The sequence below is a fragment of the Tyto alba genome, unplaced genomic scaffold (assembly GCF_018691265.1).
Source record: "Tyto alba isolate M040663 unplaced genomic scaffold, T.alba_DEE_v4.0 Super-Scaffold_1, whole genome shotgun sequence".
NCBI classification, from domain to species: Eukaryota; Metazoa; Chordata; class Aves; order Strigiformes; family Tytonidae; genus Tyto; species Tyto alba.
Window position 1 is genome coordinate 22,037,872 of NW_024881261.1, and position 141,732 is coordinate 22,179,603.

General features: G+C 46.5%; 5 protein-coding genes and 1 long non-coding RNA gene across 8 annotated transcripts in view; 3 read left to right on the forward strand and 3 right to left on the reverse strand.

The window, feature by feature from the left end:
* The window catches only part of SCD (stearoyl-CoA desaturase), a 21,080-nt gene extending 7,742 nt beyond the window's left edge, over positions 1-13,338 (forward strand). Inside the window, exons 3-6 of the mRNA XM_032982064.2 lie at positions 4,260-4,390; positions 7,917-8,122; positions 9,383-9,615; positions 10,806-13,338. Coding sequence (XP_032837955.2) covers positions 4,260-4,390; positions 7,917-8,122; positions 9,383-9,615; positions 10,806-11,005 — 770 coding nt within the window. The 3' untranslated portion in view covers positions 11,006-13,338. The remainder of the gene's footprint in view (positions 1-4,259; positions 4,391-7,916; positions 8,123-9,382; positions 9,616-10,805) is intronic.
* Positions 13,339-17,749: 4,411 nt separating this feature from the next.
* LOC116958951 lies at positions 17,750-25,841 on the reverse strand. The gene is made up of 2 exons (XR_004405562.2): positions 23,553-25,841; positions 17,750-21,207 (listed from the first exon to the last, which is right to left on the reverse strand). It is a non-coding gene; the product is annotated as an uncharacterized LOC116958951 (long non-coding RNA).
* Positions 25,842-38,990: 13,149 nt separating this feature from the next.
* Positions 38,991-55,067, forward strand: WNT8B (Wnt family member 8B). The gene is made up of 6 exons (XM_032981967.2): positions 38,991-41,448; positions 47,527-47,560; positions 48,865-49,003; positions 50,397-50,522; positions 52,575-52,717; positions 53,138-55,067. Exons 1-6 carry the CDS (start codon positions 41,390-41,392, stop codon positions 53,693-53,695), a joined length of 1,059 nt encoding a protein of 352 aa, XP_032837858.1. The 5' UTR covers positions 38,991-41,389; the 3' UTR covers positions 53,696-55,067.
* Positions 55,068-58,741: 3,674 nt separating this feature from the next.
* Positions 58,742-94,445, reverse strand: SEC31B (SEC31 homolog B, COPII coat complex component). Of its 3 annotated transcripts, XM_042785747.1 has the most exons (28): positions 94,355-94,433; positions 92,559-92,621; positions 90,385-90,473; positions 88,707-88,830; positions 87,701-87,896; positions 86,825-86,920; positions 85,604-85,744; positions 84,963-85,105; positions 84,612-84,711; positions 82,519-82,680; positions 80,414-80,566; positions 79,430-79,660; positions 78,755-78,829; positions 78,075-78,158; positions 77,012-77,120; positions 76,435-76,613; positions 73,316-73,442; positions 72,034-72,179; positions 70,588-70,761; positions 69,768-69,956; positions 68,878-69,091; positions 68,163-68,486; positions 67,024-67,128; positions 64,108-64,163; positions 62,714-62,860; positions 62,179-62,295; positions 61,327-61,398; positions 58,742-60,622 (listed from the first exon to the last, which is right to left on the reverse strand). In XM_042785747.1, exons 3-28 carry the CDS (start codon positions 90,461-90,463, stop codon positions 60,443-60,445), a joined length of 3,723 nt encoding a protein of 1,240 aa, XP_042641681.1. In that variant the 5' UTR covers positions 90,464-90,473; positions 92,559-92,621; positions 94,355-94,433; the 3' UTR covers positions 58,742-60,442. The 3 variants fall into 3 exon arrangements, with proteins under 3 accessions (XP_042641681.1, XP_042641155.1, XP_042642192.1); XM_042785221.1 differs by lacking the exon at positions 92,559-92,621 and having other exon boundaries at positions 94,355-94,445; XM_042786258.1 differs by lacking the exons at positions 67,024-67,128; positions 92,559-92,621 and having other exon boundaries at positions 94,355-94,445.
* A 2,288-nt stretch (positions 94,446-96,733) lies between these two features.
* On the reverse strand, positions 96,734-100,527 carry NDUFB8 (NADH:ubiquinone oxidoreductase subunit B8). Its single transcript, XM_042791302.1, has 5 exons — positions 100,391-100,527; positions 100,107-100,233; positions 99,378-99,477; positions 97,661-97,816; positions 96,734-96,951 (listed from the first exon to the last, which is right to left on the reverse strand). The coding sequence occupies exons 1-5, from the start codon at positions 100,497-100,499 to the stop codon at positions 96,859-96,861; spliced, it is 585 nt and encodes a 194-aa protein (XP_042647236.1). The 5' UTR covers positions 100,500-100,527; the 3' UTR covers positions 96,734-96,858.
* A 2,854-nt stretch (positions 100,528-103,381) lies between these two features.
* On the forward strand, positions 103,382-113,275 carry HIF1AN (hypoxia inducible factor 1 subunit alpha inhibitor). Its single transcript, XM_032981948.2, has 8 exons — positions 103,382-103,588; positions 104,766-105,016; positions 106,258-106,406; positions 108,077-108,222; positions 108,692-108,798; positions 109,197-109,260; positions 109,489-109,599; positions 110,856-113,275. The coding sequence occupies exons 1-8, from the start codon at positions 103,412-103,414 to the stop codon at positions 110,898-110,900; spliced, it is 1,050 nt and encodes a 349-aa protein (XP_032837839.2). The 5' UTR covers positions 103,382-103,411; the 3' UTR covers positions 110,901-113,275.
* The last annotated feature ends 28,457 nt before the right edge of the window (positions 113,276-141,732 follow it).

Genomic DNA, 141,732 nt, shown 5'->3' on the forward strand with positions numbered 1-141,732 from the left:
TCGATAGCCTGAAAATTTTAGCCAGTACTACCCGCAAGAGGTGTGTCCAGCAAAACATTTACAGAAGTTTTTTGTTACTTTCCCATCAAGGCGACTGCTGGCAACACCTCTCTACTTAGTATCCTCTCCAGGCTTAACTAGCAGGTGGTGAGCTTCTCCTCTGAGCATGGAGGGGAGTTTCTGATTTTGCCATATAGGGAAAGTAGGTTATAGCAACAGTAGCTCCTATTGCTCCTCTTAAACACTGTTCCCTTTATCCAGCCTACACATTTCCTTGCTCTTGGTATCTTTCTCCTGAGAGTAGCATGACCCAGCTGGCTAGCAGGACTGGGAGGGAAGGAGGGAACAGTCCAGAGCTGTAGTTTTCCTTTGCACTCAGCAGAATCCCAAGGACACCTCCTGGAACAAGGACACCTCTTAATGTAAACATCCTTGGTGTTGACTGCAGGTGACAATGCCTTTAGCACATTCCTGGCTTCCCTTCATAACTTGAGGTCTGAATCTGGGCCCTGAAGAGGTAAAGGCTAGCAAGTCATATAGACATGACTGAATCTGTAATGTTTTTGGTTTAATTTTTGGAGTGCTGAGTGCATATTACTGTCAGTGGTCATAATTATCTGTATTCCAGTTGAATGGGTCATTTGGAAAATCACCTGTGAGTTGACAATCTTTTGGATTTTGGATACTTCAAAGCATGATGTGAAAAATGACTTAGGCACTCCATCGCCTGAGGTTTCAAAGTCCTTTGGTTGGGGGCAGCATCATGGGGCAGCTATGAAAATCTGCACTACTTTATTTCATCTTCTCTATTCTCTTCCCAGTTACATTTCTAGTGGATTTTCTTGAGGAGTTTTTCTTCTTCTGTGTGAGATGCTTATTCCCTGGCTATGCAATGGTCATCATTGTATCTGTTTGCAGAGATGAACCCTCTGAATCATTAGGGTGCTGGATTCTTTTGTTTTCTACCAGGCTTTTCAATCTTATTGTCCATACCCTGTCACTGTCACAACAACTCTTAGGTATGACTGATGGAGCTAATAGTCCCCAAGTAGGGCTTGGGTTTCTGTGGGGCTGGGTGCCATATATGCATAGACTGAGAATCAGCTCGTTTCCCACAGAAAGTATCTGCTTCTTAGGTAAACTACGGCTGTTGTGTATGGGCAAGAGGCAAGGAAGCATGGGATTATAATTAGAGAGTTGTGGCCATTGTAGTGACCTGGGACGCAGCTCCAAGAAAAGTCAACGTGAGCTGCTGAGCTTCATGGGCTTTGGATGAATGCCATGATTGTTCTATGCCAGGGCACCCAAAAGTAGTGGGTACTCTTCCCAGTTTTTAACAAAAGCTTTCAGGCAAAGCTACCTGACAGCAAGTACTGGGGTCTGTTGGTGCCCCCACCATGTCTCTTTTGTGATTCCTTGTGCTTGCTGAAATGGCTTTGTTGCTGGTGTCATCTTTTCCCGAGTGAGATACCCATGAATTCTGAGAATTGCCTGTATGTAAGAGATACAGATGAGCTTCCTTCTTGCGAAGTTTAAATACCACAATCCTCAGCCAGAGTCATCTTCCTGGAGACCCTTTTTACCAAAAAATTCCAAGTCAGCTTGTGATTCACTGGAGAGGGTGGCCTGAACTAAGGGCTATAAGTAGGGTCTATGCTCACCTAACCTGGCATTTACTTTCTAGTGCTATTGAAGATCATGAAAGATCACATAGCTCACTTCTGTCCTCAGTGTACCATTAACTCATGACTACTTGCTCTGCAGTGGAGAGCTGGGATTTTTCTCTAGCAAGTTGCCCCATGCATCCATTGTAAGCTGGTGTTGTTTATCATGGACTCCCTGTCTAGTGTTTTTCATAGAGTCTGTATAGGTTGGAGGTGAAATCCAGACTCCTGGATGCTGCTCTCAGCTCTGCCACAATCTGCTTGTCACCCTTGGAAATCTACCACAGCTACTGAGGTGTGCATCATAGGTATAAAGTTTCCCAGAAGTTTTATGAAATGCAGTTTGCAGGGTACAGTTGCTTATGTTCAAGAGAAAATGGTGGTGAGTCACACTTCTGCTGCTTGTAGGAAGTGTCTAAAACATCCAGAAGTGGGTTTCGTTGTTATTGCAGTGTCTGAGGCCAGAGAGGTTCTGTAAATCAGTCATATGTTAGGTACTTTTTCAAGGTTTGCTCTTCAGTATGACTCTGTGGGGATAGTGACTGATTTAAAATGAGTCTTAAAGTCTAAAACCAATGGGGAACTGGTCATTCACTGGTTCATAACTTTCAAGTCAGCATCATGGGGCTAGGTGAGACCTTCAAGGTGTCCAGCATAAGTACTTTCCTGTCAATAAGGTCAAAGAAAGATCAGAACCAAATGCCCTGCTCCAGCATCCCTCCCTTCACCCCTTGCAGGCTTGGCTAGCTTTGTGAGCTTTTCTCAGCTCCATTGTGTCTTGCAGAGGCTAGATCCTGCTGCATTTGCATGCACTTTCATTGCTCTTCATGCCCTGTAAATCAACTATGACCAGTGACTGCTTGACTCCTACGAGGGACCACAGAGTTGCTGGGAGTTGTGTTGGTCTGAGGCTTGCACTGCGTTTGGCAGCAAGCAGGGAAGCCAAGGGAGAAGATGAAGATGGAATGTCATGGTCAGATCAGCAGACAGGGAAGATCACTGTTACACAGCGGGATGGGAGTGAGGAAGGTTCATGCAAATTTAAAGGGACAGAAGAGGATGTTAAATCAGCCGAGACCAGCTTTTAGTGGATAAGAGATTAGGTTTGGAATCTAGAAAAGCAAAAAGAAGGTGACAGAAGGAAGAGGGAACCAGAGATGGTAGGAAATAAAGCCTGGATTATTTTGAATGAAAGAACAGGGCGACAGTGCCTTGCGCATGTCTCAGATCTCTGATTCCAAGCAAATTTCTTGCAGAGTATCTGTTTCTGTGTTCAAGTTAAGCTTGATTAGAGCCATTTGGCTGGACTGAATAGTATTGTCAGTTTATGTGTAAGAATAAGGAGCTGTTTTCATGATTGATCCAATTGGCTGAAATCTGCAAATTTATACCAGGGAAAGAGTTTACCCTGGGGGACTGGTAAGAAGGCATTCCTTCCCCCAGGGGACTGAAGGTGGATTAGTTGACCTATGCACAGATGTGCACCCTTCACTCTCAATGTCTGAGTTTGCAGGGTAAACCAACTGTTGAATGTAGTCTGTCTTTCTGCTAAACTTCTTGAGCCTTCCTTTCCAGAGAAAGTTAATTTTCAGACCCAGTTTTCTTCATATCCCTAGCTTCCTAGTGTAACGCTAGTGGGGTCTCTTCTCCATTTTAGTTCTAGGACCAGATGCTGGAAGCCAGGTTAAATTCCAGAGGTCCCAGGACGACATGTGGGAACATACAGACCAGGGCAGACATAAGCACATGATCCCAAGGGAGAGGGATCTGCTTTTTCACTAGTTGCCAGAGGGACAAGTAATTCCTTCTGACCTGTGGAGAGGGAACACATGAAGCAGCCTCAAAGCTCAACTGGGCCGGGCACGATTTGCAATGAGTTATTAGCCTTGGAGTATCTTTCCTTGGAGTAAATGGAGCAGGAGCTGAGCAGAGGGGTGGGGATCAAAAAGACCCTGCAAAAAGGACCATGTGGGCAGATTTTAAATTAGTGGTAGAGCTGAAGGTGAATCCCAGGCTTCAGAGGTATGGTAGGTTAAATCTTTTTCTAACCAACTTCTGCTCAGAAGAGAAGCCTAACTCTGGGCTTGAGCTTTCCCCCTGAAGAACTGTAAGACCATCTACAACCTCTAGGTGAAAATAATGCAAAAGAGATTTAGTGAGGAGTGGTGAGATAGGAAAGCAAGACCCTTGATTATTTGGGATGGGAGGGAAAGGGGAAGCTGTTGCCTAGTAGACTGCAGAGTTGTTACCATAGGATTATATGGAAGCAGTCGCTTTATACAATTTTGACCATCCTGCACAATGACAGATGGCACTGTGCTGAATAATCAACCCTTGTGACAAGTCTTGTAAGGAGGAACCTCCTCCCTTGTCAGAGATGAAGAGCTGAAGTGATTTGCCCTGCATTGCTTAGGAAGCCCGTGGTAGCTTGGGCATTCTCACATTGATTTTTATTGCCCCAATCTGTGCTCTCCATGGGTTCCTCTCTTGCTTGCACAGCTTTGAGGGAAGGCTTGCCTTTGTGTTGCTCTGCCTGAAGTTTTGCTGCAGGCTGACTTGCTCTTAACTGCTCCAATACTTTCTTTTTCTTTCCAGCCGTTCTGTGTTTCCTGGTGAGTGCTCTGGGAATAACAGCTGGATCTCACCGTCTCTGGAGCCATCGGTCCTACAAAGCCACGCTGCCCTTGCGGATCTTCTTGACTATTGCAAACTCCGTGGCCTTCCAGGTAAGCACCTCCTCAATGTGCCACTGGTCCTCAGAAGGAAGTGCTCCCCTGAATCTGTGTCTCAGGTATGGGGCACCAGCTGATGGAGAGGTTTCTCTCTCCTACTACTTCTTGTTAGGAAACAACCTGCCCTTTCTATCTAACACTGCAGTGCTAATTCCATCTCATTGTCTTCACCTTGCCCTGTCGGAGAGTGACTCAGACAACCAGGTGGGGAGAGGACTATTGGCCAAGACCAGGGGTAGGAAAGCTCTCTAAAGCAGGAATGTATCCTTCACTCCAAGTGTGGTCTCCCTGTGCTTGCTCCAGGTCCTGTGAAAGAGGTGTAGAAATGCTAAGTGCTCTCCTGGTGTTGCCTCACCCTCCTCTTTGCTGCATGGCTGTTAAGGGGGGGAGATACCTGGCATAGCCCAGAAAGCCAGGCTGGAATTTTCTCCTGCAGAAAGCTCAAGAACTTGTTGAGATTATGCAGTTAGGGGGATGCTTCTCTGGTTTGGAAGAGTGATATTTAGGAATAACTCTGTTATAAGTCACATTACTGGCTTCCAAAGAGTCATCCCAGGCCAGTGATGTTTCAAGGAGAAAAGGGTTAGGCCCATTCAGAGTGGCACAAGCAACTTCAGGCAGCTGATAAGCACTTCAGGATGTTGCCTAACCACTCAGGAGAGCACTTCACAGTCCATAAAGCAAACAAACCAGGAAGGCCTTAGGGCTTAGAGACTGTAGAAAGTAGCAGAGATGGCCCTTTAGAAGAAGTCAGAGTGAAAACCCAGATTGACATGGCATAGAAAAATCCTGGTGGTCTCTCAGGTTTGCTGCTGTGAGGCAGCTTTAATGGCACTTTGTCCTGGAACTGTACTTGAAGGGACTTCATACAGGCTTGCTTGTGTATAGGAAGTACTCATGAAGGTGGCAGGGTGCAGAACTTTCTGCTCGAAGGTGAACAGAAAAGTACCAGTGCTGTGCCCCGAAGTAATTCTCCAGCTGAGGTATGGGGGAAGGGTAAAGCCCAAGGTGGACCAGTTATTTTACAGACATTTATCTTCTGTTCTCCCCTGTGGATATCACTTCATTAACATGTAATCAGAAAAAGGTGGGGATGTTTGTTTTGTTTTGTTTTGGTTTTTTTTTAGCCTTGAAAAGCTGTCTCTCCACTGACAACACCACTGACTTTCCTATTCTCTGTTAGTACCTCCTCTCTTTCAGGAGAAAGAGGAAAGACCAAGCTGCTGATTCCAGCTACTGGTCCGGCACTCAGCAAGGGAATGGGATGGGTTGCTGTGTATTGGCTAGTCCCGCACAAAGACCATCTTTCACAGGGTTATAGGGCAGGAGGGGAAAGAATTTGCTGAGCTATTGCTGTAGGGGATAGGAATAGACAAAGATGAGAGACAGACAGATATTTCAGCTTCAATAGGAACTAATCCAAAGTTTTACTGAAAATTCAGTACCATTCCCCGTAGAATTTTTTTTTAATAGTTAATTTCAATGAAATCAAGAGAAGATTTATTTTCACTTTATCTCATTCCTGTTAGTGGCATCAGCTCTAAGACAAAACTGGTAACTTTTAAAGCCAGAGAAGACCATAGATTATCTTATCTGAGGCCCTCCAGAAAATGCCTGTTGGCTGCTCAGAGACCTGTGGCTTGTGATTTCAGAGAATTTGGGGATTCTGCCCCTAGCTGGTTCCTCCACTTGCAAGATCAGGCAGCTGCAGCACAGCAGTAGCTTTCCTGGTTATAGCCTGTAGCTGGAAACTCCCAAGGACGGAGGCATTCTTCTAGGCTTTGCTTGCTGGTCTCAGAAAGCCATGATTTTCAGACAGGGTTGCAATTAGAGGTGGTCCCAAAATAGGATCTGTAGAAAAGATGATGTGCTAAAGTTTGGGTCAAAATACTGACTTTTCAGCTTTGAGACCCCTGATTTGTGTTTTTGCACAGGATGTGGTGAATGAGGTGGTACCACACTCCATCGGTGCATGGTCTCTTTCTGAATTTGTGCCTCATGCCTCCAGCAGAAGGATTTCAGGAGACGGACAAAGCCTCCCCAGACATGCACACCCAGGCTGGCCATCAGCTTTCAGCCTGGGTTTTCTTATGTCGCGTGATGCGGTGTAGGGTCTGGAATGTGAAAGACACTTTGAGTCACAGGTGAAACATTTCCAGCATGGGTACTGGTTGTGTTTCTCTGCTTACTAGATAGGGAAGGCTGCTGGGCCACCTTCTTCGGGGGGAATTCTGAGTGGTCCAAGCTCTGGCTAACATCAGTGTGGGTTGATGATACTTGGAGGTGCTCAGGATTTGGCTGGAAAGAAGGCAGCAGTTTCCGGTATTTGGTAACAAGTGAGAGTTGAATCCTGGCCCATGTCTATCATTGCCTTATTGCATGGCCTGCAGATAAATCATTTATCTCAATTGAAGGAGTGATTACAGCACTTGAGAGGGACTTGAGGAGTTGTGTCTCTGCTAGAGGCTCCCTGTGTAGATAAGTCACTTGGTCTTCCCAGGCAAGAAATAGGGATGATTGTGTCACTTTCCTACCTTCAAAGTGTTTAGAAGAAAAATCCTATGTATTTAGGAGATTCAGGAGCCTCCTGAGTAATAGAGGCATTAGAGGCGTGCTTGGATCTCTGATTTCTAGAGTGGTATAACACATGGCTTTAAGCACATCAAAATCTTGGTATAAAGGAATGAGCACAGGGTCAATAAAATCTATTCTTAAAACTGACCAAACAATAATTTCTTAATATAAATGATAAAAGTTTTGACACTTTCCAAACTGTATTGATTTTGCAGCTTAAATGGAATGGTTATGGGGATGGAGGGAGGTATTTTTGATAACTGTCATTGAAATGATGTGTTTATTCTATTTCTAAAGAGGGGCCTTAATTTTAAGACTGTTTGATTTTCAGTGTGTGTGTGGGGGGGAGTTAAAAAACCTTGCCCCTAGTTACAGATCTGATTTGGCAATCCTAGGAAAAGCAAAGCAGGTTGACCCATGGAAAATGTCAGGGTGAAGGGAAGGGGCAGGTTGATCAATCCCAGCTGGCACAGCGTAGAGATGGGGACAAGTGACCAACAAGAGTTGAGAATGTGAGGGAGGAGGCACTGACTAGCCAATGAGGGCTGGCTATTGCAGGGGTGGGGGAACAGGCTGACCAATCAGGGCCTGTGATGCTGTAGAAGATGTGCAAACCTATGCCTAAAGTTAGCCAGTTAAAAAAACAAGAGAAAAGACAGCCCACCAAAGAAGCAGATTTCAAAGATAATTGAAGTGGTTGAGCAAAGAAGAGCCAGCCTTTGTTTTAAAAGCCAAAAAACCCAAACCCTAAGGAAAGATAAAATGACTAATACAAGTTCAGGTCGATGGGATTTAGGTGTCTAAATCATAGAATCATAGAATGGTTTGGGTTGGAGGGGACTTTAAAGATCATCTAGTTCCAACCCCCATGCTTTAGGCCCTTTTGTTAATTTGAAGGAAACATCTCCAGCCCTGGTCCTAAGTTTCCACTCCTGTTGCCTTGCAGAATGACATCTACGAGTGGGTCCGGGACCACCGCGTCCATCACAAGTTCTCTGAGACAGATGCGGACCCACACAATGCCATGCGGGGCTTCTTCTTCTCTCACATCGGCTGGCTGCTGGTGCGCAAGCACCCAGACGTCATAGAGAAGGGTCAGAAGCTGGACCTGAGCGACATAAAGGCTGACAAAGTAGTGATGTTCCAGCGGAGGTGAGTGGTGGGGTCAGCCCCAGTGCAGAGCCATGTGGGATGGAGCAGGGACCCTGCCAATGGTCTGGGGATGCCAAGTGCCTTTGATGGAGTATGAGGGGATTGAGGGCATCATGTGAGAAATGCGAGTCTTCGGTCTGCCCAAGGCTTTGCTGTGGGATGAACTATGAGTAATGAGCTGTGCATCTCCTATAGGAAATATTTAGAAGCTAGTGATACCTCCAAACCTCCCACACCCCTTTCTTGCCTGCCTATCCTGTAGCATCTTGCCAGCAGTGGGCTGAGCTTCCCACCACAAAGCACCTCCACACCTGCCTGCCCACAGCCCAGCTGCTCCTTTGGCTGGTTCAGAGCCCAACCACAGGTGCCTCCAGGCCATCCTTGGAGATGTGGCACACCTTCTAGGCCATGCCTCTGCCTCTCTCTCATTAGTCTTCTGGAAACAGTGTGGTGAAAGAGGGATTGAAAAGGGGCACATGAGAGAGGCAGTAATTGGGAAGGACAGTCTTGATTCACTGGTGCCTCTTGGATGGGGTATCTCTCAGCTGTCTGGGCCTATACTGGGACAGATCCCCAGAGGAGGAGAGCCTGTCATCAGGGCTTCAGGGATGGGGGACTGAACCCATATAGTAACCACCCTCACTCAGGAGGTCCCTTTTTCAGTCCCAGACAAACCATTGTCTGATTTTTTGTGCCTGGGATTCTCCTTGTGGGTCATCAGAATGGTTCAGCTTCCTCTACTCCCATCTTTCTAGTGTAAGAGACCCCATATGTTCATCTGATGGCGCAAGTGTCTGTTGCTTGCACTTGTTGGTGGGGTGTATTGGTAGGCAGGGCCAAGTCTCCAAGGAGGAGTTGCAACTCTGGGCCATAGCCAGAGAAGGACCTTGTATGGGATTCTGCAAACATGGGATTGTCATGAGGACCAACATAGCTGAGAAGCAAATGGCAGATGAGGCCAAAAGCAGCAGCTGGTGTCTGGACTCATGGTGATGGGGACATTGCTTTGTGCACATGTGAGATTAAGACAGGGAGAGCAGGACTTCAGCTCGAGTCTTCTGCCCAGTGATAAGACTTGGGAGTCTCCAGGCATGGCTTTGCACATCCAGGGCAAAAGATGCAGCACCCAGGGGTGTGGTATTTCTGCATTTGATTTTCCCTGTAAAGCTGAGTGTGAATCCTCCAAAGGGAGGAGTGAACCAATGCTTCCTGTCCTGCTTCTGCCACTGAGCACTTTCTTCTTGGTCCCTTCTTTTCCAGATACTACAAACCCTCGGTGGTGTTGCTATGCTTCACGCTGCCTACTGTAGTGCCTTGGTACTTCTGGGATGAATCCATAATCATCAGCTTCTTCATTCCAACCATCCTGCGGTACACCATAGGGCTCAATGCCACTTGGTTGGTGAACAGTGCTGCTCACATGTTTGGCAACCGGCCATATGATCAGCACATCAACCCACGGGAGAACCCCCTGGTCAGCCTGGGAGCCTTAGGTATGTTCAGCATCTGTGTCTTTTGCTGCAGGTAGACTGTAGAGCAGTGACAGCCCCTTGGGGCTGCAGTTGCTTATAGGCATTTCTGTGAACCCAGGTGTCCCCATTTCCCCCCTGCACCCTTTCCCTCTAGCCTTTGCATCTAGGGGAGTTTCCTAGGCTAGCCAGTGAGTACATAAGGTCAATGGGGTTATCAGCTCCCACCAGCCTCTCTCCAGGCTGGAAAGGACTCTGCTACACTTAACACCTCCTTATCTCAATAGCAATATTTTATTTACCCTGCTCAAAGCTCTCTCTGAACCATTCACCAGACTGAAAAAACGGGTGCTGTAGTCTCGGCTTATCTGTCTTATATTTGTCAAGTTGAAAACCAGCAGATGCACATTTGGACATGTTCTCAGGGCAGCTGGTGATTTTAGGGATACTTGAAGATGAGACAAGCCAGATCACTTCATGTGTTTTCCTGAAATTTTTGAGACCTAGGGAAGTATGTCTCAGGGTCAGCTGGTTGGCATCACTGTGCGTCACTGGGGATCCACTGATTTCCACCACCAAAGGAGCTGCTCATGGATTTGTAGTGGGGGGGGGGGGATTTGAACTGCAGAGATTCAGGAGGGTGGGAGCAGGAGTCCAGGTGATGTTATTGAAGGAGCGAGCACTGAAGCCAGCATTGACGGTGTCTGGAGCAGAGGGTGGCTGACTGGGGTGGATCACTTAGTAGTAGAAGTCTGTATGCGTTATTCCTATTTGGAAATGCCCTTTGGAATTGGCATTAGGACTGCCAATGCTGTAGGAGTATTGATTGGCCTGCCTTGCTGGGGACTTGGTGCAGGTCTAGCTGGTAGCTCAACCAATACTAGAAGGTTTCTTGTGGTGGCAGAGGAAAAGCCATTAAGATTCCCCTGGTGTTATGGTGCAGTCAGTGAGCCAGGGCCTTTCTCAGTTCCTCGCCACATGCTTTTTTTCCTCTAAAGCAACATAGGTCCTCTGTGACTGTCATTGCTTCATTTGGGCCAGCCTGGACATGCTGGACCATGCCCAAATGAGATGGGGTAGATTGTAGAGAAGTGAAATTGGGTTGAGAGGAGATTCAATTCAGAGCCTGTTTCAGGAATGTGGTGCTTTGGGCCATGATAATGGGGCCTTCACCTAGAGCTCTGCAACATCCTCTCTCTGGTTGTGTTTTGCAGGAGAAGGCTTCCACAACTACCACCACACCTTCCCCTATGACTATTCCACCAGTGAGTTTGGATGGCGCTTCAATGCAACCACAGCCTTTATCGACCTCATGTGCCTTCTGGGGCTGGCCAGCGATCGAAAGAGAGTCTCCAAGGAGGTCATCCTGGCTCGGAAAATGCGGACTGGAGATGGGAGTCACAAGAGTGGCTGAGTTCTTGCTCCCTTTCACACACACACCCACACCCCTCCTTCCTCTTTTTCTCCCTTTCTCCCTTCCTGACCCCTCCAAACACGCTGGACAAAGATTTAATGTTCTGTTTACTAACTACTGAATAATGCTACCAATTTGCTTAAGATAATGAGTTTTAACCCCCCTCCCACGCTGTATTTTACATGATGTATTTAAGATCTAGCATTCTGCCTTTATAACACAAGGCCACCCCTCTCCCTCCTCTCCTTTTCCTTTCCATTCTTCTCTCCAGCCTCTCTACCCTGTCTCCTGCTTTATGTACCCCAGTGTCTCCCTGGAAGAGGAGCTGGTAGGAAGCAGCCTGGGGAGGCTCACTGCAGCTGGCTATGTACTACAGAGTTAAGGGAAGCCTGTACCAGCCAGCTGAAGAGTTGAGCCAAAGTCAGTGACCCTCTCTTCCCACCACCTTCCCCCCCAAAATTCCTTCCTCTGTCCCTCCTCCTTTCTCAAGGGCTGCTGACAAACATGACATGGCTGAACTGCTCTCCCCAGGAAAAGCAGCCCCATCCCCTTCCCTTGCCATCAGAAAGTTCTCTCTTTCCAAGATGTCTCTTGGGAAGCGTTCTCCCCACTGCACAGCCTCTCTGGCTGGGGAGAGTAAAGCCTCCAGACTCTCTCAGAGCTTTATCCAGGTCCACCAGTGGCCAGGGAGGGTTTGGTGGCAGCAGCAGGCACTAGAGTGGGAGCTTTGGTGGCCTTTACCTCCTCCCTCTGGCATCACAGACTTTCCTCCCTGCACTGCCTGCTGTGCCCTGTGCCACCAGAGACTCAAGGCAGAGCCTGGCTCCAGGCTCCATGGCCCCTTTGGAGACCCATGGCGAAGAGCGGGACAGATGGAGAGGTGTGCCACTGGTGGCCATGGTGCAGCACCTGCCTGGGGTGGTTTTGTTTGCCACCACCGCTGAGAATTTTGCCAGCGAACAGGACTTTGCCAAAACAGAGAGGGGGAGAAGGATGTAAACCAAAGCTCCACCTCTGAGTTAAGCTAGTTAAGCTGCTTTACGTGCTGGAGGAACAGGGTCCCCACTGGGTGGCAGGGAGATGTCCTGGTGTCCATGCCTACCCTGTGGATCCACTTCCTGCACTGAGCAGAGGGATGGGGCAAGGGAGTGCCTGCAGGCATAGGAAGGGGTGAGGGTGTCTGCAGGAGCAGGTCTCTCCATCCTCAGAGGCTCTGCTCGGTTGATTACCAAGTGCCTGTGAAACACCAACGCAGGACCAGGCAGCACAGGGAGCTTGAGGGAGTCTAGACCTCTGAGGCAAGTCACTGCCACCAGTGTCTGGGCTTTCCTGCCCAGGGTCCACTGGGGTGGCTTGCCATTCCCTGCTCCTCTGAGGGAGTGGCGAGGCGAAAGCAACTTGTTAGTCCCTTAACTTGCCTCCCAGCCCCCTCGGCAAGCCATCTCGTCACCTCACTGCTTTGCTGGCAGCAAGGGTGGCTGAGCCTGTGGAAAGGTCAGTTATATCACCAAGCTGATGTGGCACGTAGCTGGGGGGTGTTCTGGGGAAAAAAGTCCTTGTGGGTGTTGTTTCCTGCAAGCTGCAGAGACTGCAGCTTGAGTTCAGGTGGTGGGTTAGGTTCTGGGCGTCACGGCCTTGAGCCCCTCACTGGGCTGACCATGCTTTTTTTCCCCCTTAACACTCCCCATCATTAATAATTTTTATTATTACTATTACTTGTAGAAATAGTATTTTTTTGTTGTTGCTTAAATTCATCACATGGAGCTGGAGGAAAGCACAAAAGGTGGCCGGAACAAGGTGATGTTGGGGTGGGATTTGCAGTGTCCTCCTTACTCAGGCAGGCCAGGGAGGGCAGAGACAAGGTGGATGCCAACTTCCTCGCCTCAGCTCTGTCATGTAGCAGCCAGGCAAGCTTCATGGGAACAAGACTCTGCAGCTTTGCTTTCTCCTGCTGCTGTGAAACTCGCCAGGAGCCAGGACAGCTCTGTGATATTCTCCTTAACAAGGACATGCTTGTTACTCAGAAAAGAAGTCCTTCTCCTCTCATTTTCCCTCCCTGCCACCACCATGGCCTTGCTATTGCTCAGCAATGGGACCCTTTGAGGTTTTGAGACACCAGGAGCAATGTGGTCTCCAGCCGAGAGGTACAACAAGGAGGAAGGAAGCAGGGAGCTCTTCAGCTCCTGGTGTCAGGAGACGGCATCCCTACTGCTCTGAGGCTCATGACTGCCTGGGGGCTGGCTGGGGCAAAGAAGGTTGTGACTAGAATTGTATCCTACCATTTAAAAAAAAAAAAAAAAAAAAGAAAAAAAAGAAAAAGCCCTCCCCCAAAAGAGAAACTTTGTTAGCTCTGTAATTGTGGGCTGACTTTGCTCTAGTCTAAACCTCTCTGAAGTTACAGAAGTCTCCAGAGAGGATGGATTTGCTCCAACCAGTAATTTTAAAGGGGTGTGAGGAGGGGAGAAGGTGAGAATGATTTCCTTGCTCCTGGTGCCCTTAAGGTGTTGTGTGACATGCCCTACGGTAGAGAAATGTGCCGTGACATGCTGCAATATTTCACATTCTCTCATCAGAGAAGCAGGGTTTGACATCAAGAGTTCTTTTCAGATTTCAACTGCTGATTTGGGTCCAGAATCTGGAATTAGGGTGAAAGCTGAGGAGCAGTAACCAAACAGTCCTGGTGTTTGCCCAGTCACTTTAAAGGCAGATTGGCAAATATCTCTGGGTGCCTTAAATCTTTCTTTAATATACGTAGGAGTATTGACAGCTATTTGATGTTTTGTTTTTGGGGTTTTTTTTTGGCTGAATTATGAACATTCGAGGGGTTTCTTAATTATTTAATTGCCTTCATTGAACTGTGGGTGCAGGTGATTTTTGAATGTATTTGAGTTAGAATTTTTGTTAGATTAAGAAACAGATACAACAGTTTAAGTAGAACTTTGTTTGATATATATATATATATATACACACACACACCCCCTATAAATATATATATATATATATATATATTTTTGGTGGCATGTTTATATCCTGGACGCGTCGTCTGTATGTTTAGCCTTGAATGAGTCTGAGAGGAGGGAGCAGAGAAGGCAGCAGTGGGACCTTGTGGCTAGAGCAGTGGTTCTCCTGGGACTCGTTCCCAGCTTAGCTACTCATTGTGTGATTTGGGACAAAATCACTTAAAAACTCTCTGTGCCTCAGTTTCCTTATCTGTAACAGAGGGTTATGCCCTGCCTCGCAGGGGTATGGTGAGGCTCGCCGCTGACTGGCTGAGCGCAGAGGAGGAAGGTGTATGCACCACACGCACACTGCTGCTGGCAGAAGCATGGACTGGTTTCTTTTCCAAGACCGTTCCCGGCCCCATTGGTATTGTGAAGAGCAGATGTCTAAGTGTTGGGTGTTCAGGGAAGGATTGGAAAGTTGAATCTGCACATTGTCTAAGATCTGTCACTGTTGAAATGTGAGTCGGATATGATTTTTCACAGCTTAGGGACTTCTGCATAGTAGTATATCTGTTTTGTGTACTGGGAAAAAAAAAAAACAACAAACCTTTTTGAAATAATTTCTACTAATATGGAAACAGATATCTGGTTGTGCTGATCTGAAATTTTCTTTGTTCATAATAAAAAAGTTACTTTAAAACTTGTTGGAGTGATGACATGGTGAGCTGGGTTTGGTAAAGCACGAGATGCCCCATCAGAATGGAGAATGCTATGCATTACCATTTCCAAACCTTCCTCCCTTCCAGGAGAACCAGGGGGGGGAAAAGAAAAAAAAAAAAACAACAACAAAAAAACCTGGCTCTTTAAGCGCCATGAATGAGCGGATTATAATGGCTTTCATACTCCAGCGAAGCCCAGGCAGGCACGCCAAGGCTGCCCCTGGGCCGTGGGGTTACTGCAGGTTAATTCCAGCCAGGGCCTCTTGCCAGAGCCCTGCGGCTGACGGAGATACATGCAGCATAACACGTAATACCGGCAGCCGGTCTCCCCGGCCAGGCACGGCGGCCACTGCGTCAGGCGGGTTCATTAACCTCAGCGAGGGGGAATTTTCCTCTTGCAAGAGTGAGCATCTCAGTCTCCCCACCCATTTGGCAGCTGGAGGGAAGTGAAAGGAGAAGGGGGAAATCCCCAGGCCAAATCTCACTTTAATTGATGTTAGCTTCCCCACTCCCCCACACAGCTGCCTTTTGAACAGCAGATCCTAGCAGCAAATAAGGCTATCTCTGCATGGTACCATCTTGCTCCATGCAGGAGCCGGAAAAGGGGATGGCCTTGTTTGCAGCAACTTTATCACCTGCAGCCCCAGGGGACCCCCAATTTAGCCCATGCTTGCTGGTGCTGCCGGCCCCTTGCAGCCAGCATGCTGAATTCCTCGGCAAGACTGTCCCAGTCTTTAGTTTCCAGCTGCAGGTGCTGCTGCTGCAAAGCCCTTTCGGGTGGGAAGGCCAGAGCCAGAACGCTGCAAACCGGGGTGTGGGGAAGAACACAGGAGCAAGGGACGTAGAAGAGGGTTATTTGGGAGAGAGGTCCAGGCTCTTCCAGCAGCAGTGTTCTCCCATCTGGAGATGTGTGACCATCCCAGGCAATGTGAGCTGTGTCAAGAAGTAAACTAAATGTTCTGGCTCATCAGCTAGTCACAAAGTATGTCCCTGGAAGTGACAGAGAGGTGCTGCTTCCGATAATCCAGTGTGCTTTTGATCCCAGCTATGGCAGCTCAGACCCTCCTAAAACAAGTGAAATAGAAGCCAAATTTTCAAACCTCCCAATTATTCAGCCAAGCCTAAAAATAAAGTTAATGATCCCTCTGTCTGGATTTCATGAGAGTAGAATTCAGATCTCGGCCTCTCCCTCTTCGTTAAAGCCTGTTATTAAGTCCCCTGCTCAAAATATGTTTTCCTATACTATCAAGCCCTTCAGCAGTGCCAGCTCAGCATTTTGAGTTCATTGTCTGGAAGTGTTTCACACGATTATTATTTCCCGTTTCCTACGTAACCTGTAAATTTGGGTTGCAATTCCAATGCGCCGCAACTTTGCTTCTCTGAAGATCTCTCACCCACCAGGGAAGGGGAGGGAAGGGTTAACGCGCCAGGCAGCTCTGCTGGGTAGGAGAGGCCAGGCAAACAAGTGCCCGCTTGTTCAGACCCAGCCGGGGGAGCGCAGGGAGGGCTGCGGCTGGCGCTGCAGGCTGTCAGCACCCAGGTGGAGGGTTCGCTGCATCTTCTTGCTCGGGACACAACATGCAGCAGATGCCAGTGTGGTCCTCGGGGGAGGGGAGGGGGGGGGGCACCAGGTTCCAGGTGCAACCCCCTCCCCAGAGCTGGGACTCAGGCAGGAGCCCAGTGTACCCAGCCCAGGACCCTGAGAGCAGGACCAGGGAGGGTGCCCTAGGGAGGGCAGCGGTCCCACCGGGAGTTGCCCAGCAGCAGGGCTGGATGCCGGCTCTGCGCCGAGCCGTGGGCTTCCACCACAGCGAGAAAGCAGCAGCGGCTGCTGACCCTCCCTTCAAGAGGGGCCAGGGCCCCAGGAAGGCTGTGGGGACCTCCTGGGGAGCCGGGGGGAAGGGGGGGCGGAGGGGGAAGAGAACAAAGTCTTAGGAGAGCACGTGGAGGAGATGGCACCACGTGCCAGAGGGACGGAGTGGGTGGCACTTGCTTAATGCCCAGCCCAAGCTGTCCCAGAGGGACCCCTTCTCCTGGGGAGCCCGGCAGCCACCCTGCCCCGGTGGGCAGCGCTCCGGTGCGTGGCTGCCGTGGCCAGCAGCAGGGCTGTGGGAGCCGGCACGTACTCCAAAAGAGCGGGGTTCGCACAGGCTGTACCCCACGCTAGCGATGCCAAACCCGCCGCAACCTCCCACCTCCCGCGGTGCTGGGTTACATAAGGGAGCCGAGCCCCGCCTGCTCGGGCTCGAAGGAGTCGCTGGCATAAAAGCGGCTTTGGCCCGAGAGGCCGCGTCTTGCGGTGCCCCTCGCTCGGCTGGCGAGGGCGAGCGGGGACCTGCCACGCACACCCCCCCCCGGCCATTGGCTGGGCCGCCCGCCACGGCAGAGCCGCAACCGGCTGACGGTGCACAAAAAGGGGGAGGGAGAGGGAAGAGAGGGAGAAAAAAAAAAAAAGAAAAAAAAAAGGCAACAACAACGAAGTAGGCTGAGTTTCCCTGAGGGTTACTGCCGGTCACCCACGGCCGCCGGAGCGTGGCGGCCGTATGTTGACGACAGCCTCAGCTCCTGACCCCGGCAGGGCCAATCGCCGCCGCGCCGCCCTTGTCTGATCCGGCCCGGCCCAATCCGCGCCCCGCCGCCCGCGCCGCAGCTCCGCCGGGGCCGCCCGCCCGGCCTGGCTCGGCAGCGCGCCGGCCCACGCCACGCCACGCCACCCCACGCCACGCCTCGCCGTGACGCCAGCTCCCCCCCTCCCCCGCGGGAAAACCTGGCCCTGAAGCCGTCTCCGCGTTCCCCCCACACCCCCCCTCCCCGTGCAGCTTTGCTGAGCCCCGTGGGGTTTCGCCCACCCCGCGGCTCCTCCACCTGCCTCTCGCGGGCTGCCAGGGGGAAGGACGGAGCAGGATGCCAGGAAAGCAGCCACTGCCCTTCCCGTCGGAGCAGCCTCTTGGCGGCTCTCCTGCTGCCCCAAGTGAGCGTCGCCCCCCGCTAGCGCAGCACGGTCACCTCCAGCTGCTGCCCCTGGTAGTACTTTCTCATAAAGCATCAGACGCTGGAGCCATGGGAAATACGAGCACGCCAGCTTTCCTTTAAAAATAAGCTCTCGTTTTAACTTTGAAAAGACAGTATACAAAAATCCAGGAGACAAAAAATTGTAATACCATATGCATGTGGTTACACTCAAATATGTGTATGTGTATATATATATATATAAACACAAGTATTAATCATAAAGCAGCAGAGTTAGATTTGGGATAGAGGCTTTAAAAAAAAAAGTCTGATTTTCGTACACAAATGTTTGCTGTGTTACAATCTGGTAATTTTGTAACTGCATATTGGAATTGTCATTACATGAAAACAATCAACTCCTCACTTACTTGGAATTCTTAACTAAAAAGCAACGTGTAAAACTATGTCCTTTATTGCTTTTTAAACTGGATGGAAAGATAGAGCACTTTGCAGAAAAAATAGTATTTCATAATGGAGACTGTAGTGATGGCAGCTGTTATATGCCAATTGGGCTTTGTAACAAACACATCTGCTTGTTTTACATTTTTTTTTTTTTCAGTTCTCCTAAAATAGCTTTTTAAAAAACCCTGGTCTTTAGCACTCAAAGTGAAGAAATGCCTATCACTTTTGAAAATGCCTGTGACCTTCAGTCACTTTATAAGCTGACTAAGCGAAATTGTCATTTTGGCAAAATGATCATAAATATTTGTCCCTTCATCTACAGAAAAGTTTCACATTCTGACACATTTACGCAGATATATAAAATTAATGGTTTCTAAGCTAATCACCCAATTCTAGTGGCACCTGCTATGTGATTTTTAACATTCAGAAACAGGAGGAGATTTACACAATCATAATATTGCTCTTCTTCCTTGTCTTTTTCAGATGCCTAGTTAAACACTGGTGATCCAAGTATCATGCATTTAACTGCCATTTTATCACCTAAAATAGATCGGGCCTGACCCTGAATCCCAAAGAAACAATGCTTAGATACATCATTCATGGCTGACCACTGGGAAGTACATTGTTAGAAAACCAAGATAATTAATTTTAAAGCCCTGAAAGACTACGGCTGTGACTGAGGTCAGGATGTTTTTCCCACCTCAAGCAGGTGACAGAGCATCAGGCTACCCTGCACTCACCAGCCCACTATCCCCCTTCAGCCAAAATTCTTCCAAGATGACTTAGACTTCAGGTGTCTCTTTTCACAGGTCGAAGATGGTGAGGGCAGGTTTCAACTAACTTCAGCAATTTTAAACTTATGTATGAAATCCACTCTGGTTAAATAAGCATCCTCTGGAGTCAAGAGAGACAGGAAGGCGGTTCCCGCAGTGACTCACAGCAGCAATCAGATACCTGTTTTAGAAAAGGATGAATCATCTGCTGGTGGTGCCTCTGTAACTTCTATATACAGACACCTGGATTAGTTGCTGGATGCCTGTCTTTTAGATTTACGAGTTTGGTACAGTGAGTTCCACACCTGGATTTTAATAAGCAGAGCCTTCAACTCTCCAGCAGTGACCGATGAAAGCGCAAGCTCTGAGTGCTCAGAGCAAGAAACATGTCAGCTGAGGCATCTTGGTGGCTCTCGTCTGTGACTCGGCTTCCTTGTTCAGAGCTAAGGAGGTTCAAAATGCCCCAAGAATTGCTGGAAACATGAAACTGGAAAATTTTAGATGTGTTTGACAGAGAAGAGCACTTTTGTTTTTCTACTCAGGAGGTGATAAACTTCTGGAAATTGTTCCCATAGGATGTCATGGCAGCAAACAGGATCAATTGGTCTGCAGAGGGTTCAGAGAGATTCACAGTAAACAAGGTCCATAGCCAGATGGTAAAAGGGGAGATGTGCCCTCTAACACACATGAACACAAAAGGTTTGTGGAGACAGATCTGGGTGGATCAGACCTCAAATAGCCCCCAGGCTTGCAGGCCCTCCCTAAACAGCCTCTCTAGTTGTCACTGATGGAGAACTTGACATGGAGCAGGGTGGTCCATTGGTATGAAGCCTTCCTCTGGAAGTCTCACACCATTGTCAGGCAGGTACAGTGGGTCAAGGAGTAGTTGCCAGTACTTACCCTGCTCTAAATTCTGCTCTCATGATGGCCCCTGCCACAGCATGGGGACACAGAGGGCTGGAGTCACAGCACCAGGTCCCACCTAGCTCTGGAGGCAGTACTCCTATTCCTCCATGTCATTCCTACCAGATCTTCCAGTTCATTTCCCCCAGGCTTTGTTTTTAATACTCCAAGTTTCTGAGAAGTCCAGCCATCAAATTATCAAGATATCTGATGGCACACAATAAATATTGAATCTTTTGGGAATGAAGCTCATAACTCAGTTTGCCACTCCTGACTAACAAGCCCATCTCAAACTCATAAATGAATGAGTATGTTCTTCGGACTAATGACCACATAACATGCTGGGAGTGATGTTGTGAAAGATATTGCAGCCACATGGGAGTTTTCAGGAAATATCAAGGCTCTTTAGATTCACTACTAACAATGCACTAGCTTTGTTTTAATATCTGTGTGGGATTTATTTTCTGTGTTTATGAGATTTTTCTTTGTCTCTAGTCTCTCCAACACCAATTAGGCTGAGTCATGTGCAGGCAGAGTATAAGCGGTTGTACTAGAGGAGCATCAAAAATGGAAATTTTTGTTCCACAGAAATTATCTGTATAATTATACTAGCTTTGGATTCAGAAAGGTGAGAAATCAAAGGAAAAACTTCCCAGTCTTTTGGGATTTATCTGAAGACAGACAAAAGGCTGCGTTCTCCCAGCTGTCTTATCTGGTTGATTGTTCATGAGGCAGTTCTCTCTTTCAGCCTCAACAGTGTTTTCCTTCCTTCCTTTTTGGTTTGACTCCTTCCATCACCATATACATAAATAATCATCTTTGCACACAAATGGAGCTGCAAAGTCTTTTCCAAGCAAAAGCTAGAAACATTTCATTTTGAAAATAACCAAACCAGAACATTTCAAAATGGCCAGAATAGTTTTTCTCCTCTAAGATGATATTTCTGGTTTCAGGCAGTGTTTCAATTACAATGACCACATTTTCTGCTGGCAAGATGTCCCCTCAGTGGAATTCAGCTGGTCAGAAGGATGATGCAGTTTTATACCCCTTGGGCTGTTCCAGCCTGGGGTCTGAGTCACTATTAATGCATTTATTTGGTTCCCACTCTGCCGCTGGCTTCTTGCATGATACCAGACAGGTCTTCTAATCCTCCAGAAAGTGGCACAGATGCTGCTTTCCTCCTTCTCAATTTTTCTGCTGTGTTCTGTAGAGGAAAGTCTTCACATTCCACATCTAGCACAAGGAAGCCAGAGTGTGGTTAGGGAAGTTATAACCCAAATGGCCATGGTAGAAACCTTCTGTCTTACCCGCTCTGATTAGAGTTCAGCTGTTCCTGTTTCTGTGAGGCTCACAAGGCAGATTCTCAGGCCATCCCTCAGCCTTTGAGGAAAACCAGAGCAGAACAGCATCCTGTCTTTTGCTGCTGCAGAAACACTTGCCAGAACCAAACTCCTCTGCAATGAGAGACACTGAATGACAAACTAAAACGCCCTTTCCCAGGAGGTCCGTGCACAGGTTTTTCTCTCAAGAGACTCAAATCAGATCTAACTGCACATTTAAATACTTAATGCTTTTGAATGATTGATGGGTTGAGGTACAGCTCTCCTAATGTCTGGTTTGTTCTATGCCTAAATCCTCATCTGGATGTCTTGAGCTAACAGAACAGCACAGACTAATAATAAATGTTTCTGCCATGGGAACTGGACACATTTCATTCCTTAGAAGCATGTTTACTGTCAGCTCCTTCTTCTACCTGAGCGGGTACAGGACATACTGCAAGGATCACTAATTACCTGACACGTCTTTGTCAGTAACCAGCTCAGCTGAATTTTCCCGGCCCTGCTGAGTTACTTTTGTTCAGCCCCAGTATCATGTTGTGCTGTAACAGATTTCCATTTATCCAGAGAAACCCTTCTCTGTCTCCTGCCCAGCCCTGGTCTGCTGCCCAGCAGCACAGTTGCTGAGCTGGGGCACCGGCGAACTCAGCTCAGTGCATGCTAAGGACAGTCTCTTTGCCCTTTAGTTGCATAATGAAGATACACCTCCCTTCCATACAGCCAGCACATACAGATATTTCTAACCCAAATGTTTGCCTGGGCATAGCGTATGGTATCAGTGTCAATGGCCTCTGACTTTCTCTGGTCTCCAAGAGGTAGGACAAATAGCTTTCCTGGCCTCACATCATCAGCTCTAGCACAAAGGGTAGTACCACACACATACTTAAAAATGTGATTGCTGTTCACTGCCATGTTTAAATGCATAGGACTGCTCAAGGCATATCAAATAGTAAGTATTTAGAAGGTCAGGCTGGGAGCAAGTGTTGCATCTTTCATGCAAACCCCACTTCAGTGCACATTAGCCTATTGAATTCACTTGCTTCCTTTCTGTAAAAGGCTACTGGGGAGAAAAGAAGCCATTCCTGGTCATGAGGGGGCCCCAGTGCAGCAGTAAAAGAGAGCAATGCTACCTTAGAAAGTGAGTTAGCTTAAAGCTAATCCACCCCCTTAAAGATAATTCCTCCCATCCTCAGTGAAAAATACTGAGACACTCTAGATTAGCTGGCATAGATAAAGCACCTTGAGTAAAAGCTCAGATTTATAACAACTGAAAAAGTGCTTCCTTCCTCCTGTATTTGGAAATAGCTTTTCCGTGGCTGAGAGGACAGGGTTGGGCAGCTCTTAGTGTTGGGGGATATGGGGACACTGATACAAAATTGTTCTTACTGCAAGATAGTGATTATGAGAGTATCATCTCCAAGAAACAGACAGCAGAGGCTGAGAAATAACCTGGCTGTTGAAGAGCTGTTTGACTGACCCAGCAGGGAAATGGGGGTGAAAGCTAATTCCAGTTAATGACATGACAGATAACAAATGTCACAGTTGTCATGGCTGGCAGGGTGTCCATCCCAGTGACATAAACAAATAAAAAAAAGAGAAGGTGCTTGGCACCTTCAGCCCCCCAGCAAAGTCCATGCAGATCACGGTCTGTCAATAAGGGTTTCACATGCCTCTGATTTCCCAAATAACAGTTCTGTAATAAGCTGAGTAAGAAACCTGGCTTTGTGAAACACTTAACTCCATAGCTAGTGACTCTTCCTTACTGACATGTCAGCATGGCCTTTTCACACTTTCCTAATGGTTTATACTTTTTATCATATAAACCACAAACCACCATCTGGTTTAAATTTATAGTTCTGAGTGGGACTTCTGAATGCTTTTGAAACCTAAAAGAAAATGCCAGCAATGTAAAGATGTGCAATGTATGCTAACCTACACACCTGCCAACCTCACCTCCACCATCACAGGTAATAGCTACACAGCTAGCTGTCAAGCACAGCAGCAAAACCCTCTCAATTTTCCCCTCCAAAATTGAAATTTTTCATTCAGAGTGTTTCTCCATTCTGGTTCTTTCTTAAAAGCTGATTCTGTTTTCTTGCTTACACTAGTCAGATCCCCCCCTGTGCCTCCTGGTTCCCCCACAGCTGACCATGACAAGGGTCAGAACGTCGGGCTGCTGGCAGATCGGACCAACTGGGTCCTCTCCCCACTGCCTGCCCCGGTCACACTGAAAGTCGGCCTTCCTGGCAAGATGGGGAACAAGGACCTGAGGGATTCTGAAGTAGGGAAGGGCCTATGTAATGGTGAACAGAAGCCCACTGAATTCTCTATTACAGTGTCCCTTTACCCAACCCTTATTACCAGCCACTTTGGCTGCTCAGGACAGGGATCTCTTTGGAGGGTCAGACTCCATGGAGGGGAAAATGCAGGGCTGGAAGTAAGAAGAGTTTCAGAGCACTCACCTGTTTCCTCCAGTGTGGGCATCCAAGATGGTAAACACTCCTTTCTCCAGGCTTTCTGTCTGGCACTAAATTCAGGCTTGCTAGTTACACACCAACTACAGCCCAGACTTCTTTGGAGACCCTTGCTGTGCAGCCAGCAAAGGTATTTCCTCTTTGAGCAGCAGCAGACCAAGACTCGGCTGAGCGAAACCAGGGAAAGCCAACCAAAACCATCAATGAAGCTAGCAGACTGAGCCAGTGCTGCTCACAAAGGAGCCAGACTAATTGAGACCTGCTGAAGGAGTAGACTTTCTCATTAACCACATGTATAGGAAAGCCCCAAGCGAACCTATTCAACAGTAACCAGCACAGCATGCCATATGGCTAAGATCCCAGAGAGCGCTCTCCTGGTTTGAAAACTTGAGCCATCCCGCCCTGCTACGTTCCCATATAGGGCAGAGGTGTAATTTTCTAGCTGCGGGGTGCCACACAGTTACAGTGTTCCTCTTAACTCTTCTAGAGTCTGCAAGGAACTCTGTTCTTCACCAGCAGTCAGGCTGGGCATTGCAACACAGCTATCATTGGAGGAGGTCATTGCTCCATATATAAGACAGCTGGACCACCAGGAAAAACCTCAATATGTCCAGATGCAAGTCCATAACATGGTAGAAGGAATGTCCTGAAGACAGAAATGCTGAGACAGGACAAAAGTCCATGGATACTCTTCAAAATCAGGAACCAGAATTGGTCTACCTGAACTTGTTACATGTTTATATATCTCTAAAGGGTATAACTGAATAGTTTTGATCAAAAGGGGAGACAGGAAGATTGGTCATACAGTTGGTCACAAACCCAAGCACACACTTTAAAATGGGAAGAGAATTACATCTCTATGGATAGAGAGATTCAGGGAATAGCAGAGGAGGGGCACACCCCAAACAGTCTGCAAAACACAAAGGAGAGCTGTGGCAGGGAGCCTTTCTCCGTGTCACGTATAGGCTCTTAGATCAGTGGGAGTACGTAAATGTTGACTCCATCCATGTAAAGTTGATGGTGTCGGTGTGACCACGTACTGATCCAGCCAGCTTATTCCCTATGAATTTGAGCCCACCTCATGCCACAATATCACATACTCTGCCAAGGACATATGTCTTCCACCACCCCAGTAAAGCGCTATCATAAGCACCCTCTTGGTATCATGGAAGCACCCATTATACAAGCTTGTGTGTTTAAGTTCTATGTGCTTCTATAGATCGAGATGGAGAAATAGTTGCCAGAAAACATCACAGCCCAAAGACAAGAAGGATATATGCTAAGAAGATACTATGTGAAAGTTCCCAAAGACCAATAAGCTTTGAAGACAAGTAATCCTGATGAATTCTCATGAATGGATAAACTTAGGCCACCAGTCTAGGGCTGTACAAGGCTGCCAGCACACATCAACATCTACAACAGGTTGTATAACTTGGATCACACCCAGGAGGGCAGTGGCTGCTATATGCAGGTGAAGAATACAGAGTTATGTATACAGCTGGTAAAACAAAGTGCTCTCTGAAGGAATTTTTAAAGACCTACCTAGAAGCCAGTGGTGCATCAGGATGACCTTCTGTTTCTGAGTGTGCACATTGGGGTTGGCCTCCCAACAGTTCCTTCAGCTAATAAGTGAACATGAATGAGCGGTGTGTTATGTGAATAGTTACCTGCTATTACTAATAACAGCTTGATTCTATTAACAACAGCAGATAATGAATAAAAGACATTTTAAGGAATAGAGGTTGTAATCTGTGTTTTCCCCTAACACTATCCTCTATGAAAGAAAAAGGAATTTGCACCACCTGTTTGGGAGAAATATGCTAAAGACAGTGTGACACTCATACCTCTTCACGGTGGGACCTGCAGGCTCAGCTAGGACAGTCAGTGTTAGCACAGGACAGCTTTTTTTGACCAAACAAACCACTAGCCATGAAATAGTCTGTTGAAATCCCAGTGAAATCCTTGCCACTGCTTGACAGAGGGAATTGGTGGCTGTGGGAAATATCTTCCTTCTGAAATGTGCTATAGGAAATTCAGTCAGATATATCCCTGCGGAGGGACTTGAAAGGAATCACGTGCCCATTTGTAAGGGCAAGATCTGTTCAAAGGGAGAAGGTCCCATGTAAAAACCAGCTAACCAGTCTGCTTCATCACCCACACATTGTCTTCTCTGCGTGCTTCAGTGAACAGCTGGGGACCATGGACTGTCAGACCCAACTCTGCCACTTCATCACTCTGCAGACATGGGTTGTTGCTCGAGTCTGCTATTTTTCTAAAGCACCTCCATAGCTGATGCCTCATGGCTGCCACCGATCACTGATGTCCAGAGAAACTATGCAGACTCAGCACTTCTAATGCAGAAAAACAACCAGTGTTGCAAGTCACACTGCTGCAAAAAATGAGACCCACCGCTTTTATCGTGTAAACCTCCCCCTCAATCTGCCTCCAGGTAACCTGCATTCCCATCTCTCCAGGGCTGTCAAGTCTGTACCTCCACTTAAGGAACAGACAGATTTCTCCATCTATAAAAAGAATGTGAGGTTGTTTGAATAACTATTGCAACAAAACGAGCTTTATTGAGTCAGGCCAAAAGCATCCTCTGATTAACCACAGCCAGCAGCAGATACTTAGAGACCTATAGAAGAACAGTCAGATTATATCTGGACCTTTATTTTTAATAACTACCAACAGCCTCATCCTCTGTGAAGCACTCATTCTATGTAAATGCTGAAAGGCTTCAGCCAGATCACACAGTCTTGCAGCTCCTACCCCAGAGAGTTTATAGCCCGAGACAGAAAACCCCCCATATGGAGATGCAGGCACAGAGCTGCCACGCAAGAGGCAGCCCAAAGCATTCATGGCAAAGCTGAGAATCAAATGCAGCCTCTTGACACTGGGTTATATTTTCAAAACCATCTATCCAAAACATGATTGACATGATTAAACTAAAGAAACAAAGGCTTTGACAGGTACAACTTCCTTCCAGATTTTCTGGTGGTGTTCCAGAATGATCACTGGAGTGATCACTGAAATTTCACATGCACACTTGACCTCTGTGAGTATGAGTACATAAGCATGGTGTTAACACACGCCTAGCTGAAACGCCACTCAAGCAAAACTTTCTGCTTGGTGAGCATATTTCCTGTTGTCTCCAGTAACTCCTTCAATCCCAGCACACTGATATCAGTAACATCATGATTTATTAAGTCCTGGAGCAGAGTTTTTCCAGTGTTTTCCCCCCCCTCACCATTGTCATCACTGATGAGATCCTGGCTTTGAGAACTTTCTGGGTTCAGGCAGCTGGATCTGGCACCCCCAGTGAGCTGTGGTCAGCAAACATTTGCAAACAGCAGCTGACTTCCCACTGTCACCTGCCTGCTCAGGCAGACAACTAAGTGCTTCACTTTTGTGCCCAACACCTCATTCTGAGGGCAAAAGAAAGTCTCCTAACCTGTGGGACCTCCTGAGCCCACATACTGCCCAAGTAAAAGAAGCCGAATTGGGTGTGATCGAAGAACAGGGGGAAAGTGAGCTGGTTCAGCTCTGCTTTAATGATATTAGTCATGAATTTTTACTCACTCAAAGTTCTCAAAGCTTGCTTTCCTTTTTTTCCTCTTATCTCTTTCATCTGTGTGAAACACAGGTGATGTCAATCCTGCTGAGACAGTCCTGAAAACTTTGCTTAGCTTTGACACTTGACATCTACCTCATATTTTAAGGAAAGCCTGTGGGATGTCAGCAGCTGTAAAGCTAAAGGGACTCCTTTCCAATCCTCTCTACCCATGCCAAAGCATTGTCAAATCTCCACTCTTCAAGCAGAAGTCTTCCTGCTTCAGAAAGCAATATGCCTCTCCCTCTACCTGCCCCTGTTCATCAGCAAGCAGGGTAGCTGATGGTATAGATCCAGTGTCCTCTAAAGCTTCCAAACCACTGCTTCCAGCAACCCAAGCAGATGCCACCTCTGTCTGGCTGGGTGATATTTAGAAAGCCATAGGGTATGAAGTGAGAGTTCTCCAGAGCTGTATCACCAGACTTGCTGGAAAGGAGCCAGCAAGAACCTTAAGATTAAATCTCATCACTTTAGGAATTAAATTAATTACAGTGCAGATGGAGTGGGTGAGGGAACCTGTATGAAGTAATTAAACAATACACCTACACAAGTTAAATCCTAGTGTCATCCACTCCCTCCCCTCAGAGAAGTGTCTCCTGTCTGGGCCTATATGCAACAAGGTGAACACACCAGCTCCTCCACCAACAGGGTAGAAATTCCCAAATCCCCTTTCCATCTGTCAGTCTCATGAGGATATTTTTTTTTTTTTTTTTCCACCTGGTGCATGAAACATGAACTGGACTGGAGCTCAAGAAGTTCGGATGCTCATTCCTACTCTGCCACTGACTGACTGAGCAACCTCAGCCGTGCCCTTATGGGGATGTAACTGCTATTTTAAGTGCCTTCGTGCCCTCTTCCAGGGACATAGGAGAGCTTTATTTCTCAGATCCCATGGCCCTTGGCCATGTTCCTTCTTCACAGGGATTAATCCCCACCTCACTGAGCCTTATGCCACACACCCCTGCCATAGCTTGGGTGATACAGCTGCACCCATTAAAAGAGTAAAAGGACCTGTCCTAGATGGCCAGAGGCTTGGGAAATCAGTTGGTTTTGAACCATCTTAAGGCCTGTTTGATCTGCATTCTTGCCTAAGATGTTTTTGCAGATAGAGGAAAAAAAAAAAGTCAATTTCAGATCAAAATGCTTTTAAAAATTTGACATTATTAAGTAATATAAAGATTTGCAATGAGTTTATTTGCTTAGTGATGAAACAGCAGATGATGTAGCCACTGGAAGCCTTTCGTCTAAGATATCTGCTTTTCAGATATCAGAGGAGATATGATAGCTGTTTAGATCTAGTAAGATTCTCCGTGGACACTGAAGATCAAACATCTGTCATTTTCCCTCAGACAGGGCATCCTGCCAACCACCCCAGGGACATGGTCACACTAACAAAAGTGCTAGATTTTCTGTTTGTCTGCAAGCACCAGAAAGTTGCTGAATCTTTGGCTGACCACAGAAACCCAAGAACAGTAAACTTCATGAGTGATAAGACCGGTGCCAGGCGATGAGGAAAACAGCTGACTGATGCACACCCCACATGCTCCGGCATGGGAGGAGCAAGGGGTTACTTAAGTGAAATGACCTGATGAGGCACTGCCAGCACACAAACACCCGCTAAGGCTGAAATCACCCAGCCAAGGGAGCAGCTCAGGGACAGACTTCACCAAAGGGTGGCCTCAGCCTCCAGCTCCTCAGATGATGCTTCGTGAGCTCTGCCCTTCCGCCCCAGTATCTGTGAGGTCATCAGCTGAGAATTGTTCCTGGCTTGGCCAAAGGGACCCTGCAGATGACCTGCTCTAGCACAGGGGAGAGCCTACAGATCAACTATTAAGTTATTCAGAGACCTGAGAAACAAAGCTCTTATACATCTCTGGAAAAGGGCACAAAGGCACTCAAAATAGCAGCTACGTGCCCAGAACTAATTCATAAACTTCTAGACCCTAATGATATCACAGCAACAAGCAGAGAAATATCACATAGGAGGTCAGACTGCCACATCATCATCAGGAGAGTTTCACAGGCCTTTATTACATGTAAGGCCAGAGACAAAGGCACTGCTTCCCTCAAAGGCAGGGGACTCTAAACTGTCAGAAAAACAGGCTCTGGCACCTCAGGATTGCTTCAGGTTCCCAAAGTTAGACCCTAAAAGCTTTTCTTTCACACTAGCCAGAGTATACCTAATCCCAGAAGAGAGATGGAAACAACGGAGAAGGGCAAAATATAACTCCCCACCCAACAAAGAATTCTTTCTTTCCTGAGAGTAGACTATGCATTGCTTTGCTCCCCTTCCCCTACACAGTACCAGTTGTAATAAGTAGTTGCCAAATACATCTACTTCTCCTTTTTTCCTAACAGCTGCTTTACTAGCCTTAAACAACAGCCTGAACCACAAGCAGAATTTCTGATGCTTAATCTCTAAACCAGCACTAAAGTTTTACTGCAGCCCATCATTTCCCTAGCACATAATATCAGCTACATGCTCTCACCCCATCCCCAAATTACCTTCAGAAACTCCTCTCCCAGCATGCTCCTTTTATAGGAAAGCCCCACTGTTCAGCTGTCCTCCATCTCCTACCAATCCCTCCACCTGGAAGGGGGAGCAGGCACAGCTGAGCTTCAACCTATCTCCCCATAAGGAGTCAGTCCACTTTTCCTCAGCAGAAGAGTTATAAGCTTCTGCTAATTTCAGTACAAACTCTCCAGAATGCATAGGCTGAGCCCCTAACTATGCCTGAAATAAATTTATTAACATATTTGTATGAACATAAGAGAATAATCCACCATTTTAGCCTTGCATAGAGGACATCCATCCCAAGGTTTACATATTTGGAAGGTGATTTTGGAAATCCTGCCAAAGATACTGTGAGGCACCCAGTTTTTTAGAGGGCAGGGACTTTATTTTTCAGGAAATTGGGATTAGAGAATATTTTATGACTGGATTTTTTTTCCTTAGATATTTTTGAGTTCTGCTCTTGGAAACTCACTAGTAATCATAAGTTCTGTGAGAATTCTGGCTTTTGTCTTCTCAAGATAACCCAGCAAAGGGGAAGGGACAACAGCTCCAAATTATCATTTAGCTGATGCTACAAAGAACGTATTCGGGACCACCTCCTCCCTGCTTTTATAGGGCTTAGCACATTTTGAATGCGTGTGCTTTGATTCAGCTCAGATGAAGCCCCAGCAGTGTCTGCTGGTATTCCAAACCAGAAGAGTCACTCAGCTCTCCTTGAGAGGTATTACATGGAGGACACGCTGGGGCTGAGGTCATGGGAAGACATGGCAGCAGGCACTGTTCCTGTTTGTTGGGACACTGAGGGCAGAAATCTCAGAGTACTGATTGATTTTATTTGGGGTCCTACAACCTTCCTTGTGACATGTAGGGCACTTGCTCCTTCAGTGCATGGGGAAGATGGTGGACACAATAAGATGCTGATAAATTCTCCTCTACTACATCATTAATGCAGTTGCTTTGCAAGGGATGGGGAACAGATCCCCAGTTTGATGGAAGTGCTGACAGAGTCATGATATGTGGATATTTCCTCTGAGACAACACTGCTGTTGGAGTCAACTTAGCAAACAAGATGCCATTTGATTAGTCAGTTGTTTTCTGGGCCAGAAATGATTGCAAACTGCTCTGCATTTGGCCAGACATTTGATAGAGTGCCACATTATATATTTATTAAGGGAGTGAAGAAATTCTAACTGGATAAAAATAGCAAGGCTTGGATTAGAAACTGGCTGGCAGATGAAGAACAGAGCTTCACTGTTGCTTCAGGATGCCTAGTGTTGCCAGAAAGATCCTGCACAGTGTTGATGTGGGTCTGCTAAGCTGGAGCAGAGGAGATGCAGAAGACAAGACTGGCCTGAGGAAGCACAGTGGAAAACAGCACCAGGTTTTTTGGATGACTGACTGATGTCTTGATCAAGAGAGGTAGTAAGCTAATTAAATAGCCTCTCTCTGGTGGAGACTGCACACAGATTTGCTTCTTGCAGCCCAGCAAAGCTAGAAGACATACCACTGGAGGTGAGGTGCACAGTGAGGTCTGCTCTTCTGACATGCAAGATGTGAAGTTCACTCTCTTAATGACAAGTGTAACAGTATTAATGGTCCTCACATTATTTATGAAAAAAGGACAAAACCTCCTGTTTAAATATGCCCTTTGTCAGGCTTCTTTTAGTCAAAAGGGAGTTTCCCTTATGAACTTATACCTCCTACCTCCCGTGGCATGTCTAGTGGATGGTTAAAAATGGAAAAGGGACTGAAGGGTCCAGTCTCCTCAAACCTTTCATTTTTGCTCCCTCTTCAGACAGGTCAAGAGTATCCCTTTGTAATGAAGGTACCTGTTCATTCTTCGGTGCCAGTGCTCTCTAGGCAGTTGATCTCTGCAGAGAGTCACCACAATTGCTACAAAATTGCACTTCAGGATCCAAAACCAGGAGTTAACTTCTTTTTCCCTCACAGAAGAAAGCTTCTATCAGGCAGTGGAGGTGGTGTACACAGGGTTACTGAGGTGTAGTACTGCCACTAGGAGGGCAATCACCTCCACTCACAACCCAGATGTTACACCTTCAGTCACTCCAAACCCAGAAAGTGGTTTTATACACACACACACACTTTCCTCCATCACTTCTTATCACACATGTGATCTGGAGTCAATATGGCCAAAGGATTGTTCAGGTAAATTAGTTCATATAAGGACTTTGATGCTTCTATTAAGATGAGTGAAGGCTGCCATCGACATCTCCGGTGTGCTGGGTGCTGTACAAACCCATCCTGGGGGATACCCACCGTCTCCAAAATCTTACAGTCTAAGTAGACACTTGAATGAGGAGGAAGACTGAGGTATGTGAAAGAGAAATAATTTATCCATGGTCAAAGGCTGAGCTGGAATTAGAAGCCTATTTGCCCTGAGCAGGATCTGCTATCTCCTTTTATCATCACCACCTACCAATGACTGATGCAGTCTGTAAATACTCATAATAAAAAGCTTTCCAGAAACAAGCCAAACTTAATTCCCGAGGACATTCTGTTCTTCCTCTGGTTACAAACCATGGGCGGGTACGGGCTGTTGCAGCAACTGCATGCAAGGCTTCAGACGTAGCAACAGCAGGCGGACTGTGGCTGTAAGAATGACTCCTGTCATATGCAATCATCTATCAGCACACCCTGTGCTAATAAAAAAAAAGCCCTTCACAGAGCGAATGCACACAAGAGTGTGCATTATTAGCTAAAGTAAGAGCTGATGCAGCAACGCCATCCCTGAGCCAGAGAGGGAACTGCAGGGGAACTGCATCCAAAGTTGGTGCCTTCAGTGTCACTGCGCTACATATTCCTCTTTTGTCACCCTGATGGCATGAGGTCTCAATCACTTCGCCATCTTTCTGAAAACTGAGGGGAAGGGTGGGACTCTACCTCCAAAGAGGTACTGGGATGAAATCTGACAATAGAAAGTCTGGGAGTTAGCACATCTTGCACAGTGGCATCAGGTAAGGACAAAACTACCAAAAGTATATCATTCCAGAAAATACCGCCCAGTGATGGATTAATATAAACATTAGTTTTTTCTAATGTGGTGGTGGTTGGGATTTTTTTCTGTCTTCTCTCTTGGTGTTGCAATGAACACTTTGTCCTCTAAACATAGGGCTCATTCTTAGTTTGCATGTGTTAATGTAAAACCAGTGCAAATATCACTGTTGATTTTCATTATGAGACCAGATGCTGGTCCCCATGTAAACTCTGATGTTTGGGAAGAGCTGGCATTATACAGGATTATCTTTTGCTCCTGAGGCGGTTCCATCCCAGTGTACTGGGGTCTCAGTCCCAGAAACCTCTGGCCAGAAGCCAGGATGTTCCTTCATCTTCTTCAGTAACATACCCCCTTCTCAGCACTGACATGTTATAGGAGTACCCTCAGCCCCCTCTTCCTCTCCCTAGTAGCAGGCTATGCTCTGGTCTGTTTTCAGCTCAGATGTATCATACGAAACATCATCTTGCTGCCTGAGTCTGCATGAGTCATTATCTGTGCCATGCCTCAGTTACCAGCCTCTAGTCAATGTATACCAAGAACTTGTAGTAGACCATGTCCTGGGATGCTGCAGTGATGGAGGTTAGATAAGGATGACTTTGTAAAACATTCATACAAAGCAAGAGTGACTGCTATCAGTTGTGACAAATGAACATAACAGGCCAGAACAAACTTTGTCGTCATGCATTGACTCTGCTCAGCAACACCTGACCAGCATATGAAGCCCTCTTTCCTAGCTGTGCTTCAACAGAGGCACTCAGAAAAGGGTTATTATTTCGAGCCATATTTCTCTTTCCTTCACTCTCTGGGTCTCTGTTTTTTAGGGCTTAGCGGAAAATCTTGATCAGGCCACATACCATGCTTTAGCCTGTAACCAAAATGTCTGTTCCCTTTAGACTGGAAAAGAAACACCTCCTTCAGATAGTGTTATGCTTCAATAAAGCACCTCTGTGGTGGCCCCCATCAGCAGTGTAACCTCATCCAGGCTGACAGCATGAAAGCGAAGGGGCTTGTCCCCAACAGGCCAACAAAAGTGCTGCAACCTGCTTCTTGGGACACTTATAAAAGAGGTCAGGGTTGTCCAACAGCAGCATGTCTGCAACGTTTTTCCAACAACTATCGATAGAAGTGTCTCATGCTTAAGATTTTGACAGGAGGCTGGATTCTGGCTCTGTCAGCAATGGAATTTACAGAGCATTGGTGATAGATTTTGTGGTACCAGTTTATCCTGACCATCTTGGAGCTGTTTCTTCATCTTGGCTGCCTGATTCAGCCTCCAAGCTCTTCGTCATCACCATTTATTGGGACTGACTGACTATTTTGACAGAAGAGATGGTCCTACTCAATGTGATGACACTGGGGAATTATGGAGATGGAGTCAGATCCTGAGCCCTGGGTTTTACTGGGAAATGATTCAGCTTTCCTTATAGTTCTCTGGGGGCCACAGCACCCCATGGGCTGATCTGATGCTCACCATTGAAATGCAGCCACTCACAAGGTGAAGAGTAGCAACAAGTAACACACTGAAGGCCAAGCGAAGTTCTTGGCCAAGGACAGAGCAAAAAAGATCCAGTATTTTAATGTACAAACACTGATCACATGAGATCTCTCAGGTAAACAGCCAGGACCCACACTCAGCAAGTTTTGGGCAATGCAGAGAGGTCCTATGTGCCTTCTCAGCCTTGATACCTCCTGTGCTTTATGGCAAGCCTCTTGACATTTGGTGTTGATCGGAAAGCCTGATTTCCTGCAGCCCAACTCTCAGCTTGCATTTCATGCGAGAGAACAGCGTGTTCCCAGCCCTGCCGATTCCAGAGGAAACAAGCCCCAAGAGTACCTTAAAGGCTTGGACACAAATAGCTTCCACTGTGTATTATTTTCAAACCAGTCTCATGATTTTACAGGCCTGACTCATTCCGGGTAAATGCCGAGGGTTAGTCATGTTAGTCATCCGTAGGCAAAGAGGAAGGACCTCACTGGACTTACGCCAGTGCCATTTTTACCGCTGTTTTAGGGCAAAGAGCTGAGCCAGAGCTGCAGGTCCCCAACTTTGGGATTTGTCCTCGGACCTGTTAGGGGGCACACCAGTGAAAAAGTGTGGATCCAGATCTTCTGTGCATATGGCTGATGGCTTTACATCCATCTCCATGCTGAGGGTTTGATGAGCACCTGATCCTTCCCAAGCTAAGGCCAGGTGTCAGTAGAAGACTCACTGGCTGCCACAGCAGCTGGCCCACGGGGAAGTGTGCTGCAGCACACAAGTGGCAGCTGCCCCACGGCACGCTGTGGCAGAACTTACGTTGGGGTGCTGCTGCTCTCCACCCCTGGGCACAGCTGCCAGCAGCTCTGCACCACTGCTGTGAACACTGAACCATTCAAGATCATCACTGGACTTAATCCATGCTGAGGCCTCAGGGTGCCTGGTCTGGAGAAGAGGGGAGGATCAGAGGAGATTTTTAAGCCCAGATCCTCTTCAGAGCCTGTTGTCCGTGCTGGACGTGGCAATGCCCAGCATAGGAGCATTTCCCTGCAGGCCTGTGATCCAAGGATGCTCTTCAGCAGCAGCGCTGAGCCCCAGCCCCGCTGCAGGCTGAGCCGGGAGCACCATCTGCCGGCTGTGAAACAGTGAGCTGGCTCACTGGAGGGACAAATTACAGGGTAATTCAGAGCTACATATGCCGCTGCATGGTCATTAGACGGCGTAGCAAATTAGAGATGAAAAAGATCAGAGAATTCTGTAAAACCATCAGCTAAACCTCCTCCTGCCTGTGTTACAAAAGGGACTCCAAACCAATCAGTCTCTCTGTACTAGAGCCGAGCAAAATTGCTTGGGTGAAAGATACCCAGTTGTAAGTTGGCTGGAGCTATTTATAGCTCCTGCAGAGCTCGTGGATGTTTTCAGCTAAAAATGATCAAAGCATGTCAATGAGCAGTTTTGTTAATAAAAAGGTTGATTTTGTTCAGTTTGAAATGTGGTTTTGTTTCCAAATATTCCTGATAATAATAATAGTATTGAGGGGAGCACAGGTAGCCTGAAAGGGAAAAAAAATATATGTCTCTGATGCAACAGCTGACCCAGTTAAGCAGCTCCCATGTAGATTTTTCTTGGGTTCTTCAGGTCTGCCAAAGACCCAAGGTAGTAATTTATACAGTGCTGCTGAGCCATCTTCCTGCTTTATCTGCCTCATCATCTGGTCTACTGAGATTCACACACCTCTCAAACTCATACCTCTTTCCCCCTCCAGATCCTAATCCTTCTGGCCAGTACAGAAGGATATCTCTGCCTTTTTTCTTCCCTTTTTTTTTTGGTCACGCCTCAAACCTTCATGGTCTGTAGGGATCAAGCACATTTCCCCCTTGAGAGGTTGAGCCCTCATGGTAGCTGGAGAGAGGCCCATTTGCAGAGCCACCTGCATTGATGCATGTGACTTTTACTCTCTGTGACCCCGAGCTTGCCTGTGGTGGCCCGAGCAAGGCTCTCTGAAGGATGATGGCCATGTGCAGGATGAGCAGTAACGTGTGGTCTGGGCTCCTGGTCCCCAAAGGGCCATGCTGGGGAATGCTGTATCTGCCGCTCCACGTGGGAGTCAGGCTTTCCTTTCAGGGGCACAGGGACAGGAGCGGGGTGTGGTTGGCGAGCAGCCAGGGTATGTTGTTAGACCTGGGAGCTCAGTATGGTCCCTCTCACCTCCAGGGATATCTCACCTCCTGCCAGCCATCCAGGAATGTGCTTTGACTTGCTCAGTCCTGCTCGTCCTAATTACATCTTCTTGGAGTACTCTACATAATTACTCTCACAGTCCTTTTTCTCCAAGCTGATCCTGCTTGTCCTTTAATGGCACACCACCTCCTCACTTTCCTTTGATTTTCATCCCCACCCCTTAGCACTTCTGTCTCTTTCCCTCTCACAGCCCTCAGCTGCCTGAGTGGATGCTGGAAAAAGATGCCCTGGACCTATACTTGCTTTCTGGACTCTCAAAAGAAATATTTTTTGGCCACACAGTGGCCTGTGCAAGTCACTGCCATGGCAAGTCAACACTATTCAGAGGGAACATCCTCTAGTACTGTAACTGAGAATATGTGATAAAGGAATCACTGTAGCACAGACTAAGGAAGAACCAGAGTTTCTGAAGTGCTCTAAGCCCACTTGCTCCAGGGCACAGCCAACTTCTATGTACCACAGCTGAAGAGGATGTTTCCCTAGAGACCTTTGCCTTTCCCTTGAAACTGGCTGCCTTGAACATCAGAGTAGTCAGATGGAGGCTGGAGCCAGCCTAGGGCACTGGAGGCTGGATCTATGCCCAAACTGCTGCTCGGCTCTAGGCATCAGTTTTTCCATCCAGTGAAATGGGAAAGGTGGGGGAGCTGTTTTGCTGAGGCACTTTGAGAGCTGCAGGTGGAAAACGCTTTGTAGCTGTCCATACCTTGAACCTTGAATCAACCCTTTATAGCCATCGCAACATTTTTATCCCTTCTGATCTGAAATAAATTTTCCTTGTTTCTTGTACACACCTTAAACTTATCTCCAGCAGCTGAAAAACAGGCTAAACATCTGAGCCTCCTGCCTTTCCCCACAGTTTGGCAGAAGGCACTTCCCACGAGATGTGTGATGGATGTGTCCAGTCACACAGTTCACTGCAGTAGGCAAGGATCCCCCTGACCTGACCCTGCATGAACCGTCAGGAGAACCTGGAAACGTGAGGATACTTCACTACGGCTAGAGGACAAACAGACCTTCTAGGAGGCTGCTCAGTGTGTATCACCCATGCAGAGAGCAGCGTTAGGGAACATAAAGGTCACAAAGTCAAGCTTACAGTGAAGAGGTCGCGTAGTCATTTGTGTGTCCTGGTGTGTCAATACCATCTTTAATGGCACGATCTCAGATTAATATAGTTAAAAACAAAATAGGCAGGCTTCTGGGCACACCAGTACCTTTCCTGCCTTTTCAGAGCAAAAATGCTCAGAAAACTTATTTGCTTCTTCCATTGTGTATCAGTCGATCTAATAAAACATATTAAATTTCCTTAGCCTTTGTTTGGCTTTGTTTCTGGAACCACTTGACTGTAGGAGCAAAATAGCACAGGACATGTTCAGTATAGGACTGAAAGCAACACACTTTCTTGGGGTGCCGGGGTGATGTTTTGACAGGCACTAGACACTACTGAAGCCACATTTAGCTGGTGCAAAAGGCAAAGTGGCAGTCAGGTTATCTGAAATCTGCTTGCTGCACTGAGAAACCAGACTTTTTCAGCTCTTTCACTGTTGAATTATGTGTGTTCCCTAGACAAGATTAACTTATTTTTATTTTGACCTCATACCTTTTGCATGTCTTTTAAAATAAGAGACTTTGAATTCCTTCTTGACCTTTTTAATGCTCTTTTTTTTTTTTTTTTTTTTTTTTTTTTTTTTTTAAAATCTGTCCTTTGGGCACTTTGCATTGAGACCAAGACACTTTTGAGATATGTGTGAGCTAGACATGGAATTTTTACCCCCACTTCTTAACCTCATTTTTCATATCTATCAGTTGCATTGGTACCTGGGTGGAAGGCAGCAAGAGCGTTACAGGCTTTATTTTTTACTCTTGCTATCATTACTTGTACAGGCTCTTTAAGGACAGTTCAGATCTTCTCTGTACTCTGGAAATTAAACCTAGACATCTTATATTAATGTTTCAGTTTGTTTTTTTAACAAACTGGAACAAACTGCCACAGCCGGTAGTAGGTTCTCTATCTCCTATCGTCCTCAAATCCCCTCTGCTACTCTTGGAGATGAGCAAATAATCAAACACACATTACAACACTTAATGCAAAGGTCAGCAGAGATCTGTATAGACCACAGGTCAGATGGAATAATATACCAGTCCTTCTGGCCATAAAATGTATTTCAGTGCTCTCTGGACTCATTTTGATAAATTTACAGAGCTTTTGTCAGTAACAATAATAAAATTTGAGGAACATTATAAAAGAATTTTGCATCCCATTTCTTTAGCGAGTACCTCAGAGAGTCTATTAAACAGCCTTTGAGAGCTGTAATTAAGTGCTTTGAAACATGTTTGGGACAGTTTTGTTTCAGCCTTTGCCTCCAGCCTCTTTGGCTTTAAAAACATGCTTGTTTCCAGGAAAACAACTATTACATTTAATTGAAATTAGAAGTTGACTGGGTAGGCTGTTGGCTCTGAAGTGCCCTGGCGCTGCTGATGCTTCTGTGAGGTTAGAGGAAGGCTTATCTGCTTCTTGTAACAGCTAATAAAAAATAAATTCCTCCTCTTTATTTTGAATCTACCTACAGTTATTTTTTTCCTCATTTTTGCAATCCATTAATTATTTTGTCTCGGATTAAAAAAAAATAGCTCACCCTGACAAACCTAGTGATGTCCTTCCTTTCCAGTTGGTCAAGACATGTCTGAAGTGTCACATGTTTTCAAAGTGCTGTTACTGCTGAACACAAGGAATGAGAAAACTCCAGTTCAGGAGTCCTGAAACAGACATTTGAAGACTTACAAGAAACAACTGGAAATCCTTCTTCTTCCTGCTATTGGAAATAAATTCCAAGTGTAGGGTGGCATCATCCCCTGCATCCCACCAGCACTGTTATGACGGGGCTGAGCCCCTGAAGGGCAGACAGCCTGTCTGCAGCCCCCCAGGTTCCCTAGGGCAGCCCCCCAGGCCCCTGCAGCTGCTCCCTACACCAGGTCTGGGACAGCATCTTCTGGCAGGGAGAGCACAGCCACTGCCAGGACTTTAATTAGGCCACCAAACCCCTTAAACTCTGCTAAATATCACAGCACTGAAATTCTATTTTGATATAATAAATAATAAAAATAATAATTAAAAAAAAATAAATAAAGGGCTTATTTCCCTCACCTTTCAGTTTCTGGGATTTTCTCTTATACTAAATGAATTTTCAAGCTTTTTCTCAGGGTACGTAACACCTTAGTTTTCAAAATGCTCATGGCTCCAGGAGCTGGGGCTTTAATTAGTGCAAATACCATCAACCTTGATGTAATAGGATGCAGCTGGGAGTCGCAGCTGGGAGTCACAACTGGCCCTGAGATCAGTTGCTGGCAGCTGCATTTTCTCCTCACCTTGGTGCTTGCAAACTGCCCAGCCACCCCTGGGGCAAGGGTAGTGCTCCGGGCAAAGGTAACGTTTTGTCAGCGGTGCCCAGCGTGCTGTGTCCTGCTCATGCCTGGCTGGAGCTCCCTGGCTCAGGCAGAGCCAGTCTCAGAGTGGGACAGCCAAAGCCTGCCTGAGAGCAAATCTCTGCCAGGCAGGTTTCCCTCCCTGAGACTGCATGACACGGGAGGGACTTTTGTCTGCCTGTGGTGGCACCAAGCAAAGCTCAGCCTCCCGCCAGCTCTGCCTGATGGCTTAGCCATGGGGTCTTGCTCCCCTTCAAATCCTGCCCTGGTCCAGCCCTTCTGCCTGGCAGCTGCACCCTGGGTGAAACGAGTTTGACTGGTCTCAGACCTTGTTTTAGCTGATTATGTCCACAGCACAAAAATCAGCTGTGCACTGTGGAGAAGGTGCTCCTATGGGTCTGGGACAGGGTGATGCAGCTGGTCCTGTTGACCCAGGGCTGGTCAGAGCTGCTGTGGCGGGCAGTGTGACAGTAACTGGGATGTCCCACCTGCCAGGAGGCACAGGCTGGATGCACCTCTAAATAGCTCCAGCAGCTCTTGGCCTGGAATAAGCCCTCACAGAGAGACTGCTGACGCTCCCAAACTAAAGACCCTCTCCCATGGACTTTGTAGGAAACCCCAAAAGCAAAAAACTAAGGGGAAATGGAAAGGGTTAGTCAGAGGCCTTTCTCCTGGGCTGAGAGCGGCATGTTGCAAAGAGGAGGTGAGAAAAAACAGCAGGTCACTGTGATGAAGGAGGCGCAGATGCAGGTAGGAACTGGCTCTGAATCCTCTTAAACTTCTGGGGGAGACTGAGGCAGAGACAATATTCACATATCTGTTTCCCAGCCTTCTCCCTGAAGCACACTGCATGGCCTCCAAGAAGTGGGCACAGGTGGTCTGAATGAAAGTCTCCCATCCAAGAGCACCCAGTACACCCCAGCCCCAGTGATGTCTCCAAGGCAGGAGGAGGTGAGGGCATGCCGAAAGCAGCCCTTCCAGTTGCCTTTGCAGGGGATGGAGAGGCAGGGCAGTGCTGGTGGAGATTGAATCTAGTGATTACTTTAAGGGATTTGCTGTCTCTTTCTTTATCCCTCTCTCTCTCTTTCTTTTTCTTTTTTTTTTTTTTTTTCTGTTTTCCCCTTTTTCCTCCCTCTTATCCCTTTCGTGGTGCATTTGTCTTCGAGGAACCTGGGGTGTTCTTTTCATCAGTTCAATCTCTCTCTGGCACTTGAGCCCTGATTGGCTGAAGGACTTAGGGAAAAAAAATCTTTAATTAAGTAGATAATCTCTTCTTAGGAAGTTCTGCGGCTCCATTTCACCAACCCCCTTTAGCTCTTACTTTGGGATTGGTTACCCTTTGCAGAAGTTGGGATTCAGGGGGCATACGCCTCTTCATCATACCAGGACTGCCGGGTGGAAAATAACTCCATCTCTTCCCTAATTTTGTTGTGTTTCTTTTTTTTTTTTTTTTTTTTTTTTTTTTTTTAATTTTCTCTGGTGGTGGTGGTACCCAAGGCTTTTTAGGACTTCCTTTCTCCCTCTTTATTTGGATTTTGTATTTCACATGGACCCTTATCTGGGCATCTTCTTCCTCACTCCTTTCTTCCAATCCTGCTGTGCCTGGTGAGTATCGAGAGCATCTCAGTCTGTGTCACAGGCAGGTGCTCTTCCCGGACACCTTAAAGAAATTCCTCTTCACCTTCCTAAATGACCTCTCTTTCCCACTTAGCTTAGTTTTGGTCTTTAATGGGGCCAGATACTTAACTAAGTCCCAACACACTCACTCATTGGCAGAGAGGTTAGATCTAAGAAAGTCCCCTTTTTCCCCTGTGCCTCCCAACAGTAACTATATAGGCTAAATCCTGAGCAGGGGTAAAATAGAGGAGAGGAGATGCAGAGGATCTAGCCCCTCGCTTCCAACTGGGAAGATAGCCCAATGGGAGAGCCAGGGATTTCTGTTTTCCAAAGGCTCACAGTTAGCTTGTCTCTTGTCTTAATCAAACCAAGTGGGGCTTCTCCTGCACTCCCTGCAGAAGACAGTCCTTGATTAAGAGCTCAGAGCCAGCAGGGGTGAGTTAGAGCCACAGGAGTGTCACTCTGGATGAGCAGCCTGAAACCCGGGCTCCTTGGCAGGCACAGGGTCAGGATTACACGTCTGAAATTCATGTATTAGGGTTTCCTGGGGAGAGGCTTTTGGTATGGAGATTGCTACGGCTTGGTTCCCAACCACCTGAGTCCCATCAGACCAGTTCCCCTGTGCACAAACCTGCAGTCATCTCCGTGGGCCTCTTGTTCTGTCCTAAGGGTGGTTTTACATTTATTTCCAGAAATGTTTTATAAGGATGAACAGAGAGATATTACACTTGCATCAAATTCATACCATTCCTTGCAGAGTATATCTGCCCAAATGGAGATGGACTCAAATGACTTGGGTCTGTAAGCTTTCTTTCCTATGTGATTTTTACTGACTACCCAAACTTTATTCTCCATTTCTGTGATGCCCTGGGGAATCTGCTCAGTGGGTTACAGACTTATCTCTAACAGCAAGGAAAGTCTTTTGCCATTCAATTATTAAAATCCCCTGCCTCCCCCATAGCAGATCTCTAGGGTTATTGCCATGGATGGAGAAAACAAAATTACAGAAAGAGAAACTCAAGAGTAAATGGGAACTCATTCCCGTAAGGCTGGGATTTAAATTTATGTTCTTTCAGAGATTTTCTACTCCCTTGATTAAAAGAATTAAACAGTTTGTATATGTCTAAATGCTATACAGTAGCAACCTCAAAATAAATCTCCCTTCTGGAACAAGGGAAATATATATGTTATGCAGAGAGGCTAGGCAAGAATTCATGCTGATTTTATATTTATTTTTCTACTCTTCCTGTGTATGTCTCTTGTTTTCCTCAATATAAGCAGGTTTAGAATGCATTAAAAGATTAAAAAAACTCAACATTTTAAAGAAACAGTTCAAAGGGCAGAAATTTCAGAGCACAAAGTAGAGTTAAATACAGAAATCCCAGGCATTTTCAATGGAAGTTGGATGTCTAAATTTGCTGTCTGCCTTTCAGAAGTTTTTATCTAACAGAAAAGTTTATAGATAGCCCTGCTTCTACCTGCATGTTGCACATTGGTCATGATTTCTTCAGAGAAAGAAAAATTGCAAACTTTATTTGAACCAATTGTATTATAACCCTGTTCCTTAACTCTTGAGGAGAAAAAAGCAAGGCTTGTGGGAATCACACTATAATCCTGTTTGCAATATTTGCTGGTCGTCTTTATCTGATCCAACAGCTTAAAACGCAACAAGATTCTTTTATCCTGTGATTTAATCATAAGAATTGGTAGTGGTGAGCAATATAGATCAACTATTTTTTTTTTTTTTTTAATATATATGTGGCCACTTCCCTTCTCTGAGTGTGGATTAGATTGGGCTGTGTCAGCTAGGTTGAATGGTCAGCATGTTTCTAGATGAGCAAAATGTTGGGGTTGTGTTTAGGAACTAAAAAACAAATAAATGTAACAAAATAGAGAGAAATTGAGAAAAAAATATTTAAAGCTCAAAATGTTAATGAGTCGCTTCCCAGTCTCATATCCTGTGGGAATAAGGTAACAATCTCTAAGGCAGCAGCTTGTTTCTAGATTTTTTTTTACAATTCAGCTGCAGGATTGCCTTTAGTTTCCAGTGTCATTGGTTTTCTAATAACTTGGGGGAGTTTGTACTTGAGAATGAAACTCAGATCTAAAGAGAAATTGTATCCGTTTTCTGTATTTACAATAATGACAGTAAAGATCTAAATACAGCTTTATAATTTTCTAAAGAGCTGAACCAACAGCACAGTAGTATCAGTGGGTGATAAGGTATCAAGCAAATACTTTAATGGGAGATTTGATAAGGTTCTTGGAGCATATTAAACTGAGGAGCGGGGTGCTGCTATTGGTTAAAGTTGTATCTGAGCAAAAATTATCAGAGGCTTATTAGAATTTGATACGTGTAATATAAAATGGGACAGTTGCTTGCCAGCATTATTTGTTTTCAGATTAAATACAACCATTATGGAGAACTCCTGCTGTAGATATGCATTAGCTTTGAGATAATTTCCTAGTATCAGACGCAATGAAAATCACTTGCCCTAGATTTGCTTTTTACCTGGATGCGTAAAGTTACAGTGAGGGAAGCAGCGTGCCCTGTATGGGCTGGGGAGGGGGCTGAAGAACTCAGTGGGACTCCTCTCTCTATCTGCTGAGGTCTGTCTCTGTTCTGCTTCAGTCCATTTCTGCTTTCCTTTACAGTGGTATGAAAAACTAGTAGAAAGAAAATACTTAAAAAAAAAAAAATCACACTACTGAGACAAAAAGGAAGAGAGATTAATTTTCATAGTGATTCCTATTTGCAGCACAGAGATGACTCTAGCAGCATTGTCAATATTGCACTACATTCATGGAACAAGTGGCTTCATTGCTCTCTGCCCTTGCTTGAGACTATATCGAGAATAGAGATGCATTTTTCTTAGTTAGATCATACGAGCAAAGACAAAGTGCACAGATTTTGTCTCCATTATTATCTTTCATTCCCTCTCAGCATAAATAAGAAAAATTTCAGCCAGCATCCAGCCATACAATAGTCCCATGTCCCCTTCTTCTGAATCTACTTGCACTTGTAAGAGTTAAATGTGGGGAGTCAAGTGTACCAATCTAAATGAATCCTTGCCTAAGTCCTACAAACCCGCCCAGCAGCGTGCCTGCCTGTTGATCAGAGAGCTCAGGAAAAATGCCTTCTGTCTCTCCGACTTAATAAAAATGTTGAGAATATCCTGCTGGGAAATTGCTACTGTACCATTTGCTCAGCTGCAGATGGTGAATTGGCATATCCTGAACTTGGCCTTTCTGTGAACCTTGAGGTTTATCCCAGGAGGAACAGATCCTCTGCTTCAATGCAGTTATGTCAATTGACACCTGCTAACAGGCTGGTTTGCTGTAAACCCTGAACTTGTGGATTACTGTCCTCCTAAAGCCACCCTTACAACTGCTCAGATGTTCCTAATCCAAGATGAGGCCAGCAAGGGTTTGAAGCAAATCCTTCCTACACACTGTGAATTTGTTTTTTCCTACCTAGGTGGGAAGCAATGCAGATGGGGTGTATCTCTTGTTTTGGACACAAAATCAAGATAAGAGAGGACATACAATTCTCCAGATCTTGCCTACACAGGGGCATTTTACCAGAGTTTTCTCACAGCTGCTACCAGGGGCTCAGATTCACACTGCCGCCATCCTGAGTGTGGTCCCCATAGCAAAGCACTTAAGGTCAAGGCAAAGGACAGGAGGGAAACCAGATGGAAAAATGACTTGTTCATGCTGCTACCCAGTTGCGTTAGGATGGGGACCCATGGAGCTTACACAGTTTGAATAGCCCCAGGATCATGGCCCTGTGTGATTCAGGTCACCCGATGCTCTAATCACCCGGCTACAGATGCTGTCTCTCCAAGTCCCAGGAAATATTTAATTAGCTGTACAATGCAGAAGCAGCTCCCAAAGGAAAATTCCTCTGCAAAACAGCCATCGACTTTGTGCTAAAGTACCCACAGGGGCTGGAGCATGGATGGGTCTGAATCCCAGGCCTGGAACAAAGGGAAAGGATCTCCAGCTCTCACAGGGCCCTGGCACAGCCCTCTCCCTCCTGTTTTGACCCAGGGGACCCTTTCCCAAAGCAGGCTTCAACAATATGGACACATTTTCACAAATAAATAATAATAATAAGAAGAAAAAGACTTGCCAGAGTGAAACTTTGCAAATTAGTTCTCTCAACTCTTTCTGAACTGCGAGTAATGGTGAAGATCAGGTTTCTTGTGATTTTGACCAAGCTAAAATAACGAGACCTCCTTTTTGTGGTGTACCTCAGAGAGGGTCACCATGAGGGCAGTTCTAGCAGAGGTGAAACAAGCTCGCTGACTGCAGGAGCAGTTTTCCAGGGCAGGGAAACATCCTCTCTAAATCTCTCATGTGTCTGATGTCTGGGCACTGGTCCTGTCACCCTGTCTGCTCCTGTGTCCATGGCAGGGCTGCAGCACAACTACACTTTGTCCCACAGCTTGGGACAGCAGTGTCTGCTTCTGCCTGCACTTGAGCCCACCCTGGGATGCCCCTGCACTCTCCATGCTGGATATGTAGCACGACAGGACAGCGCCTTTCTCTCCTTTGCCAGGGATTCCTGTGGCTTTGCACAGCATTGCTTGAAAACACACAGGGAAGAAAAATGATACCCTAACATGCCTTTCTCACATGCATCCAGCCATGGTCCACCCACCTACTGGAATTTCCAGGGAATGGAGAGGAGATAGAAAAGCAGCAGGCATTGCTGCATGTCAGGTAGCCTAACTGCAGAGTGGAGCATGCTGTTCCACTGAAGGGACAGAGTGTGGGTTAATGCTCCGTGAGGGCTATCTGAAAAGGAGAGGCATCCTCCACTGGGAGATATCTAGCATTTAAAGCAGAACATTATCTCAAGAAGAAGCTGAAAAGCCCAGTTTCTCTTGGTGCATGCTTTAGCTTTTTCCCAATCACTCACTCACTGCAAGATCTCAATCCACTCATGCCACCTCCCTGGCCTCAGTGTCCTCCTCTGGGGATAAAAGCACTCACCCATCTCTATAGAGTGCCAGGGTGCTGGCAGGGGAGACGCTCCAGAGACTCAGTGGAAACAGCGGTGAGGGGTATTTTGCAAACCTGTAGAGACTGGAATGAGGTGTTTGTAGCAGAAAGCTCCCTTTTCTTGTTCCATTTCTAGCTAGGGATATTTGGGGTTGTCTCTTGGGCCTTTTTAAAGCCTCAGTCCTTTCTGCCATGACACAGCTAAACTGGGTTTACCCAGCCATCCTTCAGATTCCTAATGGTGATCACTGCACCACATGGAGTCCTTAATACTGACTGACCATTTACACTGAAACAGTCTTCATTGTTGGAGAAAGGGACTCAGATTGGCCAGCATGGGCTCTGCTCTGCAAGCCCCTGGGGAAAGCGATGGAAACCTTGCGGTCCTTAGGGATGATCCACTTACACCTTTAGTGGGAACACCAGAAAGTTTAATTTTGGACAGGACAACCCCCATATTTGTACCTCCACCCCATACAGCGTCCAGCAGTATGAGGAGGAAAAGTGTGTTTGTGCTCAGCCAGCACCATATCACGACCAAGAAAAGAGCGTGAACAGCCAGAGCTGGCACTGCAGTAAATCAAGGGACTGTGATCCGAGTGGATGCTGCCAGGACACACACTGAAGGAGCAGCAGTGTGATCTCCTCCTTCCCTCGGTATGATCCTACAGGGAGAGCGGTGCTGGCACATGGTCCAGCTCCTGGGGCTGGGGGCAACGCTGTGCTAAGCCAAGCAGCAGTTTGGTAAGGCAAAAAGCACTACAAAAATGGGGGGATTGGTACGGGGGGGCAGCTGTATAGAGGAAAGCAAAAGGAGGGAGCTGTGAGGGGGTTGCAGCCCCGTACGGCCTTGTTAGGGGAGCAGGGACGGGGGGAAAGAGAAGGTACCATCCTGGCTCACAGGGAGTAGCAAGGTGAGACAGAAGAGACCGGAGGTACCTGCAGCCAGGAGACAGGCAGTCTGCAGGGGATAAGAAGAGAGCCTTGGGATGCCAGGCATTCTCCAGGCCCCACTGCCATCACCCCCTCCCTGCTGACACTGTCTCTGTCTTCCAGGTCAGTGAATAATTTCCTGATGACGGGCCCCAAGGTAAGAGAAATCCCTTTGATCTCTTTCCTTGATTCCACTAAACCCAGGGAGGGAGGGAGCAGCTCCTCCTTCCCACTCCTCTCCATCCAGCCTTGTCCAGAGTTCCCCTCAACCCCAGGTTTCCAGCAACAAGGCAGATGAGGGCCAGGAGCAACGTGCTAGGAGCTGCAGTTCCTTAGGCTGTGTCAGGCATGAGCAAAGTTGGCCTGGGGTCCTTTTAAGCCGGTTGATGGCAGATTTTGGAGATTTGTCTATTGGCACCAGCTGGGTCTCTCACCTGTCATCTATTTCTTCCTCATGATCAGGTTAGCATCAAGACTCACATTCACTGAGCTTGAAAGATACTTTTTGCAGGCCCTGCAAGACATACTTCCCTGAGGAGCACAAATGGAATACCCAGGACTATGCTCAGTATTTTTGACCCCCTGCCTCCTTGTGCCTCTCATTCAGAGGGTTTTTTCCCCTGCTAGGACCATTTGTAAAATTCACTCAATTTTTATTCTGGATATTCCCCAGGAACACCTCCAAGCCCATCTAGCTATTTCTACAGCTCTCAATACCATGGTGGAGCGACCTTGCCCCAAAGCACTGGATGTCCCCCTGGGGCAGTGGTGAAGGAGGAGGCAGGCTGAGGAACCTACTGGCCTGGAGCTGCCTGGTCTCTGAGGAGAAAGCTCTGGCTCCCCTTATGCTGGAGAGATAAGGGGTTCCTCAGTTCAGGGGCTGGCTGGCACATCTCCTAACATGGCTAACAGCCAGCAGCTCAGCCTTTACCCCCTGGGAGGTTCAGGCTCTGACCCAGCACAGCAGGAAGTGCATTTGCTGCTGCTGGTGGCAAGCTCCCCTCCCCAGGGGAGCCAAGCCTGAGAGATCTTCTCAGCTCTGTACATCTTGTCCCTGTAAGATGGCATGCAAGTTATTTTCAGTTGAACGCCAGCCTCCTGGGGAGCCTGAGGCCATGTTCTTCCTGTTTGCACTGTGCTTCTTTATCCATCTAGACCTCAAAGCAGCAGGGCCCACAATATGCAGTGCAGGGCAGGAAAGCTACACCTGCATCAGCCCCACTACTGTGTGGGGAGCGGCTGGGGCTACACCAGCTTTGCACTGCCAGGGGTGGAAACTAGGGCTGCTGAGTGACCCTCCTGGACCCTGGGAGTAACCTGGGGCCATTCCCAGCCTGTCATGCACAGGGCTATTCCTGTATGCTGGTCAACTCATACTGAATCCGTTTTGCAAGTTGATGCTGGGGGGGCTGAAGCAGGGTACACACCGTCCCCACTCCTGACTCATTGCTCTGCTCCTAGGCCTATCTCATCTACTCCAGCAGTGTGGCGGCTGGGGCACAGAGTGGCATTGAGGAGTGCAAGTTCCAGTTTGCCTGGGACCGCTGGAACTGCCCCGAGAGGGCACTGCAGCTCTCCAGCCACGGCGGGCTGCGTAGCGGTAAGAAAAGTATTGGATACCACTAGTGGGACCCACTCGCTACAGGTTAGAGCCTGTGGGGCCCTCCTTTCTTCCCAAGAGCCTCCTTTTTTTTCCCCGTCCCCACCTGAGATATGCCTCTCCCGGGAATGCTCCTGAGGGATCTTTCCAGGAAGCCCCTTCACCCGCCAGCTCCCAGGCACACGCTGGGATCTAGCTACAAGGCAAGACAGCCTCGCAATGCCAGCATCTCCTCCAGATCTGCCAAGCCCCAGATTGTGCGGGACAGGAGTGTCCCACCAGCCCTCACACAACTGGCTCCCCACAAGGATGCACCACCATGACCTGCAGCGTGGGCTGCTGGACATGCCATGCCTAGGTGGTGTCTCTCGCCAGGGTGTCCCAGGGAAGCTGAGAACCAGCATGGGGTGGTGGTGGGGCAAGCAGAGGGAGCAGGAAATAGTTCATCAGCAGCTGTGCTCTGGCCAAGAGGTGGGAGAAAAGTCTTTCCACAGCTTTCAGTTGTCAGAGTCACCTTGGGCAGAAATCCAGCATCCATGACCTTTGCCACTGTGAGGTACGGGGCCTTAGTCATTGTCAGTGTATCCCATTCCTTACCTGTTTGCAGGTGCCAGGAAAAGTCTCAGTGCATACCTGGTCCTCTAGACCCATGTATGATGGTGGTCTGAGCTCATACCTGCCCTGTACAGGCAGGAGCTGGGTATGAAGGAGAGCCTCAGGCCTCTAGTGGGACTGGCAGCAGACAAGGGACCAGGGCCCCAGGCAGAGGTGGACACAGGTTTCAAAGTAGGGCCTTGAGGAGGCAATTGCAGCACAAAGCAACACTCTGGGACTTGGAGCAGGTCCCTGAACTGTTCCGGTCAAGGTTACGTGCTCAGACCCAGACTGTGCTGGTATTAAATGAAAGCCAAAGGGTCAGTGAAGCCAGATGATCACCACACCGATCCTGGTGGGTAGGAATGGTCACTGCTCTGAGTCCTGGACAGTGACCAGCAGAAGGTAAGACTTCAGGAGGCTGTGGCAATGAGCTCTTTGATTCTTGGAGAGGGCTCCTTCCTCTCTGGGGTGTATTAGTGAGACATGGGGGACATCTGGCTGTCTGTGCTGCATCCCCACTGCTGAGCTCCCACAAGGACAGCCAGATGCTAAACTCATCCACATCATTGGAAATGGCAAGAGTCAGTCTGGGTTGAATTTGGGAGCTTCTGTCTTCATGCAGTTCAAGCCAAAACTAAGATAATCTGACACGTAGGGCCTCCTCTCCACCCCACAAAGCCTTGCCCATTTCAAATCTCTTCCTACACAGCCTCCTGCATGGCAGGAGTTGTTTCTAACACTGGTCTCACTGTGAAAACTTTGGTACATCTGCTCTCCTTGTATTCCTCTTTGACAGCAAACAGAGAAACCGCTTTTGTCCATGCCATCAGCTCTGCAGGCGTCATGTACACGCTGACCCGGAACTGCAGCCTGGGGGATTTTGACAACTGTGGCTGTGATGACTCCCGCAACGGACAGCTGGGTAAGGAGAGATGAGCTGCCGTCCCTCTCACATCCCAGGTAGCTGGAGACAGCTCTTCTCCCTTCCACTGAGGCCTGCAGACACAACTCCTCCTCTTGGTCCCCACACCTGGGAATAATGCCTGGCTCAAACCAAAGTAGCTCTGTGGAAGCTAATGGGGCCACCTCCAATTTGCACCAGCTGAGGCTGAGCCCTTGATGTTTTCCATTATTTTCTGAATGAGCAGGAAAGTAGAAGGGGTTTGGAGTTTCCCTGGTTCAAACCAAGAACAACTCTGCTTAAGTTGCTGGAGAGAATGTATCATACAGGCAGAGGAGAGGATCTGATGCTGTGCATCTAAATGGCAGGTCTGGTTAGAGCAGCACTGATCAGGGACCTTGGGGCTTCCAGGGTCTGCAGGACCAGGGTGGCCCCAGAAGAGAATTATCAGGAGGGAAAGCAGGGTGGCATTCATAGACCCCTCCAGCATTTGTCAGTGTGGCAGGCACACGAGGGCACAATCAGGAGAACTGCTGTGGCAACACACAGGCTTCACCCAGTTCCTGTCACAGTAGTACCCAGGCCCACAGTCACTAAGCACCCCTGAGTGGGCAACCCCAGGCTGCACCACTCTAGCTCTCCACTCAGCTTGCACAGAAAACACTGCTATTTTGGTCTTTTGTTTTTAATGGAAAGAGGTCAAATTTCAAATTCTAAAAATCTTTTAAAAGCCATTCCCTGCCCAGCTGCACTGGGCAGTCGGTATGTTTCAGTTTATGACAAACTCCTCTGGTGTGTCCAGTGTTTGGTAATTTGCTTTATTGGCTAGTAGTTTTTAAAACAGCCATTGCTTCTTAGGTGTCCAAGGCGTGGGAGAGCCCATCTCTAGCAGAGCAAGACTTTTGGGCAATGACACACCAAATTTTGTCTTCTTTGGAAAACTGAGTTAGTCATGCTATACTTCTTTTCCCCAAAACATATCTGTTTTTCATGAAAATTTTCCATTGTGAACTTAAAACATTGGAAGGCAAAGGAAACTTTTGGACTTGTCCAAAACAGTGTGATTAAATTCTAAATGCCGTTGCACTGAATCCAAGTTGGTAAAAGGTTTCCATTTTCCCTTTGGCCCCAGCTTTTGATTTGACCTTCATCATTTGCTGCAATTTCCCACCTCCCATGAGACATCCCTGCCTTTCCCTGGGAGAGGGGACCGCGATGCTCTGGGGAAGTCCAGGCAAAGGCTGGGCCTTTCAAGAGAGGCAAAAGGCCATTAAACCACAATTCCCAAGATGTACCGCCAAGGCATGTTAGGGTCAGAATGTTCCAGATTTCAAATCTTCATAAAGAATTTGGCATTTTTCTCTAGGAGATAAAAAAACAAACTGCATGACATGTTTCCAGACAGCCAAGCTAAGTTATCAAGCTCCCACACAGTTAGGAGAAGCACCCTCCCGATCTTGCCGTACAGTTTCCCAGTTCTGTGCTGACTCCTTTGTTTCTTTATGGTAACTGGGAAATCAGACCCTTCTGAGATGCTAAACATCATCCCAGGATTCTGGGTGTACCAAAAAGAGGGCATCCTTGATAGATGTGTACCAGGCTTGGGTTGTTTCCAGGAGGAGGGGAACGTGTTCCCTCTGACTGGGATACCTCCACTAATTTGCTAATCCATGTTAGCAAGATGCTCTGCCTTCAAGTCAGACTGAACAAGCTCAAGCCAGTGTTTGAGGGAATGTGATTAAAGACCCAAAGCCTTATCTATATGGCTGCTAATGCATGATAATTAACAGTTTCTGAATCCTGCTCTATAGAAAGCATGGAAATCCCCGGGTTTCTCACACAGGACATATCCCTTCGCTGCCTGCATGAGTCATTTGCTACCCAGGCCTCACTAGAAATGGCATAAGCCCAAGTGGAGGAAATTTGGGAGTATCGCAAGGCAAAAGACTGGATTTGCCCCACAGCTTCCACTCTCTCCCATCACCTCTGAGACCCCTTCTTGTCCCCAGAGCCACAAGCCAGGCAGGTGAGCAGCTGGTTCCCTGACAGCACGCATCTCATCTCCTTTCCTAGGGGGACAAGGCTGGCTGTGGGGAGGCTGCAGCGATAACGTGGGCTTTGGGGAAGCCATTTCCAAGCAGTTTGTGGACGCCCTGGAGACTGGACAAGATGCCAGAGCTGCTATGAACCTGCATAACAATGAGGCGGGTAGAAAGGTGAGCCCCTCTCTCCCTCCAGACCTGACAGCACACACCAGATTAGTGCTGGCCATTCACTGTGGAGAGTCACAACTTGCTGTGGCTAAAAGCATGTGTCCAGAAGAAACAACTACTTTGCTGAGAAGCGGATGGCAGCAGTACTGACGTGATGGGCGGTGTTCTAAGCTAGCAAAACTTTTGTGATTACACTGTTAATGGCTTCCTGCTGTCCTCTTTTTCCCAGTTCAAGTAGGGGAGTGCTGTGGAAAAGCAAATCTGTGAGCTTTAAGCCAACAGCCGCTGGGCAAGACTACTGCACAGGGAGTGTCGATGGCAAACCCTTCCACAGGCCTGGAGCCATGTTTCTCCAGGCACTGCAGCACAGAAATGGCCCCTCTGGGATTTTTCCTGAATCCTCTCTCTCTCCTCACCCTGTAGGCCGTGAAAGGGACCATGAAGCGGACTTGCAAATGCCACGGCGTGTCGGGGAGCTGCACCACCCAGACCTGCTGGCTGCAGCTGCCTGAGTTTCGGGAGGTGGGCACTTACCTCAAGGAGAGGTACCACAAAGCCCTGAAGGTAGACTTGCTGCAGGGGGCAGGGAACAGTGCTGCTAGCCGGGGCGCCATCGCCGAGACCTTCAGCTCCATCTCCAAGAAAGAGCTGGTCCATTTAGAAGACTCTCCTGACTACTGCCTGGAGAACAAGACACTGGGGCTGCTGGGCACAGAGGGCAGGGAGTGCCTGAAGAGGGGAAAGGCACTCAGCAAGTGGGAGAAGCGGAGCTGCCGGCGGCTGTGTGGGGACTGTGGGCTGGCAGTAGAGGAGAGGCGAGCTGAGATGGTGTCCAGCTGCAACTGCAAGTTCCACTGGTGCTGTGCTGTACGCTGTGAGCAGTGCCGCAAAAGGGTCACCAAGTACTTCTGTGTCCGCAAGGAGAAGCGGGAGCGGAGTGGGGGTGGTGGGGCCACCCGCAAGCTCAAAAGAAAGCTCTAACTCGCCTCTGCTCCTCCAGGGTCCTGTCTGCCCCTCTCCTCTTCTGCCCTCCCCATCAGCCCCCCCCCACCATTTCCCTTTGGCTTAGTTTTGTCTCATTTCCAATGCTGCCTCACTGGGGCTTGGGCAAGACAAAAGAACTTGCATGAGCCCCTAGGACTTGGCCATGCAGGGCATTTCCCATTAGTGCAGTGAGTGATGACTGGGAAGACCCTCAAGTGTTGACAAAAGAAGGTGAGATTTGGTCCCTTCAACTCAGAGTCGCTCTATCTAGTGACTATGGTTTTATCGCTGAAAACACAGGTGGTCTTGGTGGCTCCTGCGCTTTTGAGCTTGTCTGTTCCCCAAACAAGCACCTACTCTGGGCTTTTGAGTAAGTGAGATCCAGCACAAGGAAGCTGAGGTGGCACCACCAGAGCTGGGCAACTCAGAGTGGTAATCCCTAAGACAGAAGAGGCTTCTAGTAACCTAGAAGAATAGAAGAACTAAAATAAAGTTTTCCTTGCCTGTTATTAAGCCCTACACAATGAGGGAATAGAAAAGGCATGCAGTGCTTCTTGAAGCAAGACAAGCTCCAGGAAACCCACAGCATCACTTCCCAGTCTTTGCTAAGATCTCCAGTGCTTTACTTTGCATTTGAGACGGCAGCAGCAAGATTGAAGCTGCTAGCTGAACTGCTCATTAAACAGCTGTCCAAAATAGGAGTCCCATCACTTGCTTTTTACACACTTTACCTGTACCTTCTAAGTTCCGGGTCTGTTCTCACTTTTCACCCCAGCATCCTTGCCAAATTGATGCCAGAAAGATGCCCTCACACTTCTCCAGTCCCTCTTTCCTCCCAGATCTCTTCCAGAGAGGAGCTGCCAGCTGAGCCCATTCCCCATCTCCTGGCGTACTTGCCAAGCACTCTTACTGTGTCAGCTAACTAACTAAATACTTCCTCCTAGTCTGAGAAAATAATGTCAGTTACTATTTAATGGTGTTGTAAATAGGAAAGTGAAGCACTTTGAAGTTTAATTTATTGCACAGTTACTGTAATGTATACATAACAGTTTTTCCTCTACCACTTATTGTATATATTCTATAGGCTAAGCAAGCAGCAGGAAGATTTGGTTGATGCATCTCTGTTCCCTTGCCATGGTTGGGGTAGGGAGGGAAGAAGTTGCCAGCTGCAGGACCTGGGGAAGCTCACTGCACCATCACAGTGATCTCCCCAGGACTGTGATGTTATCATCTACTTCGCTGTTTGAAGTGTTCTTTAGCCAGATGAGAAGCCAGCAGAGCTAAGTTACTGGCCATTAGACCTGTCTTGTAGCCAATATTTGTAAACCAATAGCCAATGCAATAAATCAGTAGCCAAGTGCTTGCAAAATGCTGTTGTGTCTAAGTAGTTGGGTGTTTTTTTTTTCATCTAGCTGCATGTATGGATGTATGTAGTTACAGCTCTGGAGCCTAAAACCCAGCTGCTTACCCATCTGTTGTGCATCAGAAGAGCTGACTAGTTCCCTCCACGCAGCACAACCCTGGCCCCTAGGAGGAGGGGAAAGGCCCTGCTCTCTCCTTGAGTTTGCGTCCAACTTCAGTGCAGCTGCCAGGAAGAAAGGGGGTATGAGGGGGGCAGACAGGGACCCAGTTGACTGCTTCAGAGATGAAACATTAAAGACACTTATCAGTCTGCATGTCTCTCAAGTTATCAAATACTCCCTCAATCCTAGGACTACTTTGTCGCAGGTAGGAATTTGGACCTAGGGCAAGCTGGGGTCTTACCAGAGCAAGAGTATTCATATCAAGCAAGAATCTGGCCCTTCAGAAGTTGCAAGAAACAATGTTGGCCCATTCTTAGGGAAACCTGAAACACTTCCACTTCACACACAAACCACCAGCTGTTCGTACAAAGGTTCTTATTAATACAGTGATGCTGCCCTTGGTTTCCCTTGCACCTCCATCAGCAGGTCCTCCATCTCCCTGTGGTGGGAATACATCCTTGGTCAGGAAAGCAAAGAAGTGGCAAAAGCCTCTTACACAGCAGGGAAAGCTGTAGCATGAGCTGGCTTGAGGACCACTGCAAGGCAGAGAGGATAGCTTCTAGCCCCTTGTCCCTCTGCACCCCCCATCCCATGGCCAACTGGAAATGTAAAAAAAGGAGAAGATGTGGAAGCTGTTTTCCATTTCCTTCCCCTCCTCAGCGCAGAGCAGGCTGTGCTACCCTGTCCCTCCTCTACAGACATTATTGCCCCACATGGCTGCCCTGTGAAGGCCGTGGCACAGCCCAGGATGTGCCCGCTGGGCACAGTGATGCCTGTTGGTGAAAGGGACATGAGAGGAGCATTATAAGCGTGAGGCCCGCCGCTGCATGCTTCTTTCTCTGGGAGAAAATGGCGACACCGCAGCTGCAAAATGTGCTGACCTCAGCAGTGGGTCGGGGCCGGAGGGGTCCCCCCTCCCCAGCACAAGGAGCCCTTAGTGGTAAAGGCCCTGCTGCTATTGTGTGGCAGGATTGGATGCTTCCATGTATTCATTTCGGTTTAATGAAGGCGCATTCCTCAGAGGAGAAATATTTACATTCAGCTTCCCAGGTGGTCACCTTCACCCAGATGACACACAAACAGGCAGCCCCCCACTCCCTTTTCCAATCCAAACCTCTTTAGAGGGCTCAGGGAGGAGGGGAGCAAGGGGAGGGGGGGCTGCTGGGGAATAGAATAGAGAAGGGAACAAAATGCTAATAAATCAGCCAGCCAGCCCTTTTCCCCTCCCCTCTGTGGAGTCAATGGAAAGTGTCATTTCACATGCTAATCCCCCTCCGCTCTCTTCACAACACCTTTTCCGAAAAGTGTTTGGGAAAAGTCCTTGTGGCCCGTTTACAGCTCCCTGCCGCTTCGGATTCCTTCTTGTCTAAGGCCGCGCCCCGTGTGGGTCTCTCCCTCCAGCAGGGCTCCTTACAAAAAAAATCTCAACAAAGACTTTGGAGTTCATCAGCCTCCCACTGAAATTCACAGCTGCTGAACAAACTAATCCCCTCTCTTGGCCTTTCTTCCTTTCAATGGGTTCTTGGCTTCAAAGACACTTTGGGAAAGGACTTTGTGGGGACTCACACTGCTCCCTCAATAGAAGTTAGTGCAAGCATTATCTTCAGAGTAAGTGGCTTTACAAACAAATACTGCCTAACAATCTCTGCCCCTCCAGCTCCCCCAAACACACACAAGCCTAGCCTGCAGACATGATGTTATCTGCAACAGGATTAGAGCTCTGTTCTCTGTGTCCAAGGATCCTTTCCTACCACCCCCCCCAATTCTTTGTTAACCCAAAGGCCTTCTCACCTAACAGAAAACACTTTCTCTGTTGAGTGGCACAGGGATGCTGTGGTACCATGTGCCTACATGGGAGGAGGTAACACTGAGGAGCCACTGTCTGTAGACCAGAAGCTGGTACCAGCCAGCAGAGATAGTGCTACAAAAAGAGAAGCACTTTCCAGTGGGGCTTGCGAGGACATATACTACACCAGGGCCCCAGAGATGGAGCTTCTGCCACAAGCCTCTCAAAGATCCTCAAGTGGGTCACCTCACTTCCCTGTGCCTCATTTCCCTACCAAGAGTTTTAGGGACTTGCTGGGGTAAACCTGAAGCAAAACTGAGCAACAGTGGGACAAAGGGGCAAGGAGGAAGAACTCACAGCAAAGGAAAGATAAATAACCAGTCTCTGTGTGAGTCCATGGGTAGCTGTGCATGCTGGAGGGAACTAAAGTCTAATGCATCTGAGAAATACATGGAAAATCCATGCTTATTTCTCAGTGGTACGAGTGGGCTGAGTTAAAGAGAGGGGCTGGATTGCACAGGGTACTGCAACTGGATCTAGGAACACAGAATCTAAAAGATAGTAAGCTTGTTAAATGACCTCAGAAAGCTAGGACTTTCCTTATATACTTGTTAAGCAAATGCTGCCTCCAGGGCTACCTGCTCACTTGCACAGCATCAGAAGGGGTGATAACACAAATGCTGCCTTTGAAAATCAGCTTGCATCTCTCTGATGGAGGACAGCTGGGAGGCCAGACTGGTTGTTAACTTATCCCAAGATGGGCTGCAAAAGCTCTGCAAGACTCCCTTATGCTTGGTGTTTGCCTCTGCCAGCTGCAGAACTAACAAATGCTGTTTTTTCCTGAACACATGCTGTGTCCATAATACCCCATAACTCTCATAAACCATGGTCCTTCCCAGCAATGGCCCTTCAAATCTTCCCCATTCAAACAATCTTTCTCCATCCAAACAATCTTTCTCAACCTTTACTTCCTCCTAAGTCTTCCAATCACAAGCCAGGTAAGAGAGTCCTGCAAATTTCAGTTTCATGTGTACTGACTGGCTGCCCTGTACATATATATTAGCTAGCCAGCGAAAAGAAAACAAAATTTTTTTGAGATTACTTCAATCTTTTTGCAGAAGCTAGTTGGATTCCCCCCTGACTTTATCTCAGTACCAATGTTTCACTTCAGCCTTACCTCCTTAAAAGCTTAAAGGAAATCAGCCAACAGATTCAGAAGTTATTAACTAATGATAAGAACTGATAATTCAATAGTATAAATCTGATTTCCACACAGGTCAGATCCTCATCCTTAAGTGGCATGGCTTCAGTGGTGTAACACTGATTTCCAACACGAGAGGATCTCATTAAGGGCTCCCTGTTTACTTACTGACATACTCTCAACTCCCAATGTCAAGTGTAAAATCCCCAACAATGCTGTGATTCCCCAGGAGAACCTCAGTCATCCCAGGGACCTTCTTGTGTCTGATGCAGACAAACAGTCACAACTGAGATCGGTGATCTGGAGATCAGTTCTCTGACCCTGCAGCCTTAGGGAGTGGGTGAGGCCTGAGTCTCTACACCAGGACAGTTGCTGCCCACACCAGCAGAGCCCAGAATCTGGTTTGCCCCACACTGTTCTCAGTTGCCCCCCTCACCAAAGCAGAGAACTCGGCTCTCAGTGGGTGGCCCTGAAGACTGAGGAAGTCCCCTGTAGCCAGAGGGGACAAGCCTACAAAAAAAAAGCTAGCAGCATCACAAAACACAGCTTTTATTTCACTGTTCTGTAATCTCTCAGTGCATCAAACCGCAGCAATAGAAACAACACAGCAGCAACAAGGAGGCACTTTGACCTGGAAAGGAGAGAATGAGACGTGTCCTCTCCCTCCCTTCTCTGATTCTCCTCCCTCCTAATTCTCATGGTAGAGCAGGCTGATTCGTATAAGTCACTGAACCACAGGCCCATGATGGAATTATCACTCAAGCAGCAAGCAGAGGAAACAGGGGCTGGCTGCAGCCAAATGTCAGGAAGAAGCCTTACTCCCAGCTCGGGCCCAAGGATTATGCTGCTTTGTTAGCATGAAAGGGGATGAGAGAGAGGAAGGCAAGGAGGGAGGAAAAGAGGAAAAGACACACACACAAATGTGCCCTAAAATCCCATCTGCCTTCCCAGACTTCTTCCCCAGGACAGATATGCTTCATTCATCTATTTTAACCAAGAGGAAATGCCAGAGTGATGAAAAGCCTCAGCACAGCCATACCTGCAAGACCTGACAGCATCACCTCCTGCAGCATATTCCTACCACCATAGTGCCAAGGGGCCTTTGAGAGCCACTTCTGCACATATCTGTTAACACAAGCAGAATGAATGTACCACACTTGGAGCAATGAGCTGTCTCCCCCTACTCAAGTCTGTGCTGGTCAGAGTAGCTCGCGAGGATTCCTTATGGGACCTGAACAATTCCTGCTGCTCTTAAAGTCCCTAGACTGTCTGAAGAGCCTGATGTAAGAAGCCTTTAGATAACACCAGGGAGAAAAAGGCTAACTGTGCTAACACCGAGGAAGTAAAAAAGGCCAGGAGCCAGAGCGAGTGGCTTTTAGCCCAAATCCAGGATGTGACCAGCTCTGGGGAGAAGTGCACAGAACAGTCCAACCTGCTAGCATTCCTGAATCAGAGAGTCCCTGGAATTGGAAGGGGGGAACCAGCCCTAGGCCTGAAACATGAAGGGCTCAAGCCTGCAGCTTATGGGGGAAAAAGATATAAACGAGGGTGGATAGAGGATAAACAGGAGACTCGACTATGAAAAGAGGGCTGGGTGAAGAAGAGAGAGAACCAAAGCTAGCCCAGAGCAGTCTGTTAGTCCTAGTGGTAGCAGGATATGGGTGCAGAGGAGTGAGAAGGCGAGTCAAGGATGAGAATGAAGAGAAAGGAGGAACCAGAGGAGGGATCCTCACTGCAACTCAACAGAGCAGGAACACTCCATCTTAGGTCCCAAGGGAGCCCAGTTATCACTCGGGCAGTTTACACTGCAGCAGGGAATAGAGCCTGAGGCTCTTCTGTCTGGTGGCGCTGCAGGTGCCAGCCCTGTTTGTCTCCTAAAAAAAAAAAGCAACATCAGCCTGGGAGGGAAGGAGTTTCCCCTTTGTGCTGGGAATACAGGGAAGAGTGAGAATCTCCGTGCAACCTGGACAGCCTGAAATTTGAGATCCCTGGGCTGGGAAGCGGCCTCAGACTAATAGGAAAGAAGAGAGAGAAAGAACAGTCTCCAGGAGTCCCAGGCACCAGTGGGCTGTCTGGAGAGCGGATGGGGCCAGGTGTGCTGGCCCAGCACAGCTCCAGGCACTGGCACAGACTTATTTCTCCAGAGTCAGAAGGACAGTCCACAACCTGAAGCACATCAACAGGTGAGGGAGTCCACCAGCTCTCAGTGTGCACTGTTCCAGCTGCTCCACACTTTACACATTCAGCTTGCCAGCAATGGTCATGAGGACTTTCAGGATGGGCATGAAACCAGAGACCTCACTGAAACTGCTGCTGCTCACCACTTGGGTGTGAACCAGGAGACCCTGTTGGTAGTTCCTAGCCTCAATGCAGCGGGCAATTTCATGGAGACCCATGAGGATGGTTGGAGAGAGCTGTGGGGAGGGAGCAGAAATGAGTCAGCACGCTCAGCACTGTAACACAGGCCCCCCTCCCTCCACACCCTTCCCTCCTGTTTTCCAGCTCATCCTCAGCAAACAGGACCTACACAGTCAAGCACTGGCAGGAAGGATAGCCTGCTTCCTCCCTCGCTTTTCCAGCCTACAACAAACATTAATCTAATACCCAGGTTGGGCTACAGTGACTGCAGATCCTAAGTAATGACATTTCAGCATTACTTGAATATGTGATGCATCTGATGTCATGGGTCCATCTAGCACAGAATCCTGTCTCTGTTCAGGCCTAATATGGACACTCAGGGAAAGGGTATATGTTAAAAGGATTCTTCCCTTGATAGCTATTCCTCCAGCAATTGGCATCAGCAGCTTCAGAGTTTTCTACGCCAGAGATTACACTAGGTCCACACTTAACAACTACCCCCAGTTGCCCCTTCCCAGTTGGAACCTGTTTATATGCCAATATGCTTCCTGGGGGTAAAACCACCCTGCAGGTACCTCCCCAGCTTTTCCTTACACTATGTCTGGGCCAAGGTTAAGAGATAAGGCTGGCTGAATTCAACCTAGCTTTCTCAAAAGGATATGTGCTGGTAACACTGGAACAGACACCAAGGCCCACAACCGAGTGTAAAGGTGGGATCAGGAACCCAGCTGGACCACAAGGGATGGTGGCATCTACTTACCGCCTGCTCGCGGAGCTTCTCATACAAACACTCCAGCCGCTGCAATGCGTCCTCCAGCTTCCTTCGGGTTTTCTGAAGTGAAACAGGTATTGCTAGCTCTGCCAGAGCTTCAAAGCCACCTCTCCCAGAATCAAGTCATTCTCACTCAGTCCATCCCCTCCCCTCTTCTTCCCACAGCACCTTACAATTCAGCTGCATCTCAACCTCTGCCAGCCAGGGACTGTGATACAAGCCAGCCATGCCCTCACTGTGCACATATACATCCCAACACCCACCAAGCAGAGGCATTCTGGAAGGTTTCATGTTGCCCGCAAGCTCTGGGAAGACTTAGCAACCTAACACAATGCTGCAAACACTGCTTTTCTGCTCCCAGGCAGTCTGGCCTGATACATTCACGCAACGTGACATGTATGCCAAGAGCCTTCCAGTAACCAGGGTGGAGAAATTACAGTGGCTCGGACACAAAAGTTGTCTTTCTCTTCCAACCAGGATATCTCAGCCTTTCCCCCTAAGCTTGGAGGATAGCTGGTAATACCAGCTCTGCAGGAACTATCTACAGATCAAGCTGGTGAAAAAGGAAGCTGAATTAGCTGGATTGTTTCTTCTATTTTCCTCAGAGAAAAGAGTCAGGAAGACAGAACCATTGCTCCAGAGCGGCAATGAGAAGCAGTGGATAAATACATCTCAGTTCAAGAGATGGACAAACCTATGGCGTAAAGGAAGGAGGCAGATGGAGATTAACTTGGTGATAGGGGCATGACTCTTCCTCTCTTTTCCCAGTCAAAAGAAGGAAGCACCAATCAAACAACTACGAGGACAAAAAAGCCAAAGTTCAGAGAGGGGAGGACTTACTGGATCAGTGGCGACAGCAGAGCAACGTTGCACCAACCCTTCAAATGTGGCCTTCAGAGCCTGGTGCTCAGGGGGCACCTCCTTCCTCTCAACCCTCTCCACGGGTAGCTGGTGATACTGACAGAGAGAGAAGCAGCTGTATGAATGCAACAGGAGCATGAAAGGCTGGAGCAGGTAGATTCCCTTCCTGCAGCTATGAAGAGAAAGAATTTCACCCCTTCACAAACCCAGAGAATACCTGGAAACACAGTTAGATTATAATTTTCAGACTGTGGTATAGCTTCAGGCCTCTGTGGATTCCCAACTCCCAGCAGGCTGACAGCCTGCCTGGCCTCCCTCCCTTTTTTCACAGCCATACTCAGGTGTTATTTTCCACCCTAGCAATTCCTCTAACACTCAGGCAGCGATGTCTTATAAGGGCTAGGGAGCAACATAAGCCCTGCAGCTGCCAAGTAATAAGAATGTCAAAAGCTGAGTTGTTTTTCTACTTGACAAGGAGCTGGTGGCTGGGAAAGGCCCCACTTTCCCTGGGTACCTGCAGGCTGCCTTCCTTGGGTGCTCCTGGGGGTGACTGGCCAGATTCTTGCAACCTGGACAGCTGAGGATGGATCCCTTGGGGCTCAGCAGACAGGCTCATTACTGGAGCTGTGATGGGGGCTGGAGGAGTAAATTTCTCAGGCAACTGTCAGTAAAAAGAAAGAAAAGAAAAAAAAAAATCAAGAAAACAAAGTCCAAGTAAGGAGGGTGGTTTACACTTTCTGCAGTCAAATTCAACTCCCTTTCTAATTTGCAGAGTGCCCAGTTCTCAAGATGATGTGTAACACATCCCTGTTCTTTCAGGCCCCTGACTCAGAGCATGGGGCCCTTCCTCTTGCATCCTAGATGAACAGTCAAAGCGACAGCAACAAAACTCCTCTGGAATTGTTCAATCAAACAGATCCGTTGTCCCTGAAAGCACTGGTCCCCAGAAAGCTGCCTTGCCTCTGCGATGGCACGAGTCCTGAATGTAGAGATTAGCAGCAGTAAAGTGTCCAACAGAGCAAGTGTTGGGGAAAATCCCACGACATGGGGGGAGAATCCTCTTGCAAACACTTCATCATGCCCCTGCTAAGCCAGAGAGTCAGGACAGATTCACTCTGACGGGGCTAGATCAAAAGGAGATGGCTTTAACAAGAGGCTAATCCTGTTGTAGTGAGCACAGCCTGAAGCAGGTTCCCAGCTATGCTGCCAGAAAAAGGGCGAGAAGTCTGTTCCAAGCTAAAGAAGAGGAGTGGGGGGTGGGAATGGTGCCAAAGAAGCTTCTCATCACACCTGCCAGCAGGCAGCAGTCATAGAAATGGGGTACTGAGAACATTTGTTGCAAAAGAGCTCAGCTCACAGGTCCTCCAGCACAATCGCTACAAGGTAGAGAGCAGCAGGGCCAACATGGCAGGCAGCTCACGGCTACACCTGTCCCAACTTCTTTAAGCAGAATTGCCTTATCAGTTGGCATCAGCACCTGAGGAAAATCACTGTGGGTCTCACTGTGTTGAGGGGAAATGCTGCCCCCAACTGTCAGGTGTGAAGTAAGCGTGATCTCCCCACCCACTATCAAAAAATGTTTGAGGCCAAGGGGGTAAGATTAAATCCGTATTTCTAGAACCAAGTGACAGTAGCCAGCCCGGGGAAGTACTGACAGAGGATACAGCATCACAGATGATAACTTTTTTACAAAACAGCCACCCTGGAGAACTGCATGTGAGTTTGGATGGCAAAGGGTGAAGATAACTTAGACTCCAGTCCTAGCTATGCATGTAATGCAGAAGTAGACAGACAAACACGGAATGAGACCTGCTGAGCATGACCAGGAGCATTTTTATATGAATGCATCTGTTGCATGGAGCTCCCTGCCTAAAAGACAACCAATGTATATTGCAGCTGAAAGCTTACCTTTTTCTTTTGAAGGCTGCCTCTTACACCAGAGGGATCAGCCCAAGATTCCTGAGCTGGCAGGAGAGAGAACAAGACACAAATGTCAGACTTTGAGAAGGTAGCCACAGCAACAATTCATGGTTGCTTGCATGGTTTGGAACTTCCCTCAGCAAAAGAGCCCATGGCTCCAACTCCCCCCTCCTTCCACCTTCAAACCACTTCAACTGAGGAATTTCAAGCCCACCTCACAGGCCCAAGAACTGCTCTTGCTTCTCTTTCTTAATTAGATTCTTGGCATCCAAGTATGTGCACAGGCTTCATGAGGTGATGTCTGATCAGACTGAACTGGCACACACCCACTCCCACATAGAAAGATTTTTTGCAGCTACCTGAAACTTTCTGCATTTTGTACAGGATGCAGAAGTCAGCACAGGCGTCAGGCCTGAACCTTGGTCAGGACGTGCACATGTGTGCATGTCAGGGTTCAGGGAGCTCCTGGGGTTCCCCAAACAGAGAATCTAGCGCTGTGGTACCACAGCAAGGGCTACGTGATGGGTGAGAGAGGGCTTCTCATCAACACTGGCAGGAGTGCCTCATGGTGGCAGTCCACAGCAATGCAGGTTGCTGTGATAAAGAGGGGAAAAGTTAGGGGTGGGTTGAAATTTTCCCCTTCCAAAATCATGTTCAGAGCCAAAGCTTCACAATATTTGCTGGCTTCCCAACTAGAAGGGAATAGACTTAGCAAGTAAATGCATTGGAAGAAGAGAGGTGTCTCAGCAGACAATTCAGTGGTACCTACCCTTTAACCTCAGTACAGGTAATTAAAAATCATCAGACAACATGACATCAAAAGACTTGAGACCACACATCATTCTGCAAAAGTCAAATTCCAACTACCTTGTCTGCTGCTGTCTGTAAGGGTACTTGCATCTCTAGACAAAACCCCAGCGCTTCTTTTGTCACCGCAGTATTAATAACATCAAGCCCATGAGACAGGAATAATCTGTGAGAAAGTGGCATAATTCTAAGGGGCAATATCAGAATTGCTGGAGCTCAGTGCCACACTTAATGAGCCACTGATCCTTAACTGAGCTTGAAAAATCACAGGGGAAAGACGCAAAAGGTGCTTCATTACTTTAATTACCTTTATTATTAAAATTCTGGCAGCTTGTTTTTGTCCTCCCTTTTCCCATGATTTCAAGACTTGCTCTCTGATGAGTTTGGATCAGTAGTTTAATTAAGTTGGCGCTTATTTCTAGCTTGGGGATTCCGTGCCCTAGAACTCTGCTGGCCCCCACCGAGCCTGTGGTCTAGCAGATCCTGGCACTATTCCAACTGAGTGGCACTTTGAATCCTCACAGGAAACAGCTATTTAAATGATAGTCTTTAAGCCAGGCACTCAATCATCAGACGTGAGACAACAGGACCCTGCTGTATTTTGCTGGGGTGAAACTCTGACTTTCTTGCCTACGCTACTTGTGAAAGAGGATTTCTCACCAACCCTGAAAGGAGTGTCCCATGGCAGCAGTCGCCAGCAATGTCTGTCCTAGAAAAAACAAGACCATCACAGGCTGGATCCATGGATTATCCCAGCCAGAAAGGAGATCTGCCAATATGTTGCTGTTCTTCACCCCATTCCTAATGCTCCCCAGGAGCATGGGATTTCTGCAAGTGAAGATCTCTCTTCATTGCACTAGTGAGAATGTGTTCGTGAGCTGTTCAGATCATGTTGTGGAATTTCCAAATCAGGTAAGTTTGGCCAGTCAGACTGAGTGATTTTACAGTCCCTTTCCAGGCTAAAGAAAAGTACCCATCAAAACCAGAACAATAATAGCAGGCAATAAAGCACTCTCAAGGAAGCCAGTTTGCACTGCTGATCTGGGCATGCCATACACTGCCATTAAAACTGGGGGTAAATTCTGCCAGGAGAAGGGAAATTCCCAGCAGTGAATTCCCACAAGGCATCTTCAGCCTGAGGAAGTGATTGAAATCCTTACCATGGAATCATATTTCCTTTATCAGGGAAACACTGAGGTCTTGTTTTTCTGCTGAAGGGACAACTCCCTTTCTAGAGTCCAACTCCACACAGTAAGGCTTGCTTGGTGGTGTAAGTGGCTACCCAGTACTCTGATTTCCTAAATAAAGTTTAGACTCCCTAGATAATCTTTTTTGCCTGGCATATGAATTTTGGTGCAAGCAGCAGTCACTGTGCAGAGATAGCCCATTAAGACATTGAGCCTTACCCAACTAACAACGTAGACTGGAAGATACCTACTCTCCATCATCAATGAATCCCAAGAGGATAAATCAGTACAAAGCGTCTGTCAGAAAACCTCTACAGTCCAAATTTTCCCCAGCAGATGGACTGAGATTCAAAGTCAAACCTTGTCCTGTAACTACATCCAACACGGCTTTCCAGTTCCTCTTGGAACAGAGCCCCCACATTCTATCTGGGAAGCCATACTCCACCACTGGTCATGCTGAGACCCACCTCTTCCAAACCACCTGGAGAAAGCACAAGTGCAAGTAAAGCCATTCGTAAGGCTGGGAGTGTAACAGGGAGAAAATAAAAGATGAGTTACAACCACTGTCCTGTTCCTTGCCTAGAGGACCAAGAAAGGAAAAGGGGCTGCTTCCCTGTCCTGCTGGCCTAGCACCTGCTTGAAGGGACACAGAGACTGAGAATGCTCTAATTCCTCCAGGACTGGAGGAAAGTAGAGAAGGAAGAAGCTGGAGCCCCTGCTTTCTGTACCCAAACTCATCAATAAGAACACAGTGCTTTCATTTCACTTCCAACATCCCCAGCTGTCACCTACGAGTCCTCAGGATAAGTATGGCCACTACCTCAGCTGTGTAACTCCCCAGGCATGCAAGGAAACAACAAATAGCAATGAGCATGCACGCATGCACACACAGTAAAACGTGCGCACACACCCCACATTTCACTGGAAGCAGCAACGTTGCCTCCTCCACAGGTCTGGAGGCTTCTCTGGGTACTACCTGCATGATCCACGTGGGGATCTAGCCAAGGGAAGAAACCTGAAAATCAAGGCAGGGTGGGAGAGTCATCATCACCAACAGCTTTTACTCAGTGAGTAATGTTCCTGGTCTACTATTCCTGATAGCTTTTCAGAAGGAGTTTGTCGAGCCTTAGTGTGTAGTCCCCATAGGCTTCACACAGTGGGATTTGCTATCCTTGGTTAACCACAGCTCAGCAAGGGATTCCAGGTGGAAGCAAACCTCAAAGCCTCAGTTTCTTCACTCTCAGAATACATATGGCTTGGAGAGCATGTGCTCAAAAAGCCTAAGGATTGTCAACCTTGTTGTTAGGGATCTCCACAGCCTGCCTAAACATGTCTCTTGAGGCAGCAAAGAATTAACAAGCAGCAGATGTGGTGATGTTGTGGGAAATAGAAAAAGGGAATGCCCATCCACTGGAAACTAGGTCCAACAACACTCTTTATCATGCTAGCAAGGACTTCACAGTATTTGTAGGCTGGGCTGGATTCAAACTACAGACCCAGAGGGGAAAGGCTCCAAGTTGAGAGCACTGCACAGAAGAATCCAGAAGTGACTTCCAGGCAAGCACTTTATGGCAACAGGAAAAAATGGGGAGAACTAGAGCACAGCAGGCACAGGAATTTTATCCTGAAGTTAAGCAAGGGGCATCCCATGGACAGAGAAGCAGCATTTCAAATGCACTTCTTATGTAAGTTACAGAAGCAGGGGTGAAATCAGCAAGCCTTCCACCAGGCATTCCCTGGGAACCACCACCCTTTCAGTCAGAGCAGATCCCTCTGGAATGGATGACTACTAAGGGTGCAATGAGAACGTGAAGAGACAGCATCTTGTAACCACAACCTGGGGGACAGAGCAGCTGAACAAAATGGTCATCATTGCTGTGTTTCACCACCACAGCCAAGACTCAGCACAATGTGCCTGTAAGGTTAGCCTCAGCATCACATCCAGCCTTTAAGGTGACAGACCAGACCTCAGAAGGCCCATGTCCATTATGTACTGCAAACCACAGCCAGGAGTGTTCTGGACACACAAGTCATGCAAGAAGTACTTACCTGTGGGAGGAGGAGGAATGCTGGCTGCTGGCAGGGGCTTAGTAGATGGAGCTCCAGGACCTCCCTGAGGGTAAACCATGTTCATGGGGCAGCTGAAAAGTGCTGAAGAGAAACCTAGAGGAGACTGGCTTGCCGCGGGGAGAGGACAAGCTGCAGGAAGCTGAGGTGATGGGACTGAGGCTGGAGGGAAGAGGGCAGTTCCAGGTGGTGGAACAGGAGATGTCATGGGCATGGACTGTCCTGGCAGAGAAGGCTGGCTGGGGAAGGGAGCAGGACCAAGAGGTCTGACTCCCGCTGGCCCAAATGGCTGAGACTGGGACACAGCTACAAATGAAAAGGAGAGTGTATCAGCATCACTTGTTTCATGTGCAAACTACTCCTGATGTTCTTCTTCATGCTAGTAAGTCTGCCCTTCTCCAAGCCATACCCTAGAGTATCCATGCCAGGCATATCCCCCACAACCCAGGCTACATCAAACTCTGCCACAAAGTTAGCTGTGGCTTCTCCACTCCTATATATGCTTAACATCTATGAATGTGCAGCAACAGTTGCTAGAACTAGATGTGTCAGAAGTACAGAGAGGCCTCTCAGACAGCTAACTTGTTCTCTGAAACTACAACAGGCCTGTGAAGAAAAAAGTAGAGTGGCCATCCATATTGAAGGCTTTAGTCTAAGAAAATCCAGAGAATAAACACGACTATCAAACAATGCTTACCTGCCCCTGAAACAGTTGCTGGAACCAAGCCCAAGTTGTACTGTGGGTATGGGGGCCCTCTGGAATAGACACTTGTTTGAGGACCCGTGCTAGCCTGGGGAGGGGCAACATGGTGAGGTGTCATAGACATTGCTGGCACTGGCTGAGGTGTGAAGAGGGAAGGCACTGAAGGCTGAGAAGGTGCTGAAGGGGCAAATGATGACTGGTAGTTGGGCTGCAATTAAAAAACAAAGAACTTGCAAATGGCCAACATGGTCATGTACATACACACATACACACAGATGCACTTTCTATCCCTGTCACTTCTCAGGCCAGAGAAGATGCTGCTGCTGTCAGCACCCTGGATGGATTGTATCAAAGGCCTTTCCCACCACATAACTTGCTCAACAAGCTGGGACCACACTCTTCAGAGTATTCTCCAGCTCTCATAAGGATTAGTCCTCAGGAGCCAGTTCCCATACAGTGACTTCCTGGAAGCACAACCAGAGGAAATAATGAAGTAATAGAGGCTGGAAGAAAAACTTCCTGAAGTTTTCTTGTGCAAGAACTGAGATTAAGCCATGCTACGTTAATTTTACTGAGATATGAGGGTGAGATGGGCGTAGGAGAGTGAACCACAGCCCCCTTTTTCCCTCAGTATGTGAGATCTCAGTGGATCACTACACTTGTAACAGTCTCCTCCAGTGACTGTATGTGGGATAGGGCTTTGTGAAAAGATGCCAGACAGACTACTTTTGGATTATCACAGAGCTTATGTTTGCTCCAGTGAAGGACATCACTGATGAGTTCCTCAATGCCAGTATCATTTCAAATTACTTCATATGCCTTCCACAACCCAGTAAGTCTTTCTCCCTCTCCCCATGCCATGAACACCTAAGTTTAAGGCCTACCTTCTCTGGATGCCTGGGACCTGTTCTGTGGGCTGTTCCTTCAGGGGCAGAACCACCCCTGGCTGCTGGAGAAGTGTGTTTAATGACACCTACGTTGACACGAGTGTAGGGAAAAGGAGGTGGCTGCTGATCACTCACATTCTCTCCTTGAGCATGGAAAAGCCGGTCTCGTAGCTGTTCAATCAGAAGCTGAAACAAACTATGCTTTAGAAGAAGTGCTTTGGCAGTCTCAGACGGAAGGTCCTGAGAAGGCATTCAAAGCAGACCCTGACCTAAAGCACTGCAAAGGTAACCATTTCCCCAATACCACCAGGAAAAAAAAAACCCAAACAAAAACAACTTACAATTGTAAGCGACAATCTGGGACATGACCTGCCATATTTCCAGGAAGATGAATTCTCACCGATCCTTTCCCCAAACTTTAGACTTTTCCCTCCCCAACCCCTACCCGCATTTGGGCACTAGACAGATTTGTTTCAAACTACAAGGTGACCTCCCCATTCCCTTCCACCATCAGCTAGTTTCAGCAACAGATGCAGCTTCCCTGGAAAGCTGCTTCCCAGCATTGTTCTCCAGGAAACACTTTACAGCTCTATAGCTCCCTTCCTTTTCCCTGAATCAAAGGTACTACAGAGAAAAGGCAAATGAAGACTAAATCTGTGTCCTAGAAAAAAAAAACCCACACCTCTACTCTCAAGTTACCATAACTAAGGTGAAGCCTTAAGTCCTGATGCATGTCAAAACCCAAGTTCTCTCTCATACAAAGTATACATTTTCCCAATATACTACTCGTTCCCACAACAACTCGTTTCTCACTCACCTCTTTAGACCTGCTGGGTAGGTAATTCATTGCGGCTGCCAAGCATCCTTGTGATGCCAGGAGACTGGCATACTGGGTGATTCGTTCTGCCAAGACAGGGCCTGGTGCTTGTCCTGCTGTGCCTTGGATCATCTCAATGGACCTGCTGAGCACCATCACCTTCTCTATGAGATCCTGAATAAGCCAGGGGGAGGGAAGAAATTAGACCATTCAGAATCTGACTTGCTTTACCAGTCCATCTTATGCTGAGAAAATACCATATGGCTTTTCCCACTTTCAATCCACACCAGGTCCAGTGTGAACAGAAGTTACTTCACTCCGCACCAGATAGTACTACTGATTACTGTTTCCTCAGGTGCACTTTGTGGAAAAATCAGGAATCAGGAAGCAAACCCTGGCACTGCTACTTTTATGGTAGGGGTAAAAAGAAAATCAGAAGCCACAAGGACATTCCAAGCAACTGTGATCTTTTTACTAGGAAGTTACTACTGTGACTTTAGGAGTTACAAAGTATCAGCTTGGAAGTAAAGGATTAAAACCATACCAGGAGAAATTCACTAGGGAAAACTACTACTGCTGACAAACAGACCAGAAGGTTTTTAGTTATTGGAAGCTCCTTCAACTCCTAGAAATCAAAGTAACATTTGTATCTGTAGAATGATATATGCATCACTGGCTGATAACTGATAACTGGGAGGATGCCCGTGTCAAACATAACCAGGAATGCTGAAGATGGCTTTTTGTTGCTGTTATTCACTAGTGGGGTGGCAAAACCAGGGAACTCCATAGCAGAGGGCATTATCTGCAGATATTTGAATGGAAGATTTGTCTAGCTCATTCTAGCAACTGGTGGACACAATAGGGGTTAGTGACTTAGCCAGGACTGGTTTAAGTGTAACAGGTAGGTAACAACAGTGACTTAGAAGCCCTGATTCATCTGCAAGCTATGACTTACCGTACATGATCATTCTACTTGCAGTGGGAGTAATACAGTCAAGACTTTATTTTTATTTTGCCAGAGGCTGTTCTGAAGGTCCAGTCATTTAACTGGAGCATTACAGTTAGACATGATAAGCAGAGCAGCAAATGTACTCCCACGCAACTGCCAGCAAGAAAACAGGTACAGTCTAAACTTCCCTGACTAAAAGGAAGCTCAGAGATGACATCAGTATACACAGGTAGACAGACCATAACTCCTGTCCACGGCTGGATTTATGTGCAATGCCATCAGCACTCTCTAAACACACAAACCCTCAACATTTCAGAGTGCAAGTCTCCTGTAGATGTAAACCCGTAATCAGGCTAGAAGGAGCTACCTTGGTGACTATGAACAGGTCTCCACTGTCTGCTGGAAGCCAGATACTCTGTTTGATGGGATAATGCAAACAGATCAGGGCTACCAGACTGGCATAAAGAGGAGTCAAACCAACGTTATAGCACCTGTACCTGCAGGGCAAGGGGTGACGAAGTCTCATGGTTTTTTACCCAGCATTCCACCAACCTCTCCACATTGCCTGATGAGATATAGCAGAGGCAGGCATCATTGGACAGGGCTGCATCTCCCTCTGACTCTAGACGGGCACCCAGCATGTCTAGAGAGGAAAAAACACAGCCAACATTTAACACACTCTCTTTTTGAAGAACTCATTAACCCCAATGCTCATCTCTTAGCACTCCTAGTCTGGCTTGGCATGAAAAGGTGCTGACAGCTTTGGATCTGCACCTAATTCTTGGACAAGATAGAGAAATGGGCACCATTGAGGAATCCCAAAGCCAACTTAGTTGAAAAAAGAAGCAATTTTTTATATATCTGCCAATTTTTACATGTCTACCCAGACATATAAAATAAAGAAAAACCCTTAAAAATAACAGGTGGACTAACTGAAAAAAATCCAATGCTTTCTCCATTCCAAAGAGGTGTGGGAAACTCCAGGCAACAACAGTGTCCAGTACCAGAGACAGCTAGTAATCTGGTAGTTGTCAGTGTTTAGCAAATGCTAGGAAATAAAGGTGAGCTGGAGCTATCACACTATTGCCACCACTACTTTCCACCCCTACATTTTGGTCTGTAAAAGATGTAACGTTTTCTTGCATTTCAAGCTGTGTCATCTTACTTGTATAAAGTGCTGGCATTCCTCCAGCAGGACTTAGCTGTTCCCATCAGCCAGGAGCTAGTTCCCAGCTCAGCAACATGAGTAACTGCATCAGATTCAGTCACTAGATTGTCCTTGAACTCTGACTCTCAGAACAATCAGTTGCTGAGTATGTTGGACTATTAACAGGACTGAGGACAATACTGAAGTAATCAAACATTGATTAGCACCTGTTTCTGACCTTAAAAAGGAAGGGAATGTGCTGGAACCTCTTTCAGGTGGAATGAAGTCACCTAACCTTTTACTGTTCAAGGAAATCCCTTTCTCCCCAAAATAAAATAATAAATATCACTCTCTTGGTGTCCAAGTCTAGTGCCATCCTGTTTTTTTTTCCATGCTAGTGGTAAAGATGACAGGAAATATCAGCACATATAACTTTACACTATTACTCTCAGCCACATTGGGCATATATTATTCTCCTAACTCAACAGTCCACACTTATTTAATAAGTTCCAGCTAGCTGTAATGAGTAAGTATGTGCTTTCCTTCCTCAACAGTATCCACTTCTTTCTGTAAGCAGTCCAGAGTTGCCCTCCTCTAAGGGAAATTGTATCAAAACATAATACACTGCATACCACAGAGCTGGGTATAGTCCTCATGCTTTGAGTATGTTAACAAGATGGCCAGTGCCTCCTTCCAGCTCTGTAGATCACATGTGCAAACAATATCTTGCCAGTTCTGCTGCACAATGGAGGAAAGCAGCTGTAAGGGAAGCAGAAGGCCTGACAGTCACTGAAGACAAAGATAAGCTGACTGCTTAAGCAAGTGCACCCACAGGGATAGATCACTTTCAGGCACAGTTCCCACTATGCAGCAACTACCCCACTGTACGTTAAGGTCCACCAATCCCAGCACCCCAATGTTAACAGTAATTGGAATCCAATGCCCCTAAATAAAGTAAAAAAGACCAACAATGCACTTAAGAGAATATGGGAACTGCCACACTAGACAAGGCTAAAGAACTTCCTTCTCCAAGTGACAGAGGAGCTAACAAGGAGAGGTGCTATAATGGACCTTGTTCTCATCAACACGGAGCAGCTAGTGGGGAGTGTGAAGCTCAAGGGCAGCCTTGGCTGCAGTGATCATGAAATGTTGGGACTTCAAGATCCTTAGGGCAACAAGGAGGTCACACCACAAGCTCACTATCCTGGACTTCAGGAGAGCAGACTTTGGCCTCTTCATCAATCTGCTTGGCAGAGTAACATGGGATAAAGCCGTGAAGGAAAGAGGGGCCCAAGAAAGATGGTTAATATTCAAGAATCACCTCCTCCAAGCTCAGAAGTGATGCATACCAACAAAGAGGAAGTCACATAAGAACGACAGGAGGGCTGCATGGAAGAACAAGGAGCTCCTGGATAAGCTCAAACACAAAAATGAAGCCTACAGAAGGTAGAAGCAAGGACAGATAGACAGGGAGGAATACAGGGAAACTGTTTGAGTGGGCAGGGGTCAGTTAGGAAGGCCAAAGCCCTGATAGAATTAAATCTGGCCAGGGACATAAAGGGCAAGAAGAAAAGCTTCTATAGGTACGTTGGTGATAAAAGGAAGACTAGGGAAATGCAGACCCGCTCCGGGAGGAAACAGGAGACTTGATTACCTGGAATATGGAGAAGACTGAGGTACTCAATGATTTTTTTGCCTCAGTCTTCACTGGCAAGGGCTCCAGCCACACTGCCCAAGTCACAGAAGGCAAAGGCAGGGACTGGGAGAATTAAGAACTATGCACTGTAGGAGAAGATCAGGTTTGAGACCATCTAAGGAACCTGAAGGGGCACAGGTCCATGGGACCTGATGAGATGCACCTGAAGGTCCTGAGGGAACCAGCAGATGAAGTGGTTAAGCCACTATTCATCATATTTGAGAAGTCATGGCAGTCTGGTGAAGTTCCTACTGACTGGAAAAGGGAAAACATAACACCCATTTTTAAAAAGGGAGGAAAGGAAGACCTGCAGAACTACAGGCCAGTCAGTCTCACCTCTGGGCCTGGCAAGATGATGGAATGGATCCTCCTGGACACTATGCTAGGGCACATGGGAAATAAGGAGGCAATTGGTGACAGTCAACATGGCTTCACTAAGGGCAAATTGTGCCTGGCAATTTTGGTGGCCTTCCACAACAGAGTTACAACATTCGTGGATAAGGGTAGAGCAACTGACATCATCTACCTGGACTTGTGCAAAGCATCTGACACTGTCTCACAGGACATCCCTGTTTCTAAATTGGAGAGACATGGATTTGATGGATGGACCACTTGATGGATAAGCAATTGGCCGGATCATCACACTCAAAGAGTTGCAGTCAATGTCTCAATGTCTGAATGGAGAATGGTGACAAGTGGTGTTCCTCAGGGGTCAGTGTTGGGATCAGCGCTGTTTAACAACTTTGTTGGTGACATGGACAGTGGGATTGAGTGTACTCTCAGCAAGTTTGCCGACAACACCGAGCTGTGTGGTGTGGTTGACACACTGAAGGGATGGGATGCCATCCAGAGGGACGTTGACAGGGTTGAGAGGTGTACAAACCTCATAAAATTAAACAAGGTCAAGTGCAAGGTCCTGCACATGGGTCAGGGCAATCCCATGCACAAATCAGGCATGAGACCCAGCAGAGAAGAACCTGGGGGGTATTAGTAGATGGAAAACTGACTATGACCCAGCAATGTGCGCTCACAGCCCAGAAAGCCAACCATATCCTGAGCTGCACCAAGAGGATTGTGGCCAGCAGGTCAAGGGAGGTGATTCTCCCCCTCTACTCTGCCCTCACATGGAATATTATGTCCAGCTCTGGGGCCCCCTATATAAGAAGGACATGGAGCTGCTTGAGTGAGTCCAGAGGAGGGCCACAGGGATGATCGGGGGGGCTGAAGCACCTCCCTTGTGAGGACAGGCTGAGAGAGGTGGGGTTGTTCAGCCTAGAGAAGGCTCTGGGGAGACCTTATAGTGGCCTTCCAATACTTAAAGGAGCCTACAGGAAAGATGGGGAGGGACTCTTTATCAGGGAGTGCAGTGATAGGATGAGGGGCAATGGTTTTAAACTGAAAAAGCGTAGATTTAGATTAGATACAAGGAATAAATTCTTTATTGTGAGGGTGGTGAAGCACTGGAACAGATTGCCCAGAGAGGCTGTGGCTACCCCCTGCCTGGAAGTATTCAAGGCCAGGTTGGACAAGGCTTTGAGCAACCTGGTCTGGTGAATGGTGTCCCTGCCCATGGCAGGGAAGATGGAGCTAGATGATCATTAAGTTCCCTTCCAACTCAAACCATTCTATGACCTATCTAACACACTTCCTGTTTTCAGAGCAGCTAGTACCAATGACTGGAAATATGTTAGAATATCCCAACCACAGTTACGCTTCTTCATTTGTCAGTTAAGAAGCTAGGACCTTCATAGCTGAGCTGTAAAGGGGCAGTATGCTACACGTGTTACAAGCACAGGGAACTGAAGCAGAAACCATTATATTAAAAAAAAAAAAACCAGGAAGAGAGAACACAGACATTCTAGGTGGGCAACATGAAGTTTTCATAAACCTGCTGTGAGATTAGAGTAAATGTCTAGTCAAGAGGAGATGCACAAATTTGATTCTGCTGACATTCTACTTCTGGCCAAAGCATTTCCCACATATATTCAGACAAACATCTGCCAAGATATTGCACACCCTCCCCTGCTCAGTCAGTACACAAAAGTTGTCACTTACCAGGGAGAGCTTTGTCTTACGCTTAGCAAAGTAGCGCTTCTCGGTCTCCTTTAGGAGGTTCTCCCCACCAGCTATAGCTAAGATGATGGCATCAGCAAAGCGCTCTGCCCGCATGCACAGCTCCACTGCAGCCTCAAAATTCCCCAGCAAAAGGGCTTGGCTGATGAGTCCATCTGTATCTACAGAGGTGAGAAGTGGAGTTAACCCACAGGGACATCATCCAGATGCATTGATAATGATCGATTTAAAAAGCAGGCAGTAAAAAACAGTAACATATGGAAAGCCAGCTAAAAGAAGTTTTGGAAACCCAAATCAGGTTTTGCACTTTAAAAAAAAAAAAAACACTGACTTGACAGTAAGTGTTCCATCATCTAAAAGATTCTTCTATACTTTTAACAGCTCTTTTAGCTGTGAAGAGTATTTAATGCTGAGAGATGTTGCATGACACTGGCAGAGGTCATGTGTTTTAAAAGCATTTGCTGGAGCGGACCAGATTCTTCCTGCTATCTCTAATTTTCTGGTTTTCCCTTCCCTCACCTTTTCCTAAGAGGGCAGAAACACATTTTATGTAATGTACCTTCTGTGACAGGAATCTCCAATGTGCTCATATTCTGTGGGATGAGGTTGTCAAAGAAGGCTGAAGAGGAGGAAACAGCAGCTCCATCATCAGTGGAATTTATCAAAAGCTGTGCAAAGAGTACAAGAAGTTAATTCATTGAACACACATATCCCTTTCAAAACAGTTTAATGGATTACTGAGTGGATGGGGCTGCTCTCCATTTGCTTGAGCATGCTCATATAAATCTGATTTCAACCTGGAAACCCATCATACCTCCTGTCACTACTCTGTCAATGTGCACAGTTTCACCAGGGCAGCAACAAGAGCAGTGTTGCTATTGACAAATCTTAGGAGATTGACAGTGTAAGACATGCAATGCCAACAGTCTCGTTGGCCAGCATTCATCAACTCAACTTCCAGCCCTTGAGCAAGCTGAACAATTTTGGACGGAAAAAGGACAAACCCAACAAGTGATATTTGTAACTAACAGGCAGGATCACAGCCCTGCTTGGTGGTCTGTTGAAATGCAGGACACAACTGCTACTCCTAGAATATCTCAACAAGTGTTTAAGGTTTGTGAAGATTATTAATTTGAGGAGAGCAGTTTTAGACACCTTAGAGGAGCAAAATTTACAGTGCATGGTGAACCAAGCCTTAGAAGGCATCTGAAGATGGACATCCCAAAATCATGTGAGAATACATTTCAAAGGATAGAGGTGAAAAAAAAAAAGAAGTGCAAAGGAAATACCACAGCAGAGCCTTCACAGAGGAAATCCAGAACTATAGCATGAAGTTAAGCTGGGGTGAGGCTAATTTTATCACTGAAGAAATCAGCACTGGTGAAGCAAGCCTTCTTGCAGCATTAACAGCCAGGAGTCCATCCTCATCATTCACTGACTTGTTTTAAAGCCAGGAGGGACTGGTATGATTGTTTAGTCTAACCCTGTGAGGGTCTGACAGGACTGTGAACTGCCCTCTGCGATGCCTGCATTGAACCCAACAACTTGTGGTTGGAATTAAACCTTCCTGTTCATTCTCCCCTCCACTGCACTCCCAGGCTGGCAAGATGTACAGCACATACCTGATCTGGCTGTGAAGCATTTGTCTCATCTACCTCAGGAAGGGACTGTTTATCTGGGATCCCATTACTCAAACATGAGGTGATCTAGAAAAGCAACAAACATTCACAGAGTGAAGCCTCTATCAAAGTTAAACACCTGGGCAGCAAAGCCACCAAGTGACTGACAAGCCCCAGACACAATTCCCCCAGCTCTTTCACCAGTTTGAAAAGTTTCACCTCTCCCTATTCCTGGCTGGTTGCCTATCAGAGGTTATTTATCATTTTCAGAGCTTTGCCCATGCTGCTGCAAGAGTTTCCTCCCCTGCAGCTCCATCAGTGCTATGCCAGACTGTCTTAATCTGTCACTTTCTTCCTGGCTGAGGAATCCTGAGATGCAGGGAGCTGGATGCTAGAAGAAGCTCTCACAACTGCACTGCTGTTATACACTTTCCAGAGCACCAACAACTGGAAGCAAGATAACTGGGCTCAAGAGCCCTTTGGTTTGATCCAGTACAGCTACAGTTATATATAGGCTTAAAAGTGCCCGCACTTGCTTTTTAATGGGGGATACTTGAGGTGCCTCTCAGCTGAAGTTTCATTTTTGTGTGCTGTGATTCAGCCATTTCTAGCAGGGACTCTACAACTCTCCTGTAGTAGCTTTAGTCCTGTAAAGGTTTCTCTCTATTGGAAAGGCCCCTTACCTTTTTTTGCAGATCCTCTTTACTGTAGCCCAGAAGCTTGAGGAGTTTAGTCCTGGACTCCTGCTCCAGATTCACCTGAATCCCAAAGGATATTGAAAAAGACAAGAAAATTTGTAAAATCCTATACATATACACACTGCCAACAGTTGGCTGCTTCTGGCAGCAGCAAAGTTTAGACCACAGTATATATAGGTAAGGAACTGAACTATGACTAGTCTACCTAATAACTACTGTAGGAAAATCTATGGAATTAAAGTTATAATCATGATAAAAGAGTGAAATTCAAATTTGTCACATAGTTACAATTGAGGTACAACTGTATATCAAGGCTATGACTGAGAAGGCTATTTCCTTGAGAAATAATAACAGTCGAGCTCCACAGGTGGCAGGCAGATGTAGCTTGGCAGTGGGCTGAGATGAGAAAATCCTGTTTAGCACCTTGACTGGAAGCCCAAAGGAGTTCACCAAAAAGACCACTTCTCCTGAAAAATAAGGCAACCTCCAAGACCTCAGCTGCAAAAAACTATCTTTAGACAAGTAACTAGCTAGTCCATTCAGTTCCATTTTACATCTTAAAGAACAGGAATATAAAGGACTAGAGAGGACCATAATGAACACATTGAACCTCAGGACTGCAAAAGAACTGACCTCTGTGTTTCACCACAGTTATCCTACCTTCAAGAAGTTCCAAAGGTTCTCATCAAATGGTAACTTGGCTGTCTGGATCTTGCCCTGGCAGTAATCAAGGAGGTTCCCTGACTGCAAGGCCATCTGCAGTTCTCTGGATCGGAGCAGGAATTCAGTTTCAGTAGTGACTTGACTGATGAATACCTGGTGTGGGTAGGTCTGCTGCATTTGCTGTCCAGGAACTTTGTTAAGACCAAAGGAAATAAGTTTTCCTCCAAACTGAGAAAGACAGAGGGAGATACAGTAAGCATTCTTATGAACAAAGATGAAAGCAACTCACTTAGCTCTTCATTCAGCAAGGTGGACTCAAGCTCCAGCTGCGATCACAACAAACTCAAACAGTTTAATGTATATGGATGGTAGGGACATTGAGGGAGTTCATATCACAAGCCCTTCAGCTGCAGATTGATAACCCTGACACTTGTGCATGTGCTCTCAGGCCTAGCCAATTGCAAATGCCAGAGGTACAGAGGAAAAAGTACCATTTGGAACTATTTGTTCTTTTCTGACATGGAAAGGCAGGCTGCAAGGATAAAAACTCTCACGCGAATGGCAGGCACTAGACAGACAGAGAACAAGTCAAGCCACAGGCTAAAAGGACAATTCAGCCTTTCAATTTAGGAGCAAAGAGTTGAAGAAAATGAAATACCTGGATCGGAAGCAGAAAGACAGAGGAGAATGGGAATGCATGTCACAGCCTTCAAAGGACAGCTTTATCAGTTTTCCTTAGCTTTGTTAACTCTTACTTATAACCTCCCATTCTCTGCTACAGGGCCCTTTCTTGTTGGAAATATACTTGAACGTTGAGCAAAAGAGCTTTGCTCCATGGGACACCACACTGTAGAGCATTAAACGGGCACTAAAACAACTAGCAGGAGGAGGATAAAAAGGTTTCTTTAGCGAAAGAAACGGATTGTCTCACAAGATGACACAACTGTTGTATTTCAAGCAAAGGATGCTCCATTCACTTACTGCAAATGAAACCCCCACAGGTCTGCGAATCCACTTGGGTGGCTTTTTTAATGGTGGAATCAAGGTGGTCTGAACTACTTGCTCTGGCACCTGCAGAGGAGGAAGGATCTGTCCTGTGCCGAAGGGATCCAGGTTGTTGAAGGAGGAAGAGATCTAAAATCAGATGGAGAAAGGAATAAGATATAATTCAATTCCTCTCTGTACAGAGTAAACACAAAAAACTATTGTTTAGTAATTAGTTACTTTCCACCCTGATGAAGAAAAAGGCTATTACAGCACCTCTTCCTGGAATACCTCCAAGCCCCTATGTGAGAGAAATGGTATTTCCAAACAGTTCCAGAAATTATTTCTCAAGAAAGCTTCACCTTGAGAATTTTTCAAGTAATTTTTTCTTAGCAAGATGGAAATTCCCTAAAAAACACTGCTTGGACTAGCACCCAGCTCATAAACACAGGAGTTACAAAATTACTTGTTTTATGCAAGATAGTGACAACATATGGTCAAAAGTTGTCCAACTTATTCCTTGTTTTGCTCACAAAGGAATGCTGACTCCCTCTCCGTTACTGGGGTCTTTCAAACGGCTTAGTTTTAAGGACTGTCTCAAGGTTTTATAGCTTAGATGAGGCTGGTGAAATAAGATCTCCAGACTTTCCTGCCTAGACAAGACAGTGTCAAAAGTGGCCTCTGATCTAGATTTTTGACATTTAGGAAGTCAGTGAGCACATACACGATGCTGTTCACAAGCATTCTTAATTGTTAACATTGTTGGCATAGATTTGCTGTTTGCTAAAGATAACCCTGTTCAAGTCTGACTGGACCATAGGGCATAGCTCCAAAATACAGCTGACCAGCATACCTGAAAAGAAGCAACACAATGCTCAGCGAGCTAAGGTTGCCAAACAAAGAATCACAGGCAAGACCTACATATTTTGTCTTTCAAATCTTTCTTGAGGGGAAACCAATTCCACAGAAAGACCATTTCCTGGAGGAATGGCTTATACTTAACAGATCAGTCACTCTAAACCTTCAAAAAATAAATACACACTACCAAGGGTATCAGGAACATCAATCACGAGGTTTTCAACAGAGTTTCTGTCCTGATACCATGGAATCCAGAGGAAAGAGACCTCTTGGTCACAAACTACCTGCACCCATAACTGACATTATCTCTTCCTATTTTTGTTCTTATTTGTTATTCTATTTATCTAGGAGTTACTCTGCCCTGCTGTTCTCCAACTGTGAAGAGTGGAAGTGTGGCGCAGGCACATGAAGAATGCACAGAAAGAAAATTCTCCATGGGTTAAACAAATCCTTAATCTCCTCCAGCTGTTGCTTGATAAAGTATTTTCTTTCTCTTGCAAATCCTATGAAACTGAACTCAGTCAACTGTAAATGACTATATAAATAACACTTAAGCCAGCTCATATGTATACTCTTAAAACCTGTATTGTAAGGCATTTGTTGGCTGAGAGAGAGGGAGGGAATTAAAAGACTAGACACCAGATTAAAAAAATTTTAGACAGTACTGACATTTAATCTGTTCAGAGTTTGCCCATCTATTCATTGGCTAAGTAATGGGTTTCAGTATCAAAACATTAACATGTTCCAAGCTACAGCAAACTGACTTGAGGAAAATTGCTACTAGTGGCTTATGAACTACTTCTAAAAATTCTCTTCTGAGGTAATAACAAATAACTTATTGTATTAATTAGTATCAATGTTTTTAACTTTAACCTAATGACAAGACAAACTTGTTGCTCTAACAGGTGTGCTGCTTTATTTTTAGTCTAGCAGTAATAAACATAAAACATACATAACATTAAAACTACAGTTGATCTTGGTTCTTTTTACACACTTTAATGAATTTTACAAGAAATACTGAGATGCCTTTGTCAAGCAATGCAGTCCCTTTGGGACTTAGTGGATATTAAGTCTCCAAACCGGTAGCTTCTGGTTCCCACACCATACAGCTATATGTCCTGTGGGGTGGGGCAGACTGCATCACTTAAAAATCATACTGTTACACACGTGTGCTTCTAACGCTCTCAGAAGTCAGGTGAGTAATTGCCAATCTGTCAAGCTGTAACATGTTCACAGGACTTTACCTTGTCAGCCTGTGTCTTCTGCTGAGCTTCAAGGTTCCCACCCATAACAGAGTAAATGTTGATCCACCCATCAAAAGTGGCAGCAGAGAAGACTGAAGGATTCCTAGGACACCACTGGACATCAAAGCACCACTGACTCCGAATGGGCAACTCATAAACCACCTATCACAGAAAGAGAGAAGGCAGAAGAACAACACTAATAGTCCCCTGTTTTCCCCAAATTACTTCCCCGCAGCAAGTATGTCACACTTTATTTACAAATCACCATTGTACACAAGTCTCTTATGTTTGCTTCTTGAAGGATGCATTGCAACTGAATTATAGAGCATTGAATACAAACAGCAGAAAGCCACAGAAAGCTGCTACACTACAGGATTCCGATTGTAGAACAAACTGCAAAAGCAACAAGGGAGTACTGTTGCACCCACTATTAACCAAGGGAGACACACCAGAAAACAACCCAAGAAAACCAGAAGCCAAAAGGCAAGAAGGTGTCCTGAGCAAGAATATATAAACAGAAAGAATAGTCTGAATAACAAATTTGGTAAGGAAAATAAAAGCCCACAGAAAAAAAAAGTAGAACAAAAGAGAACTTGAATAGCTGCAGATGAACTATGACGGATATTGCAGCCAACAAGTTTCTGGTCCAGCACTCAAAAATCCAAAGTTCAATTCACGGACCAGTCACAGACTTCCTGCCTGACACTGGGCAACTCATTAACACAACCTTGACTTTGAACTTCCAGTCTGTAAATTAAGAGATTTCCTTTGTGCCTCACAGGCACAAGGCACAGAGAATCACAGCTTCCTTCTTTGTGGGAACATGATCTGCATTTTCTGTTCCCAGGTATAATACCTTGCATTTCTTATATTAAAATATAGATTGCTAAATTAAAAAAACAAAACAAAACAAAAAAATAAACGACCAAAAAAAATTCCCAAATATCCCCAAAAAACAAAGAAACCAACTCTCCCCCCAAACTCACCAGATCAGCCATTCTGTATAACTGTACTGTCCTTACTATTGAAAACCTTCCCAATTTTTGTATCACCTGAAAATTTTCTGTTCATTGGTACCAAGTCAAGAACATCCCCCTAACAATAGTTTGTGCATAAATGCCCAAGCTGAATTCAGACTGCAGCAGCGTGCCTATAAAGATGAGCCATTTGCACTAAAATAGTTTTTTTTTTTAATTTTCCCGCTAAAACAGTTAAAAGCCTTTAGTAAAAATTAGACTTCAGGAACATTTAATAGTCTGATTCTCTTCTAACCACCAGACATCTGTACAGAGTAAGCATCAGATCCCATGAAGCCACAACAGCAGCATTTAATGCATTTTATGAAAATTGATTAATTTTTTCCATGCCTCCAAGGCAAAGGTGGTCAGCTAAGTGAAATGAATCCAGCCTGGGGCTCCCAGCTGGACTTTGTTCAGTATTGTGAGTGCTTTCACCATGCTATCATCAAGATCAACTGCATAAACTTTGTTCAAAGTTCAAAATTCAGTTTTATCCAGAAATTCAGCATTGAAGAGGTGTGCATAAAAATTTTTTACACAGTCCTATTTTGATTCAGGTGATACCAAAATATTTCAAAGATGGTAATTCTGAGATACATGACTAGATAAGCACATACATGTGAAACCACTGTACTATGAACTAAGTTTACACACACATTTAATTACATTCTTCCCCTCTCAACAAATGCTCCTCATTCTCCTTCAGGTTTCCCCTCCAAAAACTTACTACCCTAGGAGAAGGAAGAAGAAGAAACAAATGAACACAGAGAACACTACATGTGTGAACACAGCAAGAGTAATCATAATTAGCTGAAACTAAGTTTTAGTTAAAGCTTTCTTCTCTCTATGATCTCTGGACATAGACATATTGGAGAAAATCTCTGACTGTCTCTGTTGTTTTCAGTCTGGATATGGACAACACTCTCATTCACTCCAGACAGGAAGAGTGCAGAAGACATACTGAAGGAAATTACATTGGCACTCAACAGGGATACAGAGAAGGGACACATATGTAGCATAGCACACAACTTTGTATAAAGCAGACCATGTGTACTTATAGCTGTGGTTATGTACCTCCCCCATACTTGGGTTCCAGCACAAGATCCGGTTGTCTTTGGCGCTACTCAACAGCAGTTCAGGGTCAGCCTGGCACCAAGAAACAGAGAGAACTCCCCTAAAATAGATCAGAAAGAAATCAGTCATATTTCATATCCAGACCACTCTCTCACCCTGTCACCAAGAAAGAAGCAGAAATGCTGCTTAAGCTCAGAAATGCTAGTTCTCATCTCTATCCTCAGCCACATTAATCTGTGAAACAAAGCAGGCCTAGCAAAAAATCACAGTTCTCCTAAGTCCAGTCTCACAGATGTCTGCCTTTTAAAGATGGAGATCCTTGAAAAGGCAACATAACAAGCAGGCCCTCACCTCGTGTGCCCTTCCAGCTGGCTCAAAGGAGAGGTAGCAAAACGTAAGTCCCATATTTGGATCACTGGCAAGCGGTCATCCTCAGAGGAAAGGACTAGCTGGGTTGCAACTTCTGGATGCCAGGCCATTCCTGAGCAATGCATCTATGGACAAAAATAGCATAGGCTGAAAATTCAGCAAAGCAAGCTGGCAACATCAAAAATGGCCCAGAGCCACACAATTCTGCACTTAACTCGCCTAGAATGCTTGACATAAAGCAAGTCTAGCAATGTCTTGTTGTGGGAAGCAAGTATTTCTATCTTCTCTACAGAGCAAAAATCCTACTAATCATACAGAAGTTGAAGGACTAGTTCAAAGTTGATCTAGGAAGACAGCTGGGATTAAAACACAGGAGGCTTCTCATAAATGAACTGTGAACAAAGAAACTGAATGCAAGCGTACCCTAATTTTAGGAACAGCTAGAGGTTCTGTTTCTCCATTTCATTAGGGAAAAAAGACATAGGTGCTTTGATGCTACAGCTCCAAGAGCCCCAGTAGCTGCCACCATAAAAACACTTGATCCCAAGAGCCTGTGCCACTGCTTTGCAGTCACTTGTGGCATGTTGTAAGCTAGTCAGAATCACAGTCTTTCCTCCACTCACTCTGTTGCTGTGGTCACTGACTTTGATGATAGGCTCATTCTTCCTGAGGTCCCAAACCACAGCCTTGCCACTGGGGTGAGCAGAGGACAGGATATGCTGCACCTGCCGATTCCAGGACACCACACTGATGTCTTCATGAGGCTGCCAAGATGGGAAAGGCCACACATCCATTATTGCCATGTTGAGGGACCACTAATCATAGGATTCTGTTACTAGCTTAACTAATGGATTTGAGGATATATAGATTCCTCTCTTCAATCACTGATCAGCTAACTGGAACTAGCAACACTGACCAGAAAGACTAGGGAGCATGGGAAGTCCTGTACTCAGAATGTACAGTGGACAGTCAAATTCTATGGGGGAATGTCACCTGCAAAAGTACCTTTGTGTTTTGGGAGCAGGTACTGGATTCTGCATTAGCCAAATGTGTCATACATCAGTCCAGACAGAACTGCAGCTGATGCAACATAGATGCTTCTACCCTGACTCCTGAGATGAACTTAAACTGAAAGATGACCTTGTGCAACATTTCAGGAGTGCAGTGAGATGGAAAATGATGAAGCATTCAAGGCTAATTGCTGTTACTGCATATACTGCAATGCAGGAGATAGGCAAGGAGACAAATGAAAGACTTATTGGAGAAAAAATGTGGCCTACTTTTAGGCGAGTTAACTATGATTTTTTCACTTTCAGGGAAGTTGATTGCCCTGAATAACATAATCAGCATCAGAAGATCAGAAACTTCTCCCTCTTCAAACTCAGGAAACATTACCTGGGAGTAATAGCCAAGATGCATTAAATGGCTCACTGGCTCTACTAGGGATATTACTTTCATGAGATATGAAAAGCTTCAGTTAAAGCCTGAAGTAAATTCATTTCTCAGAGAAGGTCCAATAAGCCTTCTTAATCCATCACACATGCTCCAGCTGGATCACAAGATAAACTGGTCAGTTACTTGATTCAAATCCACAAAGAGCTTACCCATCCATGTAAAGTGCATCCTTCCAGAGCTTGCCAGCCTACCTCCCCTCCCCTTAAAACACCCTCTCCACCTTCCCAGAATGAAGCTGATCAGTCAGTTCTGAATTATCTTTCTTCTGACAGATGTCAAGCTCATTCCCCCTTCAACTGACTAGACCAAGATGACTCCACACACTCACATCTTTTTGCCTTGCCTACTGAGATACAAAACTGCAGGGGTATTGTCCAGAGGTTGTTTACCTGTGATTTAGCCCCTGGAGTCATAGGCACACTGAAGTTATTCAAGTCCCAGATGAAAATTTCAGAATCGTTGGCTCCAGAAGCCAAGAGGTTACTCTGTCGAAAAAAGAAAAGCTCAGCTGAGTTTCATAGGGAAAGAGGATGGACTTTTTAAAAAATAAACGTAAGCAAAAAAACCCAAAAGCTTCCAAAGTCAGATGATAGCTGCATTTCACAGTCACTGGTAAGCAGAAAGAGACTAACCAGAGCCAAGGACATTTCTGGCCTCCATGCCTTCTGCTGTGCCATGGTACAAACCTATTTAATATTTTGTCTAGCAAGTTACATGTGCAGGTGACTGATGTTACTCATCATGAAACTCTGGCACAGGCCTGGAAGCTGCTGTCTCTGGCCAGCTGAGCCTTTGCCCTGCATCCCAGCACCAAGGACTTTTCTTCTGAGATGATGCAGGCTTCCTGCAAAGGTCTGCAGACAACTTCCTATTTGCCTTTGTGCTACCACAAGAACTTGTCTTCTGTTCACTACTCACTTATGTTGCAGTCCCTTCAAGTGTGATCAGGGCCCCACTGAATTAGACACCAACTGAACAAATAAAAAAAGTTCTGATTTCAAATGAGTAATGGTCTAACATGTAACAATACATGTTTTTACAGAGATGTAAGAGACTTGATCAAGGTCATGTGGGAATTCAGTGGCAAAGCTGTGAACAGAACTGAAATCTGACTCCCAAACCAGCACTGTGTCACAACTTCCATGCCTCTTTCAGGTTAAAAACTGTTTCTTCAGTTTATAAATCTCTATACGCAAAGGGAAAACATATTCTTTTAATACAGAGGTTAATTTTCATTTAGTTATAAGTATCTTAATGTTGCATACCTGGAAAGGGTTGAAGTCAAGAGCTCGAACAGGACCTGAATGCTTCTCTGTCTGCCCAATTACAGGCTCGCTCTTTGAAGCCAAGATGCAGTGCACACTGTACATAGTCAGTACACCATTATCTCCTCCACCAATGATCACTCCAGAAGACTCTGGGGACCCATTTCCAAAGTTACCCCAGATCAGCTTATGAAACCTGTAAGAGAATAAAATAAAGCTGGCATAGGCCACAATATTTGGTAGAAATCAAGACACCCTCTGCATTACCAAAAACCACATCCATGTTCTGACCTATCAAACATAACCATCAGTCTGCATCTTAAATAACTATTTCCCTTTGAAGATGACTGTGGGTCTTACATGGGGAAAAAAAGAAATTACCTTCTTTCCAAAGACTCTTAAGGGGAACCTACAAAGGAAGAGCTAGACTGACCCTTTTTTTCTTTTTTTTTTTTTTCCCATTAAAACATTTAGGACCTCATATGGGATTTGCTGGGTGAACTTCTCTAATCTACACTATATAGAAAATAAGATAACAGAACTATGTGCCTTTTTTTCCAGAGCTATTATCTGAAAAAAAAATGTTTACCCACTGTAAAAGCTGCTAGTTAAAAATCAAGGCTGTGTTTTATACTAGGTGCAAATGTCACCCACACCAATGAGCCCAAGAAATCACTCTGTCTTAAAAAGCTGGAAGACAAGTTTCACTCTGCCTCTAGTGTCTTTATTGCAAATCATTAGCCCCAGCAAAACCACATGATACAGAATGACCCTCCTGATTGACTACCACATAAGTCCTTTCAGAATTTTACAATGGTCCAACTGCTGTAGTTTTACACCCAACATGATTTCTGTCAACAAAAATGTTCATTTCTTGAAGACAGAGGTCACCTGATCCAAAAGATCATTTTATATGACAAAAAAACGATTTCCTTCTCTCCTTCCTTGCACCAGAAAAGCCCTTTTCAGTTCCACTGATTGATACGTCAGTACAAGCCTCTAGTACCTGTTTGAGGCAGGAAGTGTTCCTTTCTGCTTCATGTCCAGGGAGGGATCCCTGAAGTCAACCTCAAATATTTCCAAGGTGGCATTTGTGCTGAAGGATGCATCCAGTTGTTGGGCAGATGTTCCTAGCAGAAGTACAAGGGCAAAACAAGTGGGCATTTTTTTCAAGAACAAAAGATACAAAAAGAGCAATGCACTGGAAACTTATTCTTCATAGTCAGCACAACCTTGGTTGTGCCCATTCAAAGAGAGGACATGTTTGAATACCTCAGAAAGAGGAACCAACAATTATGAGAAAGACTTTGAAATAAATTAGAACTTCCTCAAGAAATTCTGGGAAACAGGGTCACTGCTGCACAAACACCTTTCTCTCTTGGGATAAACATAATCCATATACCCTCTTCCAAGCAGCCACAGCTTCTGATATTAAGTCCTTATTTAAATTACAAATGCAGCTGCAACCCTGCTACCGGTATGATCCCAAATACTTCTGTATGCTGCTCCTCAACCATGACTCTATGTCTTGATCAAACCTTCTAAACCTGGTCTAAGGCAGAATTTCTTCAACCTCAACCAACTAAACATTTCCCAACAACCCACAGACAGCTAGCAGTCACACAGTGGTAGCTTCCTTCCTTCTCCCTAGCTTACAAAATAAAAGCTAAAACTAGATTTTACATTGCCTAATGGGACACTGCCAGGCAAAGAGTCACTCACTTGCCACAGAGGTGCTTTGCAACTGCCTATGGCATGGAAAGTGCCCAAGAGACTATTAAAAAGCAGTACAAATTATGAAACCAGGCAGTTTCTGATCTAAGGCAGATTGAAGCCAAGACCTTTTGTCCAACCAAAAATCTGTCTTTATTAGAGAAATACAAAATATGCTATCTACCCCAAAAATGGTAATGTTGCTTTTAAGGCAACAGCTGAACTTCTGTCACTTTCTTTTGACAGTCATCCCTGAAAAAAAAAGAACAAAACAATATGGTAGCAATGCACAATCCAGGCAGGAGACACAACTGACTAGTTCTCACATTGGGCAGACAACCCAAGCTGTTGGTGCCACAGACACTAAAATCACCCATTGCCAACTCAGTGAACAGGTTGACTTTGTGCTTCAGGAAAAAAAAAATATTATAACAATAGTGAATACTGAACAATATCAACAAAATGAAAATGTAAGGTTTTACAGGAATATTGAAAACTGCATGATAACCAAAACATGCAACTCCAGGGAGAAGAGATTTCTATTATTTGACTGTCAAACCACATGTAAATGTCTGAAGACCTACAAAGTAAAAGAGAGTTTAAATGAACATAATTAGAATTAACTTTTTTTTTTCCACAGACATACCATGTAAGTAACCTTATTTTGTTTTAATTTTTATAGCAAGCAGGTGTTGGAGGTCATGCAGATTCAATTAGAAGTTAGATCAAAAAAGCCATGTATTTACCCTTTGAAAAAATCACTGGCCTTTAAGGTGTCAAAGCTGGGCATACAAATAATCCTCTACAGGTTACTTTTAAAAAAATTAAGGCAATAATATTTTTGGTATATTGTTTGTAAGTTTTCCAGAGATTATTAGGTGGAAATTGTTGCAAGTTAAAGCCAATATAACCCTACATAAGATCTCTCTGTGACTCATACTTTAATTTTCATAAAGTGTGAAAAACTTTACCTGTTGCTAGATAAATGGGGTGGTGGTTTGCTGGACTCCATGCCTGGACAGCTGTTCGCTCAATTTCCTTTAGCTTCATTTTCTAGGTTCTAGAAGAAATTTCACACAGTGATTAGAATAGTGGGATAAAGTCAACATGAAAATAATCACACCAGTAACAAAATATGTCCCTTACAAAGGTACCATGCAAACAAATTGCTCTTGACACAGAAGTTACTTGCTACTTCCTCAGCCAGTGAATACACTTTCATATGAATTAATGAGGGTATTTTAGAATTCATGAAAAAACCTCAAACAATCCCAGCTGTCTCATCCCAGATTTTCTTTCATAAATAGAGCTCTTTTCCATATACCCTGATTACAGGAGAGTTTCAGTAAAAGGAAGGGGATCTAAATTAAACAACATACTCAAGTCTTCAGTCCAGGCTGGTTTAAATCAGCTGCAGAAATTAATTTAAACAAATGTATTTGCAAAGCACTAGTTGTTTTCTCTGAACAAGCTGATGCCAGTATATACATAGGCAAAGAAGGAGCAGAAAGAAACTCAGGGCAGGCTAAATTCCAAGCAGAAAAGTGACGTGGCAACAGAAAACAAAGTGCAATGCTATCATGCACCAATTCAGTTAATGTACTTTGTTCTCGTTCCTCTGAGAAGCAAAAGGGAAAAATTCATTTTACTTTCTGATAGAGTTTGTAAATGGCAGAAGGTGAGAAGAGATCCAGAAGTAACTACTGGGTTTCAATCTCAGCTCTGACAAGTTCTTTTAATTTACTCTGGATATATCAACTGACACCTGTAAAATGGGAACACAACTTCCCTGTGTTGCTGGAGAGAGATTAGTTGGGCAATAATGTAGTAGGATAATTGAAAGTCAAACAACAGCCAAAAGGTTGTAAAACTGAATATAAATACAAATTATTGTTCCGTGTAGGATCCTGTTCTTGCTGAGAAGAAAACACCCAGCACCTCAGTATTCCAGACCATTCCCAGGCCTTCTAGGCATGTCAGTAATAAATGATGTGTGTACATGCTATTCACAGGCTAGCAGGGTGACTCTCATGAGCAGTTCCTTCCTAAACCTTTCAAGTCTGGCTGCAGTGCTGTCCTTTAACTCTAGCTAAACAGAGCTGCTAACTACACACTCAGATGATATGCTGAATAAAGTAAAACTGTCAGCAGGCAGCACAGCAAAACACTGCATTTTGACAGCTCGCTGTGATTAACCTCTTCTGATTACTTGACACTGTGTTAGCCAGGCTGACAGTTAAATCACAGTCTGCATCATGTGGCCCTCTCTTCACATGCAGGGCTACAAGTGTCAGTGCTTCAGAGTCTGGCCTTACTCAGGCTAAAATATGGTTGTTTATTTGTAACCAAGTTCATAAAGGTAGCTTGCTGTGGCTAGCCCACTGTCTGGCCAAACCATCCTCCAGAAAGAACAGTTTTGAAAAAGCCTTCCATCGTCTTGTGGCTTATATGAAGTTACAGCCTCCTGAGGCCCACCCAAAGGAAAACCTGGCCAGCACTGCTTCTTGGGCTTGGATCTCCTGGTTAACTCCTCCATACTTTTTTAGGGTTTCTTCTCTACCACTAGTCAGAAGCTAAGGACATCCTCTCTGTCTTACTCCTTGCCCTCTATGCTGGACTATCTGCATGGCTGGCACAATTTGCATTTAACATGCAAACAAAGACAAGCCACAAAAAACATATAGAACAGTATTGATCAATTGTCCAGCTTTTCTTGTCAATAGAGCATTCTGTAAAAGAAAGTCAACATTACTGTTCTCTTTTCACAAACTTAAGTCAGGACAGAACATGAAGGTAAAGTGTCTTGCTCATGATAACTCACACAGACATAGGAAAGCAAACAAGGCACCATTTAGAGTGGCTCAGTATCAAAAGAACAACTGTACAAGTGTTGGATCACAGGCATTGAACAGGTACACTGTGCCGCTGGTCCACAAGGCAAAGCAGCAGCAGTGCAAACAGACTTGAGAAGACCCACAGGAGATGCATAAGAAGCCAAGATCACACTATCATACCATCTCTTAAGCACCTGCTATCAGTTCAGCTCCATTGCAACTGAGGTTCTGCAGGGATGCTGCAGCACCTCCTCCTTAAATCAGTGGGCTCTTGGTTTGGAAGAAAAAAAAAAGCCTGATTTGAGTCTTACTCTTAGGAGAAGCGATCCTTCTATACACTCTGCGTATCTATATCCAGGACAGGACTCACAATCCTGAAAGCAGGAAAAAACCCTTTTTTAGCAACCTCTTGTGGCTGCATGAAAAATTCACAAGCGTCAGACGTTTGCAAAGGACAATCTTTAAGGAGAGATTGCCACCTGCTGTCATCTCCCAAAATAGCATCTAAGACTTCTAAGAAAGCTCACGCTTTTCTCAGGATGTCTAATTAATTAATCATGACAATTCCTCCTTCTTCTACAGACATCCGATTACAGATCTAATGTATTAACGAACCTCAGCTCCAATGGGAGTCACACAACAGAAGCAGCATTTCCCCATGGCCTCACCCTACCATGGTTTCCTGCACTGTCCTTAAAAGGTAACACTGTCTGCAAAGCAAAACCCAGCAGGTCAGAGCACTCTACCACTGGGAAATGGAGAGCACACAGCTAAACAGTGAAAAGTAAACACACATGCTCTCAAACCATGACAGACCACGTGGGCAATGCTGACAAAGGCAAAAATTCCCTACCTACACTAACTTGAAATACCTGTGGCTTAGAATGCATCCTAAAAGACTGTGGTGGTTGTTGTATCTGCTAATTGACCCTCAAAGCTGCCATGATAATCATCCCTGCTATCACTCTGTGAGGCCATCTCTCTCTTGCACCACCCAAATACTGTCAATCAGAAATCCCCTCCTACTGACTTCCCCAGTCTTCCTCCTGCCACTGGGCACCCAACCATTCCATTCCTCTTTGAACGGTTCCTGCTGATACTGGACTACCAGTACAGCACACAAAGAAGCTGATAGCCTGACTCCCCTTAGCTAAAGGTGAAACTTGGGCAGAACAGAAAAAGACTTGTCCAAGGTCCCCCAGGTGACAGGCAACCACCCTAAGAACTGAAAAAGGCCTCTCAGCCATAACACAATGTTTAAGACACAAACGGTCCTACAGAAGCCACACCCCAGCAACAATTTAAACTCTTTGCAGTGCCTCTTCCCTTTGCATTGCTCTGACACTCTCTTTTTGCAGCTCCCCAATACCCTATAGCCAGGCTGTTCTTATAAGTGCTTATTATAAACCTCAATTACAGAAGGCACAGTGACACTAATCTCAGCTAATCATTAGTGTTTGCAAGGCGGGGTTGTGGGGCAGGGCTCAGCACATTCCTCCATTACAGCTCCCCTACTATATAAAAAAAACTTCTTATGCTTTGAGCACTTTCAAAAGCTATTGCTAAGTGCCACAGCACTGTACATATGGGAGTGCATATCCACATATCTAGTCAGCTTGCTCCACACAACAGCGTTATACTGCATGATAACGAAAAGAGGCAAAGTCTAGGAAGGAAGTATCGACCTCGGCCGCCGGGTGTAACAAACAGGCTCTCCGCTACGCCGGAGGCCTCTCCGGGGCCCAGGTCAAACAGCCTCGCTGCCCCCAGGCGCTCCCCACCGGCCGCTGCCCAGAAGCCGGCCCGCCGGCTGAGGAGAGGCAAGCTCCGGGGCAGGGGGGTAGAGACAGAGCCACAGGACCGGGGGACGGAGCCGGCACAGCGACAGCGGGGCGGGCAGGGCAGCAGGGCAGGCCGGGGCTGGGGCAGGCCGGGGGCGAGGGGTCCGGCCGGACAGGGGGAGGGGCGGGGCGGACCGGGGGCGGCTCCCGCGCCGCGGCCGGAGCTGAGGGGCGCGAGGGCCAGGGCAGGAACAGCCACTCGCGCCAGGCCGAGCGGAGCGGAGCGGAGCGGAGGAGGGAGGGGGAAGGCGGGCGGCGGCCCTTACCGGCTCGCTGGCCGTCCCCGCCGCGCCGTCGACCCGAGCCCGGACGGCTCCCGCAGCCGAGCGCTCGCGACGGTGGCCGCCGGGAGCCGAAAAGCCCCCGCCCGCGAAGCGCCGCCCGCGACCCCGCCCCGCCGCGCCTGCGCCAGCGGGAGCTGTCAGCGCTGCGGGACGGCGGCCCGGCCCCTTGAGGAGTTTGGCCACCACAGCCCTTGGGGTGCGTCCCGAAAAGCGTGCGTGTAGGGGGGAAGCCCTGCTTTCAGTCCCTCCCGCCCACCTTCGGGGTGGCTCTTCCTCAGCCGCGGCACCGCGACCGGGAGCCCCAGCACCAGCCGGTGCTCAGGACAGGGCTCCCAAGCCAAGAGGCTCTTGGGCACCTTTTCTATCTTTAAGATACTTGAATTTGCTCCATCTACTAGTCCGAACTGTAGGCCAAGGAACAGCGTAGCTGGAGCCAGGGTCTGATGCCTCTGAAGTCACCCCCCTCAGAAGAACTTTGCCTCAGCTACAGATTCGAGCCTTCCTGGGAAGGCATGCAGAAGGGAAAGGAGCACAGCTTAGGAATGTCTTTTTCTAAAAGCGTTGTAGTTGCCAGGAAAAAAAAAATAAAACGCAGATGGGCTTAGACCTTCTTCCTTCACCCCTCTCCTGTTTTGAAAACATTTGCCTACACCAAAACCCCCACTTTTAAGGATTTCTGAGACATATTCTCTGTCCAACCCATTATGCCTTCCCCCTGAAGGAAAACATTACTGGTTAGATACACACTGGGTGTAAAACAGCCCAAAGCAGGAGACAGCAAACAACACTAGGGCAGGGCAGCCATGTGGCATGCAGTACTAAAAGCTGGACAGGCCTCAACCTGCCTCTGTGCAACAGCTGCATTATCATTTTACACACACTAAGATAAGGCAGCCATTACTGCTCTGATCATTTTACTTGAAGACTTTTGCAACTCACAGCATTGTATATAGTGCTGTCACATAACTGCTGTGGACTGGCCATTCTTCCTCAGATATCCCTAAGGAATGTTTTCCCCCGCATAACACTTTGTAAGAGAATTTAACAGAATTCAGTTTCAAGGTCCTCACAGCTCAAAAACTACTTTAAAAACCCTTATGGGTTAAAACATAATTTAAGAGTAAGCATTTCTGTAACTAGAAGAGAAGATGACAGCTTACAAAATCCAGGAAGAATGGTGATTGCTCAGCACCTCTAAAGAGGTTAGTTTTATTTACACATATTTGTATGTCCTAGCATTCAGTCATGTAATTACCTAGAACAATACACCCTTACAGAAACCAAGCTAACCTTCAGCATATGGGGTTAAAAATCTTCATAGATTGAAAAATCATGAATCACTGTCTTCAAATACCTGCTTTAAGAAAAGTACAACATTGAGTCATGACAGGGTGTTGAGAACAGAGCACAGCATCCAGTTTATAGGAAGCACCTAGAAGAGTCCAAGCCTTCTGTGATTGCCCACTCCTACAGCCAAACAGTGGGGTCTAAGACATAGCACTGGGGAAACTGAGAGAATTTCCACTGTGTATCAGTACTGAAAGTACTGTCTCCTCCAGTAACAAGGGAAAAACTTGTGTTATGGGAAGGGTGGAGCTGAAAAAATGTAGGAAATTAATAAAATTGTGAAGAGCAGAGCTGGAAAAATGTAGGAGCTTAATAAAATTGTACATGTAACTTTCTCAAGCAAAGTGCTGATGAAGCCCCAGGAGGCCATAGACCAGTGGTTTGCAGTAAGACAGGCAGACTCCATGGGTCAGACATAACTCCAATCCTGGTGGATGAGCTCAGGCCACACAGAAGCAACTTGGGCATCTGTGCTTTTGAACCAAAGCCCAGGTGCAGCAAAACAGGTCTGGCCAGAGTTGGACTTGCTCATTAGCCTTTTCCCACCACTGCTGTCCACAACTCTGAAGTCAGCTTCAAGCTATACCCTGCAAGGCTACATGCCCCACTAGTGCTCCCTACTGGTTGTGCAAGCTTCACTTAAGGCATCTAGACCAGTAAGAGATTAAAACTAAATCCCATTAAGGACAGACAGTTATTCACACAGTATGAGACTCCCAAGCACTGGCACTTGCCAATCTGGTTCTGCCTATCATTTACATTAAATGATGACACTAGTTCAACTCTAAGCAGCACCTGCAGTAAGCCACATGCTAACAGGCAATAATACCTCCTACATAAACAGGCTTAGGTAAGAAATGTTTGTGCACAAGGTACATAAACTAGCAGCAGTCCTAGGACTGCACTCAGAACTTTGCCCCACAGATACTATCCTATTTAGAAAAATGGAAAAGGTCATTCAATTTCATTGGCGAATGTTCAGACTTCTCAAACCAACAGAAGACAACTAGCACAGTAGATATAATTGATATATTTCACTGCAGTTAGTGGTTGAACATGATGAACAAGCATTAACCTATGCCACAGTGAAGACTAGAGAAGATGCCATCCCCAGCAGAAACATGGCGCTTCAGCAACTTTCAGATTTCATAGTGTGTCACCACTGGTGGCTCTTTGTTGGGGTCTCCTCCTCTCTCCAGATACAAGTCATTGAAGGGATATTGTTTCGGTCCCTACAAGGAGAAATAAAGAGTGGCAAATTCACCACAATCACCCAGTAAATTAAGGGGTAAGGGGAAAACGTCTCATCCCATCCCACCCCAGCCCAGATCAAGGCTTGTCATTTACAACTTCAACTTCTATTTCTTAAGTGCTTCAGCAGAAATATTCGAGTACAAGGAAAGTAGATTCAGATACACAGTTCTTTGTATAAACCCATGTCATTTAACAGAAACATCAAGGTGGTCTTGCATTTAATCTTAACCAACAGTTCATGTCTCAGCATGAGGATAACGCAAAAGCTGTTTGTGTATCCAGATGTATTTTTCAGAAGTACATTCAAATGACCAGATCATGAGATAACTGAAAAAAAACACAGGTCAAGAGAAGAGATAAAATACCTCCTCTGAGCAGATGCACATGGGGAAAGAGAATATCTAGACCAAAGAAGAGATACTAATACTGTAAAGAAGTATAGCTTAAAATTAGTTCCATGTGAAAAGGAACTGTTCACGATGAAGCAGAACCTGTGAGCTCAGCCAAGACAGTCAAGAGAACAACTTAAGCTGGATGAGGTCACAGGACATCTGGTCCATACACTGACAGCAGCAGGGTTTTGCATTCACACTAATCATACTGCTTCAGCAAAACCACTCTTTTGGGCATTGACAGTGACAAGAAACACAGCTACTTTTCCTCCCTTTACACAGGGGTATCACTCACCACAGGCCTGTAAGATGGATAGATCTCTCCAAGACCAAACATGATCAGCATGGTAATCAAAAAGATAAGGAAGTGTTTGCGCATGGTGTGCCAGGGAACTGGAGTGGGGGATGTATCAACACGGTTCCGAATATACATGTCGAAGTCCCAGTGCATCTAAAGAACAAAGAAAATGGCTGTACATTTACTAACAGTGCTCAAACTGCTTTTATCAAGGGAAGTGCTTCTCAGCACTCACAGAACTACCAGAAGTTGTTTCATCTCCACCTCACCAGTGGAGATAAAGCTACAGAGGAGATAAGCGATTTATCTATACTCACAGCAAGTTGTCACTTACAGTAAAACTCAGGACTCCAAATTCCATCCTATGTTCACACTAGGCAATATGCTTAATTATAGGATAGCAGCAGCTTTTATATATATACACAATCACTCCACCTTAGATTTGTTCCCCAGCACTGTCAAAAAGGCATGGTATAAATCTGTACCCTTGTTTATAGAAGTTCAGTCACATACCCAAACAGAAGTAGCAGTGTTATTTCAAACAGAGCAGCAACTATCTGTCACTTGGAAGCTGGTCTCTCAAAACAGGTACAGCACCTGCTGCTGTTACTGCATGACAAGAGCAGGGCTGGTAGCAAGCTAATGCCCTTGATTGAAGAAGAAGGGCATTTAAACTTCTGCCTTGAAGTATGCATAGGGAAGTCCCAAGCATTTTCTGTCTATAGTCTCCCTTCACATTAATGAAAGCAAAGAACTCAATAATTTGCAGCTCATGTACCACCTATAGTTCCCCAGATTTCCCCTTTGCACACAGAGCCATTTGCCATCAAATCCAGAGAGCCAGACTGGGCAGAATTCAGTTGCCTAAACAGAAGCATCTGTTGACACCTGGGATGCACCAGTATATTCCACTTGGTCCCCCACTGCCAACCCCATGTGCAAGGGTACCTATACAAGCCTTCCTGTACCAAGCACCACAACACAAAATCACCACAGGTTTTTTCATGCGCTTTTACAGTTCTTACAACATGCACTTTACTGTGGTACGCATACTACAATGCTCTAGCATGTTTATACTATGATATATTACATACACATGCTTATATAATCTCTACTTTTAGTAAGGAAAGCTCAAGTCAATTACCACGTTTAGTAATCACAGTTGGATTGCAATCATTCACAGAAAGACCACACACTAACTGAAAAGTTACTCCTGACATGGATTTTGAGAAACTTAGATTTTGAAAGTTAACGTAAGTGCTGTATTCATCCATTTCTCCTAACGCTATCTTGCAAACTTTCTTCAGAGAATACCTCCTTATTTGCATTCTATCCCAAAACAACCCTGGAGTAATAAAGCAGCAATAGCTACTTCCACTGTACTAAAAGGACTTTACTCAAGCAATGGCTTCTTTGCCCTCATACTGAGTCACATCAGGCAAAGAAAATAGATGAAACTTTCTTATTCCTACAGAGAAACAAGTTTGTAAAGTTTCCCTTCTCATATCTTATAATTAACAGTCCTCAGCATTTTCAAAATATTTACCCTGATGGCTATAGCCTAAGTTTCCTTCCAACCAACTGTCTCTACCTGCACAGGCAACACACACCTGCACTTGGCAACAATTACACAAATAAGTAACAGATGGGCATGTTAGTATTTAATAACAACAGCACTGATTAGCAGCTTGAAAACTACTAGTAGCATTCCTACCGGCTCTCCCCAGTTACGCCTCAAGTCTGGCTGGTCCCACTGGTACCAGGGGTCTCTCTCATGAAGAGACTTATTAGGGAGCTTGGGATAGTCACCATACCTGTGAGTAACAGACAAAAAACCCAAATATACGAGAAATCTGTATTAATTTAGATACATTTTGTATGAGACACTATACGATAGGCCTACAGAAACAGAAGACCTAAACATTAATTTTTTTTATAGCTCTTACATATACATGCTTTTTAAAATGCATACATGCAACAAGCACAACAATCATCAACTTGGTACCAGTCGTCATAACAAATATGAGTTCCTCAAAGTGGCCTCTTTGGGCTGTGCTAGTTGGAATTTCTTCCAACTTGCATTTCATGCAAGCTTAACTGAAATGCAGAACCTTAGTTGTATTGCAATTTGCACCTGTTAAAGTGTTCCACAACATTTAAACATCTCCTGAAATCTTTATTCCTACGATGGCTTTCAGTTCATCCCTCTTAGCCTTGCACTACAACAGCGTATTAAGTCTCTCATACCGTATTTTATTCACGCAGGCCTCCAACTCATTCCTGTTTTAAAACACTGATGCGTACCTTCCGAGCTCTAAGCTCACGGCAAAGCACTTTCAGGCAATAAAACAGACCACCAGGCTGCAGCACCCCCGCACAAAGCTGAGAGGTGCTGGCCTCGACCTGCTCCCCGGCTCCACGGACACTGGACCCCCCAGCTCACCCGAAGCCGTCGTCGGGGTAGAGCTCGTAGTCCTCCACCCGCATGTTATACTTCTTCGCGGCGGCTGCCCGCTCCTCCGGTGTCCTGGGGTACGGCCCGGGCAACAGGTCCTTGGGCATCTCTGAGGCTGGCGGGAGAGCAACAGGGCAGGGTGGGCGCGGGCCGGGCCGGGCCGGGCAGGTCGCGCCGCCCTCGCACCCCGGCCGCGGAGCCGCCGGCCCGCTGCCCCATGAACACCCGCCCCGCCGGCGGCCGAGGCGCCGCACTCGCATCTCCCCGCTCACCCGCCCGCGCCCCGGGGGGCGCCGCCGCGGCGGCCCGCGCCGCCCACAGCCGGGCAGCCGCCCGCTGCCAGAGGACACCGCGGATCCCGGCCGCCGCCATCACCAGCATCGCGCAGGCGCGGCCGACGGTGGCCAGTAGGGACAAAAGAGCCCGGGCGGGGCGGGGCTACCGAGGGGGCGGGGCTATCGAGGGGGAGGGGCTATCGAGGCGCGGGGCGAGCCCAGCCACTGCCCGCAGGGTGCAGGGTGGGAATCTGCCGTCCAGGGCGTTAATTAATCAGCCGCTGGTATTATAATATTGACATAAGGGCTAATGGACGGAAAGGGCATCGGTGCGCTATTTCGCTCTGGCTGTCATCGTCTGAAGTGGGGTAATGGGAATTTATGGCAGGTATTACCTTCCAGACGTGGGACAGCCTCCTGCAGAGCAGCTGGGTCGATGCTCAGTCGGATCGATGCCGTGGCTGGCGGCGTTATGCAAATTGCCTTCTTTGTATCAGTATCAATATTGTGAAAGTTAATACCAAAATGTAATTGTCTTATCTCAGTGGAGCCAGGAAACACGAACAGCTGAAATAGCATGTTAATTTAGCGATGCTATTCTTCAAACATAAGAGATATATTATTATAGCTAAAATCGATATGAGCATTAAAGGATTTTGCAGTTTACTTCATTATGTAAACTCTCTGGTAGTTGAACTCATTTTCCTTCAGTTATTCACATCAGCCATAATGGGTAATGTCTCTATAACGATCTACATTATAAACCTTTTCAGCTCAAAAACTATCATGGACAATTTGTCATGAAAGTCATTCTTTCTAATAACAGCATTAATTGTAAACCTACTAATTGAATGAAGATAGTGATGAACCACAAGAATACACAGTGTGCGTGAGATGGGGGATTGTCACATGCTAGAGAATAGGATCCTTTCACTTATCACAAAAAAGGGCCTTGTTGTGTTCTTTTAGGGACAGTGTCTTAATTCAGCCAACTCCCTTACAACCAACTATGTAGTAAAGTTAGTATGTCAATTAGTTATTTAATAAATTTACTAACTGAGAGACCAACCCTGCAGTGCAGAGGTTGCTGGAGGGAGCAGCGTTCAGTGCCTGTCCCACCTCTGCATCACGAGCAGCTTTGGGGAGGGCAGCACAGTACTAGAAGTGGGGATATTTGGTTCCCCGCTGCGCCGTCTAGGCTCACACCTCGCTGCAGGCTTGGATCATGGTCAGCTGCTGCTTACATCAGCTCTTCACCACTGGGTAATTACTTTCTGGCTTATGTTTGAGTCTTACACAGATGTGGCTCAAGTTTCCTAAGTGTGGTCAACTAATACACAGCTCGGTGTTGTCGGCAAAAGTGCTGAGAGAGCACTCAATCCCACTGTCCATGTCACCAACAAAGATGTTAAACAGAACCGGTCCCAACACTGACCCATGAGGAATGCCACTCATTACTGCTTTCCTTTCAGACATTGAGCCATTGACTCTTTGAGTGTGACCATTGAGCCAATTCCTTATCCACTGAGTGTCCATCCATCAAATCCATGTCTCTCCAATTTAGAAACAGGGATGTCATGCGAGACAGTGTCAGATGCTTTGCACAAGTCCAGGTAGATGATGTCAGTTGCTCTACCCTTATCCACGAATGTTGTAACTCTGTTGTGGAAGGCCATCAAATTCGCCAGGCACAATTTGCCCTTAGTGAAGCCATGTTGACTGTCACCAATTGCCTCCTTATATCCCATGTGCCCTAGCATAGTGTCCAGGAGGATCCGTTCCATCATCTTGCCAGGCCCAGAGGTGAGACTGACTGGCCTGTAGTTCCGCAGGTCTTCCTTTCCTCCCTTTTTAAAAATGGGTGTTACGTTTTCCCTTTTCCAGTCAGTAGGAACTTCACCAGACTGCCATGACTTCTCAAATATGATGAATAGTGGCTTAGCCACTTCATCTGCTGGTTCCCTCAGGACCTTCAGGTGCATCTCATCAGGTCCCATGGACCTGTGCCCTTTCAGGTTCCTTAGATGGTCTCAAAACTGTTCTTCTCCTACAGTGCATGGTTCTTCATTCTCCCAGTCCCTGCCTTTGCCTTCTGTGACTTGGGCAGTGTGGCTGGAGCCCTTGCCAGTGAAGACTGAGGCAAAAAAGTCATTGAGTACCTCAGTCTTCTCCATATTCCGGGTAATCAGGTCTCCTGTTTCCTTCCAGACAACACCAAAGACCAAAATTTTCTCAAGAGCTGATGCCTCATGTGGCATTCATTCCGGGGAAAGTGTAATCATCATTCTTGCTGTTTCCAGATTAAAAGCAAAATGTCAACTTTGTCTTATGTAGTAAACACACATTAAGAAAATAATTTGATATCTCTGGCCTTAGGCACACAATCCATGAAATCTTACTAAAACCACATAGTCACACAATGTCTGTTGATGACTGAAAGGCGGATCTTTGTTACGCTGAGCAGTGTTACATATTTTTTCTTGTAGGAAGTGTTGATTAAGCTTCTAGTTTTCATGCATGAAATACAGCTATGTGTTTCCTGTAGATGGACTGGGGACAATGAGCAGTTTGCTGTTTTCATTAGGGACATGGCAGCGGAGCAGCTCCCACAGAGCAGTGCTCACGCCCTATCATCTACTGGTAACCTCGCAGGGAAGAGGCCGTCAGCTGAAGGTAAGAGGGGTGGCACAGGGCCGTGACCCGAGGGCCACGAAGGCCCGCACAAGGCTTCACAGACGATCCTTTCTGTCCTCTGTAGTGGGTTTTTCCCCGCGTGGGCTCCCAGCTCCCACAGTTGTCCCAATACCCTGGAACGGGCCAGACAGTGGAGTGGAGCTGAGGCTGCCCCCAACCTCCCCCCGCGCGGGGGTGCCGCTCGCCGCCGCCTCCGACGCTCCCTCCTGCCCTCTCTATGGTGCCCCTCCGCCTCCCGCATTCTCCCCTCGCTTCCGGCGTTGCCATGGGTGGGTACCTTCCGCTTCCGTCTTTCTAGTTCCGGGTTCTCCACCAGAGGCGGTGATGGCGGCGGCGGCCTCCTCCTCCTCGTCGGCGGCCGCGGGCTGCCGGGAGGGTCTGGCGGTAGCGGCAGGGCCTGGCTGGACCGACTCCCAGTTCCGTCGTTACGCCTTCGAGACGCGGCCCATCCCGCGGCTCAGCCACAACGACCCCCGCGCCGAGGAGCTCATCGAGAACGAGGTGCTGTGGGCAGCAGCGGCCCGCCCCGGCCCTGGGGCTGCGGCGGGGTCGGGAGGCTTGTGCTCCGCGGCACGGGGTGCTGGGCCTAACCGTCGGCCGGCCGCGAGCAGAGCGGCACGCAGAGTGGGGGCTGCCCCGGGTCCTGGTGCCGTCCCGGGTGCGCTAGCCTCCCCATCCCCGCCCTGCCCCTCGGGGCTACCTTGCTGTCTGCCGGGGAGCAACCGCCGAGCCCCCGCTCCCGGCTCCTGCTTGGTTATTGCCGCTGTCCCGTTCCCCTTAGTCGTAGGAGGCATTTGTTTTCGGTGCCGCAGTGTTGAGTTGTGAAGCTTGCAGGAAACGTTTGCTTTAAGTGCTTTGTCATCTGTATGGAAATCGTGGAAATGTGTAAAGTCTTGGGCACACGTTCATTATTTTCTAAGTGAGAGTCATCACAGACACTGCGCTTGCCTTTCAATGGTGGCTCTTTTATCAGTTCTGGACAAGCTCAGTCTCGCTTGGGTAAGATTGCTAGCTGTTTGTTTTTTTTTTTTTAAAGGAAAGCCTGTCAGAAGGGAAGTTGTGCATGCACAGCTTGGAAACACAGTAACTGTCATTCTTGTTTTGGTTGCTTACTACTTATAGGTGAGGAGATAAGTGATGTCCTTTGTTTTCCTTTTGTAGTGGCTCTTTCTTTGGTGTAGAAGAGATAGGGTAATGTCAGGTTTTTGATGGCTGAAGGTTATCTGTGATTCTCTGAGAAAAGAGATGAGTTCTGTCTCTGTTCTTGGATTCAGAGATACCTTTCTGCAAGCATTTACCCCCTCATAGCTGCGGTTGGAAATGACCAGATAGAATCTACTGTGTCTCTTTGCTACGTGGCAGGAGCAAGCAGGCTAAAACTGTTCCCAGCTAGTGTTTGTCTAACCTCACGTGTTAGAGATTAGTTAAATAGATAGTGGAATCTGTCCCATTTCTGCTGGGAGCTTGCTGTAAGTGGAGGCCACCACTTTCTTAAAACTTACCATGTTTTGCTTGATTTTTTTTTTTTTTTTTTAACCCAGACCAAAGTATCTGATTACTCTAAATACCTTTTCCAATTCCACATTTTCAAAGAGAGTTTGTGTGGTTGCAGTAATGAATGTGATCATTCTCACGTTCAAGAGGTCACTGAATCAATAAACTTCCTGTTTCTCTCCAGGAGCCAGTGGTGCTGACAGATACAAATCTGGTTTATCCTGCTTTGAAATGGGACCTGGACTACCTCCAGGAAAACATTGGCAATGGGGACTTCTCAGTGTATAGTGCCAGCACACACAAATTTCTTTACTATGATGAGAAGAAGATGGCAAATTTTAAGAACTTCAAACCCAAGTCAAGCAGGGAAGAAATGAAGTTTGCTGAGTTTGTGGAGAGACTCAAAGAGATACAACAAAAAGGGAGTGCTGAGAGGTAAGTGGAGGTTTCTCTTTTTCTTCAAGTTGAAGAAGAGGGTAAGTTTCTCTTCAGTGAGTGTTGATGATTAAAACCTCTCAAACTTTTTTTTTCTATAGTCTTTTTCTGAAAGGCTGCTGGTTGACAGCGGCCTTGTCACATGGTTAAAAAAAGTCATACCATTAATCAAACTGTTCGCATTGTCTGCAGAGATTTATTTTTTTTTTCTTCTCTGTCCAAGGCAGGTTTTCAATAAAGAAAGCCTTAAGCTTCGCTTTCTTTTGGCAGACTATGGTATTGGTAGAGGAGCTTGGTTATTGGATGAAAAAGTACAGGCCATGGCACTCAGCCTTTTTTACAGAATACTGAGGCAGCTGGTGCTAATCGTCTCTCAGAAGGACGAGAAGAGGTTGCATGCACGCTGTGTATTTGTTGGTGATGCTCTACAGCACTAACAGAGCTGTAAGTTACTGAGAGGGACTTCACGCTTACATGGAACATAACTGCTAGCAACTATATTCAAACTGTCAGTTAAAATTATCAGTCACCAGCCCTCTAAAAGAACTTATGGATGCTTAGTTGTGTCATAATTGGAAGCAACTCTGTGTCTCTCCACTTGTCATCTGTCCTTCTCTCTTCTTTCTCAGCTTTAGGTGTGTTTTTTCCAAGAGAGAAAGCAGTACTTGAGCTTAAAAATGCATTTTTCTTCCAGCATTGCAGACACTAGTTTTTAATACTGCCATTGTTAATACAGATGTTTGATTTCTCCTATCCTCTATGTTTGTGTGTAAGCATGGCTTTAAAGTAACTTGATACTGAAATGTGCTGGGTTTTCTGAGCCCTTTTTTGCCCTCGTGCACTTCTAGTAGAAGAGATAACTCTTACCACAAATGGGTTAGTGGTGGCATTTATTTGGGGATTATTCATGAGTGTGTTTGATATTTGTTAGTGGCCATCTGTTTACAGTTTCTTCCTACTGCACTGTGATGGCATTGTTCTTGCTCTAAAATTCTCTTTTTCCCTTGTGATCATTAAAGCAGAACTGAATTTTGTTCCCTTCTGTATCAGGAAATCTTTCAGCAGAATATGGTGACTTTTTGAAACTGTTTCCTTCCACAGGTGTTTATGGTGTGTGGCAATAGAACAGAATCTCTAGGATTTATGTCTCTGTTCTGAAATCATTCTGAAGAGACAGATATGTCTTTTTGTTCATGACAGAGCTTAATACTTGATTTCTACTTGTTTCTGGGAAAATATAGGCTATATCTGCAGCAAACCCTAAATGACACAGTTGGAAGGAAGATTGTGGTGGATTTCCTTGGCTTCAACTGGAACTGGATTAATAAGCAGCAAGGGAAACGTGGCTGGGGTCAACTGACTTCTAATTTACTTCTTATTGGCATGGAAGGTAAGCAGTTTCCTCTGGTCAGCAGTTCTGTACTTAAGTTCCAGAAGTTCTTCCAAATGGATTTGCCACTAGTTTCTTAAGTGTTCCTTCAGAGCAGGAAGTTTAAAGCTCTGGGTTGGGACGGGACAGTTGTCACAATTTAACTAATTTAACTGGGGTTATAAAGAGGAAACAGCTAAAGGAATAGCTTGTATTTCCCTGGGACATACTGTGAATGCCTGGGTGTAATCTGATCACAGACAGGGTCTGTGTGATGCTGGTAGGGCTGTGTTTTCAGTAATTGCTAATCATATTCTGAGACCTGTTTATTGCTTGAGTACTTCAGACACTGTAAATTAAAAGGGTCTGCAAGTTGAGCAAAGTTAGCCTTCTGAGCTTTTCTTAGCATGTCCAATGTCTACTTGGGACAAAATGTTGTTTATTCTGCTAAGCATTTGTTCTTAGTTGAGCTGGTACACTGTGTGGAGGAATTCTTTAAGAGCTGAATTTCTTCTTGGAAGGTTAGAGGGCACTGGAGAACTTGAAGATGTATAAATCCTAAAAATATCAGGATAGGGTGGAATTCCAAATCCATGTGGAGACTGACTCATAAGCAGGTGCCTTAGAAGACAGGTACTACTACACTGTGGACAAGGAGAGCATTCTAGGAGAAAGTAAACTCAATAACTGGGCAAGGAGCATACACAGTTTTGTGAAGTGGGATGGCCTATAATCACTGTGGCTGTCACATCCAATTATAATTACTTGGCAATTCATGACTGTTCAGTTCTGTCAGCAGGTGGTTTTTCCCCTTTGCAGCAAGTCATACTCAACTTACAGTAGTTTTTGTCACTTGTTTCACCAGCTGAGAGAAGAGAGCTTCACGTAAAAGCCCTGCACCAACACTTCCCTACAGGTCATAAGATGACCACTAAAATCCTGTTATCAACAGGTCACGCACAAGAACCAAGGAATTTTCTTGAACTGGTGTGTGCTTGAAAAAGGAGTGTGTGACTGTATGATCTTTTTATTAAGACATAGGGTTAACAGTTATCTTAATACTCTCTAGTGAAAATACATACAAAGAGCAAGCTAAGAGAGTAATATCTGAATTGGCAAACAGCCTGAAAAACATGGTTGGGAGGGGTACAAAATGCCCCACTGTATTTAAAGATCTGATTAAATTTAAGATCTGGTGGTGACAGTTAAACTTCAGAACTGTTAGTCAGACTGAAGAGATGCTATTGGGAGCCCCAATGACAGAGAGATTTGTTTACTTGTTGTCTTAGAAAACTGCTAGGACTTTTTTCAAAATCAGACTGTTAGACTCCTTTCCTCTAGACTAATGATTTTTGAAAGTCCATTCCACAATTTGTCATTTAAACAGAGTGTTTTATGAAAAAACTTCCTCTCAACACTCACCATCTGCTGTTCATGGAAACAAGCTGGAAATCTTAATCCTGTAGTGCATAAATTGCTGAATATGGATTTAGAATGGAAATTAAGTGAAGTAGCAACTGCTTAATAAAGGCTGACTGATGTAGTGATCAGTTTGTAATGTTCCTGTGGTCATTTTCTCTGAATATGTGGGAGTGTATTTATTGTCTTTAGCAAGCAATATAACTTGTTTCTTCTGTCTTTCATACTTGTACGTGAGAGTATCTTGATTATCGTCTCTTCTCTCTGCGTAGGGAATGTGACACCAGCTCATTATGATGAGCAGCAGAACTTCTTTGCTCAAATTAAGGGTTACAAGAGGTGTATCCTGTTCCCTCCTGATCAGTTTGAATGCCTCTACCCTTATCCTGTGCACCATCCATGCGACAGACAGAGCCAGGTGAGAGTAGTGGATCTGTTTTCTACTCCATGCCAAAAAAGGGCATTTGTAGAGATGTTAGGTGGGAGGAAGCTGCACTGGAATTAAAGCTGCATATGTGTTCAGATCTGTTAACTGGTGAATACATTGAGAATAAATGGAAGGACTGGTGGTGTTTCTGTTTGTGTCTGGTCCTGACTTGGAAGTGCTAGGGCTTATAAACATCTCCTTAGTGATAACACAACTGGGCTGCAGTTGCTACCTTCTCTTTTCTGTTTCACTGATCACTTGGCCAAACACAGATTTGCTCAGAGACAGATTGCAGGACCCCTGTCTAAGTTGGGGGTACTCCAGGACCTTGCAATGGAGTTAAGACACAAATGGGAATGTAAAAGCTATATAGGGAAGATCAGGATGATTTGATACTGAGAGCCAATAATGAGGACTCTCATTAAGTTCTTCTGAGTTTCTTAACATTTTCTTCTGTTAGGTGGACTTTGACAATCCTGACTATGAGAAGTTTCCAAACTTCCGGAGCGTGGTTGGCTATGAGACGGTGGTGGGTCCGGGAGATGTGCTGTACATACCTATGTACTGGTAAGAAGGATGGCAGGACTGCACAGTGACCACCAAACAGAGGTTTAAAAGGTCTTCTGCTTGAAGTGTTGGGTTGGCTCTTAAGAGAATTTTGTTTTGACTTCTCCAGTAAGTGTGGTAATTTCTGTGATATCTTGGGCCAATCTGCTTCTACTTCCTTTCTGTTGGATGGGATTGGTAATTATCTCTGACACTACATTATTGTGTAAGTACTTCATTAATGTATGCAAGAAAATGATCTGTATTTAAATAAGGAGAGCTTTCCAGAAGTTTTGGGGTCTTGAAGATGGAGGTATAGGGCAGGGCTTGTCTAGTGCTGACTGAATTCATCCATCCAAGATATTTCACTATAAGATACAGTAATAGTTTCTTTTCTTTTTTGTGTGGTTTCCATGCAGGTGGCACCACATTGAATCTCTTCTGAATGGGGGGATTACCATCACTGTGAACTTCTGGTACAAGGTGAGTACAAGCACCTTCCTGCACAGCTTGGATAGCTCTATCCCAGAGGATTTTTTTCAGGTAGGGGTGTATTGGCATGTGTTGTCAATATAAGAACTTGATTGCACCAAATCCTTTTGCTTTAAAGCTGAAAGCTACTTTCTCCCTTTTGAGTGACGTGTGACTGGGAGAAGGTGGAATAATCTGCTGATTCAAGAAGAATGCAATGAGCTATTTTTGATATTTCAGGGTGCCCCAACCCCAAAGAGAATTGAATATCCATTAAAGGCTCATCAGAAAGTGGCGATAATGAGGAACATTGAGAAGATGTTGGGAGAAGCCTTAGGAAATCCTCAAGAGGTACAAAAAAGAACCATATAGTCACTGCTGTTGAAATCATTATGGCTTATTGCAAAACTCGAGATGCCAACTATTTGGCTCTGCAGGTGTCACAGTGAGGGTAGGAGAAAGCAGGGTTGCTCTGTTGCTGTGAATGGTTCTTCCTGCTGTCTTCAGAAGGTCCTTTGGCTACAAAAAGGCAAGCTAATTTAAATTATAATTCTGGAGAATAATTCTGGAGCTAATTTAAATTATAATTCTAATTTAAATTATAATTCTGGAGAGGACCACTACAGATAATGGAGTAATTGTTCTTTTATGTAGGGGAAGGTGTACTTTGACTTTTGGCACTGTCAGAATAGTGTTGCTCTGAAACTCTCCTTAGCCTTCTGTGTGGCAGTGATACCCAGTATTTTCCAAAAAAACGAAACTGATTTACCTGTTGAATCCAAATCTCTTAAATAAGAGAAAACTTATATTAAGTCATGTGCTCCCCCCCTTGACACACAACTCTGTCATCTTTGAATTATTTGCAATTTTAACCAACTGGTATTTCAGAAAACCAGATTGAAGTACTAAGAGTATGCATTTGAAGATTTTTCTGCTGATCTGAAAGTTGATATACTGGATGTGAATAGGAATGTTTTCATGGTCAGTAACCCTTACCACTGTGCAGGAACTCCTCTTTAGCACACTCACGTAAGATCGTACCTCTTCCCTGAGGTTAACTTACTGCCATAACATGCTGAACTTCCCTCGGTGATCAGGCAGTGCTCAGGAATGGGAGTGGTCTTGACTGAAAACAAAACCTTAGCAAAATCATCAGTCGTAGCCTTCCTTCCAAGTGACCCTGAGGACCAGAGAAATGGATTCAGTGAGTGAGAATGTTCCTTCTCTGCCCTGCAAAAGGCAACCCCTTATGACTGTTGGCTCCTTTTGATAGCATCTGCTGAGAAATCACAAATCTAGGGTGGGAAGTGAAAAAAGTTTCAAACAAATACCATGGATGCAGTGTTTTGGTGACAACTGAAGTTGGGTATTGGCAGAGAAGCCTGCAATTTTGGTAAGGTATTAGAGGATGTCCTTAAGGGTGTCCCAATGTTTTCACTAGGAAATACTTTGAAACTGATTCGGTTGTACCTTAGGCTCAGTTTGTATGCTGAGATTCTCTGCCCTCGGCCAATCAGATCATAAGGTGTGATGCAGAGGGAGCAGGCTCTGCAGCTGCCATTTCTCTGTAACTGTCCCAGCTAATGATCTGTTTTTGCTTTGAACAGGTGGGTCCCTTGTTGAATATGATGATTAAGGGACGATATGACTAATGCCTGGCTGCCTGGGTGACTGATGTTGGAGCTGCTTTGTTCACAAGCAATGGAAGATACTGAGCGCTAGTATTGCACGCAGCACTTAACAGACTGATGGGTTTCCTGGCCTATCCCTGCCCCACTACAATAAAGGGGGCTACTGGAACTGCAAAACCGTTAGTACCCCATTCATCCTCCACTCTCATCTAACCGAACCTCCCAAGAAAGAGTCTGCACTTATTGGAAGCTGGATTCATGCTCACTAACTTGTTTTTAGTCCCTCTGCCCTGTTTGCCACAACAAGGAGCATGGTTTCTGGCACTCGGATGTGTTGCCTCAGGATTTTCAGGCATTTGAAGAAGAGTTTGGAGGAGGATCGGGAGTGATCTTGTTTCCTCAGCCTCATGGGGTTTGGACCTCCTGGCTGGGTTTATGTGTTGGTGCCTGGAGTGGATGTAAGATGGGAAGTGATAGGTTTCACAGTCCTCTGTTATTTAGAGGATGTGTCTGTGCTCAACTCTGGCACCTTTTTGTATAACAGAAACATGTGAGATGGCCTGTGTGTGATGAGCAACTGGACAAATGGTTCGATTTCTTCAATTTAAGACATCCGTGCTTTGGACTTACTACAGGGTAGAGATCAGAGTGAATTCGTGTGAGCACCAAATCCTATGCTCTCCAAATAACATCTGTGCTGTAGGAGTCTAGATAAACCTCCTTTCTGACAGCTTTCTCTGGGGAGTGAAGGCTTCTCTCCCACTCTTCTGAAGCTGCAGTGTGGTTGAAAGGGGATGTAGCATTATGAAGGGAGATGCATAAACGCCAGGGCACTCTCCAAGTCATCAATAATTAAGCCACGTTTTTAAATTAAATTCCCCAGGGGTGCTGAGCTAGGCTGTCAAAACACAGTGTCGGATAGGTACAGAGCCTCCGTTTTCCCCAGCAGGGGTGCTGGCTCCTTGGAGTAAGATGGTAAAGTGCCCTTTTTACTGAAACTGCAAGAACTCAAGTGTGTGTGGCTGTGCACAGATGTGCATGTTTGTGTGATGTTGTGTGGCTCCTGTCCATCAGTTAAATCCATGCCAGTGTGTGGTTCCCTTCCTTGTACAGTCATGTGGAAGAGATCAGGGCTTTCTGTTTCAATGTGGCTAGGTTTATCGTGATCCAGGACTTGATATGGCAGACTGGGAAGTGACAAGACAAGAACCAGACAAGCACAGGAACCAGACAAGCCACTGCTTAAGAGTCCTCAGCAATCACCGTAAAAAATCATTTTGCTTTCCTCCTCCTTCTCTTCCACACAAAAGCCTTGGGCTTATACAGAGGCTGGCTTTTTGGTCCTTGAGGTGTGCTGCACTGCTGTCCCTGGTTTGGGGGGTGGTGTAAAGGTCTTGTATATTTGATGCAGTTGTAATGGGTCCCAAGAGCTAGAGGTGGGAGAAGCTGTTTCATAGCCCATATCTCATCCCAGAGAATAGGGGGGAATTTCTGTTAAGACTTCCCAGTGTTTTCCTTCTTGTTCTTTGGGGCTTGTTCTGACATGGGATTCTGGTAAAAGTGTTGAGAACATGCCGCTCAAGAAGCGCTCCATCTATGGCCTCGAGTCCTATCTTTTGCTGGGACAGCTCATGTACCACTTGCAGTGAGCTCGTCATGCACAAAGGTGAGAGGCTTTTCAAACAGGAGATCCCAAGGGCTAGTTTTCCGACTGCTTTACAGGTCGGAACAAATGAAGTATAATTGGCAGCTGCAGGATCCTTGGTGAAGAAATATGCCTGTGTCACTGAGCAGTCTGACTGCTGTGTTACTTGTTAAAGACTCTGCAGAGCTGTGGTTAGATCCAGATGAAGGTCACTCAGCTGTATACTTATCAATGTTCAGCCTTTGGGCAGGTAGGGAAGAAGGCTGAGCTGCTGACTCTGTCCAAAAGCAAGGCCTTCCCAGGAATCCTGGGCACATGCCCTTGATTGAAAGATGTTCAAATGAAATCCCATCTCTGTGCTATTTATTCAGCACATGGTAGTCTTCATTACTACTTTTTAGACACCATCAACTCTTGAAGCTCAGGGTGGGAGTTCATATCCCTTGTGGGGAAAGAATGGTACTTACAGAACTTTAGGATCCTTTTTTTTCTTTATTTGCCAAAGGTCTAACTTTTAAAGTGTCTGAACAGGTTTTGCTGCACTTGAATTCGTGAAAGCTCATTTACAATGCACTGATGGACTGACTCCTCACCCCTTCCCTTTTCACCTTGTGCTTTCAATGCCCCTTGCCATGGTATTGGGAAGCTGTGTGTGTTCTCTGCTAGGGGTGTGTGTGCAGGGGGTGGGGTGTGACAAACACACGGTACCTTCTGAAGTGTAGTTCTTAAATACAATCAATGTTGAACAACAGCTGTGTGGCTTTTATTTTGTGAGTGGCTGCATAAGGAGATGTGCATATAAAGCTACCTTTCAGTCTAATAACTCACTTGTGTTCTTCGCTGGTGAAAGCTGGTGGTCTCCAGAACTGCCTTCAAAACAGCAATACCAACTGCATTATTGTGTGTCTTCACAACTTTCCCCACACTACTTCCCTAAGCCTGAAAGGAAAGCTGGGAATAAGATGGTATCCTTGAACCCTCTCAACAAGTGTTGGTGGCGAGGGAACAAATTCTCATCCCTGCTGACCTGAATGAATGGTGTTACCATGCTTTGGTCACTGATGGGATGATGGAGCACGCTACGCTGTCGGGTCTAATGAACTCTATCAGTTCCTTATCCTTTGGGGTATCTTGTCCTCCATTTTGTCTTTTATCTGATTCGTACTTTGGTCAAGGAGATTTTGGGGGGGGAGGCGTTCTCTGTGTACATCTGCTGTATGTTAGCAGCCTTGAGTGGTGGTGTCATCTCTACCTTATAAAGACACAGGTTATTTTATGGTAATATTAACTACAGTAATCTTGGCATCTAACCATCAGTTAAATGTTGGCTAAATCTGAACAAATTTATAATGTGTCGTAAAATGGGGAAGAGCTGAATAAGTATTAGGGATGTCGGGAGTGACATGGGGAGAGACACACACAGCTGTATGAGCCTGGGGTACCACAATTGGCATTCTCTCTTCACACCCTTGGGGGACAGGGTGAATGTGGATGGAGTAGGAAAGACAAATGGATAAAGTCTTCTGTGACCATGGGTGTTCACCCTTCCCTACTGTGCCTGCTGGAATCATTATTTCTGAACACACACTTCCATTCCACTGGACTTAGTGGTCTGTTGTGTCTGATCCTGTAGTCTTTCTGTTGTGCACATGCTTCTTGGGTAACATGCACGGCTGGCACCACAAATCTCAGAAATGCCTCAGATTTTGCAGAGAAGCAGAGGGAAATGAGAGATAAGAGCTGTGTAATTTGAAAACCAGATCAGACTCCAAGATTATTCACTTGCACTTTTAGTATTTTTCTTGTTTGCTTTTATTACCTCATAATACCTTTATTCTGTTTCCCACATTTTCCTGTTCCTTGAAAAGTGGGATTTTTCTAAGGAGAAACGACCTTCATTTTAATCATTGCAGATCAGGACTGCAGGATTTTTCCTGTGGAAATAGAAGAGCGTGGGTTTTTAATTGGTGCAGTGGTTTACCCCCTTGGTGATTAGGGCCAGGCTCAGCTCACTGATCATCCAGGAAACTTGGAGTGATAAAGCAGATCCAAGGTGAAGCCAGCAGGTCAGGATTGGGGCTGGGATTGAGGAGGTATGAGACAGCTGCAGCACAGGGGCAATCTAACACAGATCGGGGTGAAGAGGGGGAGCCTTGACTTCGAAGCAGGTCTTCAGGGAAGGAAGGGTAGGCCTGGGTCGAGACTGCTGCTTCTTTTCTTTGCAACAGTTCTTGTTAATGAGTAAGCTGACCTTGAACACAGCAAACTGGTCTTTAAAGTCCTAGAATGGGGGTGGTGCACTCAGGGTCTTGACAACCTCTTGGCAGGCCTCAGTGTGGATGCATGGTCAGTCTGTGCTGCTGTCCCAGCCCTAGAAGCAGAGCAGCAACTGCAACAGGGGATACTGCCTTTGCACATGTGCTTTTTCAGAGTGCTTTCTCCAGGCCTTCCTTCTGCCACATGTGTGTGAGGAGCTTTCTTGCACTCTGGTGTATGGTCTTCATCTTCTGTTCCTGTTTTGGAGAAAGGACCTCTCCCATCTATGTCCTCGGAAGTCCAGAAATCACCATCTTCCCTGGGCACTTTTCTGCATTGGTGTTGCCTAATAAGAGAAGGAAAGAGATGTTATTACTGTGACAAACACATGCAAAGTAAGTTCTAATTACTGCCTCGCAAAGTCAAATATTTGTTGCAAGCAGAGGACTAATTGTGAGGGGGAGGGAGCGGAAGTCGAGGCTCTTGGAGTGTAAGTGGAACAGATGCCCGGACGCCTTGGGGAAACGCAGCTTTCCTCTACAAATCAGAGCTTTAAATTACAAGGCTTTTACCAACGAGAACAGTTGTGGGAAGTCGTCTGCTCTCATTTGCGTAATGGCTTCTGTCACTGGTGATTAGACACAGGATGAAGGAAAAGAAATTTGACAATTAGGAATGAGCGATCATTAATCAGAATCTTTGTTAGAAGGAGGGAAGGGGGGGAGAATATCTCGCAAACAATGGAGGCAGCCACTAGAGCCACAGTGAAGTCCATGAGATATGTAACCGAGTGCTACTGTTGCTCTACAGAGCCCCCTCTGCCTAGGTATGGAGCAGCAGCAAGGGTCTTGGCTGGGTTGGAAAGCTTGTGGAGGAAGGCAGCTAGGGAAAACCCTTCGCGTGCTGTTCAGTGATTCTCAGCTATCTGCTTAGTAAGGGAGAGAGCACACCTTGGAGCCCTCTCCTTGCCCCGTCAACACCTTGTGCTTCCTTCTCAGTGCCTGGCTGCAAACTGCCAGCAAAAAACAGAGCAACAACTTCTTAAATGTTTGCAGTCTCCTTCACTCGCATCTTGCATGCCTTGCAGTTCCTGGTACAGAGAGCGGGCATGGGCCTTGACTGTCATGCAGAAAGATTAGGACGAGCAACATGAAAGCAGCTCCAGGCTCTTTTCCTGATAATGTCATTTCCTACAAGAGCAAGGAGTAACCTGATGGGCTGCATACAGGTAAAGAAAAGAAGGCAGTTGTGACTTCTCAGTGTCTGTTGTTTGCTGGCTTAGCTCATCATCCAGCCATGCACAATCCCATACATGCATTTGTTTGGGTTTTGAGCAAAATTATCAGTACACATGAAATCTGTTACATGTTTTTCCTATAGCCATCACTCAAAGTCTTGTCAGGTTAAACATTTTGGTACAGTTTACTTACAGGCACTGCCTCTGATTAGATCGACAGCTGTAACTTGGGAGAGAGGATGACAGACCATTTGTGGGACATATAATGTTGGTTGGTACATCTCAAGACTTCAGGCTTACTGGATTCATTGATTTCAGTGACAATTCCTGCCTTTGCAAGTCTGGGGCATTCACTTGAGGTGGAGGTCTCAGGGTGATTGCTTGTGACTGGAAATCAAAGCAGATACCTTCAAAGGGGAGAGCTGAAGCCATGTTGCCTTGTTCCCAGCTGGCTTTGAGCTCAGACAAATGAGAGCAGCTTGAATTTTCAGCTTCTTCCCATGGCTATAGTTGTTCACCACAGGAACTCGAAAGAGAAAACAGTGGGTCTCAGGCCAGGGTCTAACAGGGCTTTTCATCCAGTGCTCATCATAAGAGAAGTTAGGAGAATCATTGGTCACATTGCTCAGGGTGGGGAGGTATGTCAGGTAGTGACGTTTATTTCTTCTTAAACGTGTGAGGGGAGGGCTCCTTTCTCATTCCCAGTAATGTTTTAAATGTGTATTTCCATTTGGAGGAGTGCATCTCATGCTTTTTGTGGACAGTGAGGCAGCTCGTGATGTTGTGGGGTTGCTGTCAGAATTCACCTCACAAACTTGCAGTAAAATATGAGAAAGCCCAGACTTTGACACAGCAGGGTATTGCCCTTGCTGTAGGAAATGTCACTGTGCTGGATGGCAGGAGCCACAGGTGTGACTTTCATCTCAGAGTTTCAGATGTGTTTTTTTTTCCTGAATAGTCAGGATTTGCTATTGAATGCCTTGACAGGGAGGACCTCTGGATGTGACTTGAATCCCCTTGGGAAGCCAGGAAGGGAGAAGAGTGAATGCTATCCTGTGTGTAGGTAATCTGTGATATGAGACCTGCTGCACGCTCTGTGTTCCTTGAGCTGCTTAAGCACTGCTGGCCTAATGCAGTGAGCTGTGTGAGGGCTCTAGCTGGGCTGAAAGCAGCTAAAAGGGTGAGTTCAAATCATTTGCTTCCATGTGCCACAGAGTGGGCACATGGGATTATAATAGCATCCAAGGGAATAGTTTCTGTGAGAGAGGTTAGTACCACAGACGATGGACTGATTCTGCTCCAAGATCCTCTGACAGTATCCCAGAAGCTGCTCCTATCCATCTGTATTTCACTGGAGTAAAATGCTTCCAGCAGCAAAAAATTACTGGTGCTGGTGGGTATTTAGGTCAAATGCCACCCACTACAGGCTTTGGAGCTGGAGGGTATGGGGTGGTAAGGCCTTGTTTGGCATTTGAGGTAATAAACTTCTGATCTGTCAGCTCACATGAACTGCAGAGATTTGTAGAGCTGGAGAGTCGCAGGGCCATGTTACTTGGGCTGTCAGGTCTGACATTGCTCTGGCAGGGCAGACCTTAGTGCTCTTTGAGCCTGTGTTCAGGGTTGGTGCATACCTGGAGTGTGAGCAGGGGTGGGAATCTCCAAGTGGAGTTTAGAGCTCTGAAGGACCCATTAATCTGCCGCCAGTTCACTCCAAGCACAGCCTGGGGCCCCTTGCTTCCACCTCCTCCCCAGCACAGAGGCAATGCTGTGTCTCCTGCTTTTGCTGTTTGTTTATAGCTCTCCCCATCCCATCTGTCTTTCTCTCCTCCTTCCTCCCCTTCCTTTTCCCTTTCTCTCCCTCCTCCCCCTCATTCCCTGTAAGCGATTAATCATTTTGACAGGCTCGGCGATGGCCTTTATTTCCTTGAGGCGGCCAAGAAATGTCTGTGAGCACCTTCTCTGACACCCCTCATGTTCTCTCGCCAATCAGATCAGCCACTTCTCTTGGAGTGACATGACCAGAAATGCAGGGAGGGAATCGGGGGGAGGAAACTCCAGCAGAGCCAGCTGGGAAATGGGCAGTGGGGCAGCATCCAGTTGGGGTGCCATGTGGGCCCCCATTAGCTGTGATGAATATGTCATTTCACTATAGCTTGAATGTGTCATACTTCGTTCCCTCCCTCTCCCCAGGCTCCCTTTCAAATCTTGGTTTCAGTGCAAAGGCAGTCGGGAAGAAATCAGGCTGCTCAGAAAAATATCAGCCTCCAACAGAGTGGCTGGAGGGAAAAGCTGTCAGAGAAGAAGGAAGAGCAGGCTGGGATCATCAAGGGAAAAATAATGGGGATGATTTTGCAGATGGATGTGGAAGCCTTCCTGGGAAACTCCCCTTTGTCTTGTGCAGGAAGGAAGTTGCCTCTGAGTCTTTGTCATAGTTCACCTGGACTTGTCATGTTGCCATAAGGATGCTTTCCATTCATGTGCAGCCAGGAGAGGTCTCGGACCACAGTGCATGCTATTACAAATGCTCTGACACCTAACTAGGGTGAAAATGGGGTGGATCAGTGTGCATGATATTCCCAAAAGGGTTTTTTTATCTTCTCTAATCAAGCTTTACAGCATCCTCCATCCCCTTGGCATGGAACCAAGGAATGCTATACTTCTAGAGTTACTCTTTTTCCTCATGGTGTGAAAGCAGATATCCTTCACAGTGGGAAGGAGGGGCCCAGGAATAGCCATTCTTCCCAGAGCCTTTGGGGTTGTCTAGAGATCCTTTGTGCAGAGCAATGGCTTGTAACTAACATTTACAGAAGTGGAGGAGATAGTGAAGGAGAGAAAGAAGCTGAAGGCAATGCACTAGAAGTCAGATGGAATGTGATGTAAAGATCTTGCATAAGGTGTTAAGGGATTGTAAGGTAGGAGACTGGATACAGTGACCAAAGAGATCCTCTCTAGCCTCATGTTTATATTAAACAAGTAAATAAGCCCTGAGTTGAGCCTAGAAGACAGTGAAAAGGCTAATCCTGGATGAAAGGCCCTAGAGTAGAACTGCCCCAACTCTTCAAGTAGGCCAAAGAGCAGGGCAGATGAAATAAGGTGTCTGTGCTTTGAAGTAGCCACATCTTGAGATAGGACCAGCCATCAACCCAAGGCCAAACTGCCTAACTCAATGCAGCTACACCTCTGGGAGGAGTAGCCAGGCAGGTGACAGCTCCTAATTGATTCTGGGAAGCTCACACTCTTATGAATCGTCCCTGCTTTGCTATTCATCGCAAGAGCTTGAGTTCTTGCCCTGTATGAAAGGCATGGGAATCAGTTTTAGCAGCAGGCTGAATGGGTTCAGTGAAGATGCTAAAGAAAAAACACAGCCTCACACCTACACCTCCCTGTTATTTGTTTTCTCCTTGTGAAAAAGTTGCCCTTCAGGTACAGACCTAAAAACTGACACAGCTTAAGTCCAAAGGAAGGGCAATGAACTAATCTGGAATAAACATCTTTGCCATTTGTGGGCTGAGGGCATCAGATCTCTGGGAAGTGGGAAGACTCAAAGAGCAGTTAACAGGAACTTTCCAGCAGACAAACAGGCCGTTCATGCTCCCTCTGACAGACATGCTGCCCCATGTCTTTGGAGTGACCTCTGCCATGGTCACTGTTGAGTTTCGCTAAACTAGCATTTCTCTCAAGTAAGTATTGATTTTGTGCTGGTGGTGCTTAGCAGCATTGTTGAATGAGAGGCTGTAAATTCTTGGCAGAACAGTGGTGGTTCTTCTTGGCAGCTAGGCCCACTGATCTGGCTTGCTTTCTGGAGGCTTATGCTCATGAGTCCAGGGTGAGGAACACTGGCTTTGGGCTTCCCTGGCTAGTGACCACTAATGGTTTCAGTGTCTCTTTTCCAGTGTGGGGTAGTTATGTTTGCTCCCTTGTGTTTGGTCAAGGACGGGAGATGTTCATTAGCAGCAGAAAATGACCTGTCCCTGGACAGTTTACATCCAGTAATAGGTAGTAAGGTTTCTTTCTTGAATATAATGTAAGAAGGGAACATGGCAGGGGTCTTAAAGAGTTTATCTCAGGGCTGGGAGTTTTTGGAGAGAAAGTATGAGATCTTCAGAAATTAAGTCCAACTAATGCAGTTAGTGCTGGCTATCCTAGAAAGCCTCTTTTAAATTGTCACCAGCCCTAGTGAGATCTAGGTCTTTAAGGGTTCCTGCCTGTTGCATGCAGTTGAGACTTTGAATCATGTAGCACTGCAGTGACAATATTTGTGTCTTTGCTCTCCCAAGCCATGAGCAGCAAGCAGAACACAGTGCTGTCTGTCTTTTCTTCTCTCTTTATGAGGCAAAGCCACAGAAAGAGAAGCCTGAGAGTATGCAGCAGTGAGTTCTCACTGTTGCTTTCATCTATTATATTCAGCTTTGCTTGCCCAGAGAGGTTGTGGTGTATCCATCCTTAGAAATATTAACGTGACTGGCCAAGGCCCTGAGCAACCTGAACTAATTGAACCTGCTTTAAGCAGGAGGTTGAACTAAATTATCTCCTGAGGCCTCTTCCAACCCAGATTATTCTATGATCCTATGGGTTTGCCCAAGAGAACTCATCACCTTATGTGCTGTATTTCATTCCACTCCATAAAACGTTTATAGAGCCCAGATAACCCAGAACATAAGGGAAGTATCAGTTTATTCAATTCTTCTCTGTAGAAGCCTTTGTGGCAGGATGTTGTAGACTACTTTCTTTGGTCCATGGTTATGAAGAGCTTCCTCACTGAACTCGCACGGTGTCTGTCAGCAGAGCTGGACAGTAAGGCAGGCTCAAGTAGATGGTAATGAATTGAGATCTCTTGATCATCACATGGCAGATGCTTGTCACTTGCCTCCAGTGAGTGTCCCTGCCATGCAGAAGAGAGGGTGGGACATCACAGGGCATGGACAAAGCTGTTTGACTGCAGAAGCAAAGCAGTGTTGCCACATCATCAGTGTTGGCTCACTACTGCAATGTGGCTTGGCTCACTACTGCAAAAGTCTTACCACTGCAGCTGAGCCAGTGTCCTCTGCTTGGTGCTGTGCTGGCATGGGTATGTCAGTGTTGCCGTGCAGATGCCTGTTACCTCTCCTCTCCTGGAAGGCCGTGGCCTGGTTGCGTGAACACCTTTGTGATCCTGAGCCAGCTGGAGTTAAGGGGACCCCTGTCCTCAGGGAGGGATTGATCTTCTGCCCAGCATGTGATATGTTGTGATGAGGTGACTTGCCTAGCTGCAAATTGGAAGGTGTTGCAATCACGAGCTGTGATCCCCACTATGGACAAACTGGACTATGGCCAGTTAGTTGGAGGCTTAACAAGAACTTGCTCCTGCTTTCAGGGGTGCAGGATCTAATTTCAGAACTGCATGCTGTGCTGTTGCTGTCCCTATGTATTTCTGCAGCTTCAGGTTCAGGTGCTAAGCATCCTTGTAGTAGCCTGGGTCATCCACTGTCTCCTGGAATATCTGAGATATCCTTGGTTATTGGCAAGTACCTCCATGTTGTGCAGCTGTTCCCAATTTATGAGCAGCACCCAGTGCTTAACAGAAAAGCTGGAGTATGAGGCTAATTTTGCAGGTTCCTTTAGGTGATAGAGATGCTTACGCCCTTGGGGACTTCAGAATTGGAGGATGGGTCAGCTGGATTTAGGAATCTCACATTTTGAGTTGCCCTGGACAGCAGAGACATTTGTGTCTGGGCTCTGTCTGTCTGGGCTGCTCTGAACATTATGGATGTGTTGCTGCTGTCTTTGCGGAGTGGATGAAAGTGTTTGTGGTAAAATGTAATCAAGTGGAAAATTGCAGTGCATATAAACACATATGGCACTCAATGACTGGGCATTAGGCACAGTGACTGCAGGCAAAAAAAAATTATCTGTAAACGTTTCGCAGCAAGTTTCGAAATCTTAAAGAACAATAAGATATTAGCAATTTAATGGGGTGATTCAGCGAGGCAGCGATCCTTGGGTTGGGAGAACGAGGATGCATGCAGCTGCAGTGACGGGAGCGGCTGGGATTACTCAGCCAAGCTCAACAAGCCCTGTCTCCCAGCACAAGACAGCTGCCAAAGGTTTCCTTCACATGGCAAGGTGGCTGTGCTTGGAGAGGAGAGAGCCAGGAGGTGGCTCGTGAACCTTACCAGTGCCACCTTCCAGCCTCCTCCAAGAGCCTGCTGTTTACACCAGCATTTGGAAGAGGTTGCGTGTGGTCAATGAGGCAGAACTGATGGGCTAGGTGGATCAGACCTGGCTTAGGTTGGGAGCTGCAAAGGCACTGCAGGTTAACGGCTGGCTTGGCCTCCCAGAAAGGGAGAGCTGGGTCCCGTTCACTGCCTCTGCCTCCAGGTTCCATCTGCATATGCTGCCCAGGATAGCACCTTCCCAGCTATTGCAGAGCCTGCAGCAGTCCAAATCCTTCCTGGGGGCAACTATTTTGCACCCCAACAAGGAGGTCTGTGGTCTATTGGAGCTGCACTTGGATCTTTCACATCTAACACCATGGGACGTCACTGCCTGAGCTAGTTGTCTGTCTCCAAACCTCTTGCTTTGATCTTGCTGCTTACAGGGGACGAAGGCATGTCAGGCCAGTGTATGAAAGTGAATTTTGCTGAGTACCAGAAAGGTGTTTTTCTTCTCTTGCTGTATATGGACTTCCATTTTTCTGACATAGATAAGGTTACCTATGAGTGGGAGTTGAAATGCACCTTGTCAGTGTCACCTGGCTGTAACTTTCCCAAGGGACACAGGAAAGCAGCTTGAATACTAGAAGGACTATAGCTTTGGTGGCTTTATTGACTGCCCTGAGGTCCTGGATCTGATGGCCAAACTCACTCAGCAGTTGATGAGGGAACAGCTTCTGAAGGAGGAGTGAAGAGGTCACCAAATGGGAAACCCCAAGGGTATTGGCAGCTTGGTCCAGCAAAGTCTGGCTGATTCCAATCCTGCCTAGTGAGAAATCTCAAACTAACTGGTGATAGTAAGAACTGCCCAAATGAAATAAAAATAAACAAAATCAATGTTTCTGGGACATAAGTGACTTCTTTCCAGGAACGTAAGGAACACAATGGGGCCTTAACATGATGTGAGTAGAGTAGTAGGTTCGCTTAATCTCTCTGCATAGGACCTTTCATTTTCATGCTAGTTTGTACACAACCACGAGAACATGCCTTTTCTTGGATCTGATCCTGGAAACTGAGACCCAAGTGCCTGCATCATTATCAAAGTGTAACTTCTGTGAGATTACAGGCAGGCCTGTATTCATGTTTTTGGCTTCATCTGGCAAACTGCCTAAGACTGGACTTCAGTAAGACAACATACCTGCCACACTTGTGTATTCAACTCTGGATAGAGTTGGCAAACATAACAGTGGGAGAAGCTTTTCATGTACTGTTATTAAATAATGTTTATTTTCATTACATGTTTTTATCTATTTATGAAATTCCTGCTTTTAATATTATCTCCTTAAATATGGTATATTAGAAAGAAAGATTTTATTTCTTGCCTTGTGTCACTTTCTGGTTTAGGTATTCACAGTGTTTACATCTAGAAACATTATTGCTCTTGCTGATACATAAATACCGTAGGGAAGTCATTGTACTACTAGCAAATCAAGCTGATGAGGCATGCCTACCTCTACTGAGTACGGATACATTTACCTACAGAACTCCCCTGTCTTTGTAACTTTCAGATGAAGCCAGCCCTCAAAGGACTGCCTAGAAAACCCACAAAATATTCTGCTGTGGTCAAATTCAAATGTGAAGTTCTCAAGACTTGCCCTTTTTAAAGGGCTCTGCATATGCTCGAATTAGCTCCCTGCCTATTCCACTCTTCTTTGCTACCTAGGGGCTGTAGCTTCTTGCTAGCTTCATCTTTTCTCTGGCTATTTCCATGCTACTGCAGCATTAAACCCAGGAGGTTTGAGCCTCCCTTCCTCACATGAAAAAAAGGGGTTGATATTCCCTGCCCGTTCCACGCTTGATCTCATCATTCCGCACATAAATCTGGAGGCAGAGGTCTCTTAAACATATGGTGCCCCAAGCAACAGAGTCTTTACCTACCTACCTCAGCTCTCCACTGAGAACACCAGCCCTTACCTCCTGCCAGATGAGAGAGGATCATGTCTGCTGGGATTTGGGTGGAGATGTAATCCCCAGTTTCCAGGGGGAAGTGCAGGACTGGAGAACAGTAAGGCTTTCTATTTCTGGGTACATTTGTATCATCAGTCCCAGCTAATATCTGCCCTCTTTTCCATCCATTATATAAATCCTCTTGTGAGCCTTGCAGACATGATGCTACATGAAAATTCATCCTCAGGACCTATGGGCCACTCAAGGTTCTCCACTGTGATCTGTGGTTGCTTCACATTCCCTGGATTTCAAATATATCAGAGGTAACATCATCCATCCTGCCCTAGACCTAGAGTGAGATCACTGGTAGGCAGGAAGCCTCCGGGTGAAGGCAGCAGAACTGTGGTCTCAGGTTGAGGGGTTTCAAGTGAAAATGGAAGTAAATGTGTGATGGCTGGATTTTAGTGGAGGTGTTTGTTATGGTGTGTTTGTGTGAGGCATGCTTGGCCTAGCTAGAGGTCTGAAGTGTCTGGAATCACACAGGGGGCTTCTACATGAGCTCTCAGTCATGGCATTGCCCTTCAGCATGAGTGAGTGAACAGGCTGAAGTAGGGGCCTGCACTTGTGATCTTATGTGTTCCAGCTTCCTCAGGGAGTGGCTGGAAAAATGTGGGCTTAGTTGGGAGGGCCTTTGATAAGCTACTCACAAGGGTGAGGTACTTCTGAGGAAGACTAATAGAGGGGGGATTTTATGGTTCCCTGTGGACAATTGGTATCTGCCCCTGGACCTGAAGTGCAAATAGGTCCTACCTGCATTGGCAGCTGCTTCTGTGCGCAGGGGTTACAGTACAGTTGCTTTCACCCCAGTGAAGGTCCTCTGGAGGATGACACATGGGTCTTCCTTTTGGCTTATGATCAGAGGAAGGGAGAAAATCCCTCAGCAATTGTGTGAGAGACTTTATAGATAGCTGGTGAACCAGGAGACTGCTCTCTGAGTAGGTACTGTCACCCCCACTGCTCCTGTGGCTCAAGTGCTCTTCTGAAAAAGGCAACTGTGATGTTCTTTACTCAGGTCAAGAACAGAAAAATGCTCCTCTTGCTTGCTGTAGCAGGAGGTTTGACGCTCATATAGGCAAACTGGAAATGGTAGGGTTGATAGAGTGCAAGTGCTGGCTGTTCCTGTGACAGATTATGAAGCCACCTGAGTCACTGTCCCATTGTGCCCACCCACATTTAGGCTATGGTACTGGAGGCAGGTCTGCCTGTCACACCTGAAAGAGCTGTACAGCTCAAGCACAGCCAGGGAGAGATTTTAAGTCAAGAAGCAGCTGTTCAGTCACTTGGTGTAAGCTTGTGGGTAACTGAGGGAATTCTCCTGATTTCTTTTGTCTAAACCCCTCATTCCCATAGGGCCTCCTGTCAGGGTTTGAAAGCACTGGGACAGAAAATCTACCGCTGCTCTGAGGAATTTGATCCAGAGGTGAAATGCCCCATCACTTAATATATAAAACCAATCACTGGATTTCATTTTTCGACTGGAATTTGTCTGAGTTTACTGTAGGTTTTTATCTTTCTCTGTCAGCATCAGGAACATGTGTGGAAATGGGTAAACTCCACTAACCCCCAATACTCAAGCTGCCTTTGACCTCTGGGTGTTGCTCCACCTGCTGTGCTGATTTTTGGTTTATTTGGCCTACAGCTGCCATTGCTGAACAGCAGCCAGACCTTGCTGGTCAGCCTGACCTGCCGTGCAGGAGGATTTGCCATCGGGCTGGCTGCTGCCTTTATACCTGCCTGCAGCCTCTGGTGCTGCAGTGACAACCTGCCTTTCCCAAAGTGTCTCTCCAGCTCTGCAAGGGTCACTCCACTCCTCTGGCACAGCTGTGATGAGCTGTGTCCCCTGGTGCAGCGGGCCAGGGCATTGCTGTCACCTCTGGCAGTTGCTGTGCAGCTGTCTGATGCTCTCACTCCTTCCCGAGCAGGGCAGAGCAGCTGCTAGCACCTGCTGATACCAGCATTGCCTCCTGCATCCAGGAGGCTGGACTGTTCTTGCTGGTTTATTAGATATTTCCATGTGAGGGCACCATCAAATATTGGTTTTGCACCTTGGGCACAACCAGTCACTGCCCAGCAGTTTCTAGACACTGGGACAAACGTATCTACCTGATGCTGGATGTGTTTGCAAGCACCCACGTGTACTGGGGCAGCAAAAGAGCAGGGGTGAGTGGACATATTCCCACTGTACGGCCCTACATGAGGGTTACAATGAAAGGTGGTGGCTGTGGTGGGATATGAAAGTGGGTTGTGGCATTGCTTTTCAAGTGCTTAAAGTCAGCCGAATAATCAGAGAGTGAGTGAGCAAATGGGGATCCGTCCTGTAGGTCCAAGTGAGGAGACCTCAGACCTAAAGTTTTGAAGTGTCTGGGCTGTGATCAGGTTTGGGGGCATCAGTGTGGATGAAGATGGAGATGTCTGAGGTAAGCAGAGGGGGAGAGCAATGAAAAAACCTTCCTAAGCGGAAGGCACGGACAGACAAAACCACCACCCTCCCTTGTAAGAAAGACAGCAAGAGAAGGGATCGGGGCCTGCAGCTATAGCGTGCGTGGCAGTGACATGGGGCGGTGCAGGTGTGAGCACAGCCGCGGGTGGCCCGCCGGGGTCGGGCTGGCAGTCCCGTCCCGGAGCTGCCGTGTGCTGCTGCGGTGTGGCCGCAGCGTGGAGCCCGCGATCCGTGCGGAGCTCCGCGGCGCTGCCCACGGGGGACCGGGCTGCCCACGGGCTGCTGGGGCTGCCGGCAGCCCTGGAGAGGGGATGCTCTCGGACTGCAGAGGTGTCCAAACCACCGCAGGGGTTTCAAGCTGAGCTATCGGGAGGGTCAAAAACATAGTTCTGAACTGAGGTCTAACAGGAGCAGCTTTCCCACAAAAATCCTTTCCCCTGGCACAGAGTCCTAATGGGTCAGAGGCACCAGGCATGAACCTGAATCCAGTTTCAGTCTCAGCTTTGGAACCCAGATGCTAGACCTGGATTGGGCTTGCCTCTTCTAGACCATACATGCAGCTGCTGGGGCTAAACATGAGAACAAGTACCTATACCTGAACACTGGTGTTGCAGGATGGCTGCTGACTGCTGTGCTAGATGCCATACAATTACAAGCATATGATGCAAGTCTTATTTTCATTGTGCCAGATATGTTGTCCTATACCAACACAATCCTGTTGAGGTCTGTGTGTGCTCTAGTCACACTGCTGGGAAGAGATCTCTGTGTGTGAGAGCTGATGTTGGCTATTCACATTTCCCTGAGTTTTGGGGTTTTTTGTTTGTTTGGGTCTTTTTTATTGGTGGTGGTCTTTATTTGTTTGTTAATTTGTTTGCTTGGATTTTGTTGTGTTTTTTTGTTTGTTTGTTTGTTGTTGGTTTTGTTGTTGTTGTTGTTGTTTTTTTCTCCACTGCCATAAAACAAAAGAAAAGTTCTCCCCTGTTTAATCTGCTTCTCTAGCAGGTAAATCAAGTCCAGGACTGTTTTCCATGGCCTACTTAACTTTGTTTCTTTGCACCACTGGCTGCTTTTCTACCTTTCCCAGCACTAGAAACAGCACTGGTGTGTACTTTAGGCTTGGAAGAAGATGTCCAGACCTCTCTGTACTCAGATCTGTCCATCGAACAGTCCCAGCAGCCCGTGGACACATTGGTCTCGGCTGTGATGTCCGCCTGTCCGGAGGAAAAAAGGAAGAACAGATGACCTGTGATGCTCTTTCCAAAATGAAGGTGAAGCTCTAGCTTCTGTGAACACTCTCTCTGATGCCGGGGGTTCTTGTTCTTCATCCTCTTTTCCACCACCAACAGGGTTGGGACTGGGACCTGACCAATGTCTTCCCTGGGGCCCCTCTGAGTGCTCCCTGCCTCTCTTCCCCTGAACCAGACCCAAACCAGCGAGCTGCCTGACTTTTTCTCCTTTCCCTTACCCCCGGCAGGAGAAGGAACCGCCTGTGCATCGCCTCTCCGCAGGGAAGGGTGCGGGCGAGGGTGCTGCGGGGGCCGGTGTGGGGTGCGGGGGGGGGCTGCAATGCGCGCGCTGGACCCACGAGGGCAGCAAAACACTGCGGGAGAATCGGGCTCTCCGCCGAGGTGGCCGCGGGCTGGTGACAAAAGGGACCACGACTCGGGGGTCCTCACAGGCTGGGGGTGGCCCCGGGCTGCTGCCTGGGAAGCTCAGAAGATGCTGCGGGAGAGGTCAGGCACATTGCCTGCCTCGGGAAGGACCCATTTCTGGCCCCTCTTGAGACCAGGGCTCACCCCTGGATTGCTCAGGGTCTATTTTGCATGTTTGAGACTTAAGGTGGTAGGAATGGGGCTGTGCCTCAGGACCCAATGCCCAGGGGATGGAACTGGCAAACTATCATCACACTGGTGTCCCTTGCCCTGGCACCTGCTGGAGCACTTCTGGGTCTGCCTCATGCTTGGCCATTGCTCTCTTGCAGAGCAGATCTGCCTTGGGAAACACATTGGAAGGGGCTCTAGTTTGGTGGCTTTGTCTGGACCTGTATGCCAGGGCTCTGTACATGGCTCTCACAGCCCTTACCAAGCATCACCTATGTTTCTCATGGCTCAGAGAAACTTGAATGCCCTTCTCAGTGCACCTAAGGTGGAGAGCATCCTGCCTCTGACCAGGTGATATGGTTGGTGGCTGACCTTGTGCCTTCCTCCTCTCCTAGAAGAGACAAAGCCCCTTGGAGAGAAACAAGGTGGAGTCAAGGATCTGTGGAATTCTCCAGTGGAGCCACACAGTTCTGGTTCCCCAAAGCTCCTGAGGCTTGGGTATGCCAGAGGCTGAGGCGAGCTCTGACCTAGACTGCAAATACAAAACCCCAGATAAAGCAAGGAAGTGCTGTGAAGAGCTCATCCTGCTTTTACTTGCTAGTTATATACCTACCACCACATCCAGACCATAGGCCTGGGCCCAGTGGATGCTCCCCAGCACCGATGGGTGGGAAGAGCGGAGGGCAGGGAGGGCTGCTTGCCCTTTCTTCATGGGGAAGATATGGAGGGAATGTGCCACAGCACAGTGTGCAGAGGAGGAGGCCTTTGCTTTTGCAAAGCAGGATACGGTGGTTGTGGTGAGTAATTCAGAGACCCAGACAGCACAGCCAGCCACCGCCATCCCAGACCTCTGCTTACTAGGGCTGTGCTCCCAGCCTGCCTCTGCAGCACCCTCCCTTCCCCTCCTTTCCAATCCTCTTGTACTGTTTTCTTGGCAAGGGTGCTGGCTTTCAGCCCCCACACCTCATGTGTCCTATTGATAGCTGGTAATTTATGTAAATCTCCTAATATATGGATTCTGGGATCAGGACAGAGGGTTTGTGTGTGAGATGAGATTAATATGTTTGCAGATTCCCTCTGCAAAGAGAGGGAGAGAGGCAGGCAGGGCTGGGACGTTTGCCCTAGGTCTCTATTAGCACCTCTACATGCACCAGCCATGCCTGATCTCTACTTCCCTATGGCCAGCAGTGTGGGGGTCTCTCCCTGCTTTGGCCACCCTGGTCACACACAGCCAGCCTTGCTGGCCAGCCACCCCAGAGAGAGTCCATTTCTGGGAGGCCACAAAGCGCTCAGCAGTCGTTTCTGTCTCTGTCTGCTCCCCCAAAGTTTCAGCATCTCCGGAAGGTGGCCAGGCTGAGCTGTGATGGAGGCTGCTGGCGCCGCAGGATTGTGTGGCCCCCTGGAAGTGCTGAAAAACTGCAGCTCAGCTTTATTCTCCCTGTGACAGTTCAGGACAGTAGAGACTGCTTGTGGCCACTTGGTGCAGCTGGAGCTCAGGCTTTCCTGGTCCAGGTCAAAATCAGGGATGGGGTGGTGTAAGGAGAAGGAAGTGGGCTGGGGAGACCAGTGTGCCAGCGAGGTGGCAGAGCACAGAGCCTTTGGCGGGGGAGAGCAGTGAACTCAGTGCCTGGATTGGTGCTCACTCATGGTGCTGATGTGATGAGCCGAGGCTGAAGGATGGGCAGGGGTATGGCACATGTCCCTGTCCTGTCCCTCCTGGGGACTGCAGTCCCTGGGGTGAGAGGTGCTATGTTTACACCCAGCCCCATCCCAGGGCTGCATGCCTTATCTGTGCACATCTCCCAGCCTGGCACCTGTGCTTGGCTGCCTGTGCTCAGCACGGTGCCATGCTGATGGGTCAGATGGGGAGTCAGAGCCCACCGAGACACCCTGAGGGCTCAGCAGAGCTGGGGAGCAGGCTGTGGGGAAGGGAGACACCCTCTGATTCAGATGTTCCAGAGGAGTTCCTGTTCCACACCTGACATTATGAAACCAGGAATCCTGCTGATGGATAGGATTTGATGTGGTGGAGTATATTTCACACTGTGTCATTTATCCTGGTGCTGCCTCATGTGAAATGTCAGCCGTTCAGGAGCTTTTCTGATTGCTCTTTGAAGTACTGGTTTCTGATAAACTCAGGAGAAGGATGCTTTTTCCACCCCAGGTCAGAGGCCAGGATTGGCAACAACTTTTCTCCCGTCTGCACAGGGTCCCTTGGTAGGGCTTGCCAGCTCAACCCTATGTACTGAGGGTCACAGTCGGGGTCCTGCTGCCCTCCCTTCCCCTGGTGCACCCCTGCTCCTTCTTGGAACTGTACAAACCCTTTTCTCCCACCCCACCTCTCTCTGACAGCACCCTGTCTCGTGCTCCCTCTCTTTGGCTGTGTCTGGATTTGCTCCCAACACTCTTTTTAGCTTTTGGAGGAAAATTTTTAACTCTCCTGGGGTTGCTGCTGTTGACAATAGAAATCTATTGTGTTTTATGTGCCTGGAAAATGAATTTCCATGTCAGAAGAGGAGAGCAATTACCACAAGCAAGAGAGATCAAATTGGGTCTTTAAAAAGAAAATAAAGTTCAGATCTTATCTGATTAATGAGATTTCTTCCAAACCTTAACAAATCTTAATTACAGTGACTCTGCTGGAAGGGATGAGGTAAAGCTGGGATTGGGGGCTATCTAAACAGAACTGCTCTCTTCCAAGCTAGAGTACATCCCTGCATGAAAGCAGCAGGGACGGCCATTGAGTGCGGAAAGCTGCTCAGCTGGAAATCAGCAAGGCAGGATTCTCCATAGAGCCTGAGCAGCTTCTTCCCCAAAGGCTTGCAGCTCCGAGGGAGAGCCCCGCCAGCCCCAGGCAGCAGCGAGCCCACTGACTCACTCTGTCCTGGATCCTGGCATCATTTTTGCTTCAGATCCCTCCTTGTTATAAATTTTTCACCTTTTTTTTCTCTGTAATAAAAATAATTGTTTGGTTGTCAAGGATTTTTATTCTCACTTTCCTGATTTTTTTTTTTCTAAATAAGCCTCCCATTTAAAATTTAAAAAAATGAGTTGTTTATTCAGTTTAGGCTCACAAAATATTTTCTGATCATTTTATTGTATTGCCTGTGTAACATGGGCCAGAGATTGTCCCCCTGTTACCTCTTTATTGAACAAAGTAACTTTCTTCCCAAAAGAATATGAGTCTTGAGCTGAAGATGTTGAGAAAGGGAGAATCCAGCACTTTCTGTAACAGCCAGCTCTAATGGTTAATCACCCTGATTTCCTCAGACAAAGTAAAGCAAAATAAAAAAGATCCGTACTTTATTTTTAATCGAGGCTTGTCTGGCTTCAGCACTTATCCATTGGCTCTTGTTACAGCTTTCTCTGTCAGATTAAAGAGTCTTTTAGTACCTGGTATTTCTTCTACAGGAATAAATTTATATGCAGGAAGCAAGACACCTCTTGATCTTTTTAATAAACTAAACAAATGGCTCTCTTTAAATCCTTTGGGTAGTATGTTTCTCCCCCAGTTTTGGGTAGTATTTGGGGTTCTTCAATCCTGTCACCAGAGAACAAGCTGTAATGGAGAGAGGAGGAAACAGAAATAAATCCAAACCCCTGGAAAATCAGACAGCCAAACCCTCCCTCCTCTTTGTCTCTATGAATATATCGTTTCCCTTCCCATTGTCTTTGGAAAAAATTTGGGAAAATATCACTCATCTAAAAGATGTTTCCCCAATCTCTGTATAATTTCAGATTAATTGTTAACAGCTATTACCAGAGATGGAACCGGCTGTCTGCATTTGAGTGGGGGGTAAAAATGACAATAGATCAGTGTATGTAAACACATGTAGATTTTCAGGGTATTGGTGGAAATTACATGATGGGTTGTAGAGTGCCTGAGCATCCCCTCTCTGTTCTCCACCACAGAGCCCGCTGAGGCAGTGAGCGAATGGGCCCCGATGAGAGTTTATTCTCCAGTCGGCTCTGGCAATGAGACAGCCTGAGAAGACGAAGTCGTGTGAGAGAGCCAGTCACAGTAAGATCTGCAGAGGAAGAAAATAAAGCAGGTACCAATGATGCACATGCATCTTCTAAAAACTTTCTGCTGTTGGACTCCTAGTACCTGTACCTAGTGTTTCCAGCTTAAACTGCTAGGCACAAATTTTGCTTGTGTCCCTGATTTATTCACCAAGATTTCACCCTCTCTTCTCAGTACTGCAAAGTTTCAAAATGTGTGAATAATTTAAATTATTTTTGCCTCATTTCCACTGTCTGATATGATTCTCATATGCCTGTCTTGTTTGCCTGATTTATGAAGGTTTGGTTTTTTTAGGCATTGTCTCAATTTTTACTAAGGCAGATGATTTTTTTTGTCAAGATAAATTTTGTTATTTTACTGCCAGTTTTCTCCTCAAGGCCCTGATTTGGTGAAGCTCTTCTGCAGTTGTTCCACTTTAGGCACATGCTTAAATCTTCTCAGAATAAATGGTCTTGGGCACAGAATTAAAACTAAATATTTTCCTAATTTGAGAGTAAAATCTTCAGCAAATACCCCTACTTGCTCTGCTCCTAGTTGTGATTACATCCGCAACCTTTAATTTCTTTCAGGACACTGGGAGAGGAACAACCACAAACAAATTTAGAGAGAACTGTTTTTTTCCTTCCATTTCTTTACACTTTGCAATGAAAGCTGCTTTTTGCATTTTAAAAAAGGACACCTCTTCCCTTGTATGTAACTGTTCAAAAATCAAAGAGCAAGCCCTCAAAGCAGCAAGATTATAAAAATAACATAGTTGGGATTCTTGTACTGGCTTTCTGTTTTAAGGGGGTGCATGCGTTACATTTTCAAGCCATTCTCTGCATTGTCCGAGGTTAGAAAGTTACTTTTTAATTGAAGGCTGAATTCCTGATCATAACACATGCCCTTTTTCTTCCTGTGCCTCCTTCATCCACAAACTCCGTATATTATTTTAGCTGGAAGGATCTCATTTCTGCCTGTGATACTGCTCTCCCAAGTCAATGCCACTGGGCTAGGAGCAAGCAACCGGGCATTGAAGCTCACCAAGCCAGTGTGATTCTACAAGCAGAGCCTGGCTTGACTGTGCCGACTCTTCAAAAATCATGGGCTTGATCCCCATTCACCTTTCACAGTTACAAAACTGGCTTAAAAATCACCATGTAAAAAAAAAAAAAAATAAAAAAAGGGGAATTAGCAAGTGGCTTCTTTTCTGATGCCATTGTGTTGTGGAACAGCAGGCCAGCTTTCAAGCTTTTCGCCGCATCCACAACAAATAGTTATTTCTTAAGAAAAAGGATTAAAAAAGTCTGCTCAGAGCTTTGCATATAATCCTATGACTCCAGGACCCAAGGCTTTGAGTAATATCAAAATCGAAATAAATTCTCCCTGTGAGAATCATAAGAATCTGCCAAATTAGTTCACAGGGGTAAACAAACAGCCAAATATTAGTATTCCACACTAAGAGCTAAATCCTATAAGTGGGGCCAGGGTTGCACATGGATTATCCTTTTATAGTTCAGGCATGGATTTACCAAGGGGATTATAGGCCTTCCTCTCCCCACCCTCCCTTCCTCCCCTCAACCCCAGGTGTTACCCAGTGCTGCACACTCCCACCACACTGCACAGTTCCTCCTGACACCCTGACACCCTTCTCTGGGTGCAGGGCTGCATCTGCCTGCTCAGTCCTCTGCCCCAAGTAGCCTGGGAGCAGGGGAAAATGGTCACCCCATGTTCAAGATGACAAAAGCAGGACAAGGAGTGATGCAGAGGTCGGTCACTTCCAGGTCCGGAATGGGTGCAGCATCCCTGGGGGATGGGGGATTAGTCCCCAGATGTCCCGATTTCCTTTCTTCTTGTCACTACTTTGCATTGCTCAATGCCGTTTCCTGAATGGGGATAATGACAATTTGAGCTGACACCCTGCTTCAGTTTTCCTTCCCTACTGGTCTGATATTGCAGTCCTGATGGCTTGTCACTCTTAATATCCTACACACTTCCACTGAGTCCCTCAGAGCGTCGTAAGGCTTTGATTGCATCCAGGGTGCTTTGCATGATGCTGAGGTGTCACATACTTATGGGTTTGATGGACTTATTCCCTCCTTGACTCTCTTTCCCTACTGTATGCACATACACATGTGCGTGCACAATCGCACACACACACATTTTATTATCAAAGTAAACATAGCTATGTTTAACTGGATTTTTGCTGCTCTTTTCATGCAGAAACCATTCTGCAACACCACTTGCTTGCTCTGACTCTTTTATTTGTGTATTTTATAGATTATTACTATTATATAAAAGTGCCCAGTGCTTTACAAGACACAAAATACAGATAATCTCTGTTGTGAAGAGTGTGCAATCTAAACAAAACAGACAACATAGACAGGGCTCCCTGAGAAGCACAGAGGAATGAAGATTAGTCTTGTTTTGTTTTTATAAATATATAGCTAACGTTATTGGACAAGAAATAGACATGTTTTCTTCTTCTTCTTCCCCTTCCATCCTCCCATTTAATAATACCTCTCTCTCATTTGCACAATGGAGTTATGATGCAACATGAAATAAAGCCTGGTTTAGGCTGCTGGCCCTGATTCAAGAGCCCTGAATCCCATGCTTGCTCCCGAGAGCTCACGTGCTTAAGATTTTTCTGGATTGGTGCCTTAGATCATGCAGCCTATTGACAGCTGCCCTTTTGCTTACAAATGAAACCGTCCCTAAATCAATAAGAAAAAAATCTTATTCTCTTCACCTGTTTAATGCCATGGCTGTGGGCTGCTATAAGGATTGTGAACAAGCTGATGTCTACAGAGAAAGCAGTAAGAAAAAGAACACCTTTCCTATGAAAGGGAGTGAGTGTTCTGTGTTTATATACAAATCACCTTCTGGGGCTTTTGTTGTTTGACTCTAGAAATCTGCTGGGTGGATTGACAAGCAGGGGCTATTTCTGGGTACTTCTGCCTAATGTAGAGCCCCATCACTTTAAATAGACACTTGCAGCTTGACCACAGTTTTCAGCAAGGTACATTTCAGAAAGAATGTGCATTTGGGTAATAAGCATTTCTCAAATCACTTTTATGTTTTGATTTGATTTTTTAAACAATAGGTAATTTCTTGCCTCCTTCCTCCATATCAATACTTACCTCTCATCCTAATGGTTTTAAGGATCTGGGATTGTAAGGACAATAGAATTCTGTGGTACAGAGGAAAGTAGTTATGTGGTCTTGTACAAAGACAGTAGAATAGGGGTTAAAGTCTATGCCCGACCAAACCAAGTGCGGGTCCTCTGGAGTGGAAGAATTGTCTGGCTGCAGAGGGCTCACCTGGAACTCAGCTGATAGATTTAATGGCATTTTCTTGTTATGTGACCCAAGTCCAAGTTGGAGGATAGACATGCCTTGTGAAGTTAGGGAAGTTCGTGTGTGCTGAAGAAAAGCAACTAGCAGTTGAGATGATTTGTACATGTTTCTCATCTTGGCATGTTTAATTGCTCAGACTTAGAATCATAGAATGGTTTGGGTTGGAAGGGACCTTAAAGATCATCTAGCTCCAACCCTCTTGCCATGGGCAAGGGACATCTTTCACTAGATCAGGTTGCTCAAAGCCCTATCCAACATGGCCTTGAACACTTCCAGAGAGGAGGCAGCCACAACTTCTCTGAGCAACATGTTCCAGTGCCTCACCACCCTCAGAGGAAAGAATTTCTTCCTTATATCTCATCTAAATCTACCCTCTTTCAGTTTAAAACCATTGCCCCTCATCCTGTCACTATACTCCCTGATAAAGTGTCCTTCTCCATATTTCCTGTAAGCCCTCTTTAAGTACTGGAAGGCCGCTGCAAAGTCTCCCCAGAGCTTTCTCTTCTCTAGGCTGAACAACTCCAACTCTCTCAGACTGTCATCATAAGGGAGTTGCTCCAGGACCCTGATCATCTTCGTGACCTGCTCAAGCAGGTCCACGTCCTTCTTATGTTAGTGGCTCCAGAACAGAATGCAGTACTCCAGGTGGGGGCAGAGTACAGTGGGAGAATCACATCCCTCGACCTGCTGGCCACAATCCTCTTGATGCAATCCAGGATACAGTTGGCTTTCTGGGCTGCAAGCTCACATTACTGGTGCATAGGCAGTTTTCTATCCACTAATACCCCCCAAGTCCTTCTCTGTTGGGCTGCTCTCAGTCCACTCATCACCCAGGCTGTATTTGTGCATGGGATTGCCCTGACCCATGTGCAGGACCTTGCACTTGATCTTGTTGAATTTCGTGAGGTTTGCATGGACTCACCTCTCAAGCCTGTCAAAGTCCCTCTGGATGGCATCCCTTCCCTCCAGCATGTCAACAACACCACGCAGCTTGGTGTTGTCGGCAAATTTGCTGATGGTGCACTCAATCCCTCTGTCCATGTCACCAACAAAGATATTAAACAGTACTGGTCCCAACACTGACCACTCAGGAACACCACTTGTCACTGCGCTCCACTTGGACATCAAGCCATTGTCCACAACTCTAAGTACGACCACCCAGACAATTTCTTATCTATCGAATGGGTAAGACTTTACTGCCTTCATCTTCCTGGATACAGTGTGTGGAGGGACCTCTCCCATGGGCATCAGTCACAGAGGTCTAGAGAAGAGGTCTAGGATGGGGAAGGTCCTAGGGAAACCCCCACAGGTATCCCTATGTGGGAGGAGGACACTTTAGGAAGGTACAATGGAATATGCAGAGATGAAGCCTGAATGTTCCTGTCCCCTTCTCATTTTCCCTGGAGGTGGTACAGCCTGGAAAGATGTGAGTGTGGCAACATAGGAGGTCTCAGCCAGAGCAGGATATGGGAAAGGTGATCCTTCATTCATAGGTGGGCAACTGCCAATTCACATATGCAGGCATAGTCAAGACAAGTGTGTCCCAAGCCCTCTTTCACTCAACTTGTGATGCCCAACAAAAGTGTTAATGCCAGTGCCCCAGGCATGCCCTGCAGTGCTACTGGTTTGCCCATGCTTTGCACAGCCACTAGCTCATTTCATGGTAGGCCTCAAATGAACTATTTCTGCTGATGGGCTCCCTGGTGGAGTGGTATAACATGTAGGATTCCCTTCCAAGTCAAGATCTGAGTTTTCCCATAGCATGACACAAGGAGGTTTCCAGCGCTGGCGTGAATGCTAGCCATAAACTGTGGCTCTGCAGCTGGCTTTCAGGGTGGCCTTGGACTGGTCACTTACCCCTCTCTGTACCCTCTGCTGTTTCCCTTTCATTGCCTGCCCTGTTGGTCAGCATTTTGGGCAGGCAAGTCCTCTCTTTTGGCCATACACAGTGCCTGGTTGCTACTGAAACAACTAGTGGCACATCTGCAGCATAATGTCCCCTCTCTCCTTTGCTAACTGAAGCGTCAGCAGGCCACATTGCTGGCATGCCACGGCCATGATTCAAACGCTACTGATAACCCAAATTTGTTTCTGCACCCAAGTTGTGTGTCCCGCATCAGACCAGACACTTTGACAGGAGGTTTTGGTTACTGCCCTGGCAAATTAGATCTCAGACCCTGTGGGTCTGATGCTGAAATCAGGACTTTCTCCCTGGAGGGTGGCTGTGCTGTGGTGGCTAAGCCCGCCGCCTGTTTTTTTTGCACAAGGGCAGTTTCATTGCTAGCACATTCTTCTTCTGAAACTGATACATCAGTTTTAATTAGTTAGGTTTTCTCTTTCTATCTAGGGGAGCCTCCTGCCTTCAAAGACCAACTTTCAAACATTAACTCTTCTAAATGTTTCCCCCCACATGTGAACCCCTCTCCATCCTGCCTTGTAAATTATGTTCAGTCCTTTACTTTTAGCAGGCAGGTACTTAGTGTGATAAATTCAGATTCGTGACTCCTTAAGTGTATGTATGTATGTGTGTGTGTAAAGAAGGAGCAAAATAAAGTTGTATTGAGCCATGAATTACTGCTCCAGTATCATAAATTGTCAAGGGAAAGATCCATTTTTGGACTTTTCTTTCAACTAAATGAGATAATTAATGTAAGAAAAAAAAAATGGGAGAGACTTTACCCCTCCCTGGAGCCCTTTGCCTTGATGTTTGGCTATGAAACTTCAAGGTTGCAGTGGGGTGGAGATCTCAGTTCTGGAGAGGGGGGAAACAGCAAAGGAGCCAGAGATCTGGGAGGGTGGGGGTCATGGGGACAGGCAAGTATTTTCATTTTTCCAGGGCCGTGGGAGGCACTCTAATGCGGGCTGTGACCCTATTTAATAAAATGCCTAGGAAAGCAAGGGGCCAGGAGGGGGGGCGAGAGGGAGACACAGTGGCTGGGGCTGGCAGGAGACTGTCATGAGATGAAAGTGGCCCTTCGTCCATTCGTTTCCTCCCTCTCCGCTGTCAGCACTTTTTAATGTCAAACAGTGTGCGTGGTTTGTGGGGCTAGTTTCTGTCTCCACATGTGTATTTTTTTTTTTCACTTTCCCCAGAATATCAACCAGATGAATTCACTGCTTGGGAGAGACTAGAGAGCAGTGCGGGTGGCCCTGCAGGCATCCTTTTCACCAGGACCTTGAGCTGAACTTTTTTTCAGGTCTTTCTCTGAGGCAAAAACTTGTCAGAGAATGTCTCTTTCCCACCCTGCCACCCTCAAGTGCTAGACCACCCTGGGTCTAAAGTTGGTCTTACACAAGCTGCCACCGAGACCAGTATGGGCATCCCACCATGTATACTGTCTGCATGGTAATCTGGTCCCTGCGAACTGGATTGAAATTTAGGGAATTTGGGTGTCTCTATGGTCCCTGTCAGCAGTCTGTGGGGAGACACTGGGTCATCAATCACACAGTGCCTCGGTTTCCCTGCCTTTAAAATGGGCGTAATTATGATTACTTCATTTGTGATGATCTTTGAGATATACAAAAAATGCAAGGTAGGAAACTGCTGCTTTTATCAGTTTTGGTAATCTGTAGGTCATCTAGTACCATACAGCCCCCAAATGCCCTTTAGAGAGGTGGATGGCCGTGATGGGACTATGGCCACTGAGGTAGGTGACTGGAGCAGGAAGTGGTGTTAAGTTTTGCCACAGGGTCACTGCATGTGTGTTACCAAGTTCTGCACATCTCTTCTGTGGCTGTGAACCTTGCTTGGCAAGGGCACGCTGCACCAGCTACACACGGCTGCAGCATGCTCTGTGCAGGCACCCACGTGCGGGTCTGACTTGCACATGTGGGTAGCACCAGGTCCTGCTGTAGGGTGTCTTCTGTGCAGGACCATGTATCCTTCATGCTGCATGTGAACTACTTTAGTGGGGTGCTGGGTGTGTGTGTCTGTGGTTGTATGTAGTAGCCACCATCAGCTGAATAAGGGCTGTAGTTTTGATATCACCATCCCTTGTAAAAGTAGCATCATGCATGTGGCTTTTCTACACTACAGATAAGCATGGCAATGTACCCCTCAGTGCCAGAGCCAGCACCACTGCAGTGTGTCACATGCGTATACTCTGGTGTATACAGGTGCTCTAAGGATTGCTTCAGAAGATAAGGAGACCCAGGTTTAGGCTTCACTCCTCTTTTTTGATACAGACTTCTTGCATGGCCTGCAGACCTAGCTCAGCCCTGGTCCCTTTTTTTTCTAATCTTGGTCCAGTGGGCATAATAGCAGACTATCACAGCAGTGTTGAGAAAGTAAATATTTCCCACACTGGGAGATGCTACAGGTAGGCATCTATATGGTACCAGAAATGGTGACAGTGGCTCCTTGCGTTTGCAGTGTTTGGGACGGGTTGGCTGAGAGTGAAAACTGACACTGCTGTTTTCCACATAGCATGTGTGGCATCACCTGGTAAACCTGTGTGCTGAGCCACAGTGAGTGACTCTGCATGTGGGTTAATTTTTGATTGCCCTGTGGTATCTCAGAAGGCCCAGAGGGCCTCAGTCCTCATGGGTGAAGACAATTCATCTTTGCAGCGGAGCTGGGCCACAAGACCCCCAAGAAAAGTGATTTCTGCTGCTTTGCTGATGGGTGCTACTTGATTAAACTGTAGCAAGCTGATTACTTATGGTCATGAGCTGGAGCTGTGCTGTGTTCTGCAGATGCAGCTGGGGATATATTTTGACACTGATGAAACTGAAACCATCACCTTTTCATAAATTTAAACTCAGGTAACCTAGCCTTGGCAATTGTACTGTCTGCCATTTGTCCCCTTCCTCACCACAATGTTTAACCTACCTGTCAATGTCAGTCATACTTGACACAAGAACAGAACCCACCAACTGTTCTGTGCCTGCAAAATGTGTCAAAATTAATGATGGGGTAAAGAAGAGAAGTTCTCATTAGTGCCAACAATGGACTACTCTGCTTGTCTTTTCTGCGGGCCAGCCAACACCTCCATGCCCAGTGGCCAAACAGCACATGGCTTGGAGCCAGTGACAGCACGTAAGCTGAGGGTCCTTCTGGGGCAATGGGCGGCACTGGAGGAGAGGTTGTCCACTGTGGTTATTGCAGTGGTGACAGATGGGAGGACAAAGAAATCAGGACACAAAGCCAGCAGAAACTAGGTTTCACTAGTCCTGCTGAACTCAAGATTTGCTTTGTCTTCCCTTTTTTAGGTTTATGGAAGATCCTCCATCTCTTCTCTGGACTGGACATGGGGTTTGCTTGAATGAGACAACATAAAGCTGCAAATAATTTTCTACCTGAAAAGGTCAAGCTGGTAAAGTGGAGATGGGAGGGAGGGGAAGTGTCCGAGCTGGGCACCTTTTTGTTCCTGCTGTTGGGTGGCTGAGGGTGCAGGGGGGGAACACCTGCATATACCAGGGATGGTTTGCAGTAATCAGGGATCCAGGCATACCTGGGTGGAAGCATTGCTGCCTTGGCCATGCTGTGCTGGTGGGAAGCTCGGGCCAAGGGGACACTGCTTGCTTCTTGGGGGTGTGATGTACGTGGGGCAGGGGGAGCTGGGCTGCCTCTCTGCAGCCGGTGGGCACGCACTGTGTTGTTTCGCAGCAGTACGTGTTTGGTGAGGAGCTTTGGCTGCCTTAAGCACCTTTCGAATACATTGGGCACAGCTCATTGAATCCTCTAACAATCCAGCTCCTATCTCCTCTCCCCTCTCTTCCCCACAGCCAGCGCCTTTTTTCAAGAAACAGCAACAAGGTCTGTGCCCCACGGTCCTGTGGGCTCTGTCTGCATCCCTCCTGCCCAGGGACTGTGCCGCCTCACCACCCCATTGCACAGATACCCCTCCAAAAAGAGAATTCTGTTGCCAGCAAAAGGTTCCTTGCTGTTGAAGATTTTCCAAAGCTCAGCAATTCCCAGGCCCTACTCCTTCATGGAGAGAGCTAGTTAATGGGCCA

Coding starts and splice junctions, on each gene's coding strand:
- WNT8B (XM_032981967.2), top strand. CDS start 41,390: ATGGACCCTTATCTGGGCATCTTCTTCCTCACTCCTTTCTTCCAATCC. Junction 41,449..47,526: donor TTCCAATCCTGCTGTGCCTG/GTGAGTATCGAG, acceptor TCTGTCTTCCAG/GTCAGTGAATAATTTCCTGA. Junction 47,561..48,864: donor TCCTGATGACGGGCCCCAAG/GTAAGAGAAATC, acceptor CTCTGCTCCTAG/GCCTATCTCATCTACTCCAG.
- SEC31B (XM_042785221.1), bottom strand. CDS start 90,463: ATGAAGCTAAAGGAAATTGAGCGAACAGCTGTCCAGGCATGGAGTCCA. Junction 88,831..90,384: donor CCCCATTTATCTAGCAACAG/GTAAAGTTTTTC, acceptor TACTTCTGCTAG/GAACATCTGCCCAACAACTG. Junction 69,957..70,587: donor TACCCAGCAGGTCTAAAGAG/GTGAGTGAGAAA, acceptor AGTTTGTTTCAG/CTTCTGATTGAACAGCTACG.
- NDUFB8 (XM_042791302.1), bottom strand. CDS start 100,499: ATGCTGGTGATGGCGGCGGCCGGGATCCGCGGTGTCCTCTGGCAGCGG. Junction 100,234..100,390: donor GCCCCCCGGGGCGCGGGCGG/GTGAGCGGGGAG, acceptor CTCTCCCGCCAG/CCTCAGAGATGCCCAAGGAC. Junction 97,817..99,377: donor GGCGTAACTGGGGAGAGCCG/GTAGGAATGCTA, acceptor TTTGTTCTTTAG/ATGCACTGGGACTTCGACAT.
- HIF1AN (XM_032981948.2), top strand. CDS start 103,412: ATGGCGGCGGCGGCCTCCTCCTCCTCGTCGGCGGCCGCGGGCTGCCGG. Junction 108,223..108,691: donor CATGCGACAGACAGAGCCAG/GTGAGAGTAGTG, acceptor TTCTTCTGTTAG/GTGGACTTTGACAATCCTGA. Junction 109,261..109,488: donor CTGTGAACTTCTGGTACAAG/GTGAGTACAAGC, acceptor TTGATATTTCAG/GGTGCCCCAACCCCAAAGAG.